We start from the raw sequence: 144,179 nt of genomic DNA, 5'->3' as shown, positions 1-144,179 counted from the left end.
TTCAGCTCATGTACCATTAATTGGAAGTTCGGAACATGTAGCAGTGGGTGATGGTGAGAGGTAACATTACATTTTTTACACCATATGCTTATTATGCTCTGAGGTTTCAAGATTTAAATTTGTGGTTAATAACTTCTTTGCTATTTGAATTTTCTGGAAAAATGCACATGAACAGGCAAATTAAAATTTTGCCTGATTTGCTTATCTCTTCTCGAATATTCTAATCCCCAAAGCTCCAGTGAAAACTCCTCCAGTGTTCTTAGCCTGATGATATCCCTTTCCAGCCATCTTGCAACTGTTAGAAATCCCATATCTCAGCTGTCATGTGAGAGACAACCTAAATATCCCTGCTCCTTGCTCCAGCAGAGACCAACAGTAGAGCCTGTGCCACAGTCATAGGCATTACAGTTAGTATGAAATATTTTTTTTATTATTTTAGAGTTTGCTTAGTTTTGAGAAGTTTCTTTACAATTAGGCAAGCCCTTTCAAGGGAACCTGCCAGCTGATACAAGCTACCTGATCCATGAGCAACAACTGGGTGCGTGATTTCAGCCATGTATATTTAACTCTGAAATGCTGCAGAGTATCAGAGACCAAATTACTTTAAAAACTGTCGTGGTCGAGCCACACAGGAGACTATTTGGATAGTCAGGTCCCTGGTAGCTTCTTTTCAACTGTTGCCCTAGAGTGAAAGATCTCTCCTTGCGTGCATGTATGGGAAAAAACGTATAACGCAAGGAAAGTAGGAGTAGAAAAGCCACTGGAAACCTGTCTGTCTGACTAGTCTCCAGTGCAACTTGGTCCCCACTGGCTATCTTAAGTTTGCATTATCTGAAATGCCACAGCCTTTCAAGGTTTGACATACCTGATTAAGATCATAAAGCCAATATCTGATTAATAGGTGGTGGCAGTTACCCTGGCAGTGTCGGCTTCAGTCCATCAGGTGTCTCTCTTGGCATTAGCAGAAAGACTCTCTTTGATAAACCAGGTTGTGCAGTTATTTCCTGGGGTCAATCCAAAGCATGAGGACATTTGAGAGTAAGCTCCATGAAAATCTGAAGAACTAGTATCCTTAAGTTCTCTTGACTGTCCACAGTATCATAGAAGCTTGGCCCAGTTACAGAGACATTTGTCAAATAAAAAGAATGTCTTTTCAGAGACAACTATGGTCTGATGCAGAATTAATTCCCTATATGAATCCCTGAATAACACATGAGGAACCTATAATTAGCACTCTGAGTGCCAGATTCATCACCTCTTCTCTGTACATCCAGATCGACTGTACTACTTCAACTCTATCTGCAACCAAGTTCCAATATGTAAGTCGTGAGCTCAGGCCCAAAAACACAGATCTTGGTTGGTTCATATACACGAACCAAGAGTTTGGCGCCAAGAGTAGTTAGTTAGATCTAGATTCTAAGAGGATGGAATTTTTTTTCCATGAGCAATGTGCTCACAGTAAAAGAGACATTGTTCATCTCTTTTACAATTATATTTCCATTTGAGTAGACTCCTTGGGCAGGGGTAATGAGGGCGTGATAGAGATAAAATAAGTTTGTGAACTATTGTGCTGCACCATCAACTGGCAACATAGTGCACTTACTGATTTACAACATTCCTTATCGATTAGTTATTTGGCTGCTCACTAGGCAGAGGACCAGATTAGCTAAATTGCTGAGTCATCTCCTGGGATATCTCTGGTTTCTGTCACTTGTGAAGCACTGGTGTCCTTGACACTTCTGACTAGGTGAGTGTTATATTTCACTCTTCAGTGGAAAGGGCATTAACTTTCTACAGCAGTCTGGTGTCCTGTTGATGGATGCTGTTAGGGCCAGGTGGACGGGCGGACCCAGGAGGTGGATCCACTGGGCCGAACACCTACCTGAAGGCAAGGGGTCCGGTAGCCGGAGCACAACAGGTAGCAGGACAGTCCGTTAGAAAGAGTGGAATGTAGAAGTCCCTGGGACCACGGAGTCACTGATGGTAGTCCGGGTGACGGAGCTCAGGTTCGGAGGCCGAGATGTTGTCAGGCGGAGTCCGGAACTGATGGAGCGAGAGGACGGGTCACCACAGGGATCAGAGATGGTACGGACTGACGGGATGGCAGACAGTCAGCGTTCGGGGTTCGGGAATCGGCAGGACCGGATGGCGAGGCAGGAGCGGCTCTAGAAGAGAGATAGGTAAGTATACCAGCAGAGACAAGGAGACCTGACTCCTAGCTTAGGAAACACGAAGAACAGGCCCCGCCCACTTGGACATTAAACCCCTTTATACCCTGTACCTATGTGTTCAATATCCTGTCCGTGGACGCTGGCCCTTTAAGAAAGGGTCAATGACCGCGCGCGCGCCCTAATGCGCATGCGTGAGGCCCGGGTGCCAGAAGCCAGGGCAGGGAGTGGCGAACAGGAGGCAGGGGAGCCGGGCTGGAGCGAAGCTGCCGGCGGACGCTGGGAGCGGGGACCGGGACGCCTGGGGATCATAGGTGAGGAGGCCTGGAGGCTGTGGAGCGGGGGACGCCGGACAGAGGAGCCGGGAGGCGAGCCAGGGAAGCCGGGGAGCGTGGCAGGGGAGCCGGGGAGCTGGGCAGGGGACCCGGGGAGCGTGACAGTACCCCCCCCCATGCCCCCCTCCCCGCAAGCGGGACAGGAAGGCACGAATCAGAGGAGTACCCACATTCTCCCGGGGTTCCCAGGACCTATCCTCAGGACCATACCCCGCCCAGTCCACCAAGAAGAACTGTCGGCCTCGTACAGTTTTCATGGCCACGATATCCCTTACCGCATAGATGTCATCATCAGCAATAGGAGGAGGAGCAGAACTGGCAGCAGCGGAGAAGGGACCAAGGACAACCGGCTTGAGCAGGGAGACGTGGAAGGAGTTGGGTATCCTCATCGTGGCCGGGAGCTGCAGCTTGTAGGAGACCTCATTGATCTTGCTGAGGACTTTAAACGGCCCGATGTAGCGAGGACCCAGCTTGTATGACGGTAGCTTCAATCGGACGTACTTGGAAACAAGCCAGACGAGATCTCCTGGAGAGAAACACGGGGGATCCAGACGCCTCTTGTCTGCGTGTCTCTTCATCCGCAGGGAAGCACGTCCAAGGGACGTCTTGACAGAGTCCCAAATTGTTGCAAAGTCACGGGCTACAGCATCAGAAGCAGGGACATCCGAGGAAAAGGATACAGGTAATGGGACGGAAGGCTGAAGTCCGTAAATGACATGGAAGGGAGAGCTGGAGGAGGACTCACTGACGTGGTGGTTATGGGAGAATTCAGCCCAAGGAAGAAGCGTGGACCAGTCGTCATGATGGGCGTTGACGTAGTGACGTAAGAAGGAGGTCAAGATCTGATTGACTCGTTCCACTTGGCCATTCGACTGAGGATGGTAGGCTGAAGAAAAGTCCAGAGTCACTCCCAGATGTCTGCAGAGAGCCCTCCAGAAGCGGGAGGTGAACTGAGTTCCTCTGTCGGACACAATGTGTGATGGAAAGCCATGCAACCGGAATATGTGCTGTATGTAGGCGTCAGCGAGTTCCTGGGCAGAGGGCAGTCCAGCCATAGGGACGAAATGAGCCATTTTGGAGAACCGATCCACCACGACCCATATGACTGTGTGTCCGGAGGACAGGGGCAAGTCCGTAATAAAGTCCATTGCAATGTGTTGCCATGGAACGGAGGGTATAGGCAGAGGCAGAAGACAACCATATGGCAGGTGTTTGGGCGTCTTGTTCCTGGCACAAGAGGAGCAGGCTGAGACAAAAGAAGCGACGTCCGTGCGGAGGGATGGCCACCAGTAGTGACGTGTAATTGTACTCCATGTTCTCTTCTGACCAGCATGGCCGGCTGTTTTCGAGGCATGGCCCCAGTGCAGCACTTTTTGCCTGTCGGTCTCAGAGACATAGGTTTTCCCAGGCGGTATCTGGGCCAGGGTGACAGGGGCCACCGGAATGATTTTACTAGGACAGATGATGGGTTGGGATGTCTCCTCCTCCTGTTCCATGGGCATGAACGACCTGGACAAGGCATCTGCTCGCACATTCTTGTCCGCGGGTCGGAAGTGGAGCTGGAAATCGAACCTGGCAAAGAACAAGGACCACCTGGCTTGCCGTGGGTTCAGTCGCTGAGCGGACCGCAGGTATTCCAGGTTCTTGTGGTCCGTATAAATGATCACGGGGTACACTGCTCCCTCCAGAAGGTAGCGCCATTCCTCCAGAGCCAGTTTGACTGCCAATAGCTCTCGGTCACCGATGGTGTAGTTGCGTTCAGGCGCTGAGAAGCTTTTGGAGAAGAAACCGCAAGTCACCATCTTCCCGGAGGAGGACTTCTGCATGAGCACTGCTCCGGCTCCTGAGGAGGAGGCATCCACCTCCAAGGTGAACTGTCGGTTTAACTCCGGACGGTGGAGCACAGGGGAGGAAGCAAATGTCCGCTTCAGGGAGCCAAACGCGGCATCGGCCGCAGGTGACCAGTCCTTTGGATTAGCCCCCTTCTTGGTCAAGGCGGAGAGAGGTGCAGTCAGAGCAGAGAAGTGAGGGATGAACTGACGGTAATAGTTTGCGAATCCCAGAAAACGTTGGATTGCCTTCAGTCCAGAAGGAGGGGGCCAGTTGATAATGGAAGAGACCTTCTCCGGATCCATCTGCAGGCCGGTATCGGAGATCACGTAACCCATGAAGGGAAGAGAAGACTGCTCGAAGACACACTTCTCGTACTTGGCGTACAGACGATTCTCCCTCAGTCTTTGTAGAACCAGCTGCACGTTCTCTCTGTGGGTCTGGAGGTCCGGAGAAAAGACCAGGATGTCATCAAGATACACCACCACACAGACGTAGAGAAGATCCCGGAACACGTCGTTCACCAATTCCTGAAAGACTGCTGGTGCGTTACACAGGCCGAAGGGCATCACACAGTATTCATAGTGCCCATCGCGAGTATTGAACGCGGTCTTCCATTCGTCCCCAGAGCGGATGCGGACCAGGTTGTAGGCACCCCGGAGATCCAACTTGGTAAACACACGAGCTCCTCTTAGCCGATTAAACAATTCGGGGATGAGCGGCAGGGGGTATTTATTTTTCACGGTGATTTGGTTCAATCCCCGGTAGTCAATGCATGGGCGTAAGTCGCCCTCTTTCTTCTTAACGAAGAAGAAGCCTGCTCCAGCAGGAGAGGAGGATCTCCGAATGAATCCCCTTGCCAGGTTCTCTGTGATGTAGGTAGACATGGCCCTTGTTTCAGCAGGAGACAGCGGATATATCCGTCCTCGAGGTGGTGTAGTTCCCGGGAGCAGGTCGATGGCACAATCGTAAGGACGATGTGGCGGCAGTACCTCTGACTCCTTTTTATCAAAGACGTCCGCGAAGGACCAATAGGCCGAGGGCAGTCCCGGTAGGGACTCAGGAACCGGAGGTCGTCGGATGGGCTGTATAGCCTTCAGACAGTTCTCGTGGCAAGAGGAGCCCCATCGGGTGATTTCACCAGTACCCCAGCTGACTGACGGTTCGTGTGTCCGTAACCAGGGGAGTTCCAGCAGGATTTGGTGAGACATGTGTGGGAGGACATAGAGAGCGATGTTCTCGGTGTGCAGGGCACCGATACGCAGTTCCACCGGCTTGGTGATCCACGAGATGGTGTCAGAGAGGGGTCTCCCATCCACAGAGGCAATCACGAGGGGTTTGTCGAGTGGAGTAACAGGCACCTGGTACTTGTCCACCGTGGCCTGCTGGATGAAATTGCCTGCTGCCCCAGAATCGAGGTACGCCTCGGCCGTGAACCGCGTCTCTCCCGTTGTCACTTGAACAGTCCACGTAACCGGGTCAGAGAGAGTCCCAGCACCTAGGGTGGCCTCTCCTACCAACCCTAGGCTTTGGAGTTTCCCGGCCTCTCTGGACAGGAGCGTAGCAGGTGTGTGCCCTCTCCGCAGTAGAAGCAGAGACCCTTGGCGAGCCGTTCTGCTCGGCGTTGTTCGGACTGCCGCAAATGGTCGATCTGCATGGGCTCGTGGACGGAGACACCAGATGACGTTGACTGAAGTACGGCGGGCTTCTGCGGAGGAGATGAATGCCGTATCGGACGTCTCTCACGGGACACCTCTTTGGATCGTTCCTGAAAGCGGAGATCCACTCGAGTCGCTAGGGCAATCAGGGCATCCAGGGTGGACGGCACATCACGACCAGCCAGCTCATCTTTAATTCGACCCGAGAGACCTTCCCAGAAGGCGGCGGTTAGAGCCTCATTGTTCCACCCGAGTTCCGAAGCCAAGGTGCGAAAACGGATGGCATATTGGCCCACCGTCAGAGTCCCCTGACGTAGCCGGAGGAGAGACGAGGCAGACGCGGAGGCGCGTCCGGGCTCGTCAAAGGTGCCATGAAATGCCTGCAGGAAGTCCTGGATATTAGTGGTCACAGGGTCCTCCTTCTCCCACAAGGGGTTCATCCAGGCCAGTGCCTCACCCTCTAGATGGGACATCATGAACGCGACCTTGGCTTGGTCGGAGGCAAACAAGTGCGGCAGCTGCTTGAAATGGAGAGAGCACTGATTGATGAATCCCCTGCAGGTCTTGGGATCTCCGGCGTACCGGGGTGGTGAGGCCAAACGAAGTCTGGAGGCATCCGAGGAGGCTGCCACGGGAGCTGTGGCCATGGATTGTACAGTGGAAGCTCGAGATGCTGAAGATGTGATCGACGCTTGTAGCGTGTTCAGGCGGGCGTCCACAGAAGACATGAAGTTTAGCATGCGGGTCTGGGTCTCACGCTGGCGTGTGAGTTCCTCCTGCAAGGCTGCTAGTGCTTCGGCGGGATCCATGGCCTGTTCGTACTGTTAGGGCCAGGTGGACGGGCGGACCCAGGAGGTGGATCCACTGGGCCGAACACCTTACTGAAGGCAAGGGGTCCGGTAGCCAGAGCACAACAGGTAGCAGGACAGTCCGTTAGAAAGAGTGGAATGTAGAAGTCCCTGGGACCACGGAGTCACTGATGGTAGTCCGGGTGACGGAGCTCAGGTTCGGAGGCCGAGATGTTGTCAGGCGGAGTCCGGAACCGATGGAGCGAGAGGACGGGTCACCACAGGGATCAGAGATGGTACGGACTGACGGGATGGCAGACAGTCAGCGTTCGGGGTTCGGGAATCGGCAGGACCGGATGGCGAGGCAGGAGCGGCTCTAGAAGAGAGATAGGTAAGTATACCAGCAGAGACAAGGAGACCTGACTCCTAGCTTAGGAAACACGAAGAACAGGCCCCGCCCACTTGGACATTAAACCCCTTTATACCCTGTACCTGTGTGTTCAATATCCTGTCCGTGGACGCTGGCCCTTTAAGAAAGGGTCAATGACCGCGCACGTGCCCTAATGCGCATGCGCGAGGCCCGGGTGCCAGAAGCCAGGGCAGGGAGCGGCGAACAGGAGGCAGGGGAGCCGGGCTGGAGCGAAGCTGCCGGCGGACGCTGGGAGCGGGGACCGGGACGCCTGGGGATCATAGGTGAGGAGGCCTGGAGGCTGTGGAGCGGGGGACGCCGGACAGAGGAGCCGGGAGGCGAGCCAGGGAAGCCGGGGAGCGTGGCAGGGGAGCCGGGGAGCTGGGCAGGGGACCCGGGGAGCGTGACAGATGCCAGCATTTAAGCCCGTTGTGGGAGTAGTTAATGCCTTTTCCCCTGAAGAGTCCTATAGTGGGGTGAAACACCTTAGTAGGCATGTTCGACAGTTAAAGTAGGTCCCAAAGTAGGGTGAGATGTGGACCGCCCTTGCAAGGGTGGGAGTTTGTGAGTGTATAGGGCAAGTTTGTCTGGATCGTGAATTTCAATGCCCACGTACAACTCCGCCTGCTGGTAACGGACAATAGCAACTCCCATATCGGTGAGATTTTTCCATTTTTGTCCATGCTATAATATAATTGGCTAAGGGGCTTCTTTTGGCTATCTATTTTGGACCACTGTCCCTCTGATAGCTCTAGATGTATATATTCCCTCCAAGGCCCAGGTGCAATTTATTGTTTTTGGTGGTTTACCAGAAATATTGAAAATTGTATTATACCCAATGTGATTGGAAATACAGCCTTTTTTTGCCAAATATAGTTTCTATAACATCAGATAGAGATGGCTACCAACTGTCTTTAGGTATATTTTGCTCATTGCTCCTTATTTTACGGCATCTGTGTATAGTTTTTAAAATGATTAGAGTATATTTTGCACAGATACTGTATAATTTTAGAATATATTATTAAAGGTTTAGTTTTAACTTATTTCTCACTTGGTGCTTTTGTTTATTGTGTGGAACTTATAGAATTTTCTGCTGTACTTGTAAAATTTCTCTGGCACAGTTTTGTCTCATTCTTTGTCTATGGTCCATTGTATACTAGGGACTCGGCACTCAGAATATGAAGCCCATGCATCAGGCAGCATGTATGGTCTGTCATACTCCCTTTAATACAAATTCTGAGTCTACTATGTACCATTTTCAAGACTAAAATAGAAATACAAGAGCCAGCTTACCCTCAGTCAATTGTCCGATTAGATGGCTGTAGACTCAGGAGGACTCAGCATGGATGAGAGGAGTGGAAGCACCCTCAGAGGTCAATATCCAAAAGAGGGTATTTTTATCCAGCATATCACTTCAATAGGCAGTCTTGTGAATTAAAAATTAACTTTTATGTAAAAAATGATAAAAAAGCCATCTTACATGTCTGACAGACAGAAAATATTCTTTTAGATCTTTATCTCAGACAACACGTTTCGACGTGCTTGACGTCTTCATCATAGTCTAAGTTGCTTAGCCCATGATGAAGACGTGAAGCATGTCGAAACGTGTTGTCTAGGATAAAGATCTAAAATAATATTTTCTGTCTGGCAGACTTACGTAAGATGGCTTTTTTAATCTTTTTTAAATAAAAGTTCATTTTTAATTCACAAGACCGCCTATTGGAGTTATAAGCTGGATGAAAAAAACCCCTCTTTTGGATATTTTCAAGACTAGTATTCTCTTATGTGGCCCACTAGGCACCAGAGTATTGTTCCAACTGCTGACTCTGCAAATTCTACCTCTTTACCCTTGTTGCTCTGATAATTAAGAGAAATTATAGACAAATTACAATAATGCAAATAGCTTGAAGTATACATTATCTGTATTACCAATGATAATTAGTGCTATTCTATGTATCCATATTTTGAGCATTTATTCTGAATGAGAAATGCAACAAATCCAGATGATAATAAACTTCCTTTATTTTCCCTGACATTAATATTACCTTCCGTGTAGCCTTTTCCCTTTAAGTGATTTCCTGCTACTGTAATTTAAAAAAAAAAAAAATACAACCACTTCACTCTTCTATTACCATGCAACCTTGAACTTAAAGGATAATTCTTATCACAAACTTGACCTTTAGATCTATTGGGTCTTATCTTATTTTCTCATATTTTTACTTTCACCTTTGAAAAATGCAAAAGACATTAAAAGTTCTTTTAAAAGCAGCAAATCCAAAATATGTTCTAAGCATCTCTGATCTGTAGCACATTAGAGATGGAAATTAAAGTCTCAAGTGTTTGTAGAAATCACCCTTCCGTATCACATATTTTTTTTCTCCTCGAGTACAACAAAAGTACATACATGTGGTCAGCTTTAGATTTGTCTCACTGGGAGTTCACATGTATTTTTAACTGCCTTCAATTGTTAATGTATTCCTCAAATGAGATGCATCACCTTGAAGAATGACTTTTTGTCCCCTGAGAATTAGCCAAACAACTATTTCATTCACTATGATAATCAGTTCTACCTCAAGCAATATATGAAACTGAAATTTAATAGGCACTTGTGATTAGTTTTTAAAACAGCGAGCCATCATTGTCCATTGTGGAGAAAAAAGGAAAAAAAAATAGAAAACAAAAAAATGAGTGGGCAAAGGTTAACATTGATGTTTTTGCTTGTAAGATTCATTAACATCTTTGATCATGTCTAATAATGCTTATTACCTTCCTCATTATTCTCATTAGGAAGTAACAATGTTTATAAGAATAGGATGGAAATTGGTAACAAAAGAGGAATAATGCTGTTTCGTTTATAATGTAATATTTTTTTACTAATAAAGCAGAAGCGTAAAGTATCCAGAAATGACTAAAAATAATTACATTGTCAGCATTAGTTCTGAAATGTCTTATAATATACAATATGTTTAGAAGTAAATTCAATTCAAAACCTATTTCAATCCATCTTGGAGGAGAGAGAGAGAGAGAGAGAGAGAGAGAGAAAGAGAGAGAGATCCATCGCTGTCCGTTTTTTCGACGCACAAAAAAAGTTACTATAGACGTTGCCTGTGTCTGACGGACAAGGATTTTTTGATGGATCTGTCGTACAACGGATGAAACGTGAGTTCATCCGTCACAATCCATTGCTAATATAAGTCAATTAGAAAAAAAAAAGATCCAGCGGCTTAAGGCGCTGGATCCGGTTTTTCAAAATTCGTCAGATTGTGACTGATGGCAAAAAACTGATGTGTGAAAGGGACCTAAGACTGGGATCCCTTCATTCAGCCTCACCCTAGAGGTACCCTTAATGGTAGGGAGGTCCGGGTCCCCAAACTGGCCCTGTCTCATGTTGGGCCTTGACTTAGTATCCCCACACCACCAACCCAGGGTTGGGCAGGACACAAAGTAATACACCTCCCACAAGACAAAGCCAAAGGGGTAGAACTGAAACTCACTCCCATTGCAAATATCCACAGAGGAAAGACAAGAAGACACTGGGGGAGATAAACCAAAGGAGAAGGAGAAAGTCACATCAGGGAACTTTCACACAGCACATACAACAAATTGCTGGTCATAAAACGTAGGATCACCACGTATGCAGGGATATCACAACTGCAAGCAGAAACTATCTTTGGCAGTCTCCTACTACACTCCCTTGCCTTAAATAGGATGAGACCAGCTGTGGAAGGAAATCAGCAACCTGACTATCAGCATGCTGTTCCAAAAGGATTAACCCCTGCAAGACTGGGAGCAGTGAACAAACTTAGCCAATACCCAGCCAAAATGAACACTTAAAAGAGACCAGGTTGCTTCTTGGACTCTGCCATGTGAACAGAGTCCAACGCTATAGGAGTCATCCGCGTGTGTGGAAACAGACAGCGTATGACATGTACATTCAAATATATCAACTATCTAAAAGTAACATGTAAAAAAGTCACATGTGCGAGCCTTGTTCCCGATGTCTATGTGGTACTGTTAGGCCATGTTCACACATTCATTATTTGGTCATTATTTTATATCAGTATTTGTAGCCAAAACTAAGAGAGGGTAAAAAAATGCAGAAGTGGTGCTCATATTTCTATTACTGTATACTTTTCCTCTGACTGTTTCCTTCCTGGTTTTAGCTTCCAAAAACTGAGATAAAAACTCACCAAATACTCAATGTGTGCTTGTGGCCTTATGTGGAGACTTAGTGCCATATATACTATAAGTGGATATACATGTTAAGAATCAAATCTTTTAGAAGATAATACATCCTTATACATGACATGTAATGAAGCATTGCACATTTTTTAAATTAAATTCTGTACAATTCAGAGAAATACAGAGGTACTGTACAGTAAAGATACAGTACTGGGGAAAGCCATAGTGTGGCCATATGCATTATTCCTCAAGCATTATGCATATGTACCACACATATTAAAGTGGTATACAGTGATTTTGCAGCAAACGACGCACAAACAGTTTTATATTAAGTTTATGGCGCTGATTATGAATATGACTTTGGTTTTACCAGATTGGCTCTTGTTTCTGAAATATTTAATAGTTAATAAATTAATTAACACAACACAATTGAAACACATTTAGAATTGCAATAATATTATTTTTGTTACATCTAGTAAGTAAATAATAGTATGATGTCATACATGAAAAATCAAACATTGATAGGAAAAATTTCTGTATGATTTAATTGATTAATGCAATATTAACTAGTTCTTACTTGTTTATAATGTCAATGCTTAAAAAACGCTATTTATGCAATTTCCTTTTATGTGTGTCATGAGGACAATCACACTGGACACTGCAGCAGTAGTTTGCCATCATGTGTATGTCCCATCTGCCTTGATGTCTCTCCTCCATCACCTTCATATCCTGGTGGAACTCCTCGCCTTGTTCCTCACTGAAGTCTCCAAGGCTATCTGAAAATCTGATTAAATGGCTATTAAGATCGTGCATCTTTATGCTCATATAAACTCCTAAATTTCTGAAATTAGCAATCATATCTTGTTTCAATTCTTCATAACTGTATGCTCTGTAATTACCCAAGTAGTTCTTCACAACAGAGACAAAACTCTTCCAGGCCGAAGCCTAAATATGACTTATGCATGTGGTAAAACTGGAATTGTTCACAAGTTTACAAATATGAAGACCATCAAATATTCCAATTTTTAGTTTTTCCATGCCATGTACAGGGAATGATCGACAAACGTACTTGAAGCAATTACCCAATTTGTCCAAAGCCCTAACAAATGGCTTCACAATAGTGATGGGCAAGCCTGAACTGTAAAGTTCGGGGTCTGTACCGAACACCTAGTGTTCATGCACACGGTCCCTAACACGACTGTTAAACTCGTGTTACAGTTCGGGTCCAGTTTGGGTCCAGGGGCTGTAAAAAAAGCACATTATTAAAAAACATTATGATTATATTTACCTCTCCTGTTACGCGTTCTGCAGACTCTGTCTCCCAGCAACTTCTGCTTCCGGGGTCTGATCATTAGCTTTCAGGATATTCACTGCACTGCACTATCACTCGGTAGTCTTCGGCTGTTTTCGGTCATGATCGCAGTGATGTCAGGGTTCACCCGAGTCCATGAGCCATGGACTCAATTAAACTTTGAATGTCACTGTGCGAGTCTCGCATCGGTATCACCGGGCAAAGTGCACACTCTCCCAACAGGAGCGGGTCAGCTGCATGTATTTTCATGCAGCTGACACACTCCTGTCAGGAGAGTGTGCTCCATGCCGGGTGTTACGCTCACTGAGGAGCGGCGAGCGTCCGGAGGTGGACCCACTGGACCGTGGGTGGACCCACTGGACCGTGCACCGGACTCCCCCGAGAAGGCGACCAGCAGCGAACCCCTATACAGGGACTGTGCGGCGCCTACCCAGAAGGCCTAAATGCACGGCAGCCAGGAACCGGTAGTAGGAGTCTCTGTAGGGCCAGGTGTAGCAAGGTTGTGACGTCCACAGCCGGCAGAACACGGAAACGGCACCGGAGATGTTCACAGCAGATGACGTCCACAGCAGGTACGGTACAGATAATGTCTACGGCAGGTAGGGCACGGTGACGTCCACTGTCGGTATGAGCGGTGACGTCCACAGCCGGAATTATATGGATGGCACTACGGTGAGACAAAGGATTACAACCAGGTATCAATGAACAGAAAACAGATAACAGCACAAGGGGTCTGGACACTGGCAAGGCTCTAATGGAAGCGTTGCTCGGGCGCCTGCTGCTGGGGGAGGTGAACCTAAATACCCATTAGGTAACAGGTGACCTCTGAGGTCACTTCCAGAAAACGGGGCATACCGCTTTAAGAAAGGGGGCGTGGCCTTGCGCGCAGCCTAGAGTCACTTACTGCAGCTCTGTGTAAGGAAGGGAGACAGGAAGAGGCTGCAGCATGCCTGGGAGCAGGACGTACAGCAGGACCCGGAGCAGGGGCAGCGCCTGCAGAGCCATGGGACCGGTAAGAGGAAGGCCGTCGCTGCCTGGGGCTATGACTGGGAGAGCAAGTGGGAGCCATGCTGGGACTGAGCACATGTGAGGGAGCGCGCCCCCCACGGGGTCTGGTGGGACCAGGCGCTACACCGGGTGATACCAATGCGAGACTCACAGGAGTCATTTGCAAGTGGAATCATACCCTCCCTGTCAACCTAATTCTCACTTTGTATAGACGCTTGTCTGCACAGAGCCATGAAGCAGAGCTGACATTGCTCTCCCTGTGGACTACATGATACTAAGGAGTTTTCTTTATAATAAAGATGCAGTATCTGAATATTTTTTTGTTTCATTTATAATGAATTTTTTTTTTCTATGTGTTGAATTTTTTTTACTGTTTACTAAAAATTCATGGTGGCCATGTCTAATTTGGCATGACGCCATCAATTTTGGGATTAGTACCAGCTGAGAATACAAAGCAGGTATTAACCCCTTTATTACCCAGCGTGCCACCGCCATCAGGGCCACTGAACGAGTCGGGTAAAGCGCCTGGAAATGGCACTAAGAAACACCATTTCCAGGGGCGACTGTGGGCTGCGGAGAATCCCAGCCCCCAGCTGCCTGATTTTACCTGAATGGCAATCAAAATATGACGGAAGACCCTGCATTTTGTTTTTAATTATTTAATTAAATAATTAAAAAAAAAAAATCGTCTTCCTTGTACTTTGATTGTCAACCAAGGTAAAACTAGGTAGATGGGGGTGGCAGCCTGTAGCCATCTGCTTTATCTGCGCTGAGAATCAAAAATACTGCAGAGTGCTACATCATTTTTTTTAATGATTTATTTATTTTTACAGTACTGTGATGTCAGGCAATCATAGACCCGGCATAGAGAATGGGTGTCTGTTATTGCCACATGCCACATCACATGACAAGTTACATCATGCCTGTCAGGAGCCTGTACATTCTAGCATCTACCCAAGCTTTTTGGCTGTATGCAGTTCCTGCCACATAAATGTATGTTCTGCATTCATATTACTCCAACAGGCAATCACTTTTCAGTAAGCGCCAACATTTCTGAGTTTAAAATAAGTTTTTCAGTTGGTCTTATATAATATTCTAATTTTCTGAGATAATGACTTTTTTGTTTTTCATTGGCTGTAAGCCATAATAATTAACATTAACAGAAATAAACACTTGAAATAGATCACTCTGTGTGTAATGACTCTATATAATATATATGTTTTTCCTTTTTGTATTGAATTACTGAAATAAATTAACTTTTTGAGGATATTCTAATTTATTGAGATGCACTTATAAATCCTTCAGTTAATCTCTGACAACAGCATTTAACATGCCAGCAGGGGGCGCATAATTCACTGCTTCAATAGTCATTACTTTATTGTGATCTCGAGCGCCTATGGGTTATCATGATAACCGAGGGTCAGCTGACATCACCTGTGTCTGTCATGACAATGCTACTGTGAATGCTGGCTGCGAGCCAGCATTCATAGGAGATCATGATTTCTGCTATACAAAGCTGTGCTGATGCACTGCTCTGTGTAGCACAAGTGATTAAACACTCCAGTCCCTGCACTCTCTTGGCTAGAGGGAGGGGGCTCTAGACCAGGGTTGTTCAGAAGCTAAAGCAAGGAAGGTGGCCCAAGCATTGTCACTTTCAGGCATGCCTTTAGGATCAGGGTCAGCTAGGGTTCCCCTAGCCTGAAGGTGAGTTTAGTGCACATGACTTGCCCACCCCAGGGCTATGGGACACCCGGTGCCGGGCCGGACTAGTCCGGGGGTAGTCAGTGGTGGCGGGGCCCGACTCCGTGGCCCTGGTGGGTGTCAGTTTAAATATGGCTGATGAATTAAAGTTTGTGTTCGTGACGCCACCTGTGGTATATGGCTATAAAGCCGCCGCTGCTGTGTGAGGCCTCCGGGGTGATGATATGGCAGCAATGATGGTACTGCTCCCCACAGGTGGAGCAATACCCCGGGGCACAGTTGGTGCTCGTGAGAATCTATAGTGTAGTGGAAGTCTAAGCAGACGGAATAACAGAGGCAACTCCAAGGGTGCAGTTTCAAGTTCTTTACTCACACATCCTGGTAGGAGCTCACTGGTGCCCTCAGACGACTGGAACCCACTGTCAGGGACCTCTGCCGTTTCTGGGTGATTCCTGGAGCAAAAACCGGTACCCTTCTCTCTAAGGTGTCTCTGTCTTCAGCTGTCTTCCTAAACCTAGCTCTTTTAGGATGAACCTGCTCGGCCTCCACTACAGCCTCCAGGCTGGGGGTCACCTGTCAGTTGATTGTCCCCTTTCCAGAGGTTCTGCTGTGGGATATGGCCCGGGGAGTTTACAACTTTCCCTGGGCCTCGGTTTTTACTGTTTGGAGATAATTTTGCACTCCTCCGGTTTCTAGGGACCGTCCCCTGTTGCAGCTTGATCCCTCCACCGATGTTCCTGTGGAACAGGCCACCACAGCTCTACAGCTATCCGTGGCCCTGGAATCCCTTCTTCTCTCTGCTTGGTGTCACCTGGACCCTCTGAGTCCCAGGATCTTCACCAGGAAGCGTCTCTTTCTTCTTCTCAGCTCCTGACTGACTTGGAGCTCTCTTCCCTTCTCTCCTCCTTGCCTGCCTCCTGCAGACCTCCTCCTCCTTCCCCACTCTCTCTCAGACTTCTGTTGCTTTCTCTGTGCGGACACTCTGAGCTCACAGAGCTCCTTTCTCTTTCACAGCTACATGCTGGCTCCTCACTCTCTCACTCTCTGAGGTAAACTGAAACTAACTTGACCTTCCTTTCTCTGACTGCTCTCTGGTGGCTCCTCCCACCTCCCCAGTTGCTAAGCTGTACCCTATAGGAGCAGGGATGGGTCTTATGGCCCCTCCCAGCATGCAGCATGGGAGGGTTACTGCCACTGTCCCTGGTCCCAGAATGTACCTAACAATGGGTGTTGTGTAGATTTACCAGGGGACCGGTGTTCACTCCTTTCCTCACCCAGAATGGGGCATCACACCGCTGGATGGGGTGCAATGTCCTGTGGCGACGGAAGCCTCAGGGGCGCCACACACACAGAAGTTCATCAGCAACAGGATAATAAAGCACAAGGATCGGGATTGTGTAAAGCTGTAATCAGCATTGGAGAACAGGCTCCACCATCTTAAAAACGACAAAAGCGACTGTGATAGGTCTCCTACAACATGTGATTCAAGCAGTAATCCACAGACTATGAGAAATTAACTTCTTCATTACCCGGTTACTAACAAGAGCACAGCTGGTCGATGCCCGAGCCTATCTGAGCAACTCAAAAGCAGCATTGTGTGTCTGACTCTGCTGTGTGAATAGCGGAATATGTAGTTCTGACACCCAGTGAGTTTGGAGCCACACACACACAGGCATACAGAGGCACACACCACTTGTAAGATTCTCTTGATTCATTAAGAATAGAGATGAGAGAACCCGTAGATGTTCGGGTTTGGCAGATCCGGCCAGACTTTAAGAAAGAGAGGTTCGGGACCAAACATGAAGCCAAACATCTGCCCGACCAGACACCAAGCCCCATATAAGTCTATGAGGACTCTAACATTGTACTGTAATGGTGGTAGAATGGGTTAAGAGGAATAGAGCCGGACAGTTATACTTAAAGAGTTTCCCATGTTGCTATCACACTATTTCCGAGTCCACAAATTAATTCTCATACATATTCAATGCATAAATAATTGAAAAAATTGGTGTAGGGTCCTCCAATATTTGTGAAACCCAGTGCATATAAACCGTACGCTACAGGCTGCAGCACACAGCCATGTGCTTATCTTGGATGTGTATCAAAATAAGAGGGACCCTATGCAGATTTAAAAAAAAAAATTAAATAAACAATTTTAAAAAATGGCATGTGGTTCCCCCCAAGTTTAGTTACCCTCTTGAGGAATTAGTTTACAAGTGTAGTGTAGTGAGCATTTTGAACCCACAGATGATTCACAGAATTTGTAACATTAAGCTCTGAAGATGAAAAATTGATTTTCTTCCAATTGTATCCATAAGTTTTTAACTTTCAAATGGGCTATTAGGAAGAAATGGACCATTTAATGTGTTATGCAATTTTTACCGAGCTGACCAATATACTATACATATCCAAAGCGTTAGTTCCACCAACCTGGTCCAGAAAATATTGGTATGAAAATACGATTTTATTAAATAATTTTCATTAAAAAAAAGTCCATGTAGGTCACAAGCAAGTCCAAAACAGAGGATGCATTTCAAACGTTTAGCTCTTACTCAATCTCTCACGATTAGTTCTTACTCAATCTGATCCACTCAGATTGAGTAAGAACTTGACGTTCAAAATCCATCCTCTGTTTTGGACTTGCTTGTGACCTACATGGACTTTTTTTTGATATTTAATAAAATCATATTTTTATACCAATATTTTCTGGACCCATTTCCTGGAACTACCGCTTTGGATATGCAGTTTCAAGTTATTGCCGACTTTACTTTCCCTGCACGGTCCTGATTTAGTGGTCTTCCTGGATCATGGGAGCTGGATCACTATTTTTTCAATATTCTATACAGTATGCGGTTAGAAACTACTTTTCAAGCACAGTGCAAATCTCCAAAGGAAAGGAGCGCTACATTGAAATTCAGATTTTGCTGGAATAGTCTAGTCACATTGACAGTGCCCCTGAGGTGCAAGAATATGAACCATCTATAAGTGAGAACATTTTACAAACTGTACCCCACTGTGAACACATCAAATGATGCAGTGAATATATTGACACCACAGGTGTGGCAAATAGTTTTATACCATTCTATGGTGAAGACCTAACAACTGCACTATAATTAGCGATGGGCGAACCTGACTTTTAACAATCAGGGTCCGTACATGATACCTTGTCTCTGTGCATGAACTCCCATCACAGAGTTTTCAGGGAGCTCCGTGTGACTGTTCGAATAATTTTTTTTTCAAAATTCGCAAAATCTTCTCTTATCCAAATATGAGTGCTGAGGTTATTATTGTACTATATTTGTTTACCTCAATAGCACCTACCCATTGAGTGGTAAAACCTAATTTACGGATATGGTCAAATATTAAATATTTTAAAAAAAAAAGGAAAAAGAAAGAAAATAAGGAATAAAGCAGGTTTATAAAAGTTACTGAGTATCCTGCACGTCTGTAACACTACTTCTAAGTCCACTCATTAACCATCTTACATATTCACTGCTTCCCCTGCCCACTATCAGTCTCAGTGTGTGATTGGTTGCAGTCACAAGCGCCCGTACCCTGTTTGATAGTGTTTGTGATTGGTTGGAATCACACTCGCTGTTTGCATTGCTATAGTGGTCTAAAAATAAATAAATAAATTGGCATAGTTTCCCTCATATTGTGATACCCAGCGCAGATAAAGCATATAGCTACAAGCTGCAGCCACCAACCGTCAGTTATCTTGAATGTGTATCAAAATAGGACCCTATGCAGCATTTTTTAAGTTAATCAAATAAATAATTTTTTAAAAAAGGCATGTGGTTCCCCCAATTTTGATACTCAGCCATGATAAAGCTGACAACTAGTGACTGTTATTCTCAGCCTGGTGAGGCCTATGGTTATTGGGCCCCCTCATCCTAAAAATAGCAGCCTGCAGCCACCGAGAAATGTCGCTTCCATTAGAGATGACAATCCCCTCACTTTACCCAGCTCACCACGATTGTCCTGGTGCGATGGCAATTGGGGTGATATAAGGGGTTAATGAAGGCTCACAGCTGCCACTAAGTCCTAGATAACTAAAGAAGGTGTCTATGTGACCCCCCATTACTAATACTGTACCTGAAAAAAAATAAATACAAGCACAGAAAAAATCCTTTATTTGAAATAAAATACAAAAACTCTTTCTCCAATTTATTAACCCCAAACACCCAGTTCCGATGTAATCCACACGAGGTCTCACAATGATCCCGACACTGCTATATACTGAAATCACAGTGCACAGGCACATTGCAAAATAACACTGCCTGCTGTGGCTTCAGGCAGAGACTGACTGAGCTTCAGTTTTGAGTGATGACGTCACATCACAGCTGGAGTACCGCACCTGTGACCGCAGGTAAACTGACCTCAGGTGATTTCATTGAACTCAGTGACCTCACCTCAGGTGAACTCATTCAGTTCAATGGGACCTGCATCTCCTGGCAGAAAACCACAGTTTTAAATTTATAGACCAAATTTCTGCACCAAATCTGCATATTCTGGCAAAAAAAATGCATCAATAAAACATCAAAACTGCGTCACATTTAGATGCATTTTTTTGCCAAAGGTTGCAGATATGGTACTAAAAGTTATATACCAAATTCCTGCACCAAATCTGCATCTCCTGGCAAAATATAGCACCAAAACTGCATCATGTTTTGCTGCAGTTTTTTTTGCCAGTAGATGCAGTATTGGTGCAGGAATTCGGTATATAACTTTTAGTACCATATCTGCATCCTTTGGCAAAAAAATGTGGTTTTCTGCCAAGAGATTCAGGTCTCATTGAACGGAATGAGTTCCCCTAAGGTGAGTTCACTGAGTTCAATGATTTTTACTTATTTTTTGCTCTGTTCATTGTGCGGTATGAGTGATTAGACTGCTTTATTCTTCAGGTTAGTGCGATCACAGTGATACCAGATGCATATAGTTTTTATCATGCACTACGTTTTTGCTATCACACACTAAGAAATGCATATTTTACAAAAAAAACTTTTATGCTTATTTTAGGATCTATAATTTTTCTGTATTTCTACCTAAATAGGGCTTGTTTTTTGTGGGACGAGTTAACATTTTTATTGGCACCATTTTCGGGTACATGCAATTTTTAATCACTTTCTATTCTGATTTTTAGTATGCAGAATGAACAAAGACCAGGAATTTAGGAATTGCTTTTTGTTCCACCTCTGGTTGCCATGGCAATAATTGTCCCTTTGTGATGACATCATGGGGGCGCATCAATATGAATAGGGGCAATTAGGGGGTTAAATAACCTGGGGCAGTGCAGACATCACTGCTGGCTGTGAGAGCTGGGTCTCAGCTGTCATGTAAGCTATTCTACTGGCAGCAATTGCACGGCACAACTCCTGTGCCCCACACAATTGCCATGACATACCCATATGTCATAGGTTGGAAACCTCTTCCTATCCATGATGTATTGCATGTCATAGTTCGTAAAGGGGTTAATGAGTCAGGAGCATCTGAACCCAACAAACTCCCTCATTAAGACCGGCATGAACAGTATTAATAAATTAGGCCGGTGTCACACTTGCGATTGCCTCACGTGTATCTCGCGCAAGTCTCGCGGTGCATCACCCGTCACGGACTCACACTCTCCTCACAGGGTCGGTTGCATGTATCTCTATGCAGCTGAGATGCTCCTGTGAGGAGAGTGTGAGTCAGTGTCGGGTGATACACCGCGAAACTCACTCGAGATACACATGAGGTAATCGCAAGTGTGACATGGGCCTTAGTGCCACAATGTTCTGATCACTTTGTTTTGTATTAATTGAGGTGCAGCAACTAAACTTACAATCATGGAGTATACACATATATTTTTTTACAGCTCTTACCTTCAGTGTTTTATTTCTGTTGCAGCATCTAATTTTAGTTTAATTTTCAATTGCAATAACAGGGATTATATAAGCATTCATATTGTTTTAATATTTTTAAACTCTTTTTTTAGGTCTCACTTTTTTTTTTCGTCTTCCTAGTGGATTTACCTATTGTTAACGTTTGATCATTCGTATCATATATTGCAATATTCAGTAATAAAAATCAGAAATAAAATTCATAATCTCCTCTGAAGCTAAACTCTGACTTACAGCAGCCACCAACTACCATGGCAATCCTTACTAAATTTGAAATTACATATTCTTTAACCCCTTCACCCCTAAACCTGGTTTTGAGCTTCATGACAGGGCCATTTTCTTCAATTCTGACCAGTATACCATTGACAGGTTATAACTCTGGAATGTTTCAAAGGATCTTAGCAATTTTGAGATTATTTTTTGTGACATATTTTACTTCATTAAAGTGGTAAATTTAAGATGCTATGTTTTGTGTTTATTTTTGAAAAGATCGGCAATTTAGCAACAATGTTCAAAATGTTGCAATTTTCAAACTCTGAATGTTGCAACATATGTCACACAAAATAGTTAAATAACATTTCCCACATGTCTACTTTACATCAGCACAATTTTTCATTTTTTACCCAAAATTTAAAAAAACAATTTTTGGGGGGGATCACATCACATTTGAAGTGACTTTGAGAGGCCTAAGTGACAGAAAATGCCCAAATATAACAGGTTTTTAAAAACTGTACCACTCAAAGTGCTCAAGTCACATCCAAGAGGTATTAACCCTCTAGCTGCTTCACAGGAAAAAAAGCAATGTGTAAGGAAAAAATGAAAATTTTACCTTTTCCCACAAAAATGTTACTTTAGCCCCAAATTTTGCATTTTCACAGGTATAAAAAGAGAAAATGCAACATACAAATTTTTGTACAATTTCTTTTGAGTACACTGATACCAACATGTGGAGGAAATCTACTGTTTGGGTGCATGGCAGGGCTCTGAAAGAAAGGAGAATCATTTGAATTTTAGAGCATAAAATTGTATTTTTTGTATGTATATATATATATATATATATATATATATATATATATATATATATAAATATATATATATTTATTAGAAATTTTTTGTTTGTTTACTTTCAGACTTTTTTATTTTTTTACTTTGTTTAACTTTATTTAATGTTTTTATTTTACTTGGTCCCTGTATGGGACATTACATTTCATTTTTTTTACTCACTATTACAGTCCACTGCAATACATGATAATTGCAATGGATTTTTTGTCAGTGCTGCACTCGCCTCTCAGACCATGCATCTAGCCTTAGCCTTCACACACAGCTAAGGCACGGGAGTGCCAGCATTCACATAGGCTCTGACTACATGCCATTGGCAAACAGGACCCTATTTTCTAATTGTTCCACCCAAACCTATAGCCACAGCTATTTTCTTTGGAACTATGAACCATCGGGGACAGTTAACTCTGTGAATAAGGCCATTGGCCGAAACATCAGAGATTATTTGTTTACCCCATGGTGCGGACAGTTGCCTTCTAACGGGTCTTTGGCTGTTAGGAAACCCCTGGGGTTCCTGTCACACTCGGATTTGACTGTTGACGGCGACTCCAAGCCTAGTCGGGGTCCGATGGCCCTGCCTGTGTGTGCTGGCTTCACTTCGCTCCCCGGTCGGTACCGGCGGTCCACCGCCCGACCCCGGTCCTACGGTTCCGCATTGATTCACCACTCCTGCAGACGGCCATCATCGTCTGCCAACCTTGTTGTCAGTGCTTGGGCCACAAACCCAGACACTCTCCACTTTACTCCTCTCACTTCAACCTCCAGGACAAATCTCTGTCCTTCACTCCTCCACTACTAAACTGAGCTGTCACTTTTCTCGCCTTTAGGCCTGTGAACTCCTCGGTGGGTGGGGCCAACCGCTTGGCTCTGCCCTACCTGGTGTGGACATCAGACCCTGGAGGGAGGCAACAAGGATTTTGTGTTTGGCTAATGTTACTGTCTAGTGGGGGTGGGGGTGTGTGTTACCTGTAACGACCTGGCTAGTCCAGGGCGCCACACCCCCCCATCGTGCTCTATCCCCCATGCTGCACACCTCCATCATGCTCCATCCCCCATGCTGCGCACCCCCATCGAGCTCCATCATCCATGCTGCGCACCCCCATCATGCTCCATCCTCCATGCTGCACACCCCTATCGTGCTTCACCCCCCCTGCAGCGCACCCACCATCGTGCTTCATGCCCCCATGCTGTGCACCCCCCATCATGCTTCATCGCCCCATGCTGCGCACCCCCCATCGTACTTCATCCACCCATGCTGCGCACCTCCAATCGTGCTCCATTCCCCATGCTGCGCACCCCTCAGAGAGGAGTATAACAGGAAGACTGTAATAGGAGGAGTATAATAGGATGAGTAGTCCTGAGGAGAGAGAAGTATAATAGGAGGAGTAGTCCTGGGAGGAGGGGAGTAATAATAGGAGGAGTATTCCTGGAGTGAGAAGAGTATAATAGGAGTAGTCCTGGGGAGAGAGGAGTATAATAGAAGGAGTAGTCTTGGAGGTGAGGAGTTTAATAGGAGGAGTAGTCCTGGAGGTGAGGAGTATAATAGGAGGAGTAGTCCTGGAGGTGGGGAGTATAATAGGAGGAGTAGTCCTGGGGAAAGAGCAGTATATTAGGAGGAGTAGTCCTTGAGGGGGAGTATAATAGGAGGAGTAGTCCTGGGGGAGAGGAGTATAATAGGAGGAGTAGTCCTGGGGGGAGAGTAGGATAATAGGGGAAGTAGTCCTGGGGGGAGAAGAGTATAATAGGAGGAGTAGTCCTGGGGAGAGAGGAGTATAATAGGAGGAGTAGTCCAGGGGTGGGGGGAGAGGAGTATTATAGGAGGAGTAGTCCTGGGGGGAGAGGAGGATAATAGAGGGAGTAGTCCTTGGGGGAGAGGAGGATAATAGGAGTAGTAGTCCTGGTGGAAGAGGAGTATAATAGGAGGAGTAGTCATGGGGGTAAGGAGTATAATAGGGGGAGTAGTCCTGGGGGGAGAGGAGTATAATAAGAGAAGTAGTCCTGGGGAGAGGAGTATAAAAGGAGGAGTAGTCCTGGGGGAAGAGGGGTATAATAGGAGGAGTAGTCCTGGGGAGAGAGGAGTATAATAGGAGGAGTAGCCCTGGGGGGTGAGGAGGATAATAGGAGGAATAGTCCTGGGGGGAAGTGATTAATAGGAGGAGTAGTCCTGGGGGGGAGGTGTCTAATAGGTGGAGTAGTCCTGGGGGGAGGTGTCTAATAGATGGAGTAGTCCTGGGGGGAGGTGTATAGGTGCCCAATGTGTGGGGGGGCAGGGCTGAGTGGCCAACGTGTGCAGGGGGCAGGGCAGAGCGGCCACCGTGTGCGGGTGGCGGGGCCAAGCGGCCAACGTGTGCAGGGCTAGCGATGTCACTGGTGAAAGCACCTGTCCCCGTCGGTTGTGCATCACGCAAATCACTGTCCGTGGCGCACAACATCGCTAACACCCATCACACGGACTTACCTGCCTAGCGACATCGCTGTGGCCGGCGAACCGCCTCCTTTCTAAGGGGGCAGTTCGTTCGGCGTCACTAAGCGGCCGCCCAATAGAAGCGGAGGGGTGGAGATGAGCGGGCCGAACATCCCGCTCACCTCCTTCTTTCCTCATTGCGGGCGCCGCAGCTACGGTGATGTTCCTCGTTCCTGAGGTGTCACACATAGCGATGTCTGCTGCTGCAGGAACGATGAACAACCTGCGTCCTGCAACAGCAACGATAATTGGGATTAGAATGACGTGTCAACGATCAACGATATGGTGAGTATTTTTGATCGTTAACGGTTGTTCCTGCGTTTCACACGCAACGACGTCGCAAATGAGGCTGGATGTGCATCACGAATTCTGTGACCCCAATGACATCTCGTTAGCGATGTCGTTGCGTGTAAAGCCCGCTTTACAGACAGAGATGGATACATAGATAAATAGATAATAGATAGATAGGTAGCTTATACAGCTATTTAGCAGAGTTAAATAATTTTTGAAAAAAAATGATGTTCCCCCTAATTTTCATAAAAAGCACAGGTGCAACAGCAAAACTATCTTGCTATCTATAAATATATATATACTAGCTGTACTACCTGGCTTTGCCCGGGTTAATAACCGCTGTTAACAAAATAGAATATATTAACAAAAATGTATTCTGCACACAAAAACCACAAAACAAATAGATAGAAATGTAATTATTAAATTGTTGCCTATATTAACCAATCAGAGCTCAGATTAATTAACTGTAGCAAAATAGAAGCTAAGCTGTGATTGGTTGCTATTGGCAGCCTGATAAATCTCCAGGCAACAGAAAGCGCTCCCCCCTGACAGTATATATTAGTTCACACATACACATATAGTGACTGACAGCTGCCGTATTTCCTATGTGGTACATTTGTTGTTCTTGTAGTTTGGCTGCTTATTAATCAGATTTTTATTTTTGAAGGATAATCCCAGACTTGTGTGTGTTTTAGGGCGATTATGTGGCGAGGTTGGTGTATGTGTGGTGACATGTTTGCTGAGGGTGGTATATGTGTTCAAGCACGTGGTAGTGTGTGGCGCATTTTGTATGTGTGTTCATATCCCCGAGTGTGGTGAGTATCCCATGTCGGGGTCCCACCTTAGCAACTGTACTGTATATACTCTTTGGCGCTATCGCTCTCATTCTTTAAGTCCCCCGTTGTTCACATCTGGCAGCTGTCAATTTGCCCCAACACTTTTCGTTTCACTTTTTCCCCATTATGTAGAAAGGGGCAAAATTGATTGGTAAATTGGAACGCGCGGGGTTAAAATTTTGCCTCACAACATAGCACCCGGCACTGCCCGGGATAGTAACTGTCTCTCTGTTTCTTTCCCATTCTCTGTCTGTCTCCCCCTCTGTATATATCTCTCTGTCTCTCTCTATCTCTTTGTCTGTCTGTCTCTTTCCCTGTCTATCTCTTTCTCCGTATGTCTCAATCTCTTTCTCCGTCTGTCTCAATCTCTTTCCCTGTCTGTCACTTTCCCTGTCTGTCACTTTCCCTGTCTTTCCCTCTCTTTCCCTGTCTGTCTCTTTCCCTGTCAGTCTGTCTCTGTGTCTGTCTCTTACCCTGTCTATGTCTGTTTCTTAGTCTGTCTGTGTATGCCTCTTTCCCTGTCTGTGTATGTCTCTTTCCCTGGCTGCATTGTGACACGCCAACATTCCATATAAGGGCGTGGCTGCGCATTCTTCTGAAGTTCTGGCTGCACTGTGGCTCCCAGCTCCATTCGCTTTAATGGAGGCAGGTTTTTTGGCGAACAACTGTAAAGCGTGGGGTTAAAATTTCCCCACGAAACATAGCCTATGACGCTCTCGGGGTCCATACGTGTGAGTGTGCAAAATTTTGTGGCTGTAGCTGCGACGGTGCGGATGACAATCCCGGACATACACACACACATACACACACACACACACACATACACACACACACACACATTCAGCTTTATATATTAGATATATATATATATATATATATATATATATATATATATATATATATATATATATATATACTGCATATATCTATTCATTTATCTATTCTATGTATTCTACCTATCTATTCCATTTATTCTGTTTATCTAATTATCTATCTAGCATTAATCTAGCATTTTTCTAGATTTGCACATTTTATACAAATAAAAATATTTATTACAGTAATGATAAAACATGTGAAAACACTGAGGTGTGAAGATCCCTATTGAGTTTAATTAGTATGTGTGTGAACGTGTCACTAGTATGTGTGTGAACGTGTCACCAGTACGTGTGAAAACGGACACCACACGTACTAGAGAGATGGATTGATAAAGGGGGCCCTATGCTGTTAGGAAGGTGCCAGAATGCCATATTGAAAGTACAGCCCCCACAGTAGCTGATATTTTTTACTCCTGATAGCTGCCAACTTTCAATCATACAGGCAGTGTATGATTGAAAGTATATGCTGTAGGTATGTAGGTATATGCTGTTGTGATCAGTGAATGAAGCAGTGTCGGAAAACCTGTATAACTAAAAGCTAGCAGTTTTTAGGAGGAATAAAGTTCAGTTTCTACCAGTTGCAGCACTTTCAGCATAGTAGCTGGGCACCTTCCTAATGCTATCCAACTTCAGATGAATCCTATATCTGCAGGCTAACAATGTTAGCCACCATTATGGCTTCCCTTTAAGCTCTCTCAATAAACCTTTTATGGGCGAAACCTGTATGAATGCATATGTTTTGTAGTCTAGGTGCATTATTATATTCACTGATCACCATCTTCTTGGGTGCTTATTGCTCCTCAGGTCCTCCTCTGAGTCATGTAGATTTTGCAGAATCCCCACTGACTATTTTCAGGGCAGATTTCCAAATTATGGCTCTCATTTTTCTCAGAGGTGCTTGCTAAATACACTGTTACCTTTATATGCAAACATAGTGATAACAGTGTAGACTCACGCAAACCACTGATAGCTGAATGTATTAAAGCCGAACTTATGCAGACCTTCATTGTTCTATCAATACTATAGATCTGCTCATCACTCAAGGAGGAAAACTTGCACAGTCAGAGACCAGCAACTTTGAACTGCAAGGAACAACTTAAGAAGAACTATTCCATTTTTTTTTTATTGGAAAACATATGATATTATAAAGAGGACTTCAGCGCAGAACTGGTCATTCTTCTTTCAAGAAGGTGACTGGATCAGCCCTTGCAATGGCACTGGTAGAAGTTTCGAAGGCTTCATGAAGAAAAAGTTTAACCAGCATTTGTCTATTTAAACCAACAAAAAGTTCTTCATCTGTTAAAATAATAATAATAATAATAATAATAATTTACTATTTATTCACTTGTACAGTGCCACTAATTCAACAGCGCTTTACATACATTGGCAACACTGTCCCCATTGGGGCTCACAATCTAAATTCCCTATCAGGATATCTTTGGGGTGTTGGAGGAAACCGGAGAACCTGGAGGAAACCTACAAACTTCTTGCAGCTGTTGTCCTTGGTGGGATTTGAACCCAGGTCCCCAGCGCTGCAAGACTGTAGTGCTAACCACTAAAACTAATCAAAACAGTAGATACTGAAAGGTTCAAAAAACCTATATTTAAATTATGGGTAACAATGTTCTTAGATTCTTTGAAAAATACTAATATGTATTCTCTACAAAGGAAATTGATATCATTGCAGCTTATGGATACGACTATATGAATCCATGTTGTGAAGCTTTGTAATATGGCATTCTATTGCCCAATATTATACTTCCATAAGTATTTTATTATAAAACCTACACAGAGGTTTTTTCTTTGCAACATTTTTTTTTAAAGGGAACCTGTCAGGTGCAATATGCACCCAGAACCACGAGCAGTTCTAGGCGCATATTTCTAATCCCTGCCTAACTCCCCAGGCTATAATAGCACACATAAAGAGATCTTTAGAAAAAGTATTTCCTAAGATCCTTTATGATATCCTAATAAGGGGTGCTACTAGTCGCAAGCGAGTTATTTCCCCTGACTAATCTGCTATCTTTGCATGTTAGCACACCCACAGGTGAGTACTAACATGCTATTCATTGCCCAATGTCATCAGTGGTGACACCCATACGTGTGTCCATTGTCATCACTTTAGAACATCGGGTTTAGGGTCAGTGTGTCTGATCGAAGTCCCCGCATTCCCGGTCATACGCACTAGACCTCTCTGAAGCCGGGACACTTACACTTGCCTTTATAGAGTGAATGACCGGAAGTCATAGTCTATTCATTCCAAAGTCTGGAATCATTCTTCAATTATACTGCAAGACTGTGCTACTTTCTGCTTTGTGAAATTTATGTGTAAAAATGTGTTAAACGAGATTACTGTTATTGTTTCTTCATTATTTTTTAGTAATTTTATAAAACAAAAATCTGATCTTTATTTCTCCGTTAATTTATAGGTGCATCATGATGTCCTAGTACAAGATGCATCGCTATGTACCAGTACAATATGCCTGAGAAGAAGAACAATACAATTTAAATCTTTAAACAGGGAAAACCCTCCTATTCGTAGTAGTCTTGACTGTGGCTCACTTATAACATTCTTACTTGCTATGTTCGGGTTTCTGAGTTTGCATCTCAGGAAATACTACATTTCAAGACAAGCAATGGGAGTTGCATGGCAGAAATCCAATTGTAGCAAAAACAGAATGATAACAGTAGTGTCTTAACTGAGATACATGCAGTTCTATGGGCCCCCTGAAGCGGAAATGGTGGCACTTGTGCCTATTTTCTGCATGAAATTATTTTATTATTGCATCATAAGTAAAGATAAGCAAATAATTTTGAGTGGAATTGAATTCTACTCAAGCTTTACAAAAATCCACATTCGACAAAATGCAACTTTTTGTAGTGTGCTTTTGCAAGAATTCAGCAAAAAGGCGGCCACTGGTCACCAATCTTCAGCTCTGTGACAGACCATCAAACGTTTTAACAAAAAATGTTAAAATCCTTATACTCCCCATACCGGTCACCTCTATGGCACCTCCACTACTCACCATCACCAATCCTCCGCTCATAGTTGAATCTTTCAATCCATGCAGTGCACACTGAAATGTTCAGGCCTCTCGCATTAAACCAGGACTTCTTGCTCTAATGAGGCAAGCGACAGTTCTACTCATGAGCACAAGGTCATGGCGCATGTTATGACATCATGATTTTCTGTGAGCTTGTGTAGAGTCCTCCCAGACTTCATCGAAGCTGTTACATCTCCTCAGTGTGAGAGGTCCAAGGATTTCAACACGACTGGCAGTGATTGGAAGTTCCGACGAGGAACGGACAGGTGTCAGTGAGGGGTGGAGAGGGCCATAAAGGTGAGCGAGAAGGTGAGTATAAGGATATTTTTTAACCTTTTGATGGCATGTTATGGCTCTGAAAATGGTGGCCAAAGGTCTCCCTTTTTGCCGAATCCTTGCGAAAGTATTTTTTTATTTTTTACATGTACATTTATTATGCTCAATGGTATGTTAGAGCATAATAATAATTTGTACAGATTCCAGAGCAAAATAAGGGAAAATTAAATTTGTTGCAAATCAAATTTCCAGGTGAAAAAGTGAAATCATGTCAATGTGAAGTTTTATCTGCTACACTCATCTCTAATAACAAGAGAAGGATATGACATCATCTCGATTATTGGTTTTAAACATTTTAAAAATGGTTTAAAACTGTGATAAATTTAAATATTTACTAATTGATTGGCCAAGAAAATGATATAATTTATATTCTGACAACCCCAAGTTATATTTCCATTATTGTACACATTCAAATATGATATTAGCAACTTCTTTTATAAACTTTACTTTTCTAAATTGCCGGCTCTAACTTTAGCGTTCGTTTATATTTCTATGTAACCTATAGACATTATAAATGCACCTAATAATAAACCTGAAGATGTTTAGCATGTGGCCTCATTTTTGTTTCTGTACTATTTTATATTCCATTTATTGGATTTCATTTTGCCTATATCTGCCAGTTTATTTGTAAATAAGTATAGCGGAGCACTGTCATGGACGTCTTCAGTTTTATCACCATAGATAATGGCTTCATCTTTATAAATTCCAGACAAAGCTCTTTCCATTCAATAAATCCATCCTTTAGATACATCTTTATTTATTGTTGTTTTATGCACAGTACAATCTCCTTTAATATTAATCCAAATTACATCTAGCCGAGCCTATGATTTGTAGCAGATCTCTCTTCCTTCTAGATACATGACAGTTGGTGAATAATAAATATAACAAGGAAGCAATTCATAATTCATTATAGTTGTTAAAATTTGCAATATTTTGCCATAATTATTTTCACTTACAAAATTAACTTTGTGCATTTTTTATATATATATATTTTTTCCAGGTTTAATAAAGGGAAAATAAATTGCTCCAGTTATCATAAATAAAAATCCTCCCATGTGTCAGAATCGCAGGTCATGGACAGTAAATGATACAGAGATTCCATTTTCTTGGAACAGAATTGCAGGAGAAAATGAAGAAAGATGCTACTGACAGGGTGAGGATGATTTGAGCAGGCTAGCATTATGAATGATATGTTAAGTGATTGCTTCAGATGGAATCCTTGGATTGCTGCATTCTGCAGATGCTGATTTTCATCTATATTGTTTGTCTTTATCTCAAGAGAGTCAAACCCATATGTGTGAGCTTGCATACATATGAACTGCTATATGTGTTAAACATATATAAATCTGAAATGCTATGACATATCATAGCAAATATATATATATATATATATATATATATATATATATATATATATATATATATATATATATATATATACACAGTATATATTCATTCACATTTTATACAATTAGGATAATATGCTGCATATTAAAAAAATGACAGTGACATCTTATTTAATTTACTACATTAATATTTCCCTTAGACCAAAATATTTATTTTTGGTTTTTCAGAAACAACATATACCAGCATGTACTGAAAGAAATATTAATTAAAGAAAAACATATAATATATCATATATAGTATATATATATATATATATATATATATATACTTTCATATTTTGTACAATTAGGATAACAGGCTGCATATCAACAATTGACAATGAAATTTTATTTTATTTTATTTACATTAATGTTTTCCTTAGCCCAAAATATTTATTTTTAGGTTTTCAGAAACAATATATACAAACATGCACTGAACTAAATAAATAAACAATAATTAAAGAAAAAAATATATATATACATGTAGATATATATTTACATATGTATGATATATGATATGTATGTATTTATCTATCTATCTATCTATCTATCTATCTATCTATCTATCTATATATATATATATATATATATATATATATATATATATATATATATATATATATATATATATATATATTAATATTAAGGCTCATGAAGCTGCTAGTAGAATAGTAGAATAGTAGAATTCACACCATATGCCCTATGTGCCTGCGGGATTAGTATTTAGATACCAAAAAATGGGCTTAGCCAAACAATTACAAAGCAAACTATGGGGCTGTTTTTCACATATTGAATATGGAATGAATTACTGTTAATTTTGGTTGAATTCCTGATCATGCAGTTTTGCCAACAGTTATATACTGGAGATTGCTGCGAGCATGTTTGCTGATCCTACATTCTTCTGCCTCTCCCTGCATTATTAATGTTAACCCTGACATATCCTGATGTGCATCCATGCAGCATCAAATAACTGAAGGAATATGTATATATATACTGTGCATATATATATATATATATATATATATATATATTATATTTTTATATATATATATATATATATATATATATATATATATATATATATATATATACACACCATATATATGTTTATATTTATTATATTTACTATAATATAATATATATATATATATATATATATATATATATATATATATATATATATACATATATATATATATATATATATATATATATATATATATATGTATATAATTATGTTTACGGAAATACTGCCTAATTGCGCAAATACCTCCATTCCATGTATGCAACAAACTAGCCTAATGTGAATTTAGACTTACTTTTCATATTTACTTAGTTCTTAAACTAAACACTTTTTTAATTTAACTTAATTTAATTTTAATTTAATATTTTATTTGTATCATTTACTTCTCTTTATTTTTATTCTTTTTTGCATAGTGCCAGCATAGTCCTCAGCCTTGTACAAATATTACAATCACTTACATCAAAACCTTATCTCCTGTGGGACTGGAAATGTGATTTCTCTATCTCAGACACACAGTCTTGGACCAATTTCACAGGATGCCAGTTAACCCACCAGTCTAATTTTGGAGTGTGATAAAAACCTGGAGCACGTAGCAAAAGCCTATTCAGAACGGGGGAGAATGTACAAACCCAATGCAGATTTTTCCATGGTTTGAATCCAGATTCTCAGTGCTGGAGGCCATAAGCCCAACTCCTAAACAAGTAACCGGTGAAACAAAATGAGGAAAGCTTTTTTTTTTTTATTCTTTATTATTGGTGCATAAATAGAATATATTTTTGGTATGGTGCTAGAGAAATGTCAACTAAAAGGATAGATAGTATTGTACTTATTTAAACCTGTTCTGTTTATACAATTCATACAATGGTCATTGATATTTATTGTTCCCAATTTATATTAGGAAATCTTTTACAATGTATCTAAAAATAAAACATTTTAGTACAAAAGCCAGTACAAAAAATTTTTTCATATAGAAAATAATATAATTTAATGTGAAACGTGCTTTTACGCATTCCTTCCTAAGTCCCAATCTGTAAATTATGAATAGTCCACATAATATATATTTTCTTGGCCATATAATGATGATACAATAAGTGATACTCCCTTTATTTTTAGCCACTGCTTTCCCTAAACTGAAATATATATTCTCGTTTATGTTTATGAATGGCATCCAGTAATGTCTCGTTAATGAGGGATGATGGCCACTATACCCAGTGAAGACTCTAATGTGTCAGTGATGCACTTATAGTGCTCGATGTGGTTTGCGATTTGGAAATTGTCAGCTGTACTAGATAAATAAAGAATTGCCTGATAATGGCTTATATGGAGACTTGCATCCTTTTTTTATACATTTTATAGCACCCGATAATGCTTTCCTATGTCAAAAAATGGAAAAAATCCTTTATTTATTTTAATGGATTTTCCATCTTCCCTGACGCAGAGCAGTAACTTTACTAGGTACTTGATTGGTGCTATGTCCATAATCGTGTCACTTTCCTTAGATGTCACAAAAATGTGCTGATACTAAAAAGATTTTTTTTCTAGAAACGGACATAATGGACATGCGGATATACTGTATATGTGATGAGCATCATCTTCCGGATCATCTTCAAACCCAGGTCTGTAATACACTTCATAGCAGTGGCTACTGCAATCCAACTCTACCATTAAAGGGGTAGTTCGGGACTTTGACATTGACTTATTCTTAGGATAGGTCATCATTGTCTGATTGGTGGGAGTGTGACACCCGGTAACACCACTGATCAGCTGTTTCTAGTGCTGCTGCCAGATGACACTACTTAGTTTCAGAGCTCCATAACTCAGTTCCATCATCTGTATAGTGGCCATGATTGGATCCTGTATATCCACCCCCTTTTTATATCAATAGAAGTGCAGTGTCTTGCCATGACCAATATTCCATCAATGAAGCTGTGCAGCTCCGCAAGTGAGTAGTTCTGGCCATCCGTGGCACAAGGAACAGCTGATTTGCGGGGGTGCTGGGTGTCACAGCCCCACCGGTCAGACATTAATGACCTGTCCTAAGGATAAGTCATCAATGCTAATGTCCTGGACAACCCCTTTAACACTAGAAGTCCCAGGAATTTTGAGCTCCATAGGGTTCCAATGGTAGAAATGTTAAATGACCCCTCTCTGGGACTTCTAGTGTTAACAGGAACCAGCATTTTACTTATTTTAATCACTAATGATACCTAGTCGAGATGAGAAAATTGGTTTAAGGCCAATCAGATTAACTTTGAATTTTATAAAAAAAATATTAGTTTGCCCAAATTTTATTTCTCTGTAATTCACTCCCATTGCTCATTTGTTGGAATGCAAAGAGCTGAAAAGGGGTTAGAAATAAAAAAAGTACACCTAGCACTTACCGTTTTTACCAGTCTCTATTCAGTCATGTGGTGTGTTTTTACTATGTGCGGCTGCTTCTCCCATCCAGTGCCATGTCTTCCATTGTCTCCTGTCTTCTACGGCGCTGACTAAGTCCTCTGTCATCATGAAACTTGAGCGAATGTTATGACATCACTTCAGATTTATCAGGCCCCACTTGACATGATGACATGCACTATGACATCATGATTATTCAGGACTCAGTCTGCACCAATGTTGCCAGAAGCCTTAGGAAAACATCATCCCGGACAAAAGAATTGTCTGCACTGGACCCCCAGAAACCTCTGCAGCAGAGCGGAACTACATGGTGAAACGGGTGAGGATCGGGGGAGTATATTTTTTTAATTTAAACTATTTTCTTCTGAGGTCTGGCGCAACCTCATTGAATAAAAATAATCATTTCTTTCAAATACAATAAATGTAATAAAACAAAACAAAAAAATCCAAATTTTAATTAAATAAAATCTGCTGAATTCCAATTTTGTCAAATTTGCTCATCTTTAATACTTACTTTTATTACATTATATAAAAATATTTTTGTATATGTATTACTGATGGACAAGCAGCTCATTCAAGTTGTAGAGGAACAATAAAGAAATGGCACTGGGTAGGGGGATTTAAGCATTTTTAGGGTACACTTGCCTATTTGTATATATACTTAATACATTACAACAATCCTGACTGTAAATGTAGCCCTGCTCATGACAAATAACAAATAGCACTATTATGATCAGATTTGTCTTATTACCAACATTGTTTCTTTGGAAAGCATGTTTTGCCAAAGGCTGGATGCCGATTGTATTCAAACACCCTGTCTATCAATTCTTTTCAACATTCATATTCCTAATATACTTGGTCAATGTAAAATACAAAAAAAAAAATGGAAAGAGAGAAAAATAGGATCTGAACCCAGTAGATGCTGTTGAGCTGCTCGATTCGGGTTTGACATATTGCCAGGCTATGTTTTCTTAATTATTCTCCTTATAGAAGAAAGAAATGTATTTGTTTGCAAATCTGCAGAACTGTGCAACTAGCTTGAATTAGAATGTTTATCTAGCTGTAAGCTTAGAAAGAAAATTAAAAGGTAAGGGCTATCTATTCAGGATTGGACTAAAGCTGGAGTGGCCATCTCAGTCTACCGACCTCGATATCATTGAGCCACTCCGGGGAGAACTCTAGTGCACAGTTCATGTAAGAAAGCCCATGAATTTACAGAAATTGGAGGCTTTTTGCCAAGAAGAATGGGCAGCTTTACCATCTGAGAAAATAAAGAGCCTCATCCACAACTACCTCAAAAGACTTCAAGCTGTCATTGATGTTAGAGGGGGCAATGTATAGTATTAAGAACTGTGGGTATGTGAACTTTTGATCAGGGTCATTTGGATGTTTTTAGTTGTCATTATGATTTAAAAAGAGAAAACACAGTAGTTTGACAATAAATGGCTTCACCCAACCAATAACCATGAGTGGAAAAAAAAATGTTGTGTTATCATTCATATTCTCTGACGAAAGGTCAAGAAAGCAAAAAATCTGCCGGGATATGTAAACTTTTGAGCACAACTGAATGCATTAGAATAACGTCAGCGGATATTGACTGGTTCGTCTAAAGGTACCGTCACACATAACGAGATCGCTAGCGAGATCGCTGCTGTGTGACGCAGTAGCGATCCCGTTAGCAATCTCGGTATGTGTGACATCTACCAGCGATCAGGCCCCTGCTGTGAGGTCGCCGGTCGTTGCAGAATGGTACATGCCATTTTCTTCAAAGGCGATGTCCTGATGGGCAGGACACATCGCTGTGTTTGACACTGTGTGGCAGGGTCACAGTGACTGCTGAGATCGTTATACAGGTCGCTACTGCGACCTGTATTGTTCCTGCATCGTTGGTAAGGTCTGACTGTGTGACATCTCACCTGCAACCTCCCAGCGACTTACCAGCGATCCCTATCAGGTTGCATCGATTTCGGGATCGCTGGTAAGTCGTTGTGTGTGACTGGGCCTTAAGAGTCTAATATGTATAGGAGCCCAGGACAGATGTTTGTCGATGAAGTTAAGGATCTTTAATGTCTGATTTCAGACTGCCAGTCCTTTTGTTGTTCCCAAGATAAGCTGCTGCCAGGCATGTTTGTCAGTGGCTGTCTCCTAGAGAACAAAAGATATCTTAGCTTAGCGTTTGCTCCTGTATATGAGGGAGAAGGCCAAAAACCAATTAAAGGAGTTGTCCGACATAAACTCAAAAATTTTTAGTAAGCTAATCTGTGCTGTATTGTCATATAAATCACCTCTACATTGTTATTTTTGTTTTCTATCTTTTGTTCCTCTTGAATTATGACTTTATTCTCTGCAGCTCCGTATTTACATTCAGCTCTAGCAAACTGACCACTTCCTGTGCAAAACCTCAGTCAGAGCTGGCACCGCCCAGCCTCAGTGTCCAGCCTCGCCCCCTGCCCACCCTCTGCCCACCCCCTGCACACATTCCCTGTCATTATTCTGCCCCAGCACCTGACCTGTTATCACTACAGCATTGCAAATAACAGCCCCACATCGGGCTCTACACCCCATACCACATCGGGCTCTGTACCGCACACCACATCGGGATCTACACCCCATACCACATCGGGCTTTGCACCGCACACCACATTGGGCTCTGCTCCCCACACCACATCGGGCTCTGCTCCCCACACCACATCGGGCTGTGCTCCCCACACCACATCAGGCCCTGCTCCCCACACCACATCGGGCTCTGCTCCCCACACCACATCGGGCTCTGCACCGCACACGCACATCGGGCTCTGCACCGCACACGCACTTCGGGCTCTGCACCGCACACGCACATCGGACTCTGCACCGCACACGCACATCGGACTCTGCACCACACACGCACATCGGGCTCTGCACCGCACACGCACATCGGGCTCTGCACCGCACACGCACTTCGGGCTCTGCACCGCACACGCACATCGGACTCTGCACCGCACACGCACATCGGACTCTGCACCACACACGCACATCGGACTCTGCACCGCACACGCACATCGGACTCTGCACCGCACACGCACACCGGACTCTGCACCGCACACGCACATCAGACTCTGCACCGCACACGCACACAGGACTCTGCACTGCACACGCACATTGGACTCTGCACCGCACACACACACACAGGGCTCTGCACCACACACACACACACAGGGCTCTGCACCGCACACACACAGGGCTCTGCACCGCACACACACACACACAGGGCTCTGCACTGCACACACACACACACACACACACACACAGGGCTCCGCACCGCACACACACACACGCACGCACACACGGCGCTGTGTACCAACCCTCACTACCCCCATAGGGAACACATGTAGGGAATACATACTTACCGCTCCTCGGTCCCCGCCGCTCCTGCACATTCGCATGCTGTCTGGTCTGGACATATCAGCACAGTAGGGACGTCACCACTGTCCTGAACTGTCAGACACAGACAGCGGGACAGTGATGAGAAGCTGCGCTGCTTCTCATCAGCGCTTTCAAATGTACCGGCATCTGTGATCTGTGATGCTGGTATATTTGAATGTGCGATCCTGAGCAGGGGCCCGGTACTGGCGGTGACACCGCTGCGCCAGGCCCCTCCCCCAGGTCATGGACCCCACAGCAGTGCAGGGGGAGGTTGTGGGGAGATTAAGAGGTGCGGGGGAATGTGTGGGAGGGTGCAGGGAAGGGGGCGGGGCTCATCGCACTGTAGCCGCCCAGCAGGGAGGCGACATGCTGTTCCAGATTTGCATGTCAACATGGTCCTGCCCATGTTGACGTGAAATGACCGGAAGCAGCAAAATTGCGGCAGGAGCAGTCACATGACCCCTCTGAGCCGGGGGAGAGGGTCTGATAGCGGAGCAGGTAAGTGCTCACTATCTACTTATCTGCCCCAATGTAGCCCAATAGGGGAATAAAAAAAAAAGTCAAAAGAAGCCGGAAAACCCCTTTAAGCAATATGGGGTGCTTAAGGAGGGTTGGAGAAATGAAAAAGGTGTCTCACTTGGACTTTTGCCTCATTTGGCCATATACCGGATGGAAAGTCTTGTGACAGGACAATCTTCCTCAACAAACATGTGTACTAATATTGACTTGAGACAATTTTATTAAGGGATTAATGATAACCATAATGCCAAGAGAGGAAGGAAACAACTTTTGCAGACTAAGGTCCCAGGCAGTGATTACCATCATCAGTCTGGGAATAACTCATAGAGATTTGATCACTAAATAACAGTACCCTATAAGTTGCAGGACAGGTCATGACAACTTTTGTTTTGTACTAGAAAAAATAAAGGCAGGTTACATAATTATGTGAACAGAAACTTTCAATGTATACACTTAAAAGGAATCTCTCAGTAGTATCAACTCTCCTAATCCGCCTATATAGGCATGAAGGTCATATAAAGTTGAATAAAATGATACCTTGATATCTGCAATGCGATGTCTTATTCCAGGGAAATTCAGAGTTTGTAATGTAAATCAGTTAACATCTATGGGCCAGACATAGACTCCCTGAGAATCTGCCTCTAGGGCTTATTTAAAATGAAAGGGGTGTTTACAATGAGATACATGTAATGACTGACAGTCTGCTCTCTTGATCTACATGTCTCACACTGGTAATGCTCCTATTCATTTAAAACTCCTGAAGGCAGATTCTCAGGGAGATCTGTGTCCGGCCCATAGATCTTAGCAGCTCATTTACATGTTAAGAACAACATGTATTTCTCTGGAATAAGACATCAGCTCGCATATATCAAGCTAGAATTTTATTCAACTTGCTATGATAAAGCTAGAAAAAAGAAGCGCTGATAGGGTAACACCAGATGACAGGGGTAGTATTTATAAACAATATACACTCACCTAATGTGGTTGTGAAAGTCACAACCACTGACAAGCATGAGATAATGGCGTCTACCGCAGCCCAACGTGGATAAGCATTCAAACCGGAGAAGAGAAGGGGTTAACGCCGTGCATCAGCTAAATGAAGGTGTAGAGATGTTGATGAATACATTTATTTTTTATTTCATAGGTCTATGCGTTTCGAGGCCGAAACCTCTTCCTCAGGACCAGGACATCAACAAAGCATAGACAACTTGCTATGAAATGCATGTCATTATGGACAGCTTAGGAGGGTTGTCTGCTGATAAATTCCCCTTAACTGGGGGTTCCACTTGGTGAAACTTTGAAGGTGAACACCTTTACTCAAGGCAAAAGCTTGTGACCATTATTTACCTTTTTCAAATGTGCACACAAACAGTATGATGGATACATAAGAAATTAATTAATTTACAGTAAGCAAGTATATTATGTTAATGGGGTAACATATAAAGGCAAGGGAAAGCATAAAGCTGCTGACTCAGATGGTTTAATTTATCTCTGCTAAATGTGTCCATGCAGTATTAATTTTTATGGCAAACCCAAGGGAAAACAGTAGGACCCTGATAGATGCCAGTGGAGACAAGCTGTGGTTCATATACAGTACATGTACATATAGACATTGAGCGCATATTACTAAGATTTGCATTAACTGGAAGACTCTAACCATTTATCATCCCACCATTACTGAAACAAAGTTTCAGGAGTGCTAAGAAAATGGTATTTCCCTTTGATTTATCTTTGCTCAGTTGTTTTTGGATTCTTTGATATGAACCAAATAATTGCTAGTCATTTCCCTGTTTCTGTATAGATACTGTATTTTGGGAGAAATGTAGATGAAATTACATCTTTCAGTTTAAAAATCTCTAGCTTGGTTATCAAAGGTGTTGTTCATTAAAGGAGCTGATGAAAGTCTGCAGTCACTCTCTGTGACTGCAGTTATGAAGCCTCACAACTAGCTCAGCGCTCATTGTGAGGATTCTCCGGTGCCCGAAGTGAGACCAAGCGGACATATGAATACTCCCGGCCCACTCAAATCACTTGGGTTGAGTGAGACTCGATACGTCTAGTTGAAATGTGGCCAAGGGTATACTGTCACGGTCGTCTCCCTGCTGTTTTGAGACTAGAGACAGCCTTAAGACTGGAGCCTCCCATCTGCATCTAGACTCCTCATTTAAATGAAGTTTCCTTTCCTTTGGCATCTCATGAGTTAATTGCAGTTTTGTAGCCAGCAGCTCTTAGCAGTGGAGGTCAGCTGTAGCTGCTTTGAGCCCACATCCATTTAGGTTTAAATACTGCAGCTTACCCACCAGTCCTTGCTGCTGTTAGTATTCATTTCTACTCCGACCAACCTGGTGTAAGGAGCTGCTGAGGAATTGTCCTGTGCACATGCATCTGCTACTTACAGTCTGCTTTTCATGGTTCGCCTCCCCGTCCACATGGCTTAGGGGGCGGAGCCTTGTCCTGGGCCTCACTTCCGGAGCCTGGATGCCTTAAAAGCTGACATTTCCAGTGAATCAGCGCCGGCTATAAGCTTAGCACTGCTTTGCCTGCGATTGCTGGTCCTGTGAGTGATATCCTGATCCGTCTGTTCCTGTGCACCTGTGCACTTGTCTGTGTTCCGTCCCCTAGTCATCCCTCCAGTCCTCTGTCCCCTCTCCTACCTCCCCACTCGGTTGCTTTCTCTGGTACTGACCTCGGCCTGACTTTGACTCTTCTTTTGCTCGTTCCTCCGGTCCTGCGTCTGCCCGTACTGTGTTAGATCAAGCCTGCCTGACCATTCCTCGCACGCCCCGCAGCTCTGCTCCCCAGCTGTGCTGTGAGGCAGTGTACCAGAACACTGTGTATTTACTTCCTGGTTCTCGTTGCTCTGTGTAGTGTCTTCTGCTGCAGAGCTCTGCCTCCCCCTGGTGGCAGCTTGACACTGCTGCTTTTAATTTTGGTGTTTGTATCCTTCTGTTTATCCCTCTGTCTGTCTTTCCCTTCCCTCCATGTTTATTAGTGTAATGACAAGTCTAGTCTACGCATCGGCCTACTAATTAAGGAGGGTGAGTTTTGGGCCAGCTGAGGGTCCAACGTATCCTGTTCGATGACAGGTTCAAAGAACCTGTATAGGGATGCTAGGGAGCTCAGAAGTCACCTTGAGTTGAGTTCAGGAGGTGCCCCCTCACCCCTCTCCTTAGCAGCAGGGACCTCCATTGTTTCAGGACCCCAGTGTTCCTCACTTTTGTTTGTGGTCTTTGTGTAGTGCGTCAGATACTCGTTGGTCTGAAAGCATGTGTCATGTGTTACATACTGACATCTCCTTCTCTTGCATGACATTTCCATATCGCATACTTGTGGGTTGCATGATCACTCGATCTCACTGTCAGCACAGTGCACTATGTGAGGATTCACATGTCTGCAGTCACATGGAGTGACTGCAGACTTTTGTGAAAAGCCTGGACCACCCTAAATACTTTAAAATTGATAGACAAACCATAGAAAATAAACATAAAATTATCATTTATTAATATGATAATTTGTACGTTTGTCCTTCGCTTCACTTGGCACCCAGTAATTACAGTCAGAGACTTATGGCCCATGGCTGGTTAACATACTGTTTAAAGTAAACAAAAAAAAATTATAATAGGTCACGGTTTATATAACCCTAAATTATACTCATCTCAATTCTTCACCAATAGCTTGTGGGTAAAAAAATAAACAATTATTTTAAACAATAAATATTGCTAATTAGACTAATGAACTAATTTTTGTTCAGGGCATAATGGAGAATGAGGAAAGTTCTCATTATTTACATATATATATATATATATATATATATATATATATATATATATATATATATATACACAGATAGATTTGCATGTTGTTAAGACTAAGTCATCGGTAGTTTTTGGTAATTAACATGACTCCAATTGTTGATATACTTATAGACTTGTTTGTATTAAAGTTTCCACAAAATTCATTTATTAAGGTAAAGCCTAGAAGGCATTTTCTGCTAAAAAGGGGGGTGATACAAATCCATAGACTATGACTTAAATCCTTCCTTTAGGGAAAATGTACATTGCATTCAAATCAAACATCTCCTTATGAGGCTTTGCGTTAACAGTTTTCCTTTGAGACCTTAGCTTGACATTCATACACTCGCTCCTCACCTCCTTTAAAACAAAAGCAGCTGCTTATTTATTTTTCATCAAATTTCTCTGTTTCCTCAGTTACTGAAATGTGGTATATAAATTTAGTTGCCAAGGCTACTGCTTATTCTTTGCTCTTTTGCAATCTGTTCTGGCTAGTCTGCATCACAATAAGCAATCTTGGATCGCAATGTATTAGCATTGGTCCCAGCATATCAAAGAAAATGCAGAGCCAAATCTCGCAGATATAAATACTGCTCAGCTCTCAGTTTTTCAGCTTTTAGACAATTACCATGACTTCATCACTGATGTCACAAGATTTCTAAGGCTATGTGCGCACAGTGTGTTTTTCGCTGCGTTTTTGCGTGTTTTTCGGGTGCGTTTTTGGCCTCAAAACTGCAGGACTTTGCTTCCCCAGCAAAGTCTATGAGTTTTCATTTTTGCTGTCCGCACACATCTGGTTTTTTTACCTGCGTTTTTGAGTTAAAAAAAAAAAATGGACATGTCAGTTCTTTCCTGCGTTTTTCTGCGTTTTCCCCCCCCATGCAATGCATTGGAAAAACGCAGCAAAACGCAGAGATCAAAAACGCAGCAAAACGCAGCCAAAAACGCACCAAATTGCGGCAAAAACGCATGCGTTTTTTGATGCGTTTTTTCGACGCAGGTGCGTTTTTGTGCGTTTTTAGCGGCCAAAAACGCACAAAAACGCAGCGTCAAAAAGACGCAGTGTGCGAACCTAGCCTTAGAGTAGGGCAGATAAAATCTCAGTTTTAAGAAAACAAAGTCATATGTTAAAATATACAATGGGCCTGATTCATTATTGCATTTGCACCTTTATTGTGCAGTTTTTGGTGTTTTATGCCTTTTTATTTGTTTGTACCAAATATATCTTTCCATTTGGATTTGTGCCTTCTTTAGCAAATAATCAGCAAAAACACTAGTGCATGCCCTCACTATCTCCCGCTTCTACTGCAACTTCTTTCTCTGTGGCCTTCCAACACTCTTGCTCCCCTACAATCTATTCTAAACTCTGTGGCCTAATTAATCCCCTCGCTATTTCACAGCCTTGTCACTCTGCCAATCCCTTCACTGGCTTCCCATTGTCCAAAGACTCCAGTTCAAAACCCTAAACATGCCATACAAAGCTATCCACAACCTGTCTCTTCCATACTTATGTGACCTAGTCTCCCGGTACCTACCTGCACGCAACATCAGATTATCCCAAGACCTTCTTCTCTGCTCCTCTCTTAACTCCTCTTTCACAATCATGTATAAGATTTCTTTTGGGCCTCCCCATACTCTGGAACGCTCTACCCCAATATATCAGACTCTCACCTACCGTGGAAAGCTTCAAAAGGAAACTGAAAACTCACCTCCTCCGACAAGCCTACAACCTACAATAATCCTGAGTCCAGTACACCACTGCACAACCAGCTCTGTCCTCACCTACAGTATCCTCACCCATTGCATGTAGATTGTGACCCCTCACGGGCAGAGTCCTCTCTCCTGCTGTACCATAGAATAAAGAGGTTATCCAGGACTTTTATTACTTTTGCACATGGGGCTAAGAACTAACAGTCGGTCAATTGCTAACTATCTGCCTGTTCCATTGGTGCCAATCTCCTTGACCACTTCTGCCAGTGATTCTTTGGCTTCTGCTGGAATAAAGTCAACAGAGTAGAGTTTTCTCTTCCAGTCTGCTCTGTTGACGAGGCATCTCTGCCAATGTCATGTAGATAGACCCCATTACCTAAAGGTGGGTAGCTGTCTGTCAATCAGCTTGAAGTCTGTAGTGATGCCTCATCAACTGAGCAGACTAAAGGAGAAAGAACTGATCCATTGCCACAAGGTGAAATGAAGCAGGGCAATTGCTGGCTGAGCTGGCAGAGATCATCCAGGTACAGAACAGGAAGGTAGTTAGCAATAAATAAAGTACTGGTTAACTTCTATATTAAAATAACTTTCATTACAAAATCTTAAGTTTATGCTAATTAGTTCATAAAAAATATATACACCTCACATCAAAAACTACTACATCCTATGTTATGTTTGATCTTCATGATTCTTAAGGACAGCACCAAGTCCGCATAGGAAGTCAATTGGGTTCAGATCAAGAGACATACTTGGCCCCTCAATCACTTTCACCCTTTTTCAGAAATAGCCTTAGATATGTGTTATGATGTTTTGCATATTGAAAAGTGCATATTTATCAAGGGCACGGTCTGATGATAGTATCTTCTCTTACAATATAGAGCAGTACATCTGTGAATTCATGATATCATCAATGAAATATAGCCTCCCAACACCTGCAGCACTCATGCAGCCCCACACAAGGACACTGCCACCACTATGCTTTACTGTAAGTAATGCCCATACCGGCATCCCCTTGTTGTTCTGCTCCCCTCTCCAGCAGGGGTCGCTGGCATTCTCCCCTTCCTCTCTGCCCAGCAATGACTGCTCCATCCTGATCCAAGCTGCTGTTTTCAAGGCCCTGCACATGTTGCACAGCCCTCCTAGAATTGCCTGTAGGTTGTGCACATGGACACACTCCTTTTCTTAAAGGGCCAGTATGCCCTAATCTAGAAGTGTCTCTCAACCTGGCTAAGAAGCTTCAGGTATTTAAGGCACCTTCCCCTTAATGTAGGTGCCTGGACAACAAACATTATGTACTTCTCGTTCTCAGATCCATTGTGCTGTGGCTACTGTCATTATGCTGTATGTCGTTGCTGATTTGTATCTGTGCTTCAGTGCGTTACAAGTTCTGTTGTTGTCACTGCAAATATCCGTGCCAGCTGCCGACTACGATATACACTGCAAAGCGAAAGAATTGTGATGCGCCAGTGCTGGGCTGTCTATGGGCTGATATTCTAAGGATAGGAAGGGCCAAAATACCATGGGTGCTCCCAGCTTGATAATATCAGCCCTCAGCTGTCTGTTTACCTTGGCTGGTTATCAAAAATAGGGGTGACCCTACACCATTTTTTAATATTATTTGTTAATTTATTAGGTTAAACAAAGCTAAAAGCAACCTTTAGTGCCACAGGAAAGGCAGTAAATGGTGCCAGTGTACAATATACAATGTACTGCAATAGCAATTAAACCCTGACTATATTCCTGAACTGCTTCTAGAGGGCAGTATGCTGAGCATCCCGACTCAAGGTGTCATAGAAGACCCAATGACGTGATGCGGCAGGCAAATCACAATGGCTACATCATTACTGTCTATGGTAGGCAATCCTTGCATCATTATTAGCTGTCTAACAGCTGTGAAACATGCAGGGTAAGGACTTGGGCATGGTGCTTGAACACCTGTGATACTGAATCAACTAACTAATGTGCCCAAGCACCCCAAGGCTTGATCAAGCAGTGGTGAGCAGCATGCTTATTCATCACTAGTTATGAGCATCAAGTTCTGTAGTAGGAAGCTGATCCAAGGAACTAGTCTGATTGTCATATCTAAGTTCTGAAGCAAGATTTCCACTTAAAGAGGGCAATTAGCACATGCTTTATAAAGGTTTTCCATTCATTTGAAACAACACATTAGGATTTTTATTAGCGAAATCTACATGTGTGGAAGGGAATCAGGAGTTGAGGTCATTTTTCCTGTGGCTACCACTGACTATACTACATTGCCGGCATCTGGATCTAACAAAGTTGTGAACTATTTATATGCCTCTTTGAATCACTGGCAAAATAAACTTGCAAAATTTGAACCAGCATACAATAAAAAGTTTATTTATTTCATTTATTGAAGTGAAGAATCTTGTAGTTTGAATGTTTTTTAGGTTTTCAGTTTGACCCTCAAATTGAGACCCCAAGATGAACAGATCAGCCTCATCCTGAGGAACTGACAAACTTAGATAGCCTTTATAGTATAGATGGTATGGGCAGATATAGCATGCAGTAATTATTAACAGGTATTATTTTCTAAATACATTAATTTGCAAAAACTGGTGATTATTAGAGATGATCGAATACCTCAAATATTCGGCTTCGCGATTATCAGACGAATAGGTCGCCGCTATGTGAATATTCGATGTGCAATGTAAATCTATGGGAAGCCGAATAGTTCCGAATAGTTGTTATTCAGGTTTCCCATAGACTTTCATTGTGCATCGAATATTCGCAAATAGTCGAATAGCGGCGACCTATTCGGCAAATATTCGCGAAGCTGAATATTTGAGGTATTCGATCATCCCTAGTGATTATCTATAGTAATGTTCAGAAATTAATTCTCTTCTTATCATGCTTGTAAGTCATTTGATGTTGAAGAAATTACTATTGAGCTGGCTCATGATTAGAGATGAGTGAAACTAAGGTTCAGTTTTCGAACTGAACACCAAATTTAAAGATTAACCTTTGGGTTTCAGTTGCATTACATGCAAACAAAACACACGCAAGAAAAGCTGTGCTCAGATACACTTGGTGCTCAGCTGTGTGTGAGCAGCTTGCAGAGTTTGAACGGCGCAAACTAGGGGTAACAACCGCATGATCAGATGTAGTTTGCAACAAAAAAAAGTTTGAAAAAGCTCACCACCCTCCCCCAGAAGTAATCTGGTTATGGCTGGCTGTATGTACATGGGGACTCAAACTGCCAATCAATCACTTGATCTGGAGTTTGGGTCGAGCTCAAACCTGTGGAGCTAGGCTCATTTTCTGGCGGTGAACTGAGCCTCGATGGAACCGCTCATCTCTACTCATGATCTGATGTTAAATTTTGTGTCAAGAGATGAGCTAAAATGACCCTATGGAATCGACTTTTGCATGCTATCAATGAACAAGACAATCATGATGGGATAATTAGATACATCTCTATTTACAATCATCAATGGCAGACTATGAGATCCATTCCCGAAAAACATTGGCCTATATTACAGACCAAGCCCTCCCTAGTGACACACTTATCTGATGGTCCATTAATGACATCTAAAGCTGGGTTCACACATAGCGACAGCGACATCGACGTCGCTGTTACATCACCATTTTTTGTGTCGCAACAGCGACCTTGTAAGTCGCTGTTATGATCGCTGCTTAGCTGTCAAACACAGCAGACGCAGCAGCGATCATAACGACACGCATCGCTGTTGAAGCCATGCTGCACTTGGTAACTAAGGTAAATATCGGGTAACCATTACCCGTTATTTACCTTGGTTACCAGCGCACACGCTTAGCGCTGGCTCCCTGCTCTCCTTGCCAGGGTACACATCGGGTTAATTACCCGATGTGTACTCCGGCTCCAGCTACGTGTGCAGGGAGCCAGTGCTAAGCGGTGTGCTCTCAGGCTTCCAGTGCCGGCTCCCTGCTCACGTAGCTGGAGTACACATCGGGTAATTAACCCGATGTGTACCCTGGCTAGGAGTGCAGGGAGCCGGCACTGGCAGCATGAGAGCGGCGGTGCTAGTAACTAATGTAAATATTGGGTAACCAAGGAAAGGGCTTCTTGGTAACTAGATGTTTACCGTGGTTACAGCTTACCGCAGGCTGCCAGACGCCGGCTCCCTGCTCCCTGCTCGCTTCAGTTTGTCACTCTCTCGCTGTCACACACAGCGATGTGTGCTTCACAGCGGGAGAGCAACGAGCAAAAAATGAAGCAGGACATTCAGCAACGAGCGACAACCTCACAGCAGGGGCCAGCTCGTTGCTGGATGTGACACACAGCGACAGCGACGGAACATCGCTGCTACGTCACAGAAAATGGTGACATAGCAGCGACGTCGTTGTCGCCGTCGCTGTGTGTGACACCACCTTAAGACATGTAATAATCTTAAAGATATGCTTGTCAAGTGCCTCTATATACCGCGACTACCCATTCCTTTTGGATCGAAGGGCCCTATGAATGGTTATTTTCCCTGTGGCCACTGTCTTGCCTGTAACATTTTTTCTTACATTGCAACTTTTGTAACTGCTAATAGCAAACAAAAATACAAAATTAACTATCATGTCTCCTGTAGTAGTATTAATGTAATATACTATGCAGATTGCAGCTATTCCAAAATACATGTGGGACTTTGTTCCAGAGAGCTGAGATTTAGGCTAGGAGAACATGAGAGGGACATTGGTGCAGCCAGGACAGTGGAGACATCACACAATTAAAAACTATACCACACAATTTTAAAACATGTCCTCACTGTCACCCTAAATGTTTCATGGTACGTGGCATTAGAGGTGGGAATATCAAGAACTTGCTCTCCCAAAGGGAAACTAAATGAATAGTTGCATTGAGAACTATGGTCTGAGATGGATTAAATGAGACCTTAAGTTTCACCTCCTTCCTGTAAGTGGCTTTGCCACTGGTTTATTTATTCTGTTTTTTTTTTTTCATTTTTTTTTAAGTTATATATTACGGTTTGGAATTCTTTTTCCCTTCCTTTTCTTATGTATTATTCTAACACAAAACTATGTCAATATACAGTATACCTTAAGCCCGCTACACACGCTTCAATATATCTCACAATCCGTCGTTGGGGTCAAGTTGTAAGTGACGCACATCCGGCATCGTTTGTGAGGTATCTGCGTGTGACATCTACGTGCGATCAGGATTGAACGCAAAACCGTTGATCGCATACACATCGTATCTTTGTCTAGAATTGAGCGTTTTGTTGCACGAACCTAGTCAATTGTAACGTGTGACATCCCTCATACGATTTTGGTGTCTGATGCAATGTGCGCAGGTGTGCGCTCTGCACCGCAGCTTAAAAAAGGTCCGCTTCAGAGCGCAGCTGAAAAGCTGCGTTCTGAAGCGCCTCACAATGTCTGTCATTCACTAATCTCTGTCAGTCCGTCACTATCTCTGTCCCTCTGTCTCTGTCCATGTCAGTCTATCCCCCTCTCTCATATACTCACCGATCCCCGATCCCCGGCGCTGCACGGCATTCACACTGCCCCAGAGCTGTCACTGAGGTTACTCGCGGCCACCACTGGATCCAGTGACAGCGGGTAACCTTAGTGACAGCTCAGCTGATCGCACGGCTGTCTTCAGTTGCTGTGTGAAGCTGACAGGAGCGGCGGTGTCTTCTGCAGCTCCGGTCACCTCCATGCAGCAGCGCTGGATGCGATGCTGGACCATCCTGGATTACGTCGGACATGGAGGGCTTTTTTGGGCTGATTAAAGTGGTTAACCAGGGTATATGTTTGTGTTTTTAATTTCTAATAAAGGATTTTTTCGGGTGTGTGTGTTTATTTACTGTAATTTACAGATTAATCATGGAGGGTGTCTCATAGACGCCTGACATGATTAATCTAGGACTTATTGGCAGCTATGGGCTGCCAATAACTCCTTATTACCCCGATTTGTCAACGCACCAGGGCAAATCGGGAAGAGCCGGGTACAGTCCCAGAACTGTCGCATATAATGTATGCAGCAATTCTGGGCGGCTGTTGGCTGATATTGTTAGGCTGGGGGGCTCCCCATAACGTGGAGCTCCCCATCCTGAGAATACCAGCTTTCAGCCGTATGGCTTTATCTGGCTGGTTTTAAAATTGGGGGGAACCGCACGCCAATTTTTTTAATTATTTAATTATTTATTTCACTACACAGTATAGACACGCCCACCGGCTGCTGTGATTGGGTGCAGTGTGACACAGCTGTCACTCAGCGTGGGGGCGTGTCTCACTGTAACCAATCATAGGCGCCGGTGGGCGGGGAAAGCAGGGAATACGAGATTGTTTAATGGGCGGCCGGCTTTTTCAAAATAGTAAAAGCCGCCGGAGCAGTGTGAATGCCGTGCAGAGCCGGGGATCGGGGATTGGTGAGTATGAGAGAGGGCTGATCAATTCAGTCACTTAGGAGTTTAGCGGTCACCGGTGAGTCCTTCACTGGTGACCGCTAATCAGGGCACGACACAGACAGAGCCGCAGCATGACAATGAAGTCGGGTGAAGTTCACCCGAGTTCATTCTGACAGTGCGGCTCTGTCTGTGTCTGCGGTCATCTGCCACTCAGCTCTGCTAGATGGCTGTCTGTGTCTGCTGTCAGCGGCCATGTAGCAGAGCTGAATGGCAGATGACATAGTAAAAACGCATCCCTACACATTACACACGCTTGTCAAGTCAATAAATAAAAAAAAAAAAAAAAAAAAAGGTGCCCAATGCATACGTCACAGAACACATGATCTAAAGGATCGCACATAAAATTGATCAATTTAACATAGACTATTAACGCACGTGTGACAGCAAATGAACGACCTATGTGCAGTCTCATAAGATCTCGTATGCAACCTGGGCGTGTCACATCGCAAATGCGATTGTACAACTAATTGCAACGTGTAAAGCAGGCTTTAGGAATATAAAATCATCAATTAGGTTGATGTTGGGGAATTGGGCTTATTTAATATTCTGTATTTCACCATAATTATGTATAATTATTTTCTATCTTTATGTTTGACATTGTATGATTTTCATTGTTTATCACTTCTGCACTTTTTATACATCATTATAATTATTAGGGCATGTGCGTACACTGCATCCTGACCAGTGCAGAAAAAAAGCGCACCCTCTGGCAGACTTGACGCTATGTTTTGACAAAAATAATGCATCCAAAATCCATGTATTTTGGATGCATTTTGCATGTATTTTACATGCGTTTTGGGTGCATTTTTGTCAGTGTGGTCCCCCAGCAATTTAGCCCTGCTACATACCCACTGACAGCAGACGCAGACAGAGCCGGGCGATTAGAATGACCTGGCTTCATTGTCATCCCACGGCTCTGTGTCTGTGTGCTGTCATGAACTCAGATGAACCTCCGAGGTCAGTGCCAGGACACAGGAGTCCGCAGCAGTGATGTCTGAGTTTCACCCAAGTTCACTGACAAAGCGCGTCTCTCTCTCTCTGTCACAGCCTCATTTGCGGTCACACATGCAGGACTCACCTGTGACCGCAAATCCCCTGAGTGACTGAAGTGAGCCACACGATCAGCGGTGACGTCACTCAGGTTACTCACGGCCATAGCTGCAGTCCTCCACCTGAGAGCGGTGGCCGCGGATAAGCTCAGTGACAGCACAGCTGATCGCGCAACTCACTTCAGTTGCTGCTTGGAGTTCACAGCTAATGGTCCTTCTCTATGGCTGCTCGCTGTCAGCTTCCGATGTAGCAGAGCTGAAATCGTCATGGGATCTTGTGTGGATTAGGTCGGACCTGGAGGTGTTTTTGAGGGGTTAATATAGTAGTGAAAGAGGGTGTTTTTTGTCTTTTATTTCAAATAGAGGATTTTTCGGTGTTTGTGTTTATTCACTTTCTCTACAGTTTAGTGATCGGGGGTGTCTCAGTGACACCTGCCATCACTAAGATAGGACTTAGTGGCAGCTATGGGTTGCAATTAACTCCTTATTACCCTGATTGCCACCGCACCAGGGCAATGGAAGAGCAGGCTTGAGTCCCGCAACTGTCACATGTAATGGATGCGGCTATTCCAGGCAGCTGCTGGCTGATATTTTTAGGATGGGTCGATCCCCATAATGTGGCGCTCCCAATCCTGAGAATACCAGCTCACAGCTGTGTGGCTTTATCTTGGCTGGTATCATTTGGGTGGGGACCGCACGTTGTTTTTTTTTATTATTAATTTATTTCACTGCATGATATAGACATGCCCACCAGCGGCTGTAATTGGTTGTAGTGAGAAAGCTGTCACTCAGCGTGGGGGTGTGTCTGACTGCAACCAATCATAGGCACCGGTGGATAGAGGAAGCCGGGAATACGAGATGGAATAATGAGCGGCCGGCAAGAGGAGAAGACGCCACAGTGTGAATGCTGTGCTGCCTCGCGCCGGTGATTGGGGATCAGTGAGTATGAGAGAGGGGGTGGAGGGAGAGACCGGCATCGACAGAGAGAGAGAGAGAGAGACCGAAAGACCTGTGTTTGTTATTTCAAATAAACATGCAACAAATATGCAGTGCAAACGCACTGCTTAGCATTTTGTTAACTTTTTTCAACAACTCATTGATTTCAATGGGTGTAGAACTCTACCAAAACACTCAAAAGAAGTGACATGCTGCCTTTTTAAATGCAGAGGTTTTGTAAAATTTTTGACTTTCAAAACGCTGCGTTCAAAAAAGCAACATGTGCACGGATTTTGCATGATTCTCATAGACTTTGCTGGGGAAGCAGAACGCTTGCATTTTGACAATGTGATGCTGCAGCTTAAAACACTGCGGAAATGCAAAAAAAAGCAATATGCACACATGGCCTTAGAGTGATAGTGGCTCTTAATGCTAGAATCCTAAATCGTTCTGCATTACTTCATTACCTTTTCCTTTTTAATGCACTGGCACTTTAACTAAGGTCTGTATCATCTTAAACCTCCCCGAACCTCTCCAAACCTCCCCTAACATTACTTACCTCCTCTTTCTATGAGATCCAATGTGCATGTGTGCACTGTGACGGTCTGTGTATGTGCCCCTGCACAGCTCTCGGCTTTATTATAGTGTTTGTGCATGCCTAATAGCTTGCGGTGATGCAGCCCAGCTTTACGACCATGTGCAGACTACCTTTAAAGCCACATACAGTGGGGTTGGTGCACAATGTGCGGTGTGCATGTGTGACGCCCTGGACTAGCCAGGTTGTCACAGGTAGGCCCTTACACAAACACCTTTCCCCCCCTTAATAAGGTGACAGCAGCCAAACTACAAAACCCTTGTCACCTCCCTCCGGGTTTGATGTTCACACCAGGGGGCAGAGCCGAAGAGTTCACAGGCCCTGAGGCGGGAACAAGAGTAGTCTAGTCTAGTCTGTGCAGTGAAGTGGAGTTCAGTTCAAGTGCAGACCTGTGTCCAGGTCTACCACAGTCTAACACCCGGTGTCTGTGTTGGAGCCCAGACACCTCTGGCAAGGAGGCAGAAGGTGGTGGCCACCTGCAGGAGCTGGGATTACAGCCGGTGGAACCGTAGGGACTGGGGATGGGCAGTGGCCCGCTGGTACCGAACCGGGGAACCGATTGGAAACCGGAGCACCAGGAGGGGTACTCAGACCCAGTACGAGGCCCAGAAATAACTGGGCTGAGTCAAATCAACTGATTGAGGACTGGACATTAGGCCCTTTCCCACCTAAGACCCGACTGAAAACAACAGCCCAACCATTAGGGTAAAGCAACCGCCCAGGCATAGAGACCCGACGGGCCAGCGTCTGCAGGCAAAAAGGGCTCTTCCGGCATACACCAGGGTGGGGAGCGGACTACCGTTGCTCAGGCATAGGAGTCATCGTTTCTACACAAGTGAGGTGCAGGAAAACGGCAGACACCACCAACCTGAAAAGGGGGAAAAGCGCAGCCAGCTGCGGGCACCATTCACCATCTTGTTTGGTTTACCAGAGACTCCAGCGTGTTTGTAATAGTGAGTACAACAGTGCCTTCAAGCCGCACACCGCGCCGACACGCCAGTACCATCCATCCCCCCGCCTCAGCACCTCCTGCGGGCCCACTGGACCATCACTCCCCCTACCCACGGAGGGGTCAACACCAAGCTGCACAACACCGTCCCCGGGAGCCTAGTCAACGGCAGCGGTAGTGTCCATCCATTCACCACAACCGTAGGTGGCGTCACAAACTCAAATCCCCTACAAACAACCACGGCTCCGGCCATGGACATCCCCACCGAAGTCCCAACGTGTAGCGTCAAGCCCCTTTCAAAGCGACGTGATCTCCGGGTCCATGAGGAGCTCGAGCCACCCAGCGACAAGCACGGATCCGAGCGGCCCGGCAGCCGGCTGAGCCTCGGGGCGGTACACATGCGTTAACATAATCATTTCCTATTTGATATTTGACAATCACATAATAACTTTCTAGGGTATATAAGGACTTGTGAGGCAATGGAGTGCATTAACCCTCTCTGGAAACAAGGTCATTATATGCAAAACATTGAGAATTTAAGCATTTGTGGTGACCATGTTTTGTGCATCTTATTATGTGTTAGGGAATTTTTTTTTGCCTATATATATGAGAATGGGTATATCTATAACGTAGGCTTTCTTGTCTGCTACTTGCTAATCTGATACTGATGTGTGTAGTCTATTATATTGTATACACCATTAGTTTGCCAATCAGCTGGAATTTGTCACGTTATATGTTTTCTAGCTACTCAAATAATATTTTGTACATGTAAATTCTAATGAAAATTATACTTTTTTTAATTATATTTGGCTTCAGTAAATTTGTAAGAACTCTTGCTGTAAAATTACGCTTTTTCTATTTAAGAAATGACCAAGAAGAATCTACTGAGAGATTACTAAATTATCAATCCTGATCAGGAGGACATTATTTCCCCAGCTTCTTTCTAGGATCAAATAATGCTTATGAAATTGCAACAACTATCTAGGCCAAAAAAGCAAATAAAATTAGAAAAAGCAATGCATTTTACGAGTAGCCCATATTTTACCCTATAAATTCTCAAGTGCTAATTATTAGTGGTGAGCGAGAACCATGCTCTACTGCTCAGTACTCGTAACGAGCAGTTAGATGCTCAGAAGGGCTTGATTCGTGTACCGAGTATAATGGAAGTCAATGGGGAACGTGAGTATTTTTTTTCTGAAGATCTGCTGTAAATATACAGTAACTTCCCCATTGACTTGCATTATACTCAGTATACATGTCTAGCCCCTCCCAGCCTCCAACTACTCTTTACGAGTACCGAGCACCCGAGCATGGTAGTGCTCTCTCATCACTATTAATCATGTATAAATTCCTGCACAAAGTCCAAAATGAACTTATTTTGTTGCACTTGCAGTTTGATAGAAAGTCTAATGATACAATTTCTTCTGTAGTGCAAACTGCTTTGCAGCCATCGTAAACTACAAGGATGTCAATGACTGGCAAATAAAGGTGGGTCAGTGGCAATATTGAACAACAGCTTTTACCTGAAATTGAGCAAGGAGTTATTGATTTATACAAGACCTTATTAAAAAAATGAGATCCTTTTAAGAAGAAGAGATTAACTGGGGACTTTTGTCACAAAAAAAATTTAAATATATTTATGTTCAGAATGAGGTTATACAAATCTTCCATTCTTCATTAAAGCTACATAAGGAATTCCCACCAACCATAAGACCTATAATGGTGGAGATCGATTTGTAAAATGAGCCCTAATGTAATCGGTTAGATTTACTTTTATAGTCTTTAGTGAAAAAAATGTCCTGGTTACCTGAAAGACACGACATAAAATCTCCAAATGTTGGACGGCATTGTGTTGGATGACAGTTATTCCTCAATTTGTGAAATAAAGTCATTATTAGAGCTGAACAGTTTGATTTTCAGAACAGTGAGTTTAAAGCAAATTTGCTAAAATTTGTTTCAGTTAAATTATAAAACTTTGGTTCAATTTGCAGTTTGCAAAAAGAAAAAAAAAACGTTCTGCCACCATTTGCCATACGGCTGAATATCAGAGACTGGGCTACTGGTTTTTTTGAGTAGCAACACAGCCTTCCTAAAATACCCTGCAGCTTTAGCATTTTATGGATTACCTTGTACACTGGAGTATAGTTTGTACTGTAGAGACATTTCCACCTCCAGAAATCTAAAGTAAGTTTCTCTGTTTTGTAGACTGTCAACTCGTATGGTCAGTGAGGACTCTCTTTTTATCTCTCCTGTAGAGGGAAATCTCTTATGGTTAATAAAGTACACTCTCTCTCTCTCCTGTAGAGTGTAAGCTCTTATGGTCAGTGGGTCCTCTCTCCCTCTCCCTTATTCTGTCTTCTGTACTATGTAAGCTTTTATGGTCAGAGGGGTCCTCCTTCTCTTTTGTATCGTGTAAACTCTAACATTTAGTAGAGTACTCTCTTTTCTTCTCTTGTCTTTAAGGTGTAAATTCTTATACTCAGTGGGGTCATCTCTCTCCTATAGAGAGGGATGACAGAGAAAGAGCTTATATGGTCAGCTGGATTCTCCCTCTCACTCCTCACCACAATTTGTATTGTCTTAACAATTACAAGTTTTTTAGTATTGAGAGTCATGAGAACAAATTTGCTGCAAATCAATTTTTTTTTTTTTTTTTTAATAATTCAAAGAAACCAGAGAATTTGAAGTTTAATAGATCGGCTCATCTCTAGTCACTGTAAACCTGCAAATCACACAATCTTGGTAACATAATCTTGGCAATATTGTGATTTCTGGATTTCTGGATAAATATTCTACATATTTAAAGGTTTAAAAGGTGTGTTCTTCTGATGTTACAATAATTGTTACAGCATAACTTTTTAATGGCGAGTATTTCATGCAGCTTAAAGTTGCGTTCTTGTATGCAAGGTTCTCAATGTCTTTTGCAAATATTTGTTTTATGGTTGTTAATAAAGTAACATTTATTCTGAGAATAATACATTTTTTGGCATTTGGTGTTGTATGGGTGATATATAGACGACATACAGTGTGTGCAGAATTATTAGGCAAATGAGTATTTTGATCACATGATAATTTTTTTACATGTTATCCTACTCCAAGCTGTATAGGCTTGAGAGCCAACTACCAATTAAGTAAATCAGGTGATGTGCATCTCTGTAATGAGGAGGGGTGTGGCGTAATGACATCAACACCCTATATAAGGTGTGCTTAATTATTAGGCAATGTCCTTTCCTTTGGCAAAATGGGTCAGAAGAAAGATTTGAAGGGCTCTGAAAAGTCCAAAAATGTGAGATGCCTTGCAGAGGGATGCAGCAGTTTTGAAATTGCCAAATGTTTGAAGCGTGATCACCGAACAATCAAGCGTTTCATGACAAATAGCCAACAGGGTCGCAAGAAGCATGTTGGACAAAAAAGGAGCAAAATAATTGCCCATGAATTGAGAAAAACAAGCGTGAAGCTGCCAAGATGCCATTTGCCACCAGTTTCACCATATTTCAGAGCTACAACGTTACTGGAGTATCAAAAAGCACAAGGTGTGCCATACTCAGGGACATGGCCAAGGTAAGCAAGGCAGAAAAATGACCACCTTTGAACAAGAAACATAAGATAAAGACTGGGCCAAGAAATATCTTAAGACTGATTTTTTAAAGGTTTTATGGACTAATGAGAGTGACTCTTGATGGGCCAGATGGATGGGCCAGAGGCTGGATCAGTAAAGGGCAGAGATCTCCACTCCGACTCAGATGCCAGTAAGGTGGAGGTGGCGTACTGGTATGTGCTGGTATCATCAAAGATGAACTTGTGGGATCTTTTCAGGTTAAGTATGGAGTGAAACTCAACTCCCAGACCTACTGCCAGTTTTTGGAAGACAATTTCTTCAAGCAGTGGTACAGGAAGAAGTCGGTATCGTTAAAGAAAAACATGCTCCATCACATGCAACCAACTACTCCACAGCGTGGCTGGCCAGTAAAGGTCTAAAAGATGAAAAAAATAGGACATGGCCCTCTTGTTCACCTGATCTGAACCCCATAGAGAACCTTTGGTCCCTAATAAAATGTGAGATCTACAGGGAGGGAAAACAGTACACCTCTCAGAATAGTGTCTGGGGGGCTGTGGTGGCTGCTGCACGCAATGTTGATCAAAAACAGATCAAGCAACTAACAGAATCTATGGATGGTAGGCTGTTGAGTGTCATCATAAAGAAAGGTGCCTATATTGGTCACTAATTTTTGGGGTTTTGTTTTTGCATGCCAGAAATGTTTATTTCTAAATTCTGTGCAGTTATATTGGTTTACCTGGTGAAAATAAACAAGTGAGATGGAAATATATTTTGCTTTTATTAAGTTGCCTAATAATTCTGCACAGTAATAGTTACCTGCAAAAACAAGTATCCTCCTAAGATAGAGAAATCTAAAAAAAAAACACTCCAACTTCCAAAAATATTAAGCTTTGATATTTCTGAATCTTTTGGGTTGATTGAGAACATAGATGTTGATCAATAATAATAATAATAATGATAATAATAATAATAATAACTGATAAATGGGAGCAAGAGATTGAATGCATAGGTTGAGAAAAAGAAAATACACACATTGGATTTTAAATAGGGGCAAAATAAAAATTGGGGCAGTCTCGGTTGATGTTTTTAAAGAAAACATGATCAGATAAACAAGTTTTTGTAAGTACATGTAATAAAGAAAGTAAAGAATATTCCTAGATCAAAACCATCAAAATGAAACATTTCTCATTGGAATGGATTTTTTTAGATGATTGTCATTTTTCCACTGAAAGGCCTCTACCCTAGACAATATACTTTTGATAACTTTAGCAGAGAAAAATTGCAGTATATATATCGTTACCATACAAAATGTGTGGCTTGTAAATATGCCATCCAGAAAATAAATGTTTTATAAGAATGTAGAAAATAAATGACACAATAAAACATAATTCATAAATTGTGAAATTCCTTTGTAGTGTACTACATATAAGGCAAGGATTGTAATATTTTTTATGGCGGTGTACAACTCAAAAATGAAGACAATGAATAAACCAACATGTCTTTGATTCCAATAATCCAGAGGTTAATGATCCATACTAGAGTCTGAAAACATCTTTTAACCCCTTCACAAAAGGCCGATTTTGCGCTTTCTGTTTTTTTTTCACCTTCCTTCTTCCAAGAGCCGTAACTTTTACATTTTTCAGTCAATCTGGTCATGTGAGGGCTCTTTTTTGTGGAACGAGTTGTACTTTTAAATTAAACCATTAGTTTTACCATATAGTTAACTGGAAAATGGCAAAAAAATAAAAAAATGCGGAAAAATTGCAAAAAAAGTGTGATTGCACTATTGTTTTTGAGAAATGTTTTCACTGTGTTCACTATATGGCAAAACTTATGTGTGGGTGTGATGCCTGAGGTTGGTGCAAGTTCATAGACACCAAACATGAATAGGTTTACCTTCATCTAACGGGTTAAAAAAATCAGAAGTTTGTAAAAAAAAACCCAAGTGGCGCACATGTTGGCCATTTTACACGACCCATAGTGTTCTCATTTTTGGGATCTGTGGCTCAGTGATGGCATATTTTCTGAGTCTCAGGCTGACATTTTTAATGGTACCATTTTAGAGCCGATGCTGCATTTTGATTGCCTATTATTGCATTTTGCGCAAAATTTGCAGTGACCAAACAATGTAATTTTGGCGTTTGGAATTTTTTTGCCGCTATACGTTTGCCAATCAGATTAATTGATTTTATATTTTGATAGATTTTTGAACACCAAATATGTGCATATTTTTATTTTTTAACCCTTTAATTTTCAATGGGGCGCATGGTGAGTGATTTGTACTTTTATATTTTTTTTACTTTTCTAAACTTTTTTTATTTATTTTTTTTATTTTACTATTACCCCTAGGGGACTGTAAGGATCAGCACTCTGATTACTCATTCATTTCTCACAATCAAAGCAGCATCGTTCAGACCGAGACAAATGTTGATCTCATATAACCTGCAATACTCGGCTGCTGGTTAAAGGACCTGAGTCATGTAAGCTACAGGAGTCCTCACATGACCCTGTGCTACCATGACAATCACGGGATTCACGTGATCACGTCACGTGACTTCCGGTGTCGGGCGGTGAGTGAACTTCTACTGCGATCGCTGTTAAAATGGAGCTGTCACATCTTGACAGCACCATTTAAGGGGTTAACAGGTACGGGTGGATAGTGAGTCCACTCATACCTGCAAGGCAAACATATCAGCTGTACAAATCAGCTGACATGTGCGCGGATCCCTGCCTGCAGCTCGCAGCAGCAGGTGAGGATTAACAGTATGACTGCGGGGACGTAATATTACTGCCTGTGGTCGTTAAGGGGTTAAACACTCATCTAGAGAACCTTGAAATTTTGGGATTTTTTTTCTCTGGAAGAAGTTAAGAAATAAGCATAGCTCTTGCAAATTGCCAGGTAAATACTTCAAATAATATCACTTAGCATAAATAGATACAGCAATTAATGAATATTAAAACATAACGTTTATTCTAACTAATACAATAAAATACCAAATGGTATACCACACACAAATTAAATGACACGCCCGCCCCAGGGCCTTAGGGATACTTGGAACCGGGCCGGACTAGTCATGTCAGTGGTGGTGGGGGACCGGCTCCGTGACCCTGGCGGTGTCTTTAAATAATGAAGGGGGAGATGATGATGGGAGTTGTAGTTTATTGAAATTTGTGATGCCACCTGTGGAATTGTGCGGCTATGGAGCCGCAGCTGCTGGAAGGGACCTCTGGGGCTGATGTTGTGGCAGCTAAGGTGTTTCTTGCTCCCCACAGGTGGAGCGGGTACTCCAGGGCAACCTTTGGAAAAGTCTATGGTGTTTACTGATGAGATGCGAGACAAAGCAGACGACACGGGACTTACAGTCAAGATGTTTACTCACTGTTAGTTTCAACACTGCAGCTGACCGGTTGCCCGCGGTATGCTAGGATCCGCCGTCATGGGCCTCCGCTGATCCTGAATATTTCAAGGGTCAGTACCGGAGCACCCCTCAATGTGTCCTTTCTGGCTGGCTCGCCAGCGCTTAACTGCACTAGGTTGTCCTGCGCCTCCGCCACTGAGCCTGTCCAAAGGGTGGTTGACCTAGGTCTTCTGTTGCTCTCCCTTGCAGGTTATCTGTGGCAGGTTGTAGTCTCGGGCGCCTGAAGTGATCTCCCAGGCCATCGGTTTTGCTAAAAGTAATGTCTTCGTTCTTTCAGCCTAGGGACCGTCCCTGTGTTGCAGCCGAATCCCTCCACCCGGTATTTCTACTGAAACAGGTCCACGGGGCATTCGCACTTCTGTGGCACCCTCGAATCCCTTCTATCGGTGTCACCTGGGCCTAGCAAGACCCCAGGATCTTCACCAGGAATCTCCTTCTGACTTGGTCTTTCTGTCCGCTGTCACTTTCCTGACAGCTCACCTCACACACTCCTCGACTCCCTCTCTCTCCCTTGTCTCTCTCTCTGACTTTCAACTTGAACTAACTGGTTGCTCTCACCACTCCCCCGACTCCTCCCGCACTTTCCCTTGCTAGGCTCCACCCCCCCGGACCAGTGAATGGGCCTTACGGCCCCATGACCAGGTATACTGGTCGCTACTCTCAGCATTAATGGTGTCCTGCCTTAAACCCTGACCCGGTGTGTGACCTACCAATTGGTGTGTGCAGGTTTTGTCTGTAAACCGGTAGATGACCCCCTTCCTATTCAGAATTGGATACCACACCTCTGGCTGAGGTGCAGTACCTCTGTGGCGACGGAAGCCTCAGGGGAGCCACATAAACCTATTCCAATAAAAGAAAGGTGCAACCATCTAACAACCAGTGAAGGATAACCTATAGTGTCTGCCATGTAGAGATATCAAATGCCAGTGACAATTCTAACAATGGTTAGATGCAATCATACTGTTTCCCATTAGCAGATATTCCTAACAGGTGAGATGAAAAATATCAGACCCTAGTCAAGAATTCTTACCCTATTCCTTCCAACACTGGTGAACATAGAAAAGGGCCCCTGTGCAAGAACAGTGTATGGGCTCTTTGTAACCAAATACCACCTCATAATGCACAGTTTCACTTGCACTGGAGATGGAAATGGACCCTCTTACCTGCTGGGCCCCTGTGTGACTGCACAGGTTGCACCGATGGGGTGTCCTCCTCTGCCCTACAAGGATTTTGTCCTGACAATGGCAGTCCACAACTGACTGTGTGTGGAACTTTCCCTATTCTCGCCCTGTATGTCTCTCAATGCGTTTCTTCCTTACGGAGTCATCAGGGGAAAAGGCATACACAATAGAGTCCAAGGCCTATTGAGTATATATATATATATATATATATATATATATATATATATATATATATATATATATATATATATATATATATATATATTTAAACACACACACACACACACACAAATAACTAAATTGTTTAGTTCTAAGTTCCTTTCAAAACTTTGGAATTATGAGAAATATAACTTACACTATAGCTCTCCACAATGCCATGTAAAGATCAAAGACGTTTAGGGGTTAAGCCCATCTACTACCATGAGCATAATATTCCAGATATGCTCTTATGCCTGAGGAATATCTACATATTCTTTTTTAATGAAAATTGCTTTTAAGCACATATTACAGTTATAGTAACACACCTGTTGCAGTTTTACACAGTAAAAAATTCTGAGGTTCAAACAAAAGCTAATCATACATGCTATGCAGGACCACTAAATATTACAAAATAGCAGTGACTACCGTGGTTCCGCTAGGTACATGGGAATTCCCAGCGAGTATCGTAACACACAGAGTGCACATTACAACGGTGGTCCCTTGCGCCAGGAGGGTCACCTCCTAAATATACCTGAGACTGATCCCTGCACTCCTTAACATCCCTATAGAGATTATTTCACTCCGTCACTGATCAAATGCCAATTCATGTCTTTCCCTGGACTCAGCCCTAGTCCTGGTCTAGAGACACAGATTGGATTAGACAAACAGGGTTAAAATAAACAGCAATCATACAAAGCGCTCCAAACAACAAGAGCTAGTAATGAGAAATGGACCAGAGGGGAAAAACCTAAGAGGACTAAGGGAGGAAAAACAACACAACTTTCGATCAGCAAATATTTTCTAGTCCACAGCTCACAGATTACCTCTAGAAGCAAGTATAGCAGAAAATCTCTCCATCGATTTACCTGGACTAGGAGAAAAGCCTTTGTAGCAGAGCTGATTAGCAATAGAGAACAGCTGACTATTGCTTACACTTAGAGTTTCAGGAGACAAGAGGATCTACTTAACCCTAGCCACTCTGGATAAAGGAGAATCTGTACAGTCAGCAGTATTAACCTGAGCAAGTGTGTATGAAGCACTGCGCTGTGATCTCCTGACACCAGTAATAGGAGGGACCGCTCTCCGTCGTGGTACCCTCATGACACAGCTATTATGTAACGGTAAAGTAGTCTACACTATTGAAAAAAATATTTCTTCTTAGGTCGTAAAAATTGTGATATCATTTTGATTAATACAAAAAGTATTGTGCGGCCTAAAAAGATTGTCCAGTCTTAGAAGAAAAGACATGACAGTGTGTGATGTGAACACCTTGTGGGTGGGCAGTCATGTGACAGCTTGCCTGTGATTTACATACTTGCGGTAAGATGCCCACTAGGCAACTGCAGTTCTCTCCTTCTCTCAGTTCTCTTCTATTGAAAGAAGCCAAGTGAAACTAGTTGACAAGTGGCCACAAGTATGAAAATTGCATACATGAGGTCACGTGAATGCCACCCACATGAGGAAAGCAAGGGAATCATACAGTGTCATAGAGTGCCAGCAGAATTTTCTTCTAAAACTGAAAACCCCAATTTAATATAAATATTATTTCAGAAGGAACATTCATGTAGTCTAAAAAATCTCAATGGAGCTGGAACCACCAGTATTTAAAGAGTGCTAACTAAAATATTTGGAATAAAAAAAGGAATAGCACATACAAAAGATTGGTTGCATTTCGTAAATTTTAACAATATAAATCTTTATTATGTAGAAAACACAAAATCTTGATAGGAAAAACAAAATTATTTCAAAATGTACGCATTGTGCCAGAACCTGTTTTATAGGTCAAAAACGGTCCTTGGGATAAAACTATGACAAGAATGGTAACCAATAGAGTCATGTAAATTTAATGAATATATGAAATAGGTAAAGATAGACACAACCCATTAAGCGATGGAAAATAATTTTCAACAATGATGAGAGGTGCAATGTACATGCAAAGATACTAATATTTAACCCCTTCATGACATACGATGTAAACTTAAGTCGTGTCCCTGCCTTTGTTGTGAGCCCTCATCTTTCCCTGCACATGATTGCTGATTACTTCTTATAGCAATAAAATGCCGTATGAGGCAATCAAAACATTCTATGTACCCAAAAATGGTATCAGTAAAAACATCAACTCAGGGTGCAAGAAATAACAGCCCCACATCCCAAGAAATTAATATGTTAAAGATATCAGAAATTCGAGACAAAAGCTAAAAATATTTTTTTTTACAAATTTTGGAATATTTTTCACCACTATACATATTTGATATCTGCGTGTTCATACTGACCTGGACAGTCATATTGCCAGGTCAGTTTTACCATATATTAAAGATGATAAATAAAAAAAACCCCACACCATTGTGGAATTGCAAATGTTTTGCAATATTGTGATGCCCCTGGACTAGTCAGCGTGTCACAGGGAACTGCACTCTATTTTCTTATAGTGCAGAACCTACCCTCCAATCCTAACATGTGTTATTACTTCCATCAGCAATCAATTCCTAGTCACCTCACACCACACCCTGTCAGGCACACCAGTGAGTGGTCTAGCTGGAATAGGGCCACCTGCTTAGGGGTCAGACAGACTTGTGGGAGGGATTTAGTCAGTTCAGTGTCAGCTTTCAGTGAGAGAGAAGCTGAAGTGGCAGCTCCTGGGGAGCTGGGAGAGGAGTTCAGTGGTAGCCCTCAGAGAGTGAGGAGCTAGGGGAGTTGATGCTCCCTGGGAGGCTTTGGCTAGGTCGCAGATGGTGGTCTGGGACAGGAGGAGACATAGACCCGGTCGCAGGGTATTGGAGAAAGGAGCCAGACTAAGTTTTGGAGAATGGTCGGCACTGGAATATCTAGTAACCATACTGGTACCAAGCACGGCGGGGTACTGGACTCTAGATCAGGGAGTTTCTTCCCGCAACCTGATAATTAACCTGTCAAGGATAGTCTCTTTATGAAGTTTCCCCAAGAGCTCAGAGATCGAAGGCACCAACACAACGAGAGGGATAGGGCTTTCCAACCCATGCGGCCCACTGAAATTCCAAGTGTCAGCCATCATGAGCACAGCTCTTCTTTTCTAATATAAGGAGCTGGACCCGAAAGCTTTAGGTCGAAGGGTCACTCAGAAATATCTAAGAGTGCATGGAGGCAGGTCAGGACCAGCAGCATTATCAATAGGAGCGGATTCCTGGAGGAGCTTCCCTGAGAGGCAGCAGCACCCAGAGACTTGGTTTACTTATGTATCAGAGTCTATTTTATGGTCGCACCAACACGCACACGGCCTGAGTAAGTACGCTGCCTCCTCCCTGCATCCTGACTGCTGCGCAGTCTGTACCCCTCACCCCTGCACCTCCACCATCCAGAGTCCCGAGGCCTGCCCTACCCGTGGATGGTATGTTATCTGGCTGTTCCCGCTCCATCTTCCCCGGGTACTCCCATTGGCAGCGGCGGTACTCCCATTTACCGCGAACCATGAGTGGCGTCACGAAGAATAACCTCCCCTGTAAATAGCCCTCCCTTCTTATTTTCGAGTGTCCGCGAGCCCCCGGGTCCGGAGACCCTCGAGCCACAGCAATCCCCCGCCGGATCCGAGCAGTCCGACTGCTGCAGGGGCGGTAAAATATCACCACACTTGGAATTTGTTTCCCTTTTTCCAGTATACTATATAGTAATTTTAATATTATTGCAAAAAAAATCCCTTATATGACATATTGATGAAAAAATAAAAAGGTTATGGTGAGGCAAAATCCAACTAACAGATCCCTGTACAGACTATCAGACCCAAGCTCCAAAACTAATGGCAACAACTCGGACCTGTCTCTCTGAAAGGTCGGCAAATGTTTTTTGTGTATCCTAAGGGACCAGAGAGGAACCCTAGACACTGCCTACAAGGGGGAAGAAGGTGTGCAGGATCAAAATACCCAGTGTGAGGTGAACTGAAACAAGTTCAAATTAAGGGCAAGGTTAAGAGATGGGGAAGAAGAACAGGCAGACTAATGGCAGACACACAACTTATGTTTTCTTCATAAGTAAAATCCTAATATAATGGAATGAAAATCCCAGGTATAGGTCCTTATGAAACTATAGTCACCAAGGAATGTACTGAGAAGAGAACAAACAGTTGAAACCAGATGTTTACATACACTATCTATAAAGACACATCTTTAGGTTTTTGTCACTATCTGACATGAAATCAGAATATAACTTTCCCGTTTTAGGTCAATTTGGAACCAAAATTATTTATATTTGCAAATTGCCAGAATAATGAGAGAGAGAATGTTTTAAGGCATTTTAATTACTTTCTGCAAAGTCAAACGTTTACATACATTTCATTAGTATTTGGTACAATTGTTCTTCAACTGTATGACTTGGGTGAAACGTCTTGGATCTCCTTCCACAAGATTCTCACAATAGTTGTTAAAGATTTGGGCCCATTCTTCCTAACAGAATTGGTGTAACTGAGCCATGTTTGTAGGTCGCTTTGCTCGCACCAGCCTTTTCAGCCTTGGCCATAAATTTTCATTAGGATAGAGATCATGGCATTGTGATGGCCACTCAAAAACATTGACTTTGTTATCCTTAAGCCACTTTGTAACCAGTTTGGCCATATGCTTTGGGTCATTGTCTATTTGGAAGACCCATTTCCTTCCAAGCACTAAGTTCCTGGCTGTTGTCTTGAGATGTTGCTTTAGTATTGCCACATAATCTTCTATCCTCGTGATGCCATCAATTTTGTGACATGCCCAAGTCCCTGCTGCAGCAAAACAACCCCACAACATGATGGTGCCACCCCAGTATTTCACAGTTGGAATGGTGTTCTTAGGCTTCAAAGCTTCTCCCTTTTTCCTCCATGGTCATTATGGCCAATAGTTCAATTTTAGTTTTGTCAGACCACAGGATATGTCTCCAAAAATTAAGGTCTTTGTTCCGGTTTGCATTTGCAAACATGAATCTGGCATTTTTATGTTTCTTTTGGCTTCTTCCTGGCTGAGTGGCCTTTCAGCCCTTGGTGATGCAGTACATGTTTCACTGTGGATAATGACACAATCTTATCAGCTTTTGCCAGCATCTTCACAAGACCTTTTGCTTTTGTTCTTGGGTTGATATGCAGATGTCTGATCAAAGCACGTTCATCTCTGGTACACAGAACCTGTCTTCTTCCTGAGTGGTATGATAGCTAGACATTCCCATCTTGTTTGTACTTGTGCATAATTTTTTGTACAGATAAACGAGGCACCTTCAGGTATCTGGAAATTTCACCCAATGATGAACCAGACTTGTGCAAGTCCACAACTCTCTTCCTCGAATCTTGGCTAATTTCTTTTGACTTTCCCATGATGCTACACAAAGAAGCAGTGTGTTTTAGGTATGCATTAAAATACATCCACTGGTGTGTATCTAATTAACTATTAATTATCAGAAGCTTCGAAAGACATGGCAAGATCATATGTGTTGTCCCATATTCTTTAAAGGCATAGTACTCTTAATGTATGTAAACTTTTGACTTTGCAGAAAGTAATAAAAATTTCTTAAAACGCTCTCTCTCTCATTATTCTGAAATTTGGCAAATACAAATAATTTTGGTTCCTAATTGACCTAAAATGGAAAAGGTTTATTCTGATTTCATGTCAGATAGTGAGAAAAGTATGCATATGTGTCTTTTTAGATAGTGTATGTAAACATCTGGTTTCAATTGTATATATATCCCCAACCAATCTGCCATAGAACAAACCAAAGCAGGACGATAAATAAAACCTGAAAAGATAAAACCAAGAAAGGAAAAATAAAGGTATTATTGGCATTATGACTGAGAGCAAAAGGACTATAGCTCAACAGACAAAGGAGGTCACCAGATTGAATCCCCAACAGAGCCATGACAAGGACATTATTGAGGCCAGAATTGAGGACATTATTACAATTTAGGGCCAAGAAGAGGGAAATTATCACATGATTGGGGGCACTATTAAAGAATGGGGCCAGGGTGAGGGATATTATTACAGATTCATAGTATCATAGTTTTTAAGGTTGAAGGGAGACTCTAAGTCCATCTAGTTCAACCCGTAGCCTAACATGTTGATCCAGAGGAAGGCAAAAAAAAACCCAATGTGGCAAACAAGTTCCAATGGGGAAAAATTTCCTTCCTGACTCCACATCCGGCAATCAGACTAGTTCCCTGGATCAATACCCTGTCATAAAATCTAATATACATAACTGGTAATATTAAATTTGGGGGAGATTGGGGGACATTATTACAGAAAAGGGGTTAGAACTGTGGACATTGTTACAGAATGTGGGACATTACTACAGGACAGAGGACACTATTGCAGTATGAGGGACATTATTAAAGGATTGGAAACATTATTCATTATTATAGGATGGGAGCCAGGATTGTGATCAGTATTGGAGGATAAGGCCAGAATGACGGACAAAATTACATAATGGGGACAATATTACAAGATGAGGGAAAGGATGATACATTATTACAGGATGTGGCAAGTATTGAAGACAATATTACTTAGACTTTTTTGGGAGGAGAACTTTTTTAAAATAGAGGACATTGATTGTTGTCATTGCAACACAATATCAACTAATGGCCAGCTGGGATGGCTGGTAAGGCCTTAAAACATGCAGGATCCAGGAAGCAAAATATCAATATAAAACCGACAGATGTAATATTTGCAGTACAGAAATATTGCAGGACATTAGATCAGAAATTAGGCATTCAACAAGTAAAGAAATTGAAAACAAAATGGAAAACAAATTGTAAAATAAAAAAAAATGTGAAATAAAGTATGAAAAAATACTGGAAAATATTTTGTCACAAAAAAATGTTGCTTTAGTTAAAGCAAAAGTAAACAAAAAAGTACACCTTTGTAATCGATTCGTCCAGAGAGACCCAAGATTAAAAACTGTACTATGGCATATACAATGAAAACTATTAAAAAATAAAGCTCTAGCACTCAAAAAATGGAAATAAAAAAAGTGATCAAAAAGACATCTGGAAAAAAATGGCATAGGTTAAAATGACATCTTGTCATGCAAAGAATGCGGCCATTCAACGTCAAACTTTTTCTATGCCCAGTTTCCCAGCTGAGTTTGAGACCTTTGCTGTAACTAATAATTGGAAATACAAATAATGCATTGATACTTAAAATAAAGCACCTTACTCTTCGATTGGCTTGGTGGCTGGGACTCTTGGGTGATTGATTTGCAATTGCTGTGAATGGTTGGTCAGCCAAGCAACCTCATATGCAACACTGCATGCGTACCTAATATCCCCACTATGGATTCCATTTCTAAGGTGATCATGTTAGTAAATGTAACCCCGATGGTTAGCTACAAATTCAATGCAACTATTTATTACAACAAACACAAGCTGTCCATACATTCAGCAGGATCATTGGTTTTCAAATGTAAGGCAATTTAAGCATCTATGTAACATCTCAACCACTGCAGTTACTAGTGAATAAAAAGTAAATCCACTTTAGGATTCTTATCTTAACCCCTTAACCCCAGGCAATTTTCTGATTTTCCACTTTTGTTTTCTGCTCCACTTCTTCCGAGAGCCGTACCTTTTGTACTTTTCCATCAATCTTGCCATATAAGGGCTTATTGGCTTATTTTTTGCAGGACGAGTTGTACTTTTAAATGAAATGATGAGTTTTACCATATAGTGTAAAGGAAAAAAGCAAAAAAATTCCAAGTGTGGAAAAATTTCAAAAAAAGTTCAATCACACAATTGTTTTTGGGAAATTTTATTCACAGTGTTCACTATATGGTAAATTGGATGTGTTGGTGTGATGCCTCAGGTCAGTATGAGTTTGTAGGCACCAAATATGTATAGGTTTACTTTAATCTAAAAGGTTAAACAAATTCACAAGTTGGTCCAAAAAAGTGGCACTCTTTTTACGCCATGTTCTGAAACCCGTAGCATTCTCATTTTTGGGATCAGGTACTCAGTGATGGCCTATTTTTTGCGTCTCGAGACGATGTTTTTAACGGTCCAAGTTTTGCGCAGATGCTAATTTTTGATTGCCTGTTATTGCATCTTGCGGTTAACTTTTTGGTAACCAAAAAATGTAATCTTGTCGTTTGGAATTTTTTTTGCGGCTACGCAGTTTACCGATCAGGTTAATTTATTTTATATTTTTGATAGATTGTGCATTTCTGAATTCGGCGATACAAAATATATGTATATTTTTTATTTTTTTAACCCTTTAATTTTCAATGTGGTGAATAGGGGTGATTTGAACTTATGTTTTTTTTTAATTTTTTTAATTTTTTAAAACTTTTTTAAACTTTTTTTAATTTTATTAGTCCCACTAGGGGATTATAAGTGTCAGCAGTCTGATCGCTCATTCATTTCTGTAGATCACAGCTACACAGCTGAGATCTGCAGAAATGCTGCTGTCCTCTCACACACAGCACTCTGCCGGCAGTGAGAGGAAGTGACTCATGATAACTACAGGAGTCGTCACATTACCCTGTACTACCATGGCAACCATCGGCCTCATGTGATCACGTCACGTGACTTCCGATAGCAGCTGTTGAGTAAAAGCTTACCGCGTCGGGTATGTACAGGGGGCTGTCACAGTTTGACAGCCCATTGTAAGGGATTAACAGGCATGGGTGGATCGCGGATCCACTAGTACCTGGGAGGTGCACATGTCAGCTGTTCATGTGTGGCGGTAGCCGGCGGGGATTACCCTGACACTATCCATGACATACCCAGTATGTCATGTGTTGTGAAGAGGTTAATTTTTCAAAGACGAAAACAATATTTTATACCAATATCTTATTATTATATGTTGGTTATGTGGACAGCTGAAAAGATTTTGTCCATTTTAGGTTCTAAGAGCAGCAAATAGTTTTATTTAGTATGGATAAAAATAGAATTTAAAACCAAAATCTAAAAAAACTTACTAAATGTAATAATCTCCTGGATTTTACTTTTCCAGCATCTCTCATGTTCAAATACAAATAGCAATGTGCACTTTTGTCAGCAGAATGATGATTTGTAATAATGTCTGGATAGCTAGAACTGTCCAGTGTAAGGATGACCTGCACTGTAATAAAATATAATCACTTTTTAAAAGGGTCTGATGATGCATTAGCTTGAACTCCACACCACAAATTGGCCATTAGCATATGAGACCATCAACAATGTTAGATCTAGCAAACCTGTAAAGTCAAGAGTTTGCAAGCCGATCACAATGTGAAAACTATTGTCCTGCTGCATGGATTATACGTTTCATAAATCAATTAGTGAAGATGCATACATGCACTTTTCTCAATCTTTCCACAAATACCCAATAAATATTATGTGGTCAAAAAGACTTAGAAAGGATCTTTCATTAGATTGAACATGCTACATCATGGAATATTGGCTGAAGAGCTGAAGAAAACCACTTTTATTTTTAATCTCTCTTCTCCATTGTTGAGATTTTTCATTGTAAAATCTAGGTTATAATTTAAGTGAAGTGCAAGAGAGTGTTACCAAAGATTTTTGCCCTGGGGTTATGTATGTCTTCCACTCTATAATGTTGACCAATCATAAGCAGACTGCAACAGTTAAAAAAACACACACCTCCACATTAGCTTACAGTAGGTTTCCTAGTGTGAGACATATAATGACAGATTGATCAATGATTTCACTAAAGAAAGATTAGAATTGCTAGGAAAACAGCTGATAATAGTATGATTACTAACACCTTTCAGGTTTCATCTTACAGCAGTCAGTGTGGGGAGGTGGCAGAACAGCACAGCTTTTGTGTTTTTACAAACACTCTAGCAAGTTACCCTCACAGAGCTGTCAGCTTTGATCTATCCCTCCTCTCTCCAGATTGACTGCCCTGAGATGAAAGCTGAAAGGTGTTATGAATATTTGCTCCTCTTCTGGTACTCGTAATTGCTCTGTAGTGAGACCAGTGATGAAAGCAAACTGTCTCTCATTACATGTCTCCCACTGAGAAACCTTCTTTAAGCTATCGTGGATGCATGCTCTTTTTTTCCTCTGAATGTTACTGCCAGGTTATGATTGGACAATATCATACAGGGTAAAAAGTACAAATCCGCAAAGTAAAATCTCTGCTAATGCCTCATTGAATTTAACAATATTATGGCTCCACTGTAGTAATGAGCGAGTACTAAAAAGCTCGGGTGCTCGAAACTCGGGCCGAGCCTCCCAAGATACTCGTGTACTCGGGCCGAGCAACGAGCCCAATGTTATCCTATGGGAGACCCGAGTATTTTTGTGAAATGACCCCCCGGCAGCATGGAGAAACCCTAAAAATGTCACAAAAGTCTCAGAAGAGTGCTCAAATGACATGGCAACAGCATGGGGAAGACCCCTTGAAGCATTTATCACTGAAAAGTCACAGCTGTGAACAATTTTGTCCGCGTTTCACGCCATTTTTACGGACTCACCAGAAAACCTTCCAAAATGACCCCAAAATGATTTTTCATGGCAGAAATGTTAAGGGCACATACGCAATAGTGAGATAGAGCTGGTGTATGTTACTTTTTGAGATTAATACATGAAAGATTTTACGTGAAAACATTGTGTGGCACTCCGATGTCCCTGAGAAGAGACGTACATGAAGGCCTCTTGAGTCTAATGTGCCCATTTTGAGGAAGTGAGTCTTTGTAGTATTTTCCTTTGCCAGGGCAGTCCAAAATTGTGAGGTTCACCAATGCCCCTGCATACAGACGTGCATGAGGGCCTGTAAACCTGAAGTGCCCATTGTAAGGAAGTGGGTCTATTTTAGTATAGCCCTTAGGCAGGGCAGCCAAAAATTGGGAGGCTCCATATTGTCCCTGGATAGAGACGTGCATGATGGCCTGTAAACCTGAAGTGCCCATTGTAAGGAAGTGGGTCTATTTTAGTATAGCCCTTTGCCAGGGCAGCCAAAAATTGGGAGGCTCCACGTTGTCCCTGGATAGAGACGTGCATGATGGCCTGTAAACCTGAAGTGCCCATTGTAAGGAAGTGGGTCTATTTTAGTATAGCCCTTTGCCAGGGCAGCCAAAAATTGGGAGGCTCCACGTTGTCCCTGGATAGAGACGTGCATGATGGCCTGTAAACCTGAAGTGCCCATTGTAAGGAAGTGGGTCTATTTTAGTATAGCCCTTTGCCAGGGCAGCCAAAAATTGGGAGGCTCCACGTTGTCCCTGGATAGAGACGTGCATGATGGCCTGTAAACCTGAAGTGCCCATTGTAAGGAAGTGGGTCTATTTTAGTATAGCCCTTTGCCAGGGCAGCCAAAAATTGGGAGGCTCCACATTGTCCCTGGATAGAGACGTGCATGATGGCCTGTAAACCTGAAGTGCCCATTGTAAGGAAGTGGGTCTATTTTAGTATAGCCCTTAGGCAGGGCAGCCAAAAATTGGGAGGCTCCACATTGTCCCTGGATAGAGACGTTCATGATGGCCTGTAAACCTGAAGTGCCCATTGTAAGGAAGTGGGTCTATTTTAGTATAGCCCTTTGCCAGGGCAGCCAAAAATTGGGAGGCTCCACGTTGTCCCTGGATAGAGACGTGCATGATGGCCTGTAAACCTGAAGTGCCCATTGTAAGGAAGTGGGTATATTTTAGTATAGCCCTTTGCCAGGGCAGCCAAAAATTGGGAGGCTCCACGTTGTCCCTGGATAGAGACGTGCATGAGGGCCTCAAAACATTGTTCCCATTGCAAAGGAGCGGGTCTCCTGTCGTTGTAATGTCCATTCTGCAAAGAATGGGCGAAAAAATTTACCACTGGGGGTATACCTGAAACAAAGGCCTAAGTATTGCAATTTGTAACGGTCATCATCATGGTGGCGCATGAGGAGAAGGAAGAGCAGTCCAGCTATTATCCAAAGTCCAGAAGTGTGTACCCATGGGTGAGTGGAGGTACATGGCAAACTTTAAATTCCGCTCTCATTTGCTGGTGGTGTGGTGAAGTCTGGCCCAATCCAACCCTTGTTCATCTTGATCAGAGTCAGCCTGTCAGCATTTTCAGTTGACAGGCGGGTGCGTTTATCTGTAATGATTCCACCTGCGGCACTAAAAACACGCTCTGACAAAACGCTAGCAGCAGGGCAGGCCAGGACTTCCAAGGCGTAGAGAGCCAATTCATGCCACGTGTCCAGCTTGGATACCCAATAATTGTAAGGCACAGAGGAATGTCGGAGTACAGTTGTTCGATCTGCAAGGTACTCCTTCAGCATCTGGGCAAACTTAGGATTTCTTGTGGCACTACCCCGCACCTCAGGGGCTGTGGTACGTGAGGGGCTGAGAAAACTGTCCCACATCTTAAAGACTGTTCCCCTACCTCTGGCGGATTGGACTTGTGCCTCTCTCGGCTGTACGCCTCGGTTGTCCACTGATTCCTGACCTATGCCGCTAGCGTTTTGTGAGGGGAATGCTTTGCCTACTTCCGTGACTATGGCCTTCCGGAACTGCTGCATTTTGGTTGACCTCTCCTCCACGGGAATAAGAGACAAAAAGTTCTCCTTGTAGCGTGGGTCTAACAGTGTTACCAACCAGTAATGATTGTCGGCCAAGATGTTCTTAACGCGAGGGTCACGAGACAGGCAGCTTACCATAAAGTCAGCCATGTGCGCCAGACTTTTAACAGCCAGGACTTCAGTAGCCTGACCAACAAGATGACTGAACATGCTGTCCTCCTCCTCCTCCTCCTCCTCCTCCTCATCTACCCTGTCCTCTGGCCAGCCACGCTGAACCGAGGATATGACTGGTGTGCATGTCATATCCTCAATTTGGCCGGAGAGTTGCTCCATGTCTTCATCCTCCTCCTCGTCATAGTCCTCCACTGCACGTTGTGATGAGACGAGGCTGGGCTGTGCGTTATCACCCACACCCACTACTGTTTCTTGCTGCAACTCATCGCGCTCCGCCTGCAATGCATCATGTTTGTTTTTCAGCAGAGACCGTTTTAGAAGGCAGAGTAGCGGTATGGTGACGCTAATAATGGCGTCATCACCACTCACCATCTTGGTGGAGTCCTCAAAGTTTTGGAGGATGGTACATAGGTCTGACATCCATCTCCACTCCTCAGGTGTTATGTGTGGAGTTTGACCCATTTCCCGACGGCTTACGTGATGCAGGTACTCAACAACTGCCCTCTTCTGCTCACATATCCTGACCAACATGTGCAGAGTTGAATTCCAACGCGTGGGGACATCACACACCAGTCTGTGAGCCGGAAGATGCAAACGGCGCTGAAAGCCGGCAAGGCCGGCTGAAGCAGTAGGTGACTTTCGAAAATGTGCAGACAGGCGGCGAACTTTTACCAGCAGATCAGACAGCTCTGGGTATGACTTTAGAAACCGCTGAACCACGAGGTTGAGCACATGGGCCACGCATGGAACATGTGTCAGCTGGCCTCGCCTCAAAGCCGACACCAGGTTCCGGCCATTGTCACACACGACCTTTCCTGGCTTTAGGTTCAGAGGTGTGAGCCAGTGATCTGCCTGCTGTTTCAGAGCTGTCCACAGCTCTTCTGCATTGTGGGGTTTGTCAACTATGCAGATTAGCTTCAGCACAGCCTGTTGCCGCTTCGCCGAGGCAGTGCTGCAGTGCTTCCAGCTTGGGACTGGTGTGGAGGGTACAGTGGATGAGGATGCGCAGGAGGAGGAGGAGGCTGAAGAGCATGACATTCCGGAGCTGTAGAGTGTGGGTGAAACACTGACTGAGGTAGGGCCTGCAAACCTTGGTGTGGGAAGGACGTGTTCCGTCCCTCGCTCAGACTGGGTCCCAGCTTCCACAATATTAACCCAGTGTGCCGTCAACGAGATGTAGCGGCCTTGCCCACAAGCACTTGTCCACGTGTCTGTGGTTAGGTGGACCTTGGGTGAAACAGCGTTGTTCAGGGCACGTGTGATGTTTTGTGACACGTGGTTATGCAACGCGGGGACGGCACACCGGGAGAAATAGTGGCGGCTGGGGACCGAGTAACGTGGGACAGCTGCCGCCATCAGGTCACGGAATGCTTCTGTCTCCACCAGCCTAAAAGGCAACATTTCCAGCGCAAGCAGTCGCGAAATGTTAGCATTTAGAACTGTGGCATGTGGGGTGTTGGCAGTGTATTTGCGCCTGCGTTCAAAGGTTTGCTGAATGGATAACTGAACGCTGCGCTGGGACAAGGACGTGCTTGATGATGGTGTTCTTTCTGCGTAGGCAACTGCAGGTGCAGGAGTGGAGGAGGCTTGTTCGCAGGCAGCATGGACAGGGGATTGGCTCGCATGCACAACCAGCGAAGACGTAGCAGTGACATCAGCAAGCACTGCTCCTCGACTCTGTTGTACTTCCCACAAAGTCGGGTGCTTGGCTGACATGTGCCGGATCATGCTGGTGGTGGTCAGGCTGCTAGTTTTGGTACCCCTGCTGATGCTGGCACGGCAGGTGTTGCAAATGGCCTTTTTTGAATCATCTGGATCCAACTTAAAAAACTGCCAGACTCGGGAAGACCTAACATTTGTACAGGCACCTTGTGTCGTCGTGTTGTTCCGGGGAACGGTTGCCTGACTTCTGCCTGGGGCCACCACCCTGCTTCTTACTGCCTGTTGTGATGCTACGCCTTCCTCCCCCTGTGCACTGCTGTCCTCGCTCTGCATATCCTCCTGCCAGGTTGGGTCAGTTACTGGATCATCCACCACGTCGTCTTCCTCTTCCGCACCCTGCTCCTCCTCCTGACTTGCTGACAATTGTGTCTCATCATCGTCCACCACTTGTTGAGACACGTTGCCAACTTCGTGAGAACGTGGCTGCTCAAATATTTGGCCATCTGTACAGACGATCTCCTCATGACCCACTTCAATATGAGCTGGCGAGAGGCCAGAATGTGTGAATGGAAACGTGAACAGCTCTTCCGAGTGTCCAAGTGTGGGATCATTAATGTCCGAGGAGGACGTGTACTCAGCCTGGTGGTAGGAAGGAGGATCAGGTTCAGAAATGTGCGGTGCAGTATCACGGCTACTGACACTTGACCGTGTGGAAGACAGAGTGTTTGTGGTGGTGCCAATCTGACTGGAAGCATTATCTGCTATCCAACTAACAACCTGTTGACACTGGTCTTGGTTCAAGAGCGGTGTACTGCTGCGGTCCCCAAGAATTTGGGACAGGACGTGCGAGCGACTAGATGTGGCCCTTTGTTGTGGCGAAATTAGAGCTTGCCCACGACCTCGGCCTCTGCCTGCACCACCATCACGTCCACTTCCTTGTTCCTTGCCAATGCCCTTGCGCATTTTGCAATGCTGTGCACTGCTGACGTGTATATTCACTACTTGTGCGTTATATCAAAGTTTGTGGAAATTGCACACAAGTGCACCTGTACGCTGCCACCAACAGGCACACACGTGCGGTTTTAAAAACCAAGCACGGACGCAATAAGAACCTAACAGGTTTTTTTGGGGAGCGACAATTACAGACAAGTCAGACACTATCTGGACTGTTTTACACTGTGTACACCAGCCCCAGATATGATGAAGGCTGGTATACGGTCACCACTACCCTGCCTGCCTGCCTGCCTGTATACTGGTACAATAGTCCTGACAAGGACTCTTTTGGTCACTAGACTGTATTCAGACCTGGCTATACCCTGCCTGTATATAGCAACAATAGTCCTGAGAAGGACTCTGCTACTGTACTCCGACCTGGCTATACCCTGCCTGCCTGTATACAACTAGAATAGTCCTGAGAAGGACTTTTGGTCACACTGTTTGCAGCCCTGCAACTGAAAAAGCTATAAAGGGCCGCAAAGCTTTCCCTGAATCAGCGACACTCTCCCTGCACTGACAGTCTGGATAGCTGTGAGCAGAGCACAGCGCGCCGGCCGATATAAAGGCTCGGTCACGCTGTGCAGGCCGGCCAATCACTGCAATTCCACAACTAACAGGGCTGTGGCATTGCAGTGGTCTGCCAGCCAATCCCTGCATGAGGGCTGGCTCTCAAAAGAGCTCCAACATGCAGAAATGAAGACCACGAGTACAGCACGAGTATCGCGAGATTACTCGGTCCCCGCCGAGCAGCCCGAGTACAGCGATACTCGTGCGAGTACCGAGTAGTTACAAGCATGCTCGCTCATCACTACTCCACTGTTAATGGTAGCCTGTCAGCTCTTAAAGGAAATCTTCAAGCAGGTTTTTGTAACCTCATCTGAGAGCAGTATGATGTAAGCAAAGAGATTCTGGATTCAACGATTTATCATTTAGTTTACTGGATTTAGCAGTTGTGACGCATTCAGGGATTTAGATTTATCATTGCAGCAGAGCTGAGAATGTTAACCCACCCACACCAGGCTCTCTATGTACAAAGTCTATAGACAGAGAGATGCTAATCAGAGGGAGAAGACCTGTGTTCGGACTAGTGTAGATTGGGCAATGATAATCCCAGTTGATAAAACCTTCAGTAATAAGTAAACACCAGAACGGCAGTGTAATAAATGACACATTTTTTTTAACTCACTGTTTTAGCGTCAATCTCTTGCTGTCTTCAGATTACATAGCTAAAACCTGCTGACACATTCCCTTTAATAATGGTTAGAAGGCCAGGCTTAGTGGTAGCCACTTTATCTACCAGTTGCCCAGGCATTCACTGTTAAACCGCTTTAAAGGGGTCTGAACATCTCAGTGAGTTAGGGCTATGGCATAAACTGCTGGCTGGTAGAGTAAGCCGGTGCCAAAGAAGGCTCATTTACATGATGTCGGTACCAGGAGGTCACAGTCAGAGGCTGAATTGATAGGCAGGAGAATAATCTGAAAATCAGAAAATAGGCTGAAGTCAGAAAAAGGTACAGTAAATACAGGCAAAACAGGAACAAATAGACTGCAGACAACTAAGTAGTAATTACTATAACTGACACTCGAAACTAACCCTTAGTAGTTTAAACAGTGAAAAGCCATGCCCAGAGCTGACAACAAGAAGAAACTCTATCTAGTTAGCAATTAACCTCCAGCCTGGGTGGAACAACAAGTCAATGAAAAAAAACAGTGCTACCGTGTTGTTGTCCTGCATCGTCCCCCAACCAAAGCAGACAGACAGAAATGGGACAGGCACTGGTATGGATGGCACAAACATAAATGATAACCTAACATCCACAACAAAAGAGAAATTAAAACATTCACACTGTTTTACTGAGCTCTACAGACACTATTTGATGATTAAGGCAATCCAACATGGCTAAACTGGTGAGAGGCTCACAAAAATTATTTCAAGTTGCTGTGTTGTAACTACTCCATGTGATTGTAATAAAGCTGTGCAGATACTATAACGGCTTTTTAAAGAAGGCTGGATGATTTCCTCAGTGCACACAACATTGTTGGTTATAGATAATTTAGTGACAAAATATTGTATATAATAGGTGGATTATGATTGGACTAGATGGACCTAGGGCGTTTTTCAACCTATGTAACTATGTAACTGGCAGATGGCATTTTTTATTCTGGCAAGCAGTAAAGAGGTGTAGCAGTTGGACTACGATTTGGCAGGCACATCCCTTTAAGTTTACACAGGACTGATCCACTACTGACTTGCTACAGTCAAATCCAGAGCAGCAAAACACACATCAAATCGTGTGGATTCTGTTGCACATTCAATAGCAGATAAAGCTGCAAATTCACACATTGCAATGCAAAGGGTGAAATATGCATAATAGTATCAAATATGCAGTAAAGTATATGTCTGCAGCATATATTGAGATACGGTAGATTTTAAATCCACAGTATTGTTCAATTTCTCCCTTCAAATTTTTTTTTTCACAGTACATGGATGAGATTTAGCAAACTTTTATTTACAATCATGGTAGTGATATTAGTGATAGCAGTATAACATTTTCAGGCTTCCAAAATGGAGCTGGAGTATATATACAGTGGAACCTTGCTTAACGAGAACAATCCGTTCTGGGACTGTGCTTGTTAATCATGGTACTCGTTCAGCAAAGCAAGATTTCCCATAGGAAATCATTGCAATGCTGACGATCCGTTCCACAACTTCTAAAATGTCCCATCCTGGTCCCCTATTCTATCATTCCACACATGCACAAACACATACAAACATGTACAAACTCACACAAACACACACAAACACACATGCACACACATATATATGCTCACCTTACCTTCCGTTCCATCGCCTGTCTGCTGGGACTTGCTGTTCTCTGGTACGGGGCCAGGCTGTGTAACGCGTTACCATAACGACGAGGCAGGAACTTCCCGGCCAGAGCGCTGACGTCAAAGGCAGAGCCGCTTGCCTCTAATTGGCCAGCGCTCTGCCTTTCATTAGCGGTGACAGGAAGTTCCTCTCTCGTTGCTATGGATGCCAATACACAGCATGGACTGGAGCGCAGCGGCGCACTACAGCAGGAGGCCGGCGATGAAACAAAAGGTAAACATATTATGTTATATTATATGCTCACCTTACCTTCCATTCCATCGCCGGCCTCCTGGGTCTTGTAGTTCACCGCGAGGACGTCGCGATGTACCCGAGAACTACAAGAACCATGAGGCCGGCGGTGGAACGGAAGGTAAGGTGAGCATAATACTGTATGTGTGTGCGTGCATGTGTGTTTGTGTGTGTATGTGCGTACATGTGTGTATTTGTGTGGACTGCAAGTGCGGGTCAGAGTGTGGTGGATGGACGAAACCGGAAGTGTGTGCGGTGAGAATTTCGCTCGTACAGCAAAGCTTTCTTGTAAAGCGGGTTACAAATTTACAGAAAGCCCATTCCTCTTGAATAAATGATAAAGTGCAGTACACGGCAGTGACCACCAAGACACATATACAGTTAGGTCCAGAAATATTTGGACAGTGACACAATTTTCGCGAGTTGGGCTCTGCATGCCACCACATTGGATTTGAAATGAAACCTCTACAACAGAATTCAAGTGCAGATTGTGACGTTTAATTTGAAGGTTTGAACAAAAATATCTGATAGAAATTGTAGGAATTGTACACATTTCTTTACAAACACTCCACATTTTAGGAGGTCAAAAGTAATTGGACAAATAAACCGAACCCAAACAAAATATTTTTATTTTCAATATTTTGTTGCGAATCCTTTGGAGGCAATCACTGCCTTAAGTCTGGAACCCATGGACATCACCAAATGCTGGGTTTCCTCCTTCTTAATGCTTTGCCAGGCCTTTACAGCCGCAGCCTTCAGGTCTTGCTTGTTTGTGGGTCTTTCCGTCTTAAGTCTGGATTTGAGCAAGTGAAATGCATGCTCAATTGGGTTAAGATCTGGTGATTGACTTGGCCATTGCAGAATGTTCCACTTTTTTGCACTCATGAACTCCTGGGTAGCTTTGGCTGTATGCTTGGGGTCATTGTCCATCTGTACTATGAAGCGCCGTCCGATCAACTTTGCGGCATTTGGCTGAATCTGGGCTGAAAGTATATCCCGGTACACTTCAGAATTCATCCGGCTACTCTTGTCTGCTGTTATGTCATCAATAAACACAAGTGACCCAGTGCCATTCAAAGCCATGCATGCCCATGCCATCACGTTACCTCCACCATGTTTTACAGAGGATGTTGTGTGCCTTGGATCATGTGCCGTTCCCTTTCTTCTCCAAACTTTTTTCTTCCCATCATTCTGGTACAGGTTGATCTTGTCCATAGAATACTTTTCCAGAACTAAGCTGGCTTCATGAGGTGTTTTTCAGCAAATTTAACTCTGGCCTGTCTATTTTTGGAATTGATGAATGGTTTGCATCTAGATGTGAACCCTTTGTATTTACTTTCATGGAGTCTTCTCTTTACTGTTGACTTAGAGACAGATACACCTACTTCACTGAGAGTGTTCTGGACTTCAGTTGATGTTGTGAACGGGTTCTTCTTCACCAAAGAAAGTATGCAGCGATCATCCACCACTGTTGTCATCCGTGGACGCCCAGGCCTTTTTGAGTTCCCAAGCTCACCAGTCAATTCCTTTTTTCTCAGAATGTACCCGACTGTTGATTTTGCTACTCCAAGCATGTCTGCTATCTCTCTGATGGATTTTTTCTTTTTTTTCAGCCTCAGAATGTTCTGCTTCACCTCAATTGAGAGTTCCTTAGACCGCATGTTGTCTGGTCACAGCAACAGCTTCCAAATGCAAAACCACACACCTGTAATCAACCCCAGACCTTTTAACTACTTCATTGATTACAGGTTAACGAGGGAGACGCCTTCAGAGTTAATTGCAGCCCTTAGAGTTCCTTGTCCAATTACTTTTGGTCCCTTGAAAAAGAGGAGGCTATGCATTACAGAGCTATGATTCCTAAACCCTTTCTCCGATTTGGATGTGAAAACTCTCATGTTGCAGCTGGGAGTGTGCACTTTCAGCCCATATTATATATATAATTGTATTTCTGAACTTGTTTTTGTAAACAGCTAAAATAACAAAACTTGTGTCACTGTCCAAATATTTCTGGACCTAACTGTGTATATATATATATATATATATATATATATACTAGCTGTACCACCCGGCTTTGCCCAGGTTAATAACTGCTGTTAACAAAATAGAATGTATTAACAAAAATGTATTCTGCACACAAAAACCACAAAACAAATAGATATAAATGTAATTATGTAATTATTAAATTGTTTATTTAAATTGGCCAAGTAATGTGAAGTAATCTTCTACTCCGTAGTGTGGCGCATTTTGTCTGTGTGTTCATATTCCCGAGGGTGGGGAGTATCCCATGTCGGGGCCCCACCTTACCAACTGTACGGTATATACTCTTTGGCACCATCGCTCTCATTCTTTAAGTCCCCCTTGTTCACATCTGGCAGCTGTCAATTTGCCCCCAACACGTTTCGTTTCACTTTCTCCCCATTATGTAGATAGGAACAAAATTGATTGGTAAATTGGAACGCGCGATTTGCCCCCACCACTTTTTGTTTCACTTTTCATTCTCTCCATCTCTTTGTCTGTCTGTCTCTTTCCCTGTCTGTCCCTGACTGTGTCTGTCTCTTTCTCCGTCTATCTCAATCTCTTTCCTTGTCTGTCTATCTATCTCTTCCCTTGTCTGTCTATCTATCTCTGTCACTTTCCCTGTCTGTCTCTTTCCCTGTCTGTCTCTTTCCCTCTCTTTCCCTGTCTGTCTCTTTTCCTCTTTTTCCCTGTCTGTCTCTTTCCCTATTTCCCTCTGTCTCTTTCCCTCTGTCTGTCTCTTTGTCTGTCTCTTTACCTGTCTTTGTCTGTCTCTTACCCTGTCTGTCTCTTTCCCTCTCTTTCCCTATCTGTCTGTTTCCCTGTGTCTGTCTCTGTCTCTTTGTCTGTGTCTGTCTCTTTACCTGTCTGTGTCTGTCTCTTAACCTGTCTCTCTCTTTCCCTCTCTTTCCGTGTCTGTCTCTTTCCCTGTCAGTCTGTCTCTTTGTCTGTCTGTCTCTTTGTGTCTGTCTTTTACCCTGTCTATGTCTGTTTCTTACCCTGTCTGTGTCTGCCTTTTTCCCTGTCTGTGTCTGTCTCTTTCCCTGGCTGCATTGTGACAAGCCAACATTCCATTTAAGGGCGTGGCTGTGCATTCTTCTGAAGTTCTGGCTGCACTTTGGCTCCCAGCTCCATTCGCTTTAATGAAGGCAGTTTTTTTGGTGAATAACTATAAAGTGCAGGGTTAAAATTTCCCCTCAAAACATAGCCTATGATGCTCTCGGGGTCCAGAAGTGTGAGTGTGCAAAATTTTGTGGCTGTAGCTGCGACGGTGCAGATGCCAATCCCGGACATACACACACACAATACACACACACATACACACATTCAGCTTTATATATTAGATAGATAGATATATAATATTAATATTATATTATATAAATATTAATTTAATGTATCTATCTATATATATATATATATATATATATATATATATATAAAAGACTTTTCATCTACACCATGACAAGTATGCACCATACAAGTATGTTAAATCATCCACCATACTTTCCCATGAACTGATCTGATCTCCCCTTCTCTCTGCTGTGTGTGCTAATACATGGTATGTTAAATCATCCACCCTACTTTCCCATGAACTGAACTGATCTCCCCTTCTCTCTGCTGTGTGTGCTAATACATGATATGTTAAATCATCCACCCTACTTTACCATGAACTGAACTGATCTCTTCTTCTCTATGCTGTGTGTGCTAATACATGATATGTTAAATCATCCACCCTACTTTACCATGAACTGAACTGATCTCCCCTTCTCTCTGCTGTGTGTGCTAATACATGGTATGTTAAATCATCCACCCTACTTTACCAATATATCTGACCTGTTCTCTCTTTGCTTCAATATCTCCCTGGCATGCTCCAGCATCTCGCTGTGACCTCTCCCCCCCTGTTCCCCACCTTCCTTTTATGACCTTTGCTTACTCTGCCTATGTGATGCTGCATCTGGCTTCTGTGATTGAGTGATCAAGAGGTTCTTGTTGCACCCCACCCCTTCACAGCTGATTGCACTTGTATATTTACAGTATAAATTGGGGCACCTTAAAGTTTGCACAAAGACTTTTCGTCTGCACCATGACAAGTATGCACCATATAAGTATGATGCATTGAATTAGGCCAGAATTGGGCCGGAAATGACCGGAAGGTAACTGGATACATAGTCACTATAAACAAAGTTTCTGTTTATCTTCATTTTTACTCCTATAATACTTCACTTTCTACTGCCCCCTCTGATCCCTAAACCCATTAATGAACTTTTCATCTCTCCCTCCACCCTCCCCACCCATCTCACCTTCCCCTCAGATATTTTCCTCCACATTTCAACCAGTGTCTCTAGCTACACATGCCCATCTCATGGAGTCTCCTGCTCCCACCTACTAACACTCTCACTGCTTCTCCTCACTGCTGGAGATATCTCTCCTAATCCTGGTCCTCCTCACCACATCCCGATTGTCACTTTAAACCCTCATCCACAACCTAACACAAATTTCTGCAACCTCTCAAACCTCATACCCATCCACCCAGCCCCTGCTTCCCCACTCCCGCTAACAGGAGCTCTATGGAACGCTCGCTCTGTCTGCAACAAACTATCCTACATTCATGATCTTTTCTTCACTAATAAACTTTCCTTCCTCGCCATCACTGAAACCTGGCTCACCCCCTCTGACACAGCCTCTCCTGGTGCACTTTCTTATGGCGGTCTCCAACTCTCTCACACCCCCCGCCCCAGCAACAAGCATAGAGGAGGAGTTGGTTTGCTCCTGTCCGACCAATGCTCCTTTACACAAATTCCACTAACACCCTCTGTTACTCTCCCACCTTTTGAGCTGCCCTCCGTACACATCTACGCCCCCTCCAACCTTCAACTGGCTGTCATTTACCGCCCTCAAGGGCCAGCCACTGCCTTTTTTGACCATTTCACCACCTGGCTACTACACTTCTTTTCCACTGACATCCCCACCATCATCATGTGTGATTTCAATATCCCCATTGACACTTCCCACTCATCTGTCTCCAAACTTCTAACACTCACTTCCTCCTTCGGCCTCACCCACTGGTCTTCTGCAGCTACTCACAAAGATGGCCACACGCTGGACCTCATCTTCACTCACCTCTGTTCCCTATCTAACCTCTCTAACTCACCTCTCCCCCTGTCTGACCACAACCTACTCACATTCTCTTCCCTCTCTTCTCCAAGTACGCAACCCCCCTCCACAAACTTTCACATCTTCGCAGAAATATCAAACACTTTGATTTACACGCACTTTCTCAGTCCTTTCTCCCTCTCACAGACATTGCATTTTTACACAATACAGATGCTGCTGCAACTTTATACAACACTACAATCTCTGCAGCTCTCGAATCAGCTGCCCCCCCCTCACACACACGCCAAAACCCACACAATCAACAGGCAACCCTGGCACACGAGTCAGACTAAACAACTGAGACGGGCTTCCAGAATTGCTGAGCGCAGATGGAAGAAGTCTTATGCCACTGAGCACTTCATTACATATAAAGAGTCCCTCACCAGTTTCAAGTCCACACTCACTGCTGCAAAACAAACCTACTTCTCATTCCTCATATCCTCTCTCTCTCTCACAACCCTAAACAGCTATTCAACACTTTCAATTCTCTCCTCTGTCCTCCAGCACCACCTCCCTTTCCGCTCATCTCAGCTAAAGACTTTGCCTCTTTCTTCAAGCAGAAGATTGAAAACATCAGAGCAAGCTTTGGCCCACAATCACCACGGCCCCTCATCATAGCTACTCAGCCCTCTTCCTCCAAATCCAACTTCTCCACCATGACAGAAAACAATCTTTCCACTCTACTCTCAAGATCACATCTAACCACCTGTGCACTGGACCCGCTCCCATCGCACCTCATCACCAACATCACCGCAGTCCTCATCCCAGCCCTAACCCATCTCTTCAACCTATCACTAACAAGTGGTGTTTTCCCCTCATGCTTTAAACATGCCTCCATTACACCCATCCTCAAAAAGCCCTCCCTTGATCCACCCTCTGTGTCAAACTATCGCCCCATATCCCTTCTCCCCTATGCCTCAAAACTACTGGAACAGCATGTCCATCTTGAACTGTCCTCATACCTCTCCTCCTGCTCCCTCTTTGACCAGCTACAATCTGGCTTCCAACCACATCACTCTACTGAAACTGCCCTAACCAAAGTCACCAATGATCTACTAACTACCAAAGCCAAGCGACACTACTCTATCCTCCTCCTTCTGGACCTGTCCTCTGCCTTCGACACAGTAGACCATTCCCTCCTACTACAGATTCTCTCATCTCTGGGCATCACAGACTTGGCCCTATCTTGGATCTCCTCATACCTAGCCGACCGAACTTTCAGCGTCTCCCATTCACACCACTTCCTCATTTCGCCCCCTATCTGTCGGTGTCCCCCAAGGCTCAGTTCTTGGACCCCTGCTGTTCTCCATGTACACCTTTGGCCTGGGACAACTCATAGAGTCCCACAGCTTTCAGTATCATCTCTATGCCGATGACACACAGATCTACCTCTCTACTAACCAAAATTCCACAATGTCTGTCTGCTATTTCATCCTTCTTCTCTGCGCGATTCCTAAAACTTAACATAGACAAAACAGAGGTCATTGTCTTTCCTCCTCCTCACACATCTCCTCCAACAAGCCGTTCCATCAAACTTGATGGTTGCTCACTCTCCCCAGTCTCACAAGCTCGTTGCCTTGGAGTAACCCTCGACTCTGCACTATCCTTCAAGCCACACATCCAAGCCCTCTTCACCTCATGCAGACTACAACTCAAAAATATCTCCCGGTCCGTGCTTTCCTTAACCAAGAATCAGTAAAAACATTAGTGCATGCCCTCATCATCCCCCGCCTTGACTACTGCAACCTCCTGCTCTCTGCCCTCCCTTCCAACACTCTTGCACCCCTCCAATCTATCCTAAACTCTGCAGCCCGCTTAATCCACCTCTCCCCTTGCTATTCCCCAGCCTCGCTACTCTGCCAATCCCTTCACTGGCTTCCCATCGTCCAACGACTCCAGTTCAAAACATTAACCATGACATACAAAGCCATCCACAACCTGTCTCCTCCCTACATCTGTGACATAGTCTCCTGGTACCTACCTGCACGAAACCTCAGATCCTCATAAGATCTCCTTCTCTACTCCTCTCTTATCTCCTCTTCCCACAATCGCGTATAAGATTTCTCCCGTGCCTCCCCCATACTCTGGAGCGCTCTACCTCAGCATATCAGACTCTCCCCTACCATGGAAAGCTTCAAGAGGAACCTCAAGACCCACCTCTTCCAACAAGCCTACAACCTTCAATAACCCTCAGTCCAGTACACCACTGCGCAACCAGCTCTGTCCTCACCTATTGTACCATCACCTATTCCCTGTAGACTGTAAGCCCTCCCGGGCAGGGTCCTCTCTCCTCCTATACCAGTCTGTTTTGTACTGTTAATGATTGTTGTACATATACCCTCTTTTACTTGTAAAGCGCCATGGAATATATATATATATATATATATATATATATATATATATATATATATAAACTTATGGAATTACCTCTATCTTATCAGGTTTAAAAACCTCAACTTTAGGAGGTATTTCTCTAGAAGAATTTGTTGAATACTCAGCCACTCATTACTCAGCACCATACAAAAACCATATATGGGTACTTTTCAGCCCTGTAGCGCATCATAATGCACCATTTCACCTATTTTGGAGCTTGAAATTGACCTCACCAATGTTATGTCCGCCTCAACTTTAGGAGGTATTTCTCTAAAAGAATTTGGTTGAATACTCAGCCTCACCATACAAGAACCATATATGGGTCCTTTGCAGCCTTGTAGCTCATCATAATGCACCATTTCACCTATTTTGGAGATGGAAATGGAACCCATTTCCTCTTTGGCCTCTGTATGGTTCCACAGGTTGCACCAATGTTATGTCCACCTCAAAAGTACTACCAATATCCTTAGCTTCTTTAGTAAAAGTGTCATAATATCAGGATAGTCTCATCTAAAATTCACTAGTCACATACCACGAGTCTCATAATAACCGTGTTATCAGGCTTAGTGGAATACCAATTGGTTTAGCCTTATACATAAGCAAAAAAAAAATGTACTAATACCAAACTTCCATGTTGTTTTCCCCTTTAGCAGCAGCTTAGGCATTACATACAAGACATCTGTCAGCTACTGTTGGATATAACACACTCTAGCATGCTGAGACTAATAGAAGAGTAATGGGAAGAAATGATTAATCATGCTGTGACATCACAGTAGACATTTGCAAAATACTGCCCCTTGCAATCACGGTAGTGCACCAAAGTGCCAACCTAACCTAAAGATGGTCTCCTCATGGATTCATGCATTCTTCCCACTGAAGACATCAGTCTTTCTGATATATCGGTTTTCCTTTCATTGTGAAATTAATTTTACTAGAGTAAATATCACGGTTTTCAAAATTTTGGTAACCATGTAAAAAAAAATTGGTATCTAGAGCCAAAGTTATTTTTGCTATTTGTCATTTGCTGTCTTTTTATGTATAAATTAGACTTTTATTTCAATTTTGTAAAAGCCCCGGTGTTGTTTTTACCTTTTGGTGCAGGCTAAATATGGTTATTAAATATTCCATAAAACAAGAACTAAGTGTTATGTTTGATATGCACTTCAAAAGCCTAAAAGGCCAAAGAAAGCCCTTCCTTAATTATTGAAGAAGTGTCTGTAAAGGAAACATGAGCAAATAGCCTTCGTGCTTTCATCCTGAGTAACCTTTTATTGTCCTTTTTCTTCAAATGGCCAAGTCGGTATATTTAATAAAAGCTGCAGCAGCCTTCAAAGGAGGCAGGGGTCTAATAAATGGTCCTGATTAAAGGCCTTGACAGGGTATGAACTTTGCATAAATTTTCTTGTGGTGTCAGCGTAGGATACTGATTGAGACCTATTAACATAATCACACATTTAGAGAAAATGCTGTAATGTATCAGAAACATTTCTCTTTACATAATCATTTTAAGGGCATTGAAATGCAAATGGGATTATGGGATATGTTTTAGTAATGTCCTAAAAACTTCATTATTCAAATATTTGGTCCAAAAACAGGACATATATGTAAATGTACAGCTTCATGCAAAAAAAAAACCAAACAAACACACAGCCGATATTAATAGCAATACCAGTGTTTATTACAAAGATACAAAATACGCGAACATATTTATCATAATGTATATATACTAAAAGATTAATAATATACACATTGAGAAAACAAGCATACGACAGTTTATATTTTTTACAACTTTTTTCACTTTTCTTGAAAGAAGTAAAAAAAAATAATTTTTATACCTTATTTCCCTTTTCTAGAAATAAAAAATGCATCATTTTATACCTTTTTCACTTTTTTCGAAAGATTAAAAAATAATAATCTTTATACCTTTTTCCCTTTTTTGCAAAAGAACAAAAAATAATGATTTCGATACCTTTTTTAACTTTTCTCGAAAGAATAAAAAATAATAATCTTTATACCTTTTGTCACTTTTCTAGAAAGAATAAAAAAATAATATTTTTAATATCTTTTTCACTTTTCTCAAAAGAATAAAAAATAATAATTTTAATATATTTTTTCTACTTTTCTAGAAAGAATAAAAAATAATTTTATTACCTTTTTCCACTTGTTTCAAATGAATAAAAAATAATTTTTATAGCTTTTTCACTTTTCTCGAAAGAATAAAAATTTATATTTTTTTATACCTTTTTTCCCTTTTTTCATTAGAATAAAAAACAGTTTTCATAGCTTTTTTCATTTTTCTAGAAAAAATCAAAAATAATTTTTCTAGCATTTTTTTATTTTTTTTTGAAAGAATAAAAATAATCTTTATAGCTTTTTTACTTTTCTCGAAAGAATCAAAAATAATTTTCTAGCATTTTTTTACTTTTTTTCAAAGAATACAAAATAATAATTTTAATACCTTTAACTTTTCTTGAAAGATTAAAAAAAATAATAATTTTTATACCTTTTACACTTTTCTCAAAAGAATAAAAAATAAATAAATAATTAAATAATTAATTAATAAAATAATTAATTAATAAATAAATATTTTTTTAAAGAAAAAAATAATCTTTATAGCGTTTCACTTTTTTTTGAAAGAATTACAATTAATTTTTTTATGTTTTTTCACTTTTCTCAAAAGAATCAAAAATATTTTTTCTTGGATTTTTTTACTGTTTTTGAAAGAATAAAAAATAATTTTTATACCATTTTTAACTTTTCTTCAAAAAATAAAAAATAATAATTTTTATACCTTTTTCACTTTTCTCCAAAGAATAACAGTAATCATTTTTATACCTTTTTCACTTTTCTTGAAGGAATCAAAAAATAATAATTTTTATTCTTTTTTAACCTTTTCTAAGAGAATAAAAAATAATTTGTATACCTTTTTACACTTTTCTCAAAAGAAGTAAAAAATTATAATTTGACATAACTAAAAACATACACATAAAATGTTTTTCAGATAGCCTTATATTTCCTAAAAACTCTGTTTTATTATGAAAGAATCATTTTTTTCTCTTTTTTTGTATTTGTTTGAATCCGCTGCCAGCTCCAGATGCTAAATGGTCGTAGGATTGAATGCAGAATTCAAACAATAAAAGAAACATTCCCTTCCCCCAACACAAATGACCATAATTATGTAAAGAATGACTGCACCAGACTGATGACTTTCAATATGCTTGAGTCTAGTATACTGGTATAAGAGGCCAAAAAGGTCAACAGTAATTCATAACTGCTATAAAACTGTGTAGCATCCTAGGGTTTCTGCAGAATGCCTGCATTATCATGCTCCGTCTGCTGGTTTGTATATGTAAATGTGTGATAGGAAGGGCCCTGCTTTTGCCATATCACATGCAGAGCATCAATCAGGCAATGGAATACATCTGAGTATTTTCATTATGTCTAGTTATTTACTGCATCAGAAAAAAATTATCCTTGCAAGTCAAGCAGGCTTCTTGGGTTGCATGATATCAGCATCCTAGTCTCAGCTCAGAAGTCTTATTGTAAACATTACATGATAAATCTCACAATCTCAATCATCAATCTTCCCGAGCACTGCCGGTTGTAACGCTGGAGATGGGTAAAGAAGGCAATGGAGATTTTACTTTTATTTTGAGCGTCTAGATCCGTTAAGAGCATTTGCTTATCAGATCTTTATGCACTGTGTTTAGGACAATGAATTTGTCATTAAAATTGTTTTCCCCGATCTGACGGAAACACACAGTGCCAGATATTGAAAACACTGGGAGCTTTTATTATTATTATCTAAAATTTAGAAATTAGGCTGAAAGATGCAAATCATGCACACGTTGAAATTCCAGAGAGCAATGATGAACAGATAGTTTGAAATTCCAATTTACCTGTTTGGGCACATTTTCCCGGTGATGTTTGTTTCACAGGAAAGTTATTTGTTGTAAATTGAATGTTTCTTATTGTGGTCTGAGGTCTTTTCACATACTGGAGCATAATAAACGTAAGATGTAAAACAAAACAACAATGCCTTATGGCTCACCTATCCAACCAACCCGTTTCTCACTTCTTTCAGCCATCATGCATCTAATCTGCCTGTTCTTCATTCTTGACTAGTCCTTTCAGCTGCCACCAGGCACCAGTGACACTGCGTAATGAAGGTTGCGAAATCTGGTGTCACTCCCAGACTTGGTTGTCAACAGAAGTACCAGTGTACAGGGAAGAATAGGCAAATGAGGAATACGATGACTGTAAGGGGTACTTTAAATGTAGCGACATCGCTAGCAATTGCTAGCAATGTCCAGCGCGATAGCACCCGCCCCCGTCGTACATGCGATATGTGGTGATTGCTGCCGTTGCGAACATCATCACTACGGCAGCTTCACACGCACATACCTGCTCATCAACGTCGCTGTGACTGCCGAACAATCCCTCCTTCAAGGGGGAGGTGTGTTCGGCGTCACAGTGACGTCACCGCGACGTCACTAAGCGGCCGCCCAATAGAAGCGGAGGAGCGGAGATGGGCAGGACATAACATCCCGCCCACCTTCTCCCTTCCGCATTGCCGTCGGGATGCAGGTAAGGAGATTTTTGTCGCTCCTGCAGGTTTACACACAGCGATGTGTGGAGCTGCAGGAACGACAAACAACATCGTACCTGCAGTCGAACCGACATTATCGAAATGAATGATGTTACACAGATCAGCGATATTGTATGCTTCTGTGCTCGTTCATCGTCACACCTAGGATTTACACGTTGCAATGTCGCTACCGGCGCCGGATGTGCGTCACTAGCGACGTGACCCCGACGATATATCAGTAGTGATGTCGCAACGTGTAAAGCCCCCCTAAAAATTGACCATGAGGATCGGACGATAGGCAGCGAGCAACAAGGCAGCTGAGATGAGTGGTGAAGATAAGAATTAGTTTTGTTTTTTGTTTTTTTAGGCAAACAGGCATGATTTTTTTGTTATCCTCACAAATTTAATTACAAAGTGCTCAAATTCACAAGGAACAAAATTTAGAAATATATCTCAGGTCAGGCCAAACATGTTTCAGACAATGGAGTCCTTAATGCAATGATTAAGGACTCCATTGTCCGAAACATGTTTGTCCTGACCTCAGATATATTTCTGTTTTTTACTAGGTCTCTTTTAATTTCTGTTATGATCTTAAATTTTTGCGAATAAACTTTTTTGGATCTTACAACACGGGATGCTGGACCCTTTCATATTATTCTCATTGGACTTTGCACAAGAATCTTCCGTGACGTCCCTCGCTGTGGAGTGTAGTGAACTGACTCTTTGCCTGTGGTATTGTTTTGCAAAATTTAGGGTATTCAATTTTAACTCAATCCTCCACAAATTAATCCACTCCTCTCTATTGGCTGGAATCAGTTCAAAGTTCAACATTTAATTAACATCTATCTTCTTTTTTAATAATAGTATGCCGCTATCAAAAGGTTGACACCATGAGCTCTAGATATATCTAAAGTGGACTTCTTTAACAAAGACTTTATTTAGAAAACCTTGAAGGAATGTGGAATATCATATTTATTGCTCTGTTATCTGTATCAATAAAGTTAAAAGACCTACAAGACAATTTCCTTTTTTTTCTTTATAAGATTATGCTGCTAAGATAAACTATTAAGAAGTTATCAAAAGAAGTGTGTAACACCCTTATCTTGCCACTCTCCCATAACACTATATGTTTCTCTGTCATCTATGGCTACTTTTTCCTTGCCAGCACCAGCAGAGATGCACTTGCACAGCACACTTGGCCACCCAGGCACATTAAGCTACCAATATTATGGCCAATAAATTGTCTGACTGATGAGCCAATCAGGGACCTACTCAGTGATCCAATTAGGAGGCTGACGAGAGAGACATTTATCAAGCCTTGCACACTAGTTCTACTTTCTTTTGCTGTAGTCCTTTGACTCCCACTCATACTGTTTGACCCCCTCACCTGCTTAATTGCACTGACTTGCTTTCTGACCTGCAATGGAATACATGGCACTTCTGTCGATAGTGCACAAGTAGGATCCAATCCCATAGGCAATAACAAAGAAAACTTGGCACTCAAATCTTGAAAAAGAAGGTACATTTTATTCCCAGACACTAACTAGCACAAACGTTTCGGTCATTAATTCACCTTCTTAAGTGTGCGGTGGGAGTTACGTTTCAAATCTCCTGGGAGAGGTCAACCCTTTTTTTAGCTTTGCAGTGTCCAAATTTACCTTCTCTTGCATCAAGATTTGAGTGTCAAGTTTTTTTGTTATTGCTCTCTGACCTGTCTTTCTCCACCTTTACTTTTGGACTCCAATTTTGTCCTATACTTGTTATATTTTTGTTATGATCCAACATGGAGGCATTTTCATTGCTTTCTTTCTCCACGGGAGCTTACGATGTACGTAGTTGTCTTAACACCTATCTAGAGTTCCACTCCTTTTACTGAGTCACGTGATAGCAGCTTAGACTTTACAGATCCCACTGCCGTTTGTGTCACTCGGAAGTGACTTTTACAATGTAAGCCTATGGAGCATCACAGCAGGGATCCATAGAAATACATTGTAGAAGAGACTTCAAGAGTATACATAGAGCGCAGAGTAAACCGGAAATTCTGAATTTACATCATATGACTCAGAATGAGCCTGGAGCAGCGCTGGAGACAAGACAAGATCATGATAGGATATAAAATTAACACAGTGACGCTATATTAACACTTATAAAGATTAAGGAAATAAAAAAAGTAATGGGGGAGAGTTTTTAATGACCTAGTCTCAAAATTGGTCATAAGTATCAGGCTAAGGTCAAACAGGCATATATTCTCTCATGCGAGAGAATCGATCCAGACCGATTATGCTAATGAGAATCAGCTCAGATTCTTGAGCCGAGTGTCAGTTTACTATGCTCTGATTCTCTTGGATATGAGAATTGGATCACAGCTGAGGAAAAGATGGAGAATTTAATTTCTCCATCTTCTCCATATTTAGTTTTGGCACATATCAACTTCTGGCGTAGTCCGATGATTTTCATACCTATAGACTTGTATAGGTGTGCGACATTTGATTTTTGAATGCAAATCGGCATGCAAAATAAAGAGATAGTTGGCACTTACCCGAGGGCTATCGGACAACTATTGGAAACCATTCAACTGTCTGTAAAAATCATACTCTAATATATAAATCAGTGGCATAAATTAGACACCAAAATCATTTTATAGTTGTTATAAATAAATAATTTGTTATTTTATTTCCATTATAGCTATGGCACTTCAATTTAATCTTTTTAACTTAAGCTATAACAAATAAAGTGGAATTTTTGCTTGCTCGTTTTTTTACATATTCTGTATATCTGTTTGCTTATTTATAAACCGTATGCCATATTCTAAGGCATATTCTAGGGCTACTTCAGAAAATCTCTTTATTGTTTTCCATTTTTAAGCAGACAGTACTTTAAAGCTATTTCTAAGCTTCCTCTCGTTTAAATAAGTTGAGTTCTTTAGATTGCCAGACGGACTGATCACAAGTTTATGTCTTTTTAATTTCCCCCACTCTTTACAGAAATTTTCACAACTGACATAAGCATAGCTTTGACTTGACAATGGAATAAACCATTTGCAAAACAGAGCACCTATTATCTGTGCTTCAGTTTTAATGTAATATACACCATTACGCAACGCAAGCATTCTCTACTCATTATCGAGCTTCCCTGAAAAATATAGGTAGGGCAATTTATACTATTCGGCCTATTTCTAATTAGTTTGTTTTTTGAAGCCCAACTATTCTGTTAAATTTATGCCTACTTTGTGTCACATAGAAAAGAAGGAAAAATAATGACTGCCTGGGGGTAATACATTGCTTTGCTATATGTGCTTTAAAATAATCATCCAAGCCTTATCTAGCTTCATTTCTCTACCAAACAATGCTCATTTATAAGACAACTTACAAGTTAATGATATATAAATTATATAGTAAAAACCCCGAGAAACAATAAAAGTGAAAAAAATTCTAATTTCGTCACCAAACAATATATTAAATGGACATGATACAAAATGTATAGTTATGTATTATTCATCTGTGAGTTACTGATGACCTGATTAAATCGAGACTGGTGAAGCCAAAGAAAACCCTGAGTGAAATATTAATAAAAGGTCATTGGTAATGAGGCCACAGGTAACATAAAGCAGGTTCTACAACTGGTGCATCCTGCTATTATTTTATCCTGATATTTAAATGCAAATAAAAGTAGAGACCGCCAAGTCGTAGCAACACTGCGTGTGAATCTATCTCAGCTTAATCAGCACTCCAGTCACAGTTAATTTACCAGTTTTTAGTTTATGGCCATCATTAGGTGGAACTTGTCTATTGGTTTTGAATATGATTCTGAATCTTGATGCAAATAAATCAAATTAACTATTGAGTTCTCTAAGGATCGTCTTGTTTATGTTGTTACCATACAGACTATTTTTTATTCTATTTATTACATACAAATATTTATTTATAAATAATTCAACCCTATAAAATCTCCCGCCAAGTGCACATGATGCCTGCCTAAATTCATTTATTTATTTATTTTAAAATTCTTAACAGGAGCCTGTCACCAGGTTTTACCCTTGTAAGCTGTGACAAGCACCAGTCAGCCTTTAGATATAGCATTCTAGAATACTGTATATAAGTGCCCAAGCCGATCTGTATCACATAAAATAAGCTTTATTATACTCACCTGCAGGGCAGTCCGGTCCAATGGGCGTTGCTCTTTCTCGTACCGGCACCTCCTATCTTTCTTCCACTGCTGTTCTCCTTTCATGCTCCGCATGGATGATGCATAGTGCGTCATCCACACAGAGGTCGTCATTCTGCACCCACACATGGGCTCTACTATACTTTGATCTGCCCTCAGCAGGGCAAATTAAAGTGCTGGTGCCCAGGAGCACAATGGCGGTATATGTGTGGAAGATGTAGGATGCATCATCCATATGGACCTGGAAAGGAGGACAGCAATGGAAGGAAGAGAGAAGGCACTGGACCGAGACCAGCAAAACTCATTGGACCTGACTGCCCGATAGGTGAGTATATTAAAATATATTTGTTAGGTTATATAGAGTGACCTGGGCACTTATATATGGCAATCTAGAATGCTGTATATAAGTGCTTACTGGTGCTAGACGCAGCTTATGGGGAAAAAGTTTGTGACAAGTTCCCTTTAAGTGTACATAATAGAATTTTGATTAAATATGTTGGGTATCAGATAAGTCTGGGTTTTCATAAAATAATAGGCAAGTTTGGCTGAAGAGCAATGTCATTACCTTGCTAGCCTAGTTTTCTGTCTAGTCCTCAGGACAGTCCTGGTGTTGGGCTAATCCATTATTGAGATTAAAAAACAGAGTAGAAGGAAAACTGGCTGAAAACACAGGACAAGGCTGTCCAAGAGCCTCTGCCACTGAGAACTGTTAAAGCATCACTCCAGTGGGTTGTTTTTTAATTTCTGTACTGGTGTGGGGCTTTGAATGTAAGTTACCTGCCTCCTGTCTTATACTTGCCTGCCGCTATTTTTAACGATGCTCCAATTTTTGACCTACTGGCAACTTGAGTGTTTTATGGAGCACGCCAGGGATCACAACTCAATACAACTCTATGAAAGCCTCATTCTGGCCTCATTCTGGCTCTCATAGAGTTGTATTGAGAGCCTGAATAATAACTTATTTTCTTAATTTCTTAAACAAATGTTGCACAATTAAAGGGAATCTATCACCTGGTTTTTGCTACCTCATCTGAGTGAAGCATGATGTAGGGTTCATAATATTCTATGATTCTATTAAAAAGAGGTTGGACAGACATCTGTCTGGGATGATTTAGTGAATCCTGCTTTGAGCAGGGGGCTGGACGAGATAACCCAGGAGGTCCATTCCAACTATAATATTCTATGTTTCTATGATTCTATGACCATATTTCTGGGTTGCATGCAATTATTTTGATGAATTCATTATTTTATCAACTGCCAATCTACCAGTTTACCAGTTTTCTTTAAAACCCAGTCCACATCAAATCAGTATGTCTTGTTACTTCACTTTGTATTGCTAATTTGGCTGACAAATGCCTCCAGTTGGTAAATTACCTGAGTTCCTTGGCCCTTTTCCATCGAGCCCTACTTGGTTCCTGCTTTGAGATTTTCCCTGGCGCAGGCTTCAACTACTACTCCCAAGGTCCCCACCACAATGGCAGAAAGAGCCAGTTACCCAATTAGGCATTCAAATTTCATCCCGATGTTATCTATGTAAAAAGGCTAGTTTAGTTTTTAAAATAAATCGACTGTAAGAAGTTGCTCTGGTGCAGTATCTTCCTTAACCCACAAAGTGCTGTGCATTAAGGGACTAAGGGGCAGAGCAGAAACAGGTGTAATTTATGGCATTGAAATTCTGCACTATGCACCACATTAAGTGTTATGGCGATGGAGAATGTACACTGAGCAGAACACTGACTCAAGCTCACTGTCATAGGTAACATCATCTTGCTATAACTGAGACAAGAAATGTGACAAATATTCCATTTTGCCTTCTTTTCTCTCCCCACCAATATTCTTGTCAGAGTCAAATGAGCATTTGGTACTACTACTGCCAGGATGGCTTTTCCCACATTGCGGGGAGTTCTGCTGCTGCTATTGACACCTCCATTTTTTTATACAATCTCTTGCAATGTCAGTACCAATTTTTGATTTACCATAAATTTTGGACACAAGTTTAATGTTACACATTTTTTCACCATATTTAGCAAACTGTGGACATGTTTGAAGTTAACCAGAAATGCTAAGAAGGGTGCCCATGATGGTAAAAGGTCTGATGCAACGCTAGCCGCCTGTCATAGTCATGTACATAGCTACAATTTGACAACTTAAAGGGAATCTGTCATGTGATTTTGTAGTATATTGCTAATGTTATGATCAAATAAGGCATGAGGAGACCTTTCAGAATCAGTAACTTTTATAGCTCTCCCTCTTCTTGTTATCTCATTGTAAGCTCCATAGTATTCAGTGTGATGTAGTAGCTAGTCAAGCATATGTATATACAAACTACATATTTGCTGCTCCCTTCTCCCACCTCTTAATTTTTTTTTTAAAACATGCACACTTTTTGAGGTAGACAGTCATATTTAAGCTTATAGAATGGGGAAAACTTTGTTGTATTTAAAAAAAAAAAAAAATAAACCTGCCTCAAAAAAGAAAATTTCAAAATTAATACAAAAAAAATGATTTTGCTTATAGTTTGCCTAAAGGCTACTTTACACACTGCGATATCGGTCCCGATATCGCTAGTGTGGGTACCCGCCCCCATCTGTTGCGCGACATGGGCAAATCGCTGCCCGTGCCGCACAACATCGCCCAGACCCGTCACACATACTTACCTGCCCGGCGACGTCGCTGTGACCGGCAAACCGCCTCCTTTCTAAGGGGGCGGTCCGTGCGGCGTCACAGCGACGTCACTGAGAGGCCGCCCAATAGCAGCGGAGGGGCGGAGATGAGCGGGACGGAACATCCCGCCCACCTCCTTCCTTCCTCATAGCGGCCGGGAGGCAGGTAAGGAGAGCTTCCTCGTTCCTGCGGTGTCACACATAGCAATGTGTGCTGCCGCAGGAGCGACGAACTACATCGTTACTGCTGCAGTAACGATAATCGAGAATGGACCCCCATGTCACTGATGAGCGATTTTGCACGTTTTTGCAACTTGCAGCAACATCGCTAATGCGGCCGGATGTGCGTCACAAATTCCGTGACCCCAACGACTCCGCATTAGCGATGTCGTAGCGTGTAAAGCCCCCTTCACTCACAAGAATGCTTCCTTTAGTAATCTTGGTTTTAGTATTTTTCTTCAATGTAAAAATTACTACTCAAGGGAATTAAACAACCGACCTTTTTTTATAAAAAAAAAAAAAAAGGAATAATTTGCCAAATCTAGCAAATAAAACTTTTTTCAAAAGATTAGTTTCATATATACTGTATGTTAGAAATTGTTTTCCAGGTTCAAATATTTTTTAAATATGGCAGATGGTTTTCAATATCACTGAGTTTTTAAAGGAAAAAAGTGTATGGATATACAGTAAAAAATAAATGTATATACTATTCGAAGCAATTTTCTTTATGTTAATTCATAATGACATTGTTTTGACTCCTTAGGATCCATGCTGCTGCTAGTGCACCACATCATCTTTCACACATGCACAGAATCATGTTTGCCTCTTGAGACAATGGTTTGGGATGACATTAATTTAAAATACTTATTGCCTTTCAGAATACTTTCTGCTATACATTGCAGTAGTCGTGAAAAAAACTAACCTTTATGTACATCCTCATGTCCAGAATCCGTTTTTGATCACTGTACTTGTCTCTGTTGTTCGTCTGCAGTGCGGACGTCACAATGACAGTGCTGCAGCCAATCACTGTGCCCAGTGGCTCGATTTATGAACTTGGGCACTACCACTGAACTCACTGACTTGGCTTGCAGTGCTGTTGATATGACGTTGTGGCGCCCCTGACCTGGTCAGGCACCACTGAGTACTGCACCCATGCTGGGGACAGTACAATACAGGTAATCCAGAAGGCTGACCGGGGTGTGGAACACAGGCGCATAGTGATCAGGTCTCACACATGTACCCATGAGAGGACCCCTGGGGATCCCAGGAGGGGGAAAAGCCTTCACCTTCACTGGAATAGTGGAGGGGGCCAAAAGCCTCCATCTCCTCTCAAGGGGTGTGGTAAGAGAATCTGGTTGCTAGGTGGCGTAGGCAGGCACAAAAGGGAAAAGAGAAGGAGGAGTAAACAGTCTAGAGTCTGCAGCAGAGTGTGGAGGAGTGAGGAGCAGAAAAGTGAAGCTCAGACAGGAGCAGCAGTGAAGGTCCCAGATGTGAGCCGGTTCAGAGCAGAGTCCAGGGAGCTCGAGTGAGGAGCAGATCCCGTGGGCTGCTGTAGTCTGACAGCGTCCGCGCAGTGGCTACCGACGGGGGAGAACGGTCAACTAGGAGTGCTACCCGAACTCCATCTTCAGCTAGAGAGAGAGCAACGGAGTGGGAAGTAAGGAGACTGCTAGAGAGTACCAGGCCCAAACGGGCGGCAGATCCCGAAGCGGAGATAGATCCAGCTTTCTTTTGCTAAACCTGCCGGTGTGGGGCTCTCAAAGCCCACGCCATAATACCACAAAAGCCGCAGCCACGTAGCCACAGTTAGGGCCCATAGGTCACAGGAGGCAAGCAGCTGGAGTGGCCTGGTCCAGGCGACAAGCAAACGGCAAACGAAGGGGAGAGAGGCTGCAGCATCTTCCCTGGGTGACCCCCATAGGGACTAAAAGTCGGGGTTACCCCAAACCACCAAGGGCTAAGGAAGGCGAGTTAGTAGTCACCCTCACAGGTCAGCCTGAAGGACACCTGGTTCCCACTTGGTTCATCCCAGCTACGCCCGGGTCACTCACCCTGCCATCAACTGTGAGTAAAAACCCTGAAAGACATCCTGCCTGTGTCGAGTCATTCTGCGCCTTGTAGTTCTACGCACCTACACCGGGCCCTGGGGCTTGCCTCACTCTCAGGAGGCTATTCCAACTAACTGCACACACCATCAGCCCCAGGCGACCCTCAACCTGCAGTGGCGGTCCCTACTGGCCGCAATACTGAGAGTGGCGTCACGACAAGAAGAAGATCTCCTACCTGTGACAAGATCCAGCTGAGTGGAGTCCCTGAAGGTAATGCACCGACACAACACCTGTGGGGCTTCACATCTGGCGTCACGAACAGGATAAGGACTAGACCTGTTCAGACAGGTGACCATGTGCCTGGGCGGTCCGCTTGAAAAATTGGAAGCGCCGCCATATTGCCACCATGAAAAGCGCGCTGAAAAACAACAGCAGCCCGCGCTGGAAGAAGTTACCGCCCACGAAGAGGTGTGGCTACCCAGAGATCCCCTGCAGAGTTCTGACCTTGCCAGCTATGAGAGTGGAAGCGTTCAGAGACGTCGGGACAGAAAGGGAGCCAGAAGCCTGCTGCTGGGAGAGGAGCTGCTGAAAGAGGCAGAGCAGAAACTGAACAGCTTGCTATCAGAGGCAACGGCGAGTCCACAGCTGGAGAGTCGTGCAGAAGAGGGCGCAGAAGAAATGGCGTCTGACCGCAGAAATCCAGAACCGGGCTCCGCTGCCTGGTGGTATCGGGAGCTGGCCCAGTTCTGCGACCGACTGGAGACCCGGGTTGTGGAGCAGATCCGGGAAGAACGAATGGAAATGCTGGAGATGACCGCGGCGGTTCGGGCCTATGAAAGGAGAGCCGCGCGCCGAGTGCCAGACAGGACGGCGATGACGCAGACCCCGATGCTGCCACCGGTGGGTGAGTCGAGTGATGCCCCGGCCAGCGCAAGTGCCCCGACCCCTGCTGCCACGCCCGCGGTCCCCGAAGAGGCGTCCGGTGCGGCGACGCTGAAGCAGGCCGCAGCCACACCAGGTGCGGCCTTCCAAGCCCCAGCGGCCGCAGCGATGCCCTGCTCGGCCCACCAAGACCCGGTCCCTGCAGCAACGCCCAGTCCGGCCCGCAAAGAACCGGCTGCCACCGCGACCCTCATCCGCGCCGCAGGCGTAACGCTGACCCAGGCCGCCGCCCTGCTAGGCCCGGCCCGCCGAGACCCCACCGCCGCAGCAACGCTCGTCCGCGCCGCAAGTGAGGTGCTGAACCAGGCCGCAGCCACGCCAGGCGCGGCCCGCCAAGCCCCGGCCGCCGCAGCGATGCCCTGCTCGGCCCACCAAGACCCGGTCCCTGCAGCGACGCCCAGCCCAGCCTGCACAGATTCCATGACAGCTGCGACGCCGATCCAGGCCGCCGCCATACAGGGCGCGGCCCGCCAAGACCAGGCCGCCGCCATGCCGGGCGCGGCCCGCCAAGACCAGGCCGCCGCCAAACAGGGCGCGGCCCGCCAAGACCAGGCCGCCGCCATGCCAGGCGCGGCCCGCCAAGAAGAGATTACCTCATCATTTACCCCGGCCTGCAAGGCCAGAGCAGACACCGCTCCCCAGTCCAAAGAGGTCCCTGCTAGGAAGACCCTGATAGGAGAGGACCCCGAATACTGGAAGCTGAAGGCTGACCTAGAGGCCCAGTTCCCACAAGAGATGGTGGATCGGTATCTGCTCCCTCCGCATACCCCCAAGGAGATTCAGGCAACCCCTGCAGCCGCGCCGGAGAGTCCACCGCCCAGACCAGCTGAGGACTACTCATCTCCAGCGCTACCACAACCAGAGTGCTCAGAAGCACTAAGGGGGAGAGGAGGCCAGGAAGCTGAGGAGCTGACTCCGGAGTCACCGGCAGTGGAGCAATACTCAGAGCCGGAGATGTTACCCTATTCCCGTTGGGATGAGGAGGACTTGACACCGTCTGCTGACGAAGACCAGCCCAGAAACCTCACCTGGGGCCCTGCAGGCATTGAGGTAACAGCCCAGCAGAACCCAGCCCGCAAGACAAGGCGTCGCAACAGAACAACGCTGTCCCCTGCACCACAGTCTCCAGAGCAGAGAGAAGTCACAGCCAGAGACCTACAGGAGAAAAGGTTCCTGAGAAGAGCCAAAGCCCAGGTCAGAGGACCCCTTTGCAGAGGAGTAGTAGAGGATTTCAATTTGAGAAGTGGATATGGATTCATTGTAGCCCCTGGTATCAAAGAAGGGATATTTGTCAACAGAAGAGATGTGAACGCTCATCTGCCTAGAGGACACCCTGGCAGAAACTTAAAGATGGGAAATACAGTACAATTCACTATGCATGAAGGCGAAAGAGGATTGTATGCGCTTGATGTAGTGCCATGTCCCAAGGAAGAAAGAAAAGACAGAGATACAGAAACAGATGCAGCAAAGGAAACAGATGAAGATCAAGAAAGAAAAGACAAGGAACCTACAGATGAAACTACCTCAGACGACGACAAAGAGCAAGAAAGCAGCAGGTGCCGCAGCCCAACAGGCCAAAGCCCTGGTATGGAGGAGTAAAGGAAAGTAAGAAGTTCAGCAGTTAGAAAGTTAAAGTTTTGAAAAGTTTGTTTTGCAACGTTTACGTTTAAGAATGTGCCCACATAAACTGATGTGAGAAATAAACCTTAAGGCTATGAACTGGCTATAGCCACAAACTCTCGCAGTGTAAATAGTTACACCAAAAGGGCACCACCACCACCAGAGTCAGCCTGTTTAGGGGCTTGGCTCGTCTGCAACCAGGAGGAGCCCGTCCGTATATAGGGCCTTGGCTCACCTGCGACCAGAGAGCATGCCTGTTTATGGGGCCTGGCTCTCCACCACAAAGAGGGTACCTGGTCAGCACCAACTGTGGAGGCCGCCTCTGCATCCTGCCAGAAGAGGCTGAAGGCGCGGATCCACCAGGCCAGGTCTACCCTGAAACCACCAGCCCATGTAAGCCGCCTCTACATCCTGCCAGAAGTGGCTGAAGCCGCGGCCAACGTGAGAGGGTTTTGGGTGGGTTAACGGACTTGTGGGTGGAGGGTGGTGATGTATGGTACCTGGTGCTTTTAAAAATGTTTTACATGTTTTAATGTTTTATGCATTTTAAAATGTTGTCTTGCAGCCCGAGGACGTGCTGGTGATAACTAAGGGGGAATGTGGCGCCCCTGACCTGGTCAGGCACCACTGAGTACTGCACCCATGCTGGGGATAGTACAATACAGGTAATCCAGAAGGCTGACCGGGGTGTGGAACACAGGCGCATAGTGATCAGGTCTCACACATGTACCCATGAGAGGACCCCTGGGGATCCCAGGAGGGGGAAAAGCCTTCACCTTCACTGGAATAGTGGAGGGGGCCAAAAGCCTCCATCTCCTCTCAAGGGGTGTGGTAAGAGAATCTGGTTGCTAGGTGGCGTAGGCAGGCACAAAAGGGAAAAGAGAAGGAGGAGTAAACAGTCTAGAGTCTGCAGCAGAGTGTGGAGGAGTGAGGAGCAGAAAAGTGAAGCTCAGACAGGAGCAGCAGTGAAGGTCCCAGATGTGAGCCGGTTCAGAGCAGAGTCCAGGGAGCTCGAGTGAGGAGCAGATCCCGTGGGCTGCTGTAGTCTGACAGCGTCCGCGCAGTGGCTACCGACGGGGGAGAACGGTCAACTAGGAGTGCTACCCGAAATCCATCTTCAGCTAGAGAGAGAGCAACGGAGTGGGAAGTAAGGAGACTGCTAGAGAGTACCAGGCCCAAACGGGCGGCAGATCCCGAAGCGGAGATAGATCCAGCTTTCTTTTGCTAAACCTGCCGGTGTGGGGCTCTCAAAGCCCACGCCATAATACCACAAAAGCCGCAGCCACGTAGCCACAGTTAGGGCCCATAGGTCACAGGAGGCAAGCAGCTGGAGTGGCCTGGTCCAGGCGACAAGCAAACGGCAAACGAAGGGGAGAGAGGCTGCAGCATCTTCCCTGGGTGACCCCCATAGGGACTAAAAGTCGGGGTTACCCCAAACCACCAAGGGCTAAGGAAGGCGAGTTAGTAGTCACCCTCACAGGTCAGCCTGAAGGACACCTGGTTCCCACTTGGTTCATCCCAGCTACGCCCGCGTCACTCACCCTGCCATCAACTGTGAGTAAAAACCCTGAAAGACATCCTGCCTGTGTCGAGTCATTCTGCGCCTTGTAGTTCTACGCACCTACACCGGGCCCTGGGGCTTGCCTCACTCTCAGGAGGCTATTCCAACTAACTGCACACACCATCAGCCCCAGGCGACCCTCAACCTGCAGTGGCGGTCCCTACTGGCCGCAATACTGAGAGTGGCGTCACGACAAGAAGAAGATCTCCTACCTGTGACAAGATCCAGCTGAGTGGAGTCCCTGAAGGTAATGCACCGACACAACACCTGTGGGGCTTCACAACGTCACTGCTGAAGGCAAACAACACAGACTGAGGCCGCAGTGGAGAGTCAGTGCTAGACTCAAGGTGGCTAAGTAAAGCTCAGTTAGGTTTTTCATAATTACCACAGTTTATAGCAGATAGTTTTCTGAAATAGAAAGTTCTGCAACTGATTGCACTTGAATGATATAACTAATAGGATAGAATCATTATTAAGTATAGATATAGCAAGGGTTAACTTAACAGCCACCATTAACATAGGATGCTATGCACCTCTAACCTATTTTTGTAGAATGACCATTTTAATGAAAAGTGTGTGAACAATTACATTGCACAAAGAGTGTAGACATGTTATGTTAATTTTTTTGCATGTCATAGTTGTATAGATAAGGTTTTCATGGAAACACTATGCATTGCTCTATTCCCCTATCTAAAAATACACATACACATGTTTTTTTCCCTATCTAACATGAAATCAGAATAAACCTTTCCCATTTTAGGTCAATTATGGGTACCAAAATTATTTATATTTGCCAATTGTCAGAATAATGAGAGAGAATGTTTTAAGGCATTTTTATTAAATTCTGCAAAATCAAAAGTCTACATTGTGAGGTAGCGTGGTCGGCTGCGTAGCAGAAGACACGGGATCCAGGCATCAAGGGTCACAGCACACGGTTTATTGCACAAATCACATGTCCAATACAGCATACACTTGTTTCTCCGGCAGATACTCAGGGAGTTGTGTTCACTCCCTCACACACTAGGGACCCACGCCCATCTTCCTGTTCCCTTTTAACCCTCCTTTCAGCCTGTAGGGAAACAGCATTAACCCCGGAGTGGAGTTACTTTCTATCATGGAGTGAGCACAACCGGGGCGAGACGTACCCGCCGTCATAGATAACCCCGGTCACAGTCTGACATACCCCCCCTCAGTTCAAGCGTGCGGGGTTGAACTCCCGCCATCAAACACGGGCCGCGGGACAAGGCATCGGCGTTGCCCTGCAACCTACCGGCCCGGTGTTCAACCGTAAACCGGAAGTTCTGCAGAGAAAGGAACCACCGGGTAACCCGGGCATTCCGTTCCTTGGCGGACCTCATCCAGACCAGCGGAGAGTGATCAGTCACCAAGCAAAACTGCCGTCCCAGCAGGTAATAGCGTAGGGACTCCAAGGCCCACTTGATCGCCAGGCACTCCTCCACTACGCTATAATTCCGCTCGGAAGGGGTGAGCTTCCTACTTAAGAAGGTGACGGGGTGTTCCTCCCCCTGAACCACCTGAGACAGCACTGCCCCCAGGCCGACCTCAGAGGCGTCAGTCTGTACTATGAACTCCTTCCGGAAATCAGGGTTGACCAGAACGGGCTGTCCGCACAGGACCCCCTTCAGGGCCCGGAAGGAGTCCTCGGCCTGCGGAGTCCAGCGCACCATGACGGACTTCTTGCCTTTGAGAAGGTCCTTCAAGGGGGCCGATAGTCCCGCAAAATCCTTTACAAACCTCCTGTAGTATCCCACAATACCCAGGAAAGCCCTAACCTGCTTCGTGGTCAGGGGTCTAGGCCACTTCTGGATTGCCTCCACTTTGTTAATTTGGGGCTTAATCACTCCTTGGCCTATTACGTAGCCCAAGTAGCGGGCTTCCGTGAGCCCCAACACACATTTCTTGGGATTGGCTGTCAATCCGGCTGTTCGGAGCGCGTCCACCACCGCTTGTACCTGTTCCAAGTGGGTCTGCCAATCGGAGCTGTAAATAATGATGTCATCAAGGTACGCTGATGCATACGCCTGGTGGGGTTCCAGCACCAAGTCCATCAACCTCTGGAACATGGCCGGAGCGCCATGTAACCCAAAAGGCAAGACAACATAGTGGAAGAGACCCTCCGGCGTAACAAAAGCGGTTTTCTCCTTTGCGGACTCCGTCAGTGGCACCTGCCAGTACCCCTTGGTCAGGTCGAGCGTGGTGAAGTATCGTGCCTGTCCCAGCCTATCAATCAGCTCATCCACCCGGGGCATGGGGTAGAGATCGAACTTGGATACTTCGTTCAATCTCCTAAAGTCATTGCAGAACCTTAAGGAGCCATCGGGTTTTGGTATTAGGACAATAGGACTAGCCCATTCACTCCGGGATTTTTCGATGACCCCTAGTCGTAGCATTGTCTTCACTTCCTCTGATATGGCTTGTCTTCGAGCCTCCGGTACCCGTACGACTTCAGGCGTACCTTCAGGTGAGGCTCGGTGACAATGTCATGTCGTATCAGACTGGTCCTACCAGGCAGCTCGGAGAAGACATCGGGGTTCTGCTGAACCAGCCATCTGGCCTCTCGCCTCTGTGTCTTGGTGAGGGCTTCTCCAATCCTTACTTCCGGTTCGTCCTCTCCGGAGGGCGCTGGAGCCGGGGTTGAACGACCCGAAGGGGAGGGAGATGGGGAAAAATCAACCATCAGGCTTTCCCGTTCCTGCCAAGGTTTTAATAGGTTGACATGGTATATTTGTTCAGGTTTCCGCCTACCGGGCTGCAATACCTTATAGTTGACCACCCCTACTCTTTCCTTTATCTCGTAGGGGCCTTGCCACTGAGCCAGGAATTTACTCTCTGCCGTGGGGATTAATACCAACACCCGATCCCCGGGTTTAAAGGTCCGCATGGTGGCTTGTCTATTGTAGCGGCCGCTTTGCGCGGCCTGAGCCTCCTGTAAATGCTCCTTCACAATTGGCATGACCGCGCTTATGCGGTTCTGTATTCCTAAAATGTGTTCAATCATACTTTTATGGGGGGTGGGCTCCTGCTCCCAGGTTTCTTTTGCCAGGTCCAACAATCCCCGGGGATGTAGCCCGTATAACAACTCAAAAGGCGAAAACCCCGTGGATGCCTGTGGCACCTCTCGGATGGCAAACATCAAATAGGGAAGCATCATATCCCAGTCTTTCCCGTCTTTTGAAATCACCCTTTTTAGCATGGTTTTCAGGGTTTTATTGAAACGCTCGACTAAACCGTCCGTTTGAGGATGATACACAGACGTACGCAACTGCTTGATCTGGAGTAGCCGGCACAGCTCTTTGGTCACTTTAGACATGAATGGGGTCCTCTGATCCGTAAGGATCTCCTTGGGCAACCCCACCCGGCAGAACACAGCGAACAACTCCCGAGCTATAAGCTTGGCTGCAGTATGTCTGAGAGGTATCGCCTCGGGATACCGGGTGGCATAGTCGACGATCACTAGGATGTGTTGGTGCCCTCGAGCGGACTTTACGAGGGGCCCCACCAGATCCATCCCTATCCGTTCAAAAGGGACTTCTATAATGGGTAAGGGCACCAACGGACTGCGAAAGTGGGCCAGGGGTGCGGTAAGTTGACACTCCGGGCAGGTTTCACAGAACCGTTTTACCTCCCCAAAGACCCCGGGCCAATAGAACCTTTGCAATATTCGCTCCTGCGTTTTCTTGACCCCTAGGTGGCCACTCATCAGGTGTTTATGAGCCAAGTCGAGGACCCGCCGGCGATATGGCTGGGGCACTACCAACTGCTCTACCCCCACGCCCCTTATTTCATCTACCCGGTAGAGTAAATCCTGCTTCAGGGCGAAATGGGGGTACCTTACCTGGGCACCGGGTAGCTGTGCCACCCCGTCAACCACTGTCACCCGACTCCGGGCATGTATTAATGTAGGGTCCTGGAGTTGGGCTGTCCCAAACGTATCCGGGGATGCCTCCAACTCCGGGATGGGCTCGACCATCTCAGCCTCTCCTGCCAATACCTCTAGGGGTGACCTATCGGGTTCACACTCTGTCCCTATCATGGTGACCCCTACGGCAGGCGTCCCGGATTCGGGATTGTCGGGCTCAGGTCCCGGACGGTCCAATACCTGAAGGGACTTAGGAGGCCCCTTCCATAGAGTCCAAAAATACGGCAGATCCCTTCCTAGGGTCACGTCATAGGGAAGAGAGTTCATAAGTCCCACCTCATGTTGCACCCATCCGCAGGGTGCTGTGATGGTGACAACCCCCGTGGGATAGTCTCGTCGGTCCCCATGTATGCAAACCACCCCCACGGTACGTCCTGTGGCCTTTATGTTAGCCCTTAGGGTTGATCGCACAAGGGTCACTAAGCTTCCGGAATCCAACAAGCCTGTAACCGGACGTCCATTCACCTGTATTTGGCACAAGTGGGCTCAGTTTCCGGGGAGACAAGGTCCGCGGTATATACTGCCTGAGCATACATTGAACCCCGCCGGGTAACCCCACAATCCATGGGCTCCGTGGTGAGTGGACACTGGGCCTCTATATGTCCCACCCGCTGGCACCGCCAACATCTAATAGGGAAGGATACCTCCTTGACGAGTTGTCGTTTAGGGTACATAGCCTTCCGGACCGCAGGGACGGCGGGCGCGACCTCAGACGGAACGGTGTCAGCGGTGGGTCCTTGGCCCGAGGCTTGGAGGGGCCGGACCGACGGGCGGCACGCAAAGTCTCAGTGTCCCGTATCAAGTCTTGCGTAGCCACATGCCGCTCCACCAGAGCTACTAATTGGTCCAGGGTACTTGGGTTGCCCTGTCCTACCCACCGTTGAATGGTGACGGGTAAGGTACGCACAAAGCGATCCACCACTACCCTTTCCACCATTTGCACAGGGCTCAGAGTGTCAGGCTGCAACCACTTCTTTACCAGATGCAACAAGTCATATGCCTTGGAGCGTACGGGTTTGGCTTCCTCATAGAACCACTGATTTACCCGCTGAGCCTGTACATAGGTATTCACCCCCAACCGAGCAAGTATTTCGGCTTTCAGGGTCGCATAGTCTATGGCGTCCTCGGTACAGAGGTCCAGGTACGCTTTTTGGGGCTCCCCCGTCAGATAGGGCGACAATACCTCAGCCCACTGGGGGGTCGGCAGCTTTTCCCGCTCGGCCACCCGCTCAAACACCGCCAGGAACGCTTCCACATCATCCCCGGGGTCATCTTTTGCAATGCTTGTCTCACCGTTTTCCGGACGCTGCCGTCGTCACCCGGTCCCGGGGTTGTTGCTGCCGGTCCGGCACGGATCGCCTTGGCCAGGAGAACCATCTGTTCTTGATGTCTTTGTTCCTGCAATTGCAAGGCTTGCTGCTGACGTGCATTGGCCTGAACCAGCTGCTTTAGTATGTCCTCCATGGCGTCGCCGGGTTTGGGCTGTAGTATAGCCGCTTGAATCCAGGACATGTGCTACCGGGTCACCAGAAATGGAAGCTACACCTCACCGGGCTGGCATGCCCGCATTCTCCACCATATGTGAGGTAGCGTGGTCGGCTGCGTAGCAGAAGACACGGGATCCAGGCACCAAGGGTCACAGCACACGGTTTATTGCACAAATCACAAGTCCAATACAGCATACACTTGTTTCTCCGGCAGATACTCAGGGAGTTGTGTTCACTCCCTCACACACTAGGGACCCACGCCCATCTTCCTGTTCCCTTTTAACCCTCCTTTCAGCCTGTAGGGAAACAGCATTAACCCCAGAGTGGAGTTACTTTCTATCATGGAGTGAGCACAACCGGGGCGAGACGTACCGGCCGTCATAGATAACCCCGGTCACAGTCTCACAACATACAGTACACTAAAAGTACTATGACATTAAACAATATGGGACAACCCATATGATGATGTCACGTCTTTCGAAGCTTCTGATAGGTTTATTTTCAACATCTGAATTAAATAGGCACACACCTGTGAATGTATTTTAATGCACACCTGAAATACACTGCTTCTTTGTGTAGCATCATGGGATAGTCAAAAGAAACAAGTCAAGATCTCATGAATAGCCTTGTGGACTTACACAAGTCTGGCTCATCCTTGGGTGCAATTTCCAGAGACCTGAAGGTGTGTCATTCATTTGTACAAACAATTATACTTAAGTACAAACAAAAGGGAATGTCCAGCCATTATACCACATAGGAAGGAGGTGGGTTCTGTGTACCAGAGATGAACGTGCTTTGGTCAGACATGTGCATATCAACCCAAGAACAAAAGCAAAAGACCTTGTGAAGATGCTGGCAAAGCTGGTAAGATTGTGTCATTATCCAAAGTGAAACGTGTACTGAATTAACATGGGCTGAATGGCCACTCTGCCAGGAAGGAGCCATTACTCCAAAAGAAACATAAAAAAGCCAGATTAATGTTTGCAAATGCACAAAGGAACAAAGACTTTAATTTTTGGAGACATGTCCGGTGGTCTGACGAAATTAAAATTGAATTGTTTGGCCATAATGACCATTGTTACATTGGAGGAAAAGCGAGAAGCTTTGAAACCTAAGAACACCATCCCAACTGTGAAACAGAGGGGTGGCAGCACCATTTTGTGGGGTTGTTTTGCTGCAGGAGGGACTGGTGCACTTCACAAAATAGATGGCATCATGAGGACAGAAGATACTGAGGCAACATCTCAAGACATCAGCCAGGAACTTAAAACTTGCATGAAAAAAAAGAGAAAATCCAGCTCCAAATTATCAGTTTATATTCAATGGCTTTATTACAAAAACTTGCTATTTAAAATCCAAGGCTTGATGCAAAGGTATAAAAAAAATCAGACAATCCCAAGAGGACAAATGACCATAAAAAATGGCAACGCGTTTCAGACACTCCTGTCCTTTGTCAGAGCTGTCAGCTGGACTATTGCACTCTTGGGGTTGTCCAATTTTTTATACCTTTGCATCATGCCTTTGATTTTAAATAGCAAGTTTTTGTAATAAAGCTATTGACTTTTAACCGATAATTTGAAGCTGAATTTTCTCTTTATTCATGCTGTTTATCCACACCAGACAGCGTGTCTCCATGCTCTGTGGAGGGGAAGCCCAGGCACAGATGAGCTGACTATCCATATATTTGAAATTTAAATCTTGGGTGGAGATGGGTCTTCCAAAAAGGACAATGACCCGAAGCATACTGCCAAACTGGTTACAAAGTGGCTTAAGGATAACAAAGTCAATGTTTTGGAGTGGTCATTAAAAAGCTCTGATCTTACGCCTGTTGGAAATTTATGGGCAAAGGTGAAAAGGCAGGTGCGAGCAAGGTGACCTACAAACATGGCTCAGTTACAACAGTTCTGTCAGGAGGAATGAGCCCAAATTAATACCAAATATTATGAGAAGCTTGTGGAAGAAGATCCAAAACATTTGGCCCAAGCCATACCCTTTTCAGGGCAACAGTACCAAATAGTAATGAAATGAATGTAAACATTTGACTTTGCAGAAAGTAATAAAAATCCCTTAAAACATTCTCTCTCTTCCATTATTCTGGCATTTGGCAAATACAATACTCTAAATTTTGGTAAGCCAAATTGGCCTAAATCGGGAAAGGTTAATGCTGATTTCATGTCAGATAGTAAGAAATACATGCATATGCGTCTTTTAGATAGTGTATGTAAATTTGTGGTTTCAAATGTATCTACTAGTTATGGGCGGACTCGCAGATACTGGGGATCAGCGGGTCCAACCAGGTTAAAACAAAAACCCGGTTTTGTCCCGGAATTGATCCCAGATATCTGGCCATATGCTGGTCCCCATATAAGTCTGTGGGAACCAGAATCCTAAGCTATAAAATGGTGGTAGTAAGCATAGGGGAATGGAGCAGACGCATTATACTTACTAAGTCTCTGCGCGGCTCTAATGCTACATCCTGGGCCTCTTATTATCCTTCATACAAAGTCACTGTTTTCCCCACCCACTGGAAGTCACTGCATGTGTGCCTATGTATTGCAATACATAATAAAAAAAAGCATAAGGTCGGGAGGATCCTACACCTAATTTTTTATTTATGATATCCAGCACAGATAAAGCATACGGCTATAGGCTGCAGCCCCCAGCCATGTGCTTATCTTGTCTCTGTATCAAAATAGGAGGAACCACATGCAGGAAATTGGGAAATGCTAGATAAATTTCCGGGATGCAACAATCTTGAGCAGTTTCAGGCTGCTATTTTTAGGCTGGGGGGCCCAATAAGCATGTGTATCCACAACCTGAGAATACCAGCCCCCAGCTGTCAGGCTTTATTATGGTTTTGTATCAAAATTGGGGGACCTCACGTCACATGCGGTTCCTTGTATTTTGATACATAGCCAAGATAAGCACATAGCTGGGAGCTGGGTGATGCAGCCTGTAGCTGTATGCTTTATCTGTGCTGGGTGTGATAATATGGGCGGGACCCTATAGCAATTTTTTTTAATTTTGTTTAGTTTTACACCATGCTATAAACTTGCACAAATAGGGTCTCTGATTGCAAATAGTCAGACACGCTTTCACACAGGGTGGGGGCACATCTGACTGCAACCAATCACAAACACCAGGCCTTTCAGTGGGCAGGGAAGCAGTGAATATGTTTGAAGCTAATGAGCGGCCCCGGAAATAGAACTATCGGCCCAGACTTGGTAAGTATAACACGATTGCTTTTTCTTTTTTTCTTTATTTTTCCTTTTTTTTATTACCAAACCTGTATCATTACTCAATGTTTCTTGAGAACTCTGGACCCAGCGCTTGGGTACCTTTGAAACTATGTGGATTCGGATTTTTACAGTCCGGGTCCGCCCATCACTACTATCTATAAGCAACAACTCTTTTATAGTAACTTACAAAAATGTGATGTTTAGCTGTAAAGTTTATACATTTTGAGGGTGATCTAGACTTACACTTAAAGCGAACCTGTCTTGTGAAAAAAACACTATGAACCTGCAGTCATGGGGTTAATCTGCACGTTAATAGCGCTTAAAACTTGCCCGACATCTGAACTTTGAACCCCTGCTGCCGAGAGGAAAGGAACTTTAATGTTCCTGGTAGCATTCGAGTTTCATTAATAGGGGTGGCCCTGGCACGGGTTCAGCCACCTCTCTGTGTTTTTAGAGTGTCAGTCGTAGCCATGTCCGCTGCAATAACTGACAGTCATGTGATGACTCAGTGTCTGGCCACTTATATGGGGCGTGAACTGTTCTTAATGAGGCCAGATATAGCGTTACTTTGATTTGTAAATCAAGACAAGTTAGCAATAGTTTCATGTCAGACTGACTGGAGCCATATTTTCTGTTAACTATATCAATCACAAAAAAAATATGCAGTCAGATTGAACTAGCAACCAATAATAGAACAGCTATCTCCCACCAATCCTGTAAGACTCAATACCCAGAAATGAGAACTGAGGTGTTTAAAAAGGGCCTTGCTCATGTCACCACATTCATTCTACAGCACTTCACCACAGTTCCAGCTGAATAACTGCTGTACAGCCAGCTTACCCCAATTATATGTCCAATGTAGCAGCTTTGTACCTGGATCACTCAACATGGACAGGGGAGTGGAAGCACACTGAGTAGTTCAGGAAGAAAATAGATCAGTCCAGCATGTTTATCCTGGCATTTTTCCATAAAATATAACTTTTAGTCTTCTTTATAAAAAGCAAGCCACAAAGTATAATTGCAGCATGAGTCAGGTCATATAGCAGTCGGCATCAGATAATGCATATCGGCGTTCTTAATGCGCATGGGCCTTCATCATGGTCCATAATTCTAATCCCTGGCGAGCCAGCATCTGTCACTTGTACAATCTTTTGTTCTTGCTAGGAATTTATGATATGCTTTTGCTTGTTGGTGAACCAATAAAATCTTAGCAATCTGTGGTTCACTCACTCTGTCTTGTCTGAGTAGTGTTCTGCCCACAGAAATGGAGTCTACTAGAGATGGTAAGACAAAAGGCGCAATAGGGTCTTACCCGGTATTTAACGTTAGAAGTGAAGAGAGGTACACTCACCTGATTGGATTGTGCCAGTCACAACTCCTTAGCAAGCATGTAAGTGTCCGCATGGTCAAAGCAGCGGTCCCGTGCAGAACGTGGTAAAATATATCATAAAGGAAAACGGGTTTATGTCGCGCTAAAAATCCACTGATGTCAGGATAATGAAGCAATCTCTTTTTTTATTTTAGCAATCCAATGCGTTTCAGAGACAAGGACCGTCTCCTTCTTCAGGGTAAAAAAAAATCTTTTTCCCTGAAGAAGGAGACGGTCCTTGTCTCTGAAACGCGTTGGATTGCTAATATAAAAAAGAGATTGCTTCATTATCCTGACATCAGTGGTGTTTTAGCGCGGCATAAACCCATTTTCCTATGTGATATATTTTACCACAGAAACGGAGTGTGGGTATTCAGTGGGATGAGCTTCGGCTCGTGCTATCTTTCTTAAGACAGCCAGGCCAGCGGATAAGAGTACTCATTGACACTTCTGTCTCCAAACGCTGCTCAGCATTAGAGGAGGCTGTCAGTCAATGTGGGGGTGGGGTTACATACGCAGAACGTGTATCTCCATATACAGAATAGTGACTGAACCCGCCCCATTGCCATTAAAGTTCGACGTGCCCGGCAGTGGGGTTTTATGTGCTCATACCAAGCAGGTTACAAATGCTAATAACCTGCAGATTAACTACATATCTACAGGTTAATAAAATGTTTTCACATAACAGGTTCCCTAAAAGTAAATAGGGAGATGGATGCTACTATTAAGTAGAACTATGCTTGACTAAATTAAAGAAATTTTGCTTACAAAAACAAAGGTCCAATATCATGAATACCCAATACTAAACCATGGAATATGGTTTTATGCTGATCTTGTCATAATGATTAGGGATGAGCAAATGTATTGTAATTTGGTATCTGACGGATATTCGCACCATTCGGTATCTGACGAATAAAACAGTATCGGCTCCGATACTTTCAGTTTCACTTCTGACTTCCTGGTGTCTGTTTTCCAGCTAATGCACACATCTGATGTTGCTTGCCCTCACAGTAACGCCGCAGCCATCTTTGTTGTGGTGTTATTGTGATTGGCTTGGCCGCACAGCGTTATAGGGGCTATATAAGCCAGCGGCCATTTTGTGAACAGGCAGTCACAGGGAGCTGGCGGTGTAGATAGAATGTAGTGTGTGCGGGAGAGCGTTCGTAGATCCAACCAATACAGGGTATGTGCGCAATGCGCACGTTGTGTTCTGGCGTGACAAATAAAACGCAGCGTTTTGTCACTGCATGTGTCTCAAAAAGCATCCAAAACGCTGCGTGTTGGATGCATTTTGAATGCATTTTGGATACATTTTTGACAGTGTGGTCCCATTCGGCTCTGCTACATCCCCATAGAACATGGCTGGCTGCAAGACAGAGTAGCGTGATCAGAATGAACTCGGATGAACTTCATCCGACTTCATTGTCATCACACGGCTCTGTCTGTGTGCCGCGGCCGGATTTGCGATCACAGGTGAAGTACTCATCAGTGACCACATATCCACTGAGTGACTGAAGTGAGCCTCACGATCAGCGGTGCCATCACTTTGGTTACCCATGGCCAGCTGGAGTCCTCCACCTGAGAGCAGTGGCCGCGGGTAACCTGAGTGACATCACTGCTGATAGCGCGACTCAGTTCAGTTGCTGCGTGGAGCTCACAGAGAACGGCGGTGTTCTACGGCCACTCCTGTCAGCTTCATGTAGCAGAGCTGGATGCGTCGTGGGACCTCGTGTGGATAACACAAGACCTGGAAGGGTTTCAAAAGGATTTTAATAAAATGGTGAAAGAGGGCGTTTTTTTGTCTTTTATTCCAAAAAAAGGATTTTTTCGGGTGTATGTGTTTATTTACTTTCACTTACAGGTTAATCATGGGGGATGTCTCATAGACGCCTGCCATGATTAACCTAGGACTTAATGGCCGCTATGGGCTGTCATTAACTCTTTATTACCCCGATTGCCACCACACCAGGGCAATTTGGGATGAGCCGGGTAGAGTCCCGGGACTGTGGCATCTAATGGATGCGGGAATTCCGAGCGGCTGCTGGCTGATATTTTTAGGTTGGGGGGCTCCTCATAACGTGAGGCTCCCCATCCTGAGAATACCAGCCTTTAGCCGTGTGGCTTTACCTTGGCTGGTATCAAAATTGAGGGGAATCGCATGCCGTTATTTTTTAATTATTTATTTATTTTACTGCACTACATAGACCCACCCACCAGCGGCTGTGATTGGTTGCAGTGAGACAGCTGTCACTCATTGTGGGGGCTCGTCTCAATGCAACCAATCATAGGTGCCGTGGGTGGGTTAAGCAGTGAATATGAGATGGAATAATGAGCGGCCGGCATTTTCAAAAGCAGGACAAGCCGCCGGAGGAGTGTGACAGCTGTGCAGCGCCGCGCCGGTGATCAGTCAGTGATTGGTGAGTATGAGAGAAGGGGGGAGAGGGAGAGACAGACAGACAGAGAGGGAGAGACCGAAAGACCAACCGACAGAGAAAGAGACCGACGGACAGACAAAGAGAGATGCTAAAGTGTTTTTTTTTAGGTTGGGGCTTGATTTTACATTTTATTAAAGTGGTTAGGCACTACAAACTGTTTCTTATCAATTTCCCCTCTTTTACTTTGGTTTGAGAGCTGTTCTGGCAAGTACGTAAAAGCTGTGTGCTGCTCTGACCACGTTTTTCCAAGGTACCAGAAATGCAGTCACACACATTTTACAGGCTGTGCCCATACTGTTTGTCTTTTTCCATCCATTTCAGCCTTTTCGTCAGTCACCACAGCTCACCGTTAGGTCCAACGTGAAATTATTCGGGTTTCCCATAGACTTACATTGCGCATCGAATATTCGCGAATAGTGAAATAGCGGCAACTTATTCGTCGGATATTCACGAAGTCGAATATTTTGGTATTCGATCATCCCTAATAATGATGTATCAACTAGTTGCACAAAGCAGAAATGTAAAAGTGTTTTATACCTTATAGTAGATATACAGTATGTTGCAAGATGATGCATCAAAAGGTTTTCATCATTTTTCAGAGCTTGGAAATTTGATAACATTTACGCCTTCAAATAGCAGCTTCCATTATGACCTATGTTGATTTTTGTTTGACAGAAGTGACAATGCTTTTGTGTTTCCATTTTTCACATTTGCTGAGATTTGTGGAGGACTAATGTAGACAGGAAACATTGAGTTTTATTTTAGTTTTTTCAGCTAAATATATTATTTATACACATTAAAACAAGCCTTACAGACTTAAAAAAAAAATTAAAAATGAAAGTGCCTCAAAGGCTGTCACTTGTACATATTGTAACAACTTCAATCTTTTGCAGCAAATACTGCTCTAAAAAGAGAAGATGGAGTTAACTGATACCGATCAAATGCATCTCTGCATTATATACTGTTAGAAGGATTCAATCCAGACACAATTATTCCAAAGTTAGGCCTCAATCGAATGTCCAAGTATTTTCTCCTACTTGACAAACAATCTGTTTTGGATTTACTCTTGGTCCTGGTGTCAGTTTTTATAGTCTATGTAATATCCATTATTCTTGGTTGAAAAAAAATGAAATTAAAGAAGTTTTTTAGGCCTTCCAAATCTTCCCATCACCTACTCAATGATCACTGCTGGAGAGGAGAAGCGTTGACGCCGAGCTTCAGCTGAATAAAATTGTTGATTACAATACATTTTATTTCATAGGTCAACGCATTTCAGGGATCCAGTTTCCTTCTTCGGGACCAAGGAAGAATCAATTATATCAGTTTTTCTAGTCTACATAACATCCATTATTCTTGGATGAAAAAAAAGAAATTAAAGAAGTTTTTTTAGGCCTTCCAAATCTTCAATCACCTACTCAATGAAAAACAGACATCATTCAACTGAGACTGATCCTCAAATAGGATAAAAATAGGACTTCACCATATTTTATTGAGCACCGATGAACATGTCAGTTTACCAATAGAAATTGATCTGCCCATGTTTTGTCCATTTAAAGAAAAGAACAGATAGAATGCGTATGACAAAAACTGATGTATGAGCTCTTACTCTGTAACAATCTATGATATGTAGTAATATACTATAAAAAGAAAAAGACCAGCATACAGAAGCACTTCACTGAGTAATAAAATACAAGTAATCTTTATTGGATGCAAAAGGTTATTAAAAACAATGAAAACTAATGATTGGGACAAGAGCCCATACTAAATCCAAACAACCAAATTATATAATCAATAAGCATGGAGAAAAATGTGCATACAAATACGATATTTGTATGCACATTTTGCTCCATCCTTATTGATAATAAAGGATTTTTTGGGTGTTTGTGTTTATTTCTTTTCACTTACAGATTAGTAATAGGATGGTCTCATATGCCCTCATATACCCTCTCCATTACTAATCTAGGGCTTAAGGCCACGTCACACTAAGCAACATTGCTAGCAACATCGCTGCTAAGGAACAACTTTTGTGACGTTGCTAGCGATGTTGCTGTGTGTGACATCCAGCAACATCCTGGCCCCTGCTGTGAGGTCGTTGGTTGTTGCTGAATGTCCTGGACCATTTTTTAGTTGTTGCTGTCCTGCTGTGAAGCACAGATCGCTGTGTGTGACAGCGACAGAGCAATAACTAAATGTGCAGGCAGCAGGAGCCGGCTTCTGTGGATGCTGGTAACCACAGTAAACATCGGGTAACCAAGAAGCCCTTTCCTTGGTTACCCGATGTTTACCTTTGCTACTAGCGTCCGCTGCTCTCAGCTGTCAGTGCCAGCTCCTGTTCTCTGCACACGTAGCTGGAGTACATATGGGGTAATTAACCCGATGTGTATTGTGGCTAGGAGTGCAGAGAACAGGAGCTGGCACTGACAGCTGAGAGCAGCGGACGCTGGTAACGAAGGTAAACATCGGGTAACCAAGTTAAGGGCTTCTTGGTTACCTGATGTTTACTGTGGTTACCAGCGTACCCAGAAGCCGGCTCCTGCTGCCTGCACACATAGCAGAGTACACATCGGGTAATTAACCCGATGTGTACTGTGGCTAGGTGTGCAGGGAGCCAGCGCTAAGCGGTGTGCGCTGGTAACCAAGGTAAATATTGGGTTGGTTACCCAATATTTACCTTAGTTACCAAGCACAGCATCGCTTCCACGTGGCGCTGGGGGCTGGTCACAGGTTGCTGGTGAGATCTGCCTGTGTAACAAGCTCACCAGCAACCCGTGTAGCGACGCTCCAGCGGTCCCTGCCAGGTCAGGTTGCTGATGGGATCGCTGGAGCGTCGATTAGTGTGACATCTCACCAGCGACCTCCTAGCAACTTACCAGCGATCCCTATCAGGTTGTATCGTTGTTGGGATCGCTGGTAAGTTGTTTAGTGTGACTGGCCCTTTAGTGGCAGCTTTGAGTTGTTATTAACTCCTTATTACCCCTATTGCCATGGCAGCAGGACAATCGAGAAGAGTCGGGTAAAGTCCTAGTATCGTCGCATAATCCTGGGCAGCTGCCAACTGTTATTTTTAGGATAGGGGGTCCAATAAGCATGGTTTTCCTTAGCCTGACAATACTATCCCCCAGCTGTTGGGCTTTATCTTGGCTGGGTATTAAAATGGGGGGACCGCATTTTTAAAAATTATTTATTTATTTAATTTAAAAAAAAAAAAGTTGCATATGGTTCTTCTTATTTTGATACACAGCTAAACACATGGCTGAAGGCTGCAGCCTGTAGCTGTGGGCTTTATCTGTGCTGGTATCAACTTATGGGGGGACTGCACGCCATTTTTTTTATTTATTTCACACCAGTTTAAGGACGCAGACAGGGTGTGTGATTCCAATCAATCACAGACGCTGTGAGAAAGGATGGGGGTTCACTCTGACTAGTGGAGATACAAGTGGAGAGGAAAGCAGTGATAATGTATGAGGGATAATGAGCGGCCCCAGAAGTAGTGTTACAACCGTGGGGAGCAATATCCTGCTTTAACCATTTTGCTTCCTTTTTATTCCTGGCCAATCACTGTATACCACAATTTGACATGGCAATATTAGGGCCAGGAGAGGATAGTTTATGCAAACTGAACATGTACCGATCAAAACCGAACATTTCTGACTTTTCGGACAAATGTTTGGTTTTCTGTTTCTGACCCAATCCTGCCAAGGATTGTATGTTTTTGACATTTTATGATCAAGATTGCTCATCTCTACTCTAGATCTACATTTTCATTCACTTATTTTGGTGGCTGAGACTTCTGATTAAAGGGGTTTTCCGCTAGTAGCATTACCCCCTCTTATTCCACCAGTTTTCCCCAGCCAAAATAATAGAGACTGAACCCACCTCCTGTACCTGTACCCTTCCAGTGGTGTTCAGGCTCTGGGTCTAATGTGGGATTATAATGTCACCTGAGCCCCATGTCTAAACAGCGCTAGCTTTCTTCTTCCCGCCTTTGGAACAATTGAGTTACTTAACAGGATGTGAGCACTGCGATGCGCTCACTTCCTGTTGATTGTTTGTTTGGTTTGAAGGCAAGGAGAAGGAAGTTGGTGCTGATTGAAGTCACAATGCCATATGAGCCCTGTAACCATTTGCCATGACACCACTGGAAGGCCTCCAGAACAGGAGGTCAATATAGTCTTTCTTATTTTACCTAGGGAAAATGTGGAATTAGAAGGGGTTTTCCTAGTAGTAGACAACTCCTTTAGTAAGAGAGAGCTACAGGCAATAAAATAGTAAAGTCAAATATCAGGAAGATGAGGATGATGGTACTTTCTCGTAGTTACATAGTGTTACGTAGGGGATAATTGGATACAAAATAATATGATTTCAATCGTCACCTGAAGTCTGCCGAGCAGGTATTAAAGCCACTATGGTACAGGAGAACAAAATACAGCAACTCAGGAAAACCCAAAGGAAATGAAGGGGATGTTTAAGGGCACACCCCAACATGTATCGTGTCCCTGTTAACTGCAAAGGTACACGGGTAATGGTCACGTGTGTAGGGACATGTCAAAACCAAAAGGAATTGCAACAGGTATTGGTCACATGTGTAGGAACCCGTCAGACCAAGAGGTAACCCAGTTAACGTCACTGGGAAACCTAGGACGTTACCGCTGAACCGGTCACATGCATACAGGGGCACAACAGACCGTTTACTGGTACGATGGAAGCAGTCACGTGCGTAGAGGGCACATCTGACCGAGTAGGCTAAACAGTTAGCATCACTTGGTAGCCAAGGCTGGCACATATACACAAGTTTGCTACTGGCACTACATACTACTGGTCACATGTGACAGGGGCACGTCAGACCACGTGGGTAACATGGTAAGCGTTATTGGGTACCCGAGGAATGATAGGACAATGGTTGACCCTCACCATACCAAAGTATAGGTGTGCACAGATACGAATACCTTGCACTGACGCCTAGCCCTGATGTAGTCACTGTTCTTATCCATACACACACCTGCCACAAGCCCTACAGGAAAATGGCGCTGGAACCCAATCACTCTAACAGCCAGGATAGCTGCCTTAGCTGTCAGTATGCAGTATGATGACCAATGGGCGGAGCTACAGACGTTTTATAGCCGCCACCCTGGCCCAGGCCACATGGCATGTGGTAATGGCATCAGCTGCAGCCATACAGAGGCTGCCACGTCATTGCTGATGTCACTGATGATCAATCAGTGGCTGCCTTGTCATTGATGACATCATGCACATACTCAGTTTGGCTGCATAAGCACGTAGGCTCAGGGTGGTACAAAACTATCCACCTGATGCCTCATGCGACGGCCAGGTGGTGCTGTGGCGTTGACCCACCCCAATGTGGGAGTCAATGACAGGACTGTACAGGTTCGAGGCACAACAGAACCCCGACTCGTAACACATAGAATGTCAAAATTTAAATCACTCACTTATTGAGATTATATATATATGTATATACAGTATAATTCACATATTTTGGCAGTTGACGTCTAAGCAAACGAATATTTAGTACTCCACATCTCTTCTAAGTAATATAATTTGGGCTGTTTTACTGTTTTCTATACATATCTATGGTGATCTACTTCTCTAGAGTATTTGATAACCTAGCATGTGACATGTCTCATCCATACTGTATTAAAGGAATGTCTTTACACAGACTATGTAATCTAATACAGGTTGACATGAATCATTCTTAGAAATAGAATATAATGGGTTAATGATTAGTAAATTTGTCATTAATAATAAACTGACCATGTGACTTATGCAAAATCATATGAATTAATTGATTACCTTGCTATAAACAGTCTATTAGTTTGTACATTGCACACTGTCCAAAATAACAGGTTCCGAGGGCTTCTCCCCTGAGTGCTTACATTCTAGAAAGATTAAGGCCAGAGGTGACAAAATATATGGGGAGGGGGCAGGTGATAAATGGGATGAGTTCACCAGTTAGTCAGTCCTTTTGGTTTCTTATTAGATTTAATGAGCAGGTGTAAAGTGGAGTAGGAGATATGATAGATGAGCATTTGTGCTAATGTACTGTAGGAAGCACTACATCCCTGACCACTCTTTAGTTCATTTTGCTAATGCCTGTGAACCATTTGTTGTGCTGTCTACCACAGTGGTTGAACACATCTTTCTAGGAGAATGTTAATTATAACATATCTAGATAGATTAGTGATATTAATATCAATTTTGATATACTAAATAAGAAGGATAGGTGTAAAGAGTCAAACATAATACAGCTATCCTTTAGGAAAAGTAGCATTCAATTTGGAAGTTGATATTTTTTAATGTGTAATCCATGTTACCTTAGTAAATAGTAATAGCAGCTCATATGCATTCGAAATATAATGTAAGAAGAGGAAGCGTCTCCATAATATGCTCCCAGGTGCCTCATAAATTACACAGGATACAGGAACCTGCAGCCAAGATGCATTCAGGCCTCTGCAATATGGAATTCCTTAGAGGCTGCCCACTATCTCAGATGTTAGACTAGGATAAACTCCTACAATAACGGGGCTTACCCTAAAAGAAGCTAACATTTTGTTATGCCAGCTATAAAAAGGTAACAAAAGTCACTCACATGAACACAGTCTTCTTTCACGCCAAGGCTATCCCAAAGAAGCAGTTGCAACATTGTAAAGTTTTACTGGCTTATATAATGACAGTATCTTGGCTTCCGCCTCAATACTGTCCTAATGTTTTCTTACATATATGAGTCTCCAAAGTCTGTTTAGACAATGCCAGTCAGCACATTACTGAAATCTGGAATATATCATTCTCGATGTAACAATTGTCAAGAACATCAAGCCATTGTATGTGATTACGAAGCAGTTAAGTCTACTGTAAGTCTGTATATTTAACAAGGGAAATTTTATTTTTCCTAATTTACTAGTTAAATATTTGTTCAAATCACAAAATTTTCAGATCTGAACTATAGCCATCTTTACCCCATGTTCCAAATTATTATGCAAATTATATTTTTCTCTGATTTTCCTAAATGGTCGGTGCAAATGACAGTCAGTCTAATAAAAGTCCTCACCCGTTAGAGTATACATCAAATTTTATTGAAGAAACTTCCCAGTGATCACAATATAATCTTGAAAATTAAAAAAAAACCTCAAAATGCACTGTTCCAAATTATTAGGCACAGGAGAGTTTCTAAACATTTTATATGTTTTAAAGAACTGAAATTGCTCATTTGTTGAATTTGCAGCATTAGGAGGTCACATTCACTGAAATGAAAAGCTATTTATATCCAAAACGTCCTTACAGGCCAAGTTACATGGTAACATAGGAACCCTTCTTTGATATCACCTTCACAATTCTTGCATCCATTGAACTTGTGAGTTTTTAGAGAGTTTCTGCTTGAATTCCCTTGCATGATGTCAGACTTGTCTCCCAGAGCTGCTGTTTTGATGTGAACTGCCTCCCACCCTCATAGATCTTTTGCTTCATGATACTCCAAAGGTTCTCTATAGGGTTGAGGTCAGAAGAAGATAGTGGCCACACCATGAGTTTATCTCCTTTTTTTTCTGCCCATAGCAGCCAATGACACAGAGGTATTTTTTTGCAGCATGAGATGGTGCATTGTCATGCATGAAGTTGATTTTTCTCCTGAAGGCACCTTTTGTACCATGGAAGAAAGTTGTCAGTCAGAACTCTATATACTTTGCAAAGGTCATTTTCACACCTTCAGGAACCCTAAAGGGGCCTACCAGATGTCTCCCCATGATTCCGGCCCAAAACATGACTCCTCCATCTCTTTGCTGATGTTACAGCCTTGTTGTGACATGGTGGCCATTCATCAACCATCCCCTACTCCATCCATCTGGACCATCCAGGGTTGCTCGACACTCATCTTTAAACAAGACTGTTTGAAAATTAGTCTTCATGTATGTCTGGGCCCACTGCAACCATTTCTGCTTGTGAGCAACGGTTAGGGGTGTCCGAATAGTAGGTTTATGCACCACAGCAAGCCTTTGAAGGATTCTACACCTTGAGGTTTGAGGGACTCCAGAGGCACCAGCAGCTTCAAATATCTGTTTGCTGGTTTGGAATGGCTTTTTGGTAGCTGCTCTCTTTATCCAATGGACTTGCCTGGCAGAAACCTTCCTCATTCTGCCTTTATCAGCACGATGTTACGGTTGCTGTGGCTCTGGAGACTATGTCCAGATTTCTTGCTACTGCACATGTGCAAGCACTGGAGACTAAGGGCGGCTTTGCACGTTGCGACATTGCACGTGCGATGTCGATGGGGTCAAATCGAAAGTGACGCACATCCGGCGTCGCAGTCGATATCGCAACGTGCAAATCCTTTTTGATACGATGAACGAGCGCAAAAGTGTCGTTATCGTATCATCGCTGCAGCCTCCGACATTTCCATAATGCCGGTGTAGCGACAGGTGCGATGTTGTTCCTCGCTCCTGCGGCAGCACACATCGCTGTGTGTAAAGCCGCAGGAGCGAGGAACTTCACCTTACCTGCCGCCGGCTGCAATGAGAAGGACGGAGGTGGGCGGGATGTTTACATCCTGCTCATCTCCGCCCCTCCACTTCAATTGGCCGCCTGCCGTGTGACGTCGCTGTGATGCCGCACGACCCGCCCCCTTAGGAAGGAGGCGGGTCACCGGCCAGAGGGACGTCGCACGGCAGGTATGTGCGTGTGAAATTGCCGTAGCGATAATAATCGCTACGGCAGCTTTCACTAGATATTGCACGTGCGACGGGGGCGGGACTATCGCTGCAGCATCGGTAACACATTGTTACCCATGTCGCAGCGTGCAAAGCCCGCCTAAGTCCTATCTTGGAGCCATTGCACATGTGCGGGTGACATCATCGCTGTCACGAGGTCACATGTCTCTGACACCTTCTAAGCTGATTGACAACTGGTCATGGGCTTGTAACACGTGGTCACATGTCTCTGACACCTTCTATGCCGATTGGTCGCTGGTCATGTGCTTGTGACGCTTTGCTCGGTGATAGGCCAGCGTGTCGTCATTGCTGTCATTCTGGCAGCGGATTGGCTCTGGTGTCCTCCATCTTGGATGAGGCACAGAGTCTATATAAGACCCTGACGCACGCCGCCCGGCGCTCAGTCCTCTTGGTTCATGCATGAGGGTAGACAACCTGTGCACGTCCCTCTAGGCATCTCTCTGTCTATGTTAGGTGAGCGGTACCGGCAGGGTAGCATTCTTATACCTTACAGCTTCGGCTGAAGTCCCTATCCTTACCCCTTAGTGGAGCGGACATAGGCAGGTGCCTGAGGCACATGGTCCGACTGGGCCTTGAGATTCTACTCGTAGGTGGACGTTGTCGCTAGGGTAACGTTCCTTATACTGCGTCTGGCAGTGGTTCGTGTCCTCGCACACTAGGGAAGCGAACAGAGGTAAGAGCTTTGTACGGCTTATGCTGCTGTCCGTCTCCTGGCACCACTAGAGGAACGGACCTAGGTAGGTGCCGTTTCCCACTCACTGCTTTTGTCTCTGTGATCTTTAAAAGAGACCATTCCACACACCCTCCAAGTAAGGGAGGAATTGCTTTATTTTCTAATTATATTCCTCTGTGAGTTTAACAGAGGTATTGCACTCTGCACTTGTGCTATTATTTTTTACAGTGGCACACTTATATACCCCTTATCCTCTGCCATAGTCTGCAGCAGAGTCTTTGCACGGTGGACCCTGACTATGTGACATTCCTTTAGGTTTTATTATCAGACAGCCCCCCGTAACACACGAGCACGTACAGTATGTGCTCTGAATCAGCCATAAATCTCTTCACAGGATGATGATGACACTTATTTTTTCGTGAAACATCTATGTTTTCATCCCTTGTCCAAGGCATTGCACTATTTGATGCTTTTTGGCAGCAGAGAAATCCTTTTTCTTTCCCATGTTACTTGAAGACTTTGGCCTGCTTAAGGTCTCCAACACACATCCGTGCCGCTGGTACGTGTTTGGTATGTTTTTTGCACGTACCGGCGGCATGGAGACACGTACACCAATGTTACCCTATGGTAATAGGCACACACACGTAAAACCACACGGAATGTGTATCCGTGTCGTTTGTACGTGTGTGCGTTTTTCCTCACGCACAACATGTCCATTTTTCTCTGGCATCATGCAGGCACGGACCCGCTAAAGTCAATAGGCCTGTGCCTGCACGTACGTGACACGTAGCATGTCCGTGTACTACCCTTGCCATCCGTGTGCGTTTTTAATCGAAAAAACTCCTACACATGTTACCAATCCTGCAGTTCAATTAGGTCCAATTAGACACACCAGTATCTCACGATGATGATTTTTCTACGTCATTTTTAATGAAAAATGGATCATTTCAAACGGATAGTACACGGACATGACACTTACGTATCTCACGCATACACGGACATTCTACACGCACACACGGCGAGCATACACCATCACACGGATCTCACACGTACCGGCAAAACGGACATAAAAAACGGAACACTGACCCAAAAAATGGATCGCGAGATACGCACGTGTTTTTTGCGAAAGTGTGGCAGAGGCCTCATATTGTGGAACATCCAGTTTTCCTTTCAGTGGGCTCACCTGGCAAACTAATTATCACAGGTATCTGAGATTGATTTCAGTGATCCAAAGAACCCTGAGACACAATACCATCAATGAGTTTCATTGAGAAAAATAAAATGAATCGCTATGACACTTAAATCCAATTTTGCATAATAATTTGAAACATGGTGTATACAAAAACATTTTCAGAAAAAAATGTCTAAAAAATGTTTACATTAGGGGTGAACAACCTTCGGCTTTGGGCTCACATGCTGTTGTCTGTGGATAATGATCTAGTCACAGACATGTTTGTATCTGGTGAATGCTTACATGAATTTCATACCAAAGAAAAAAATTGCCGCTGGTAAGTGGGAAAGTGTTGTGTGACCATCTCTGGCACTCCCATATATTGTCCGAATGTCAATCACCTGAACCTTTTCTTGCCCTCCAATAAAAAAGCAACAAAATGGAAAGGTGCCAACATACGTGTGCAATTATTTTCATTTCAGAAACTCCCTTAAACAATAATGGAGCATATCCTGCAGTCCTGTATCTGTCAGACAATTATGGCATATGATTCAGATATGTCATAAATATCTCCACTGGTAACTTAAGTTTCCTTTCAGCCCTTAGAATTGGTTCAGTCTTACAGAGTAGCCCTTGGACTAGAAAACATTGCCCAATTCTTATCCACATGGGATATATTAGGAGATTTTAATAATTTTACTGTATCTTGTATGTATTTTCTTTACTTACTGTTACAATAATGAAGCTATTTGCACACGTGGTTTTTTTTGCATTTTTTCGTGCATTTTCTTTGCTTTTTAATCAATAAAAGCAGGTTAAAAGCATCCCAGCAAAGTGTATGAGAATTGTGACTTGCTGTGCACACACTGCTTCTTTTTTCCTTGCAGATTTTGTAGCTGAAACAAAGAAGAAGCATGTCAATTGTTTTTGCATTTTTTCTGTCTTTCTATAATCCCCTGAAATGCTTTATCACTATAGGGGATTATATTGAAGCACGTTGTCTCACACATTATGCATATAATATGGTGTGTGAGGCTCTCCATACCTCAAAAACCTGGGGTCATCATGATGATGACCCAGGGTTACCATGGCAGTGATCGGGTCCCTATGATCGCATTACAGGGACCTGATCGCCAGGGAGAGGTAAGCGATTCCTCTCCCTGCCTCCTGAATGCTCTGATCGCACTGATCGCAGCATTTAGGGAGTTAAACTGTCGGGAGCAGCGTGTGCACCACTCCGGGCAGTGAGAGATGGGACCTGGCTGCAACATCAGCTGGAGACCCGGTGGCGATTGTGGGAGTCGAGCGCCTGAACCCCCGCAATCGCCATGACTAAAAAAGCACAAAACCAGAAGAAAATGCATATAAAAACGTGCAAACGCAATAAAAAATGCTTGTTTTTTTCTGCTGCTTTTTTCCTGCCAAACCATGCTTTTTATTTGCAGAAAAGAAGCACACAAAAAGGCAATGTGAGCACATAGCCTTCTTCATGCCTAGTGTTTGGTGGGGTCGAGCCTTGCTTTCCTTCACAAAGTCACATCTCATGATAACTTTGTGCTTCAAAGTGTTTTTTGAGAAGTAGGAGCCATAAGTTAAAATCTTATCTAATATTGGCATGAAAATAGCATAAATGTCTGAATTTCAGGGAGTTTATCCCATATTACCGTATTTTTCGCTTTATAAGACGCACCTGATTATAAGACGCACCCCCAAATTTGGTGAAGGAAAAGAGAATTTATTTTTTTTAATGTAAATGGGGTCCATCTTATAATGCCGGTGTCCGTCTAACAAATCATATAGGGTATATGTCCCTCATAGCCCCCCATCCTAAAATTAGCCCCCTTAATCTGGATATGGCACCTTTATATTGAATATAGCCCCCTTGTGCTGGCACACGTTTTCCTGTGCTGCCTATGGCCCCCTATGGATTGCACACATTCCCCTTTGCTACCTATGGCCCCCTATGGATTGCATACATTCCCCTGTGCTGCCTATGGCCCCCTATGGATTGCATATGTTCCCCTGTGCTGCCTATGGCCCCCTATGGATTGCATATGTTTCCCTGTGCTGCCTATGGTCCCCTATGGATTGCATACGTTCCCATGTGCTGCCTATGGCCCCCTATGGATTGCACACGTTCCCCTGTGTTAGATATCACCCCCATGCTGTAGCCCATAGTAAAATAAAACACTTTTTCCTTACCTCCTCCAGCGCTGATTTCCCTTCTGTCTCCCTCTGTGCTTCTGTTCCTCCACTTCCTGGTTCTTGGTGCCGGTCATGTGATCGGCACAGCAGAGTGACTTCATCTCTGCGTGCCTGCCTGATCACAGTGGAAGCAGGGACACTGGGAGACACGCTGGAGGGGTTACGTAAAGCTTTTTTATTTTAGGATGACCAGCAGCATAGGGGCCATATTTAACACAGGGGGGGCATGTGCGATCACAGGGGTGCGCAGGGACATATAATATTCATCGCTGCCCCAGCCCGTCACTGCGGTGTGATTTCAGCACCATGGTGATGGACAGCGGCTGTGCATATTATATGAGCGGGAGCAGGAGATCTAATGCTGCCGTCCGCAGCGTTCATCTGCCCCCAGCAGCGCTCCAGAGCGGACCCTGCAGTGTATATATATATATATATATACACCCCCTCCCGCCCGTATATTCGGCTTATAAGACGCACCCCCTACTTTCCCCCAAAATTTGGGGAAACAAAAGTGCACCTTATAAAGCGAAAAATATGGTATATGTTTATTATTATGTATTTTAAGTTATCATTAATTCCACAATATTATGAGTGAAAAGGGGTACACAGTACACAGTATCACAATAGTGAGTATACTTCTCACATTTTTGTAAGTATGTTATATCTTTTCATTGGATAACACAGAAAATATGACACTTTGATACAATGTAAAGTAGTCAGTGTACAGTGTGTATACCAGTGTCAATTTGGTGCCCTCTAAATAACTCAACACACAGCCATCAATGTCTAAACAGCTGGCCACAAAAGTGAGTACACCCATAAGTGGAAATTATTTTTTTTTCCCAATTACCCATTTTCCCTTGCCAGTGTCATGTGACTCATTAGTGTTACAAGGTCTCAGGTGTGAATGGGGATCAGGTGTGCTAAATCTAGTGTTATCGCTCACATGCTCTCTCATACTGGTCACTGGAAGTTGAACATGGCTCCTCATGGCAAATAATTCTCTGAGGATCTAATAAAATCAATTGTTCTACATAAAACTGGCTAAGGGGTACTTTGCACGCTGCGACATCGCAAGCCGATGCTGTGATGCCGAGCGCGATAGTCCCCGCCCCCGTCGCAGCTGCGATATCCTTGTGATAGCTGCCGTAGCGAACATTATCGCTACGGCAGCTTCACATGCACTCACCTGTCCTGGGACATCGCTCTGGCAGGCGACCCACATCCTTATTAAGGGGGGCGGGTCGTACGGCGTCACTGCGATGTCACACGGCAGGCGGCCAATAGGAGCGGAGGGGCGGAGATGAGCGGGATGTAAACATCCTGCCCACCTTCTCCCTTCTGAATATCCTACGGGAGCTGCTGTGATGCCAGTAGGAGATGTTCCTCGCTGCTGCGGCTTCACACACAGCGATGTGTGCTGCCGCAGGAACGAGGAACAACATCGGACCATCGCGTCAGCATAATTATGGATTACGCCAACGCTACACCAATGATACGATTACGACGCTTTGAAAAGCGGGGATCCTGGTGGGTGTGTGGACTTTGTGTGTGCAAGTCATACCTTTGTTCAGGCCCTCACTCGAACCAGGAATTTAACACTGGGGATTAATGGACACAGATGCATTGTTCTCATTCAATTGTCTTTTACTAATATTTATACACAGTATTTCTTTTATATAGTTACTGTGGGCACAATACTTGAATATTGTAGGTATGGAACACTAGACTTCAAAGCATACTTCTACTGCAGACTGCTTAATAGTTCCTGGCACTACCGCTGTTGTTCCAATGTTCACTCCACTCATTATCTGACACTATGGTTTGATTCAGTAAAGTCACGGAATCCCGCATGGCCATGGTCGCCTTCAACCCTTGGGGTCTCATTACTGCTAACGGTTTTACGACCTCTGCTGGCAAACCTGTTCACCCAAGTCTATGTCAGGCCTCTGTAATAGCATTAGTACCACTGGAAACAGTTGCGACCTGAGTTGCCAGGGTTGGGGACTGGTACTCACTATGGTGGGATAGGGGTACTCTGTTGTCCCATTCTGCATTTCAGTCTCTAATGCTAGTCTTAGGCCTTGCCACAACTACACCAACTTTTGGTCTCTAGTTTTCAGCTGGCTTTTTAGCTGGCTTGCACTGCACACTCAATTTTCTCAACTGAACTCTAACTCTACTCTCCTGTCCTCTGTCTCTGCCCAACTATATCTTATAACTAACTCCTCTTATTAGGCTTAACTGTTAACTATCTCACTTCCCCTTTTGCTAGGTAACCTCCTATACCTGGCTAAAGAGCAGTACCTAAAACCAGCCAGTAGATGGTCACATACAGTACATAAAATAAGTATTAACGAATAATTATCAGCACTATTTTCAGCATTGTCTTGTGGCGATGATTGACATCTTCAGGGTGGGGACCATAGAACCCTGCACCTCCTTACACTTATGCCAGTGATAAGCCTGAAGCAGTTCAGTGGGGATTGAGGGCAATGCATATCACTGGCCTCTGCAATATAATGAAAGTGGTGGTTGACCTGCTTGGGGGACCAGAGTTCTGTGTCAGTGGAAGTGGCGTAAGACAGGTGAGTGCCTAGAACAGGTGAGTATAGGACATTTTATTATTTTAACCATTTTTTGGCCTACAAAGAATAAAGAAAAATGTTGGCCATCATTTTGCAGGATTCATGTCTACTTCTATTTGTTATGGATTGAATGACTCATCTATACATTTGCACCATTTTTTCTATCTGCAGAGAAATCACTGACAGAGAAGCTAGGCAGACGTTTCCTCAGCTCTTCCAATAGACAATGCAAACTTTCATCTTATCCAAATATTCATGAGTATGGGTTAGGCCTCTTTCACACATCAGCGCTGGATCAGTTTTTTTCTCATAGACTTGTATTAGCGATGGATTGCGACGGATGGCCTCACATTTCATCCATCTTGCGACAGATCTGTCGAAAAATGTTTGTGTGGGCAACGAAGCCAACGTCCACAGGGACGTTTTTTGTGTGCGTCAAAAAAACGGACAGCAACGTATCCGTTGGTGTCCGTTGTTTGTTATAATGCAAGCCTATGAGTGCAGGATCCTTCACAACCCATCAAATGACGGATTCCAGGGACGGATCCATCTTTTTAACTGAACAAGCTCAGATATGTAAATCTTGTAAATCTCTCTCTTTCTCTCTCTCTCTCTCTCTCTCTCTCTCTCTCTGTCTCTCTGGACAGGATCCGTTGCATCAGTTTTACCACAATCTGATATGTGAAAGGGGCCTAAGACACAATTGTCTGCTGAACAAACATCCAGCCAACATCTAAGGCTAGTTTCACACATCTGCCTTTTTGCCGGATTGCCGGATTAGGCGCACACCAGTACACTGTATACAGTACAATGGCAGCGTGACAAGCGCCGGTCACATGCTGTCATGTGACCGGAGTATGTGACCCGGAAGTTGCGGTGCTGACATTGTACTGTATACATTGTACTGGTGTGCGCCAATCCGGCAAATCGGCAAAAAGCCGGATGTGTGAAACCAGCCTAAGCTGAATCAGAACCTTAAGATGTGTGTTTCCTGGGAAATACAGATTTCTTTCAGGTATGCAACAAATATAAGCAAGATAGAATTTAAGTGTACTGTCCGTTTAAATAACTCAGTTATACTCTATGAATTTTTTAAAGGACAAGTAAATGTTAATGCAAAATATACAAGCTCAATTTGTTTACCTTTGCCTTCACTTGCCACAGTATCTGCTACATAATGCATCATTCTGACCTTACACAAGCTATGTCAATATTATAATATACACACAACAAATAATCACCAAAATTTTAATTTCCCACAAAAACGATGGTATTTTATTTTATATTCATTACTGCAGTCACCACAAACTCAAAAAAGAAGGTGAATGAAAATCTTCAATTTAAATCAGGACATCTATGAAAAATATGTACCCCAGGCCTGAATTATTTTAAATGCGGCCCTAAAATATGAATTATTTATAATCTCCCAGCAATAAAGGGGAGGACTCCTGTATACATTGTGAAATGGTCTCATGTGGAGTTGAACATTTCAGAGTGCGATTGTTCTTCGAAGGACAATTGTTTCTTTTGAATCTCTATGTGTTTATGGAATGTTCTTTATAACTAGACTTTTATAGACATTTTGGTATTTGGTGTCTTATGCAAGTGACAAGATTTTTTTAGCATTCTTTTTTAACAAATTAGAATGCTGTTCTAAATTTTAAATATTAAAATGCCTTTATGAAGAATACATATTTCATCAGTAGCTGTGCTTAAAAGGACATTTGCTCATCACATTACACAAAGCAAACTCCAAGGATGAATTCGGTTTTTTTGTATTTGTGCTTAATACATATGCATTGAAGTGTCGACTATTTCAGTATTAAGAGTGCTGAGGAGAACCTTGACTAAATATATTAAAGTATATTGGCTATAAAATTTTGATGAATAGTAATTCCTAATATAACTATAATTTATATACGGGGTGATTTAATCTATAAGAGATTGTCTTTTTTAGACAATGAATTTTTATTAAAAGGGTCCCTAATAAAATAATGGTGTATTTGTACCTGGCAACAACTGTTCAATGCCATAGAGATATATTGCATGTTCCTCCAAATAAAGTAGAAAGGAACTCCTTGTAACCTTTCTCTGCTTCAGCTCATTGATAACGTTTACAAATGAGGTCCTTCTAAGAATTATTCCTTGACACCCTAAATTATATGCCCTAATTGATTAACAAAAAAAATAAAAAATAACTCCTTAAGGACAAGGGTCATTGTGCTTAATTCAATTGTACTTTCAAAAAAAAAAATAATTCCCATTAATAATTCCCACATTAATTTAATGCCCGCTGTTTGCAAAGAGATTGAATGATGGAATTTAAAAACATGTATACAATCTTAAAGGGAACCTGTCACCAGTTTTGGGGCCTATAAGCTGCGGCTACCACCAGTGGGCTCTTATATACAGCATTCTAACATGTCTGTATATAAGAGCCCAGGCCGATGTGTAGAATGTAAAAATCACTTTATAATACCTAAATAGTGGCTGTGGTGGAGTTGGGTCATATGGGTGTCTCCGTTCTCCAGTGACGATGCCTCCTCTTTCGGCCATCTTCTTCCTCCTTCTGAAATCTGTGTGCATGACGCATCCTATGTCATTCACACTCGCTGGTCCCGTGCAGCTTCACTACAATACTTTAATCTACCCTGCTTAGGGCGGATCAAAGTGCACCTGCGCAGGACCTCAATGCCAGCACGTCTGCATGATGTAGGACGCATCATGCACCCCGGCTTCAGAACAAGGACAAGAAAGATGGCCAAAACAGGAGGCGCCAACATCAGAGAATGGAGACGCCAATCTGACCCAACTCCACCGCAGTGACAGTTTAGGCATTATAAAGGGATTTTTACGTTCTAGATGGCGGCCTGTGCTCTTATATACAGCCTGTTAGAATGCTGTATATAAGAGCCCACTGGTGGTGGCAGCAGCTTATAGGGCCCAAATGTTGTGACAGGTTCCCTTTAAAATGCTTACCAACAAATAGCAAACTGATATGTCACATGCCTGCTAACTGACTTTGAATTGGGTTTGAAAACCAAGCCTACAACGTTCCTGGCAGAGAATGACTGATTTAATCAGCCATCATATGCCTTTAATGTGGCACCCAAGGGTTCAGTTGTCACAAATATACCTGTACCAGGGAAGGATCTCCACATCAGGTAATCCCACAAACAACACTTTCACTCCAAGCCTTTAGGGGGAGCTCTACAAGCCGAGTTCAGGTGAAGTCCCCTTTAAATCTAGGTTTGGAGGCGGAGTCAGACAGACAGTTGGAGTTGAGCTCAAGCGAGGAGAGGGAAGACATCAAAATAGATGTACTATGTATTTTTTTGGCTTGCACTCAGAATATATATCAGTGCTCACTTCAGTTATCCTATTTAGTATTATGAAGTTTTTTTCTGAATGTAAACACAGATCCGCCCCTTTCGGCCATGTTTTTTCCATCTCCTATATAAGAAAGTCCTTGGTTACCCCTCTCCACACACAGCAGTTTTTAATTGCAATAAGATGACACACAGTTAGGGTCATAGAGCTAGGGACCCCAATATAGAGATATACCTTGACGAGGTTTTGGGGCTCAGTTACATTGATCAATGTGATTGCTAAATATCTCCTTTTTCCTAATATTCATGGCAGGTATGCATTTCATTATTCACACTTCCAAGTTAGCAAGTGGCATTTTTCATTGTATGCTTCAATGTTTTTCGGTATGCTTATAGCATTATACTATTATCTAACTTTGATGTGCAGCCTTATCCTTATGTAGTATCAAAATGGAAAGGACTGTGCTTAGCCCACACGAGTAGCTGTGTGACAGACTGCGGGATCCAGAAGTGAGGCAAAAGAGGAGTGACCGGGGAGGTGGAGCCAGATCAGTTCATCGCCAAGGAACAGCGCTGATTACCGTTCACTGGCGTTCGAGATTGTGAGGGATCTAATCTGCCCACCAATAAAGACCGGAGGCTAGGGAGACTCCAGATCTACTGGCCGCAGCAGCATCTGAAGGCAAAGCCGCTACACAGAGCTTAGGGACCGCAGTGAGTACAGCAGTGTCCCTTAGAGAAGCTCCCGCCGCCTGCCATACAGGTGAAGACAGTGAGAGAGGGACAAGGTATAGTTCCAGGCAGCCTGGGACCAAGGAGAAACATAGCGCAGCAGGGAGGCCTCACAACTAACCTGGCATAAAGATCCTGAACTGCTCCCAGATTACCCAAAAACTGTAACATCAGAGACTGAACTCCTTTTTAATAACACCTGCAAGTAAAACCTGATCAGGGTTAATGAAATGGTGTGACATACTTTATTTCTTTCATCTGAGGAGCCATAGGCTGCTGCACTAAAGTGACAGTTGAAAAGGCTGTGAAGAAAAACTGCCATATCTGTGTACTACTAAAACTGCCCTGGGGATCCTGCTTCACCTACGGGAAGTGTAAACAACTGTCTGCCTAACCATCACCCCAGAAGTCTGACCTGCAGCCCCAGTAACCATACTGGAACCGTAGGTGGCGTCACAAAATACATTTTTTTTTAATATTTTATTTTATTATTTATTTATTTATTTTTTTTTTTTTAATTTAATTTAATTATTTTTTTATTATTATTATTTACTGACTTTCAGCGACCACCAAGGCCACGGGATCGGGCACAGGCCCCCGTGACATAATCTCATTATCCAACGCCCGGAACCGAGTACCCCATGGCCCTGGGGCGTGTCATTAACTCCTTCATCCCCAGCCTGGTTTTATTCTTCATGATCAGACCATTTTTGGCAACTCTCACCAGTGTCACTTTCTGAGATTAAAACTCTGGAACGCATGAAATGATCCCAGTGATTCTAAGATTGATTTTTCATGACATATTGTACTTTATGAAAGTGGTATATTCAGTAAAATATTTTTTAAGTTTATTTTTAAAAAATATCATAAATTTGGAAAATATTTTAAGCACTTTGCAATTTTCAAACTTTGAAATTTTGTGCTCTTAAACCAGAGAATTATGTCACAAAAAAAATAATAAACAACATTTTCCACATGTCTACCTACATAGCACTATTATTGAGACATCATCTTTTTGTTAGGAAGTTAGAGGGGCGCAAGGTTCATCAGAAATTTCTCATTTTTCCATCAACATTTACAAAACCATTTTTTAGGGACCACATCACATTTGAAGTGACTTTGAGAGGTCTAGGTGAGAGAAAATACCCACAACTCAAAACCACATTAAAGAAGTTTATTAACCCTTTAGGTGCTTTATAGGAACTAAAGTACCGTGGAAGGAAAAATAATAATAAATAAAAATTTTAGTTTTTTCCACAAAAATGTTACTTTAGCTCCAAATTTTGCATTTTTACAAGAGTAACAAGAATTTCTTGTCCAATTTCTCCTGAGTATGCTGATACACCATATCTGGTGGAAATCTACTGTTTGTATGCATGGCAGGGCTTGGAAAGAAAGGATCAACATTTCAATTTTAGAGCTCAAAAATTGTCTGCAATTTTTGTTTTTTACCATGTTCACTATAGGTATTAACTAGAATGAAAGTTTTATAGTTCGGGTTATTACGGATACGGTGATATTAATTTGTCGTTATAAAAGACATTACTTTTTACTGCTCTGATTGCAGCTACACTGTATTGCAATGATCTATCATTGCAGTACAGTGTAGCTGTCAGAGCTGCCCTGTCAGCTGGCACTCTAAAATAACCATGACAATGACTGGGTACCGATTGGAGGTGAGAGGGAGCACGATCCCTCTCACCATCACCTCAATGACACTATCAATATCAGTTGTGACATTTAGGAGGTTAAACAGGGACAGGATAACTTGTCATTAGCTCGGCTGACAGTAAAGCACCTGTCCTCCACGCTTGCCATGATGTACCCTATATGTCATGAGCCGGGAAGCTGTATCAGACCATGTTGTACAGGTACATCAAGGGTCGGGAATAGGTTAACAACTGTGGGTGAAGTAGAGTATCATCTGTGGCTGTTAACATGTTAAATGCCACTATCAACCTTTGACATCAGCATTTAACATGCTCCAACCTGGGGGATGCCATCCTTGGCAACCATCAGTGCATCCTGAGTGTTATTGCAGGGAACCAAAGCATTTCCGTATTGCAATGATAGCCAAGGGTCTACTTAAGATCCTTGTGCCCAGGCCCAATGTCATCACCTGACGTACCTGGGCAAGTGGTGGGGCTCTGGACAAACAGAGAGACCCACTTGCTGTTGGTAACACCATCTATACTGCTCGCTGGAGATGTCCCAAGCCCTTAGTGATGTATGGGGCTCCGGGTAAATGTCTCTCTCCTCCTGTGCACTTTTCTCCCCCTGCACTGTGTGATGAGTAGAGATGAGTGAGCAGTAAAATGCTCGGGTGCTCAATGCTCAGGTAGAGCATTTTGAAATGCTCGGGTGCACGACCCGAGCACCAAGCTCAATGTTAGTCTATCGGATACCAGAGCATTTTTCCGGCGGTACCCCCGGCTGTCAGGAAAAAGCTTAAAAATATCACAAATGTAGAACAACAGTGCTCAAATGACATGGGAGCAGCATGGGGAAGACCCCTGTAAGCATTTCTGCCTCCCAGGTCACTGCTGTGTTCCTCCCCTGTGTGACATGCACTTTCACTTAGTAGCGTATGTGCGGCAGCTTCTCTCTGCTTGTACAGTCGCTGCTAAGCAAAACCAAAAGTGAACAGTAGAAAAAAAAAAAATAATATCATATTCACCTGTCTGCAGACTTGTGGGACACGTCCGATCGCTGCAAGACCTGCCGGTAATCAGCTGATACGGTCACCTGACGGCATCAGCTGATCGTATAAGTCCAGCAGTGAACAGCCGGCTCTTTACCGCCCGACTGGTTTAAACGATCAGCTGATGCTGTCAGGTGACCACATCAGCTGATTACCGGCAGCTCTTGCAGCGATCGGACTGGAGTCTGCACAGAGAAGTATAGTTTGTTTTTTTTATACTGATGCATCAGCTGATTGTATAAACGGCTTTTAAACAATCAGCTGATGTGTCATGTGATTAAGGTCTTTGAACCTGATACATTTGATTGCTTTGCCTTCCGGTAAACCGATCAGATGATATTGGGTTCGGATTGGACATCGCAGGACCCTTGACCCAGGACTACGGAGGGGGGGGGTTCTTTAGTTCAATAAAGATAAAGTCACTAATTGTGTTGTGTTTTATTTCTAATAAAAATATTTTTCTCTGTGTTGTCTTTTTTTAACTTTTATCAGAAATTCATGGTGGTCATGCCTAATATTGGCGTGACACCATGAATTTCGGGCTTAGGGCCATCTGATAATACACAGCTGGCCCTAACCCCATTATTACCCAGCGAGCCACCCGGCACCAGGGCCACTGTAGAGTTGGGTACAGCGCCAGAAGATGAAGCTTCTATGAATGCGCCGTTTTCGTGGTGGCTACGGACTGCAATTTGCAGCAGTGGGGCCCAGAATGGTTGGACCAACTTGCGCTGAGGATTCCAATCCTCAGCTGCCTAGTTGTACCTGGCTGGACACAAAAATTGGGCAAAGCTCAAGGTTTTTTTTTATTATTCATGAAATTCATGAAATAATAATAAAAAAAGGGCTTCCCTATATTTTTGGTTCACAGCTGGGTACAAATAGGCAGCTGGGGATTGGGGGCAGCCCGTACCTGCCTGCTGTACCTGGCTGGCATACAAAAATATGGCAAAGCCATGTTAATCTTGTTTTTGTTTTTAAATCATTAAAAAATAAAAGAAAAAACCCAAACACATGGGGGTAAAAAAAAAAAATGCGTGGGCTACCGCTGCATTTTCTATTGCTAGCTAAGGGTAACCCAATCAGCTATTGGCTGTTAACCCCCACTGCTTGGTGTGATCTTCACTAGCAATGGAAAATTAAGAAAAGCCCTTTTTTAAGTTATTTCCAAAACACTAAAAAAAAATGACGTGGGCTTCGCCATATTTTTGCATGCTAGCCAGGTACAGCAGGCAGGAGCGGGCTGCCCCCAACCCCTAGCTGCCTATTTGTATCCAGCTGGGAACCAAAAATATAGGGAATCCCTTTTTTAATTTTTTCATGAATTTCATGAAATAATTTTAAAAAAATGATGTGGGCTTCGCCCAATTTTTGTATCCAGCCAGTTACAACTAGGCAGCTGGGGATTGGAATCCGCATCGCAGGTTGTCCCAAGCTTTCTGGAGGCCCCCCGCTGCGAATTGCAGTCCGCAGCCACCCCAGAAAATGGTGCTTTCATAGATGCGCCATCTTCTGGCCCTTTACCCAACTCTTCCAGCGGCCCTGGTAATAAAGGGTAGGGGTGGGCGAACCTCCCGATGTTCGGTGTTTGGGGGACTCGCCCGAACGTTTTGTAAAGTTCGCATTCGGGTTGTGATATAATGCGAACTTGTGTCCGCACCCCAAACTTGGATTTTACAGTTATGTGATGGGGTGGGGGTGCTGTAAGATAAAGAATATAGTTAATAATAAACATTGTCATTATACTTACAGGTCTCGCAACGCAACCTACAGACTCTGTCTCCCACCACTTCTTCTTCTGAGTACGATCATCACTGTGCCGCCTGGTAACCAAAGGACCTTCCGTGACATCATAGCATGTTACCAGTCACGTGTAAATGTTGTATTATCTCATTGGCTACAGAGTGGTCAAATGGCTATGATGTCATGCTAGGTCCTGTCAGTGCTTCTCGCCGGTACGCGGTGCTCGCCCAAGCATCTCAGTACTCGGTATACTCAGCGAGCGCTGTGTACCGGCAAGATGCTTGAGCACATGCTCAGCTCCCCGTCCCTGCATGTGGGCGCTCTTTACAGAGTTAGCCCACATGCAGGGATTGGCTGCCACAGCCGGTGATAAATAGCGGTGCCAAGAATCAGGTGATTGGAGATCACCGTTGCTATAGTAACCTGCTTATCAGGTTACTATGACAAAAGTGGCAGCGGTGACGTCAACGCTTACCAACCCGCATGCCTCTGCATACTCATTGAGTAATTACACAGCACAGGGGAGCAGAAGCATTGTTCCTCACCTGTGCTGTCTGATATAGCAGAGCTGCATGGGTTGAAGGAGAAAGAAGGCAGAAGACCAGGATTGTGGAGGGGTGAGAGGGAGTAATAAACATGGAGTCCCTGAGTGTGTCTGTGTATTTATTTCTAATAAAGTGTCTGTGTATTTATTTCTAATAAAGTATTTTTCTCTGCGTGGTGTCTTTTTTATAACCCTTTATTGGAGATTTTTAATGGCTGGGTCAAACTTGTTTGACATTAAGAATCTCTGGCTTAATACTAGCTAGTAAAACAAAGCTGGTATTAAGCCCTTATTATTACAAGGGCTGCTGGAAGAGTTGGGTCCAGTGCCAGAAGATGGAGCTTCTATAAACGTGCCTGTGAGGAAAATCCTGGGATATGAAGAGGAATTATTATTTCCAGTCATAATCGCTCTCATCACTCCATGGCAGTGCCCCCTCCCTTCTTGTTCTCAGATGGCCAACATCTGGGAAGGTGTCACATCCCAGCAACACATCCCATGGCCATCTCCTGTGATATGGAGATTAGATGAGCTGGGAACAGTGGACACAGGATGACTCCCTGCCGTGACCCTGTAGTAGGGGCTGCTATCTACTTAGCAAGCTTGGAAGTATCCAGACAGAATGACTCCAGTAAAATATGGTTAATATCTCGTGAGCCATATTTCCGATAAATATGGCAACCATAAAAATGGTGTTTCCGCATGCGGACGATGCTGGCACACCCTTTTTATGGGAGTTCGACCTGGGGAAATACCCCAGGCGTGATATCAGCCAATGGGGAACTAATAGACAAGTCATGAGTCCTCTCGTTCTGCAGCTAAATTCATAACTGTCACAATGAGAGCATTGGCGTCTGCCTAAGATGTTCCCAGGCCAAGTTATGGCCCATATCCCCTGTTGTGGATATTATCCATAACTCCAGCCAGGGGTGGAGCAGTGCTCCCTCTGAGGTCACAAAGGTAGGAGGGGACCTGGATTTGCCCAGGTTGATAACCCCAATTTGGCCATTTTCCAGTGTTCTTTTGCTCGGGGGTCTGGTCAGGGAAGACCTGTGAGGGAGATCCTGGAAACCTGGTCCACGGCGCCCC

The sequence above is a fragment of the Anomaloglossus baeobatrachus genome, chromosome 6 (genome assembly GCF_048569485.1).
Source record: "Anomaloglossus baeobatrachus isolate aAnoBae1 chromosome 6, aAnoBae1.hap1, whole genome shotgun sequence".
Classification (NCBI taxonomy): Eukaryota; Metazoa; Chordata; class Amphibia; order Anura; family Aromobatidae; genus Anomaloglossus; species Anomaloglossus baeobatrachus.
This window is presented reverse-complemented; position numbering follows the sequence as displayed.